Here is a 117,437-nt window from a genome sequence, read left to right on the forward strand (position 1 = left end):
GAGAACTGTTCAAAGACAGTTGAACAAGTTGATGAAAGAATTTGCAGCACGAGTTCCTTACCCAACGTGCTTTACCTTGAAGAAATTGCTTACTCTCAGTGCTGCCCCAACTGTCAAAGTAAGCATATTCATATCCCTCCCAGGTTCAGCTGCAGAATGCTTTGATATCCCTTGGATGAAAGGCTCGATGTGCTGCTCTTCCCCATCCCCATCTTCTCATTCACAGAGATTTTTGGATGATAGTTGATGCTTATTAGAGAAGAAAAAAAGCAGAAAGCAAAGTGAGGAGTGCCTTTTATTACAGCTAATTTCTGAGGCCAACCCACACTTCCCACTGCTGGCTCAAAGACTCTTGATACTATTAACTCTGTTTGCTCAAGCTTGCATTGGAGTGTTTTAATACAATAGGAAATGTTTTATGAGGTACTGATATAAGCAAGGAGATAACTATTTATAACACGAACAATCTGGGATATTCTAATTACATTTTACCTCATTCTTATTTCAACTAGTTTTCAATGCAAACAAAAAATATCCATTTTTTTCCTTAAAAAAATAATTATCCATTCAAAAACCAATGAGATAATGATATAACAATGTCAATTAAAACTCAAAGAATGTGACACACATGCGGAGTTGTGAGAGGGAAGGAAGTTCACACTGCCAAAATAAATGCCTCAGGGAGAATAACTAACACCTCACTTGGACAAAAGTTTCTGTAGCAATGAAAAGTTTGGGTTCTTAAAATTTTCCTTTTTTGTTAGAAGCAGGTGTTGTTGGCATTATTCAAGTTAAGTGTAACATCGAAATGCAGCTATGCAGCGGTAACAACATGCTAGCATATGTTGCAGACCTTAGCATGCAGAACTACAATTTGACAGTATCAGAACTAGCACAAAGTTTATTACTCAGAATAACTCTAGTGATAGTTACCATTTTCCTACAGATCAGCACTGGGCAAGGGAGATTTTACATCAGCTGCTTCCTTTTAATAAATAAATAAAAGGCTGGTGTAGCTTTTGATGTGTGTTTAAATACAAAAGTTCACTAAACAAATATTTTAACTATCTCAATGTAACGAATAATGCAAATGGTAGTCTGCACACATTAGAAAGTGTTTGGCTAGGAAAGGATTGTTTCATTATCGGCAACTAGCACAGACCAAACTAACCAGACGAGTCAAAAGAAAAACAAACAAAAAAAAAACACTGGCTGTTTTGGAAAATACATTTATCTCTTTTTAAAGACAAATAGATAAATTTGTATCTTTCAGTGTGAAACTTCCATTGAGAGCTTTAGCCAGTCAGTTCCTCAGATCTACACATATTTCAGAGGAGTTCAAAGAAGCTCCGAAAATGAGAAAACAAACATAATGCACAACAACCTCCCCCCCTCCAAAAAAAAAAAAAAAAAAAGAAGAAATAGTTTCTGCACTTCAATGGAAGTTTCAGAATGGAATAGAGCCTTAAATATTTAAAACTTTTAATAGAAGGGTATGCTAATGCTGCTCTGAAGCAAATTTGTAATAGCAAGCCTGGGCCAAGACTTGCAAACTGCTAATTTTACATTGCTCGGTCTCACTTTCCAGCTTTTTTTTTTTTTTCCTTTTGTTCCTAAGCCTGACTTGGAAATCAGGTTTGCAATTCCAGAGGATGTCAGACCACACACCTGTCAGTGATCTGGATGCAGGTGGACTGTAGATAAAGAAAAAAAAAAAGAAGACAGGAGAAGAACCTTGGGGTTAAAGCAGAAAGATAACAGAGGCATATGGTGACAACACAGTTCAATTATCACAGAGTCACATAAAATACCCATAAGGCTTACAAACGGGAAAGTTTTATAGTAGTGCTGCTATATGGAGAAAAAGAATAACTTTGACCAGCAACACCATCTATAGTTCAGAAACAACGAGTTCAAAGCTTTTTCCCTAAATAACTGCATTTCTGAAAGGATCCAAGAGACAACTTTTCAAAGTAATTAAGCTCAAAATACACATAGAGAAAGCAGTGGGTCTTTCAAAAGAGCCTAGGATCCTAACAAGCCAGTAATTACAATTGATGCAACCATGCACTTTTGAAAAGTCCACTTGTACAATCTGTAGGCTCTAACCCTCTAAACAATCCAGCCCTATATTTCTTATTGTTACAATATCACTGTTTGAAAAGGAAAATGTTTTCATGCTATCAGTAAAGTTACGTAAAACAGCATTGTAAGTACCATAACAAAATATCCTAAACGCAAAATCAAATGCTCTCAGCTACATAAAAGATAATGATTTTGTCTACCCAAGCTCCCTATAAACATATGATGACATCCATTTGTAAGGCTGCATATGTTGCTCAGTTACAATTAAAACTAATTTGTAATTATAAGGCTGAACTAATAATAATAGCAATGGTATTCTATAATACAAGCTATATGTGGTAGAGCTCTCTTTTCTAATACTGGAATTAAATTCTTTTGGAAAGCAGAGGGGCAAGAGGAATAGAAGCTTCAAAATCCAAAACTGTTAGGAGTACTAATTTGGGGCATACTTGCTCAAGTCTGTCAGCAATTGTCACAGGAACAATCAGTGTGTTTGCCAATTTGGAAAAGCAAGCATGAATCTTTTTGCTAAGCAGAATAAAATGAAAAGGAGTAACTGAAGTAATTTCATGAGCTCAATATGTGTCTGTTCTCACATAATCATCTAAACCTCTCCTGTAGGTTTCTGTTACAACCAAGAACATCATGGAAAATTCAAAGGGATCCAGGTGAAAAGCAAGGTAGAAATAACGAAATTGCGCATGAATAACTACAATACATGCTTGTATTATTTTTATTAATTATGCACTGTAGGGACTTAAAGAAACCATCCAGAAAACATACAGTTTAATATAAAGTATCAAATGACTGTTTTACTTATTTTATTTTTTTGAAAATTAATTAAATTTCCTTACACCTCTTTTAAGTCCTTTAAAAAGGTGCTTTTTACTCCCTTACTAGCAAAGTATCTTGAGCCCATAGAAAAGACAAGAGTAAACATACCTCAGGCTATTCTTCTTCCAAACCCAGGTTCATTTGGAGACTTCACTGCGCTTGTCACTAGGAAGACCTTTTTGCAGAGCCTGAAGATTGGTAAGCATTAGCAACCTTACTGCAAAGCATTATGAGAAACATCATGCAAACAGGCTGAAAGACAAAAGAGAAAATGTCTTCTAGCAGACATGCAGAATCTTTTTCATTTACAGCAAAAGCAGATTTTTTTTTTTATAGCAGAAAAGATGCTATTCAACTGACAGTGTTTTGCTGTCAACTGCTGAGTTGCTAACTCTCTAACGTGTACTACATACCAACTCTAACGCTTACGGATGTGAATCTTCCTATTAAACTAAATAAAGCTACTCATAACAGTAAGTGTATGTCTGTAATAATTCTGCAAAATTTGCTCCATATAAAATGTCTGTGCTCACATTGATTTTGAGAGAATGATCAAAAGGAAATTGCTTGTAATTTTATTTTAACCATTTAAAAATACAAACATGAAAGAAGTTACAGTTCCTTAGTTCCTTAGCACATTAGCATACAACTTACAAAAGCATTATTAAAAAACACCATACGATTAAAAATTACCTGTATCTTAAAATAAAAAATAACTTAGGTCGCTAACACCTGAAAAGCACAGACTGTTGTCCTTGCACACAAACAAGGCTTGATTGTGAAACCTGAGTGCATAAAGAAGTGTATGTATGTTTATGTATGAACTTTCCCCAACAGCAATGTTTGCAAATCCAGGTGACTATACACATAAAAATAATCTTCATTTTTCCAAATAGTGAATGCATGATCACTATACGAGTGATACAGCTCACCTTAGAAATACACATTCCTGTCAAAACTGCCCAAGCACAAACTATAGTTATTTGGAAAGCCCACTGAAAAGTTGCCCTTAAATTATCAGAAATATTAAAATCTGGTTAAAGATTTATTTGAAATAACCTCAATTTGCCTTACTGTTGTAAAGATCACATGAATAAACCACAAACTTCCTAATGCAGAAAAAGGATTAATTTTTACTAAAATAAACCATGTGTTTAGAAACATCAAAAAAAATGGATAACTGCAGCTGTTAACAGATTACAAAAGTGATTTTAACTTTTTCTGTCATCAGCTGTCACGACTTTTTAATAGTACCAAAACATGCAGAGATCTGAAATTCTGCTTAGTAAATATTTTATAGGAGATTTTTCCTTTTATAAATATTACATCTGATTTGTACAGTATTTATGGGTCTAATGTCAAAAGACATAACAGAATTATCTAATTACAGTGTCAAATAGCTATGATGTTTAGTTAAGTATTTTTTCTTTAAAAGTTTATCTAATTTGGACTTTTTAAAGATTATTTTTCATTATTTTGAATTGCTTCCTACTTTTTATATACACTTTCCAAACACAAATCTGGCTGTCCATCCATGCCATTGAGGTAATATTTCAGGCTTTATGACTTCTTAAGCCTTCGTAGTTTTAACTTCCTGAGACCATCTTCACCCTCTTTTTTCCTTTTTTGGGTAGGCTTCTCCAAAGGCACAGGCTGCAGTTCTGAACAAGATGACGAAGGCATGGCAGGTAATTCTTCGGTGGTTGTGCCTGGCTCATTTTGGTTTGTCTGCACTATGTTGTGCCCCACAGAAGGAGGCTGGGAGAGGTTTTTTCCCAAAGTAAGTGACTCTTCATCAGACACAGTCTTTGTTAAGTCTTGTTTAGAAAACACCCTGGAATTAAGTGGGGTCTTCTCCTCCAACAGACCTAAACAACCATCATTGCACTTACTCATTTCGGTATTGCTAGGAATTAAAGTAGCCTCTTCAGAGGATGCTTTTTTGAAATGGTCTAACTTTTCTTCTGAACCACAACTCCCTTGTTGAGCCTGTGTTTTGGTCACTTTTTGATTTTGTTCTGGATCTAGCAGTGCTGACTCATAGCTACAAGGAGGGTTCTTGCTTAGAAGTCTTGACTTCAACCACTCCACAGGGTGAGGTTTTCGCTGGCTGCTAGTATCCTCTGGCTGTCTCTGATTAACATTATTTTCCATCTCTAAAATAGGAAGCTCCAAGTTGCTCTCAGCTGTATTTATGCAATCCTTTAGTTGTCCTATACTCCTACATTTCACTTCAGATTGAGAACTGGTGGAAGTTTGACAGTCATTCTTTCTGTTCTCTGTCTGTGAGTCCACTGAGCCAAGATCCACTTTCTTGGAGTCCTTGCTGGTTTGGGGTTTGCTCATGGTACTTTTCCTTTTCTTTGTCCTTTTCACACTGCAATATAAGGGGATTTTGTTTTTAATAAAAAGGAATCTCTACTGCCTCAATTTGCCCTTCTTACAAACTCTGAAAGACCACTAGGGCAACCCTCTTTCTGAACATGGAAAAAATCCCTCTATATCATCTTGACAAGCAGCAATGTTTGTCTAGTGTGGATAATATCAAGAGTTATCCATCTGATTTTCCACTGCACTAGGGGAACCCTACTTATTAATGACTAAGCCACAAAGGAGTTCACATTCTATTCCAAGAGGCAGAACTGGATTCATTACAAATGTTAAAGGTCAACTCTGCATAAGTATATTGAATTCCTTCCCAAACTGGCTAGATAAAATAGTATTTCATAAGTGCCCAAATGATTTCAAACCATTCCCATATATTCGTATGCGTAATGTATATCTAAAGAATAGAGGGGGGCAAGGGGGAGAGGCAGTGTGTGCGTCTGTGTGAGTTTCTAATCTCTAGTTTAGAAACGCTCCTCTGGAATTTTTCCCAGGACATTTCAAAGCATTGCTTTAAAGTTAACCACTACTCATCTAATATCAAGCCTGCTCATCTGGGAAGGACTTAGGTAACGCACACAGATGATATTCTGAAAGGAATTATACACGAAAAGTGAATCACAAGGGACATGATGGAGTGTCAGTATGTAAACACTCCTCAGCAGTGCTACCTCCAAATCTACACTTCACACAGGCTGTGAGATGAACTTTATGCACAAGTACTGAAGCTGCCTTTCTAAGATTTCGAGTCTAAAGATATTGCTATAGATCCTCCGATGCTGGGGCTGCTTTCTGCTGGTCTGCTGACACCAAGCAGTTCCCCACTTGACATATTTAACTTTATGGAAAGGGAGCTCTTACAAAATAGGTAGAGCTGGCATGCCTCCAAATCTAATCTCCCTTCTAAAGACATCACAGATGAGACAACACAGGTTAAAATAAAAGTTGACAGGGGTCACAGCAATTCCTTGATTCCACAGTTGATGTAGTGAACATTTGGAACTAGTGGCAGTTTGTGCAAGTACCAATGGCATCCTGGTACAGCAGAGGACCAACAAAACATTCAGCTGACCCACACGCCCTCCCCATCCACTACACCACATGTACATGGCACTCTTCAGCTGTGTCCAAAGATCCAGACTAATATTGTGGTATGCTGCAGACTCTCAAAACGAACAAAAAATATATTTGCAAGTGTTTTTCACCAGATTCAAACATCACTTATTTATTTTGGCTCAGAGCTGCTTTCAAGAAAAAAAACACCCTGTTTTGGTTCTGCCGCATGCTATGTGAGATATCTACGTGGGTTGTAATAGCTTTTTTCATGCTGTACAAAATAACAAAGATCATTTTATGTGCTTATTCAGACTAGAGGAGTAGTCTCTTAATAATCTCAAATAATATTTTACAGAGGAGTTCATACTATTTGACATTTTATTCCATAGGCTAGACTCTATTTACCCAATTTTTATCAGATTATAAATGTAACAGCTTAGAAACAACAGTGACATACATTTCTTTCAAGATGTCTTGCTTTATCTGCTCGTTCAGGCTAATCCTAAGCTTTCTGTTCTCAGCAGATTCAGTAAAATATTCAGATGTCCCACTGGAAACTTCTTCTTTCTGCTCCAAAAGAAAACACAGGTTTAAAACATGACACATCAAGCTATGATTATTCAACATTAAGCTCCATTTCTAATACTACGACTTACAGATGTTCTTTATTATTTTGATCCAAGCAGTCTAAGAGAAATGGCTAAGTACAGAATTATTTTTAATCTTTTAATATTTGGGAGTCTAGTCAGTTCACTCCCTTTTCAGACTCCCAGCGAACATATTTCATATGCTAAAATATACCGCAAACAAACAAGACTGCAATGTAAAGGATGTAGCTTTCCAAACCATCTGAGGAAACTGTTGGCAAATATTTGACATCTTTGTGGCTCAAACTGTGACAAATGCCAGGAATCTCTGTTGCAGACAGGAGCATGTTTGTCAGTTTTTTTTCTGAAGAGACTGACTGGCGCAGTGGTCTATACTCTTATTCTCAGAAGAATTCCCATAATTTTCCATACTTACAGAAAATATACAGAGTATTACTTGCTCATTTAAGAAGGCAAGGGTTAAAACTTTTAATACTAACATTCAAACGCTCACAGCTTGTAGTGGTTGGCTACTACAGGACAACAGGGGAATTCTTTCTGGTCTCAGCTAACAGCAGTACCATAGTTTTATATAATATGAGATTGAGGCGAGAGGGAGGGAAGGAAAATGCTCTCTCTTCAAGCTGTGAGCATTTCCTTTCACAATGAAAGGATCTCAATGAGGGAATGGCCATTTGCTGACTTTACTATTAACAACTGCATACTTCAAAAAAGTATCATCTCTGAGGCTAGGGAGAGGAGGAAAAGAAACGTGGCAAAGTCAAGAAGAGAAGAGGCTTTGTATATCTCCTTTTCTTTGATAACATTTCTTCATCAGCCTGAATAATGCAACTTCTGACTGGGGCTCGTCAAACGTAGGGCGTGCTTATTTATGCCATCCCAATCTACACTGTGAACCTAGCGCAGTGGAGCCAGGCGGTATGAAAGAACTGAAGCACAGAGGGACAGCAGAGGCACGAGGCCAAAGCATGTACATGACTGCTGCCTGGAACACCGCTTAGGAACCTGTCACTTACACAGGACTAAGCCCTGCCCATTTTATTTTATTTAAGTTGTATAGGAGAATGGGGTAAATCCCACCTCTATTCCAGAAGAATAAGTCAGTGCAATCAGCTTCCTGTTTTGTAAGCAGAAAGAGGGTAATCAGGCAAAGAAAAAAGGCCATTTTGACTGTTTAAAAAACTACAGCTATTTTGAGCCTTCATTTCAGAGGCAAATTGTGCAAATCTTTTTGTGTGTATTAACAGACGCATGAAGTTCTGTGCACTAATGCTGCAACGTGTGTTTACAGTAGGCACAAAACATATGTGACATACTTGCAACGTGATTTCAACCTCAAAAGCCAAGCCTAAATAGTTTAATCTGAAGGATAAATTGCCGCTTCTATTCTTGCTAGAGACATGGATGCCCCTCATTTGACTTAAAACACCTTTGTATTTTGTAAACTATTAAGAAAGGGAATATTGAGATACTAATGAGCTTTGTTAATTTTAGAAGGCACAGACTCTAAAGTCTGTAGAAACTATTCTGATTTCCAGTAACATTACTGCTCAGACTGAAGGATCTTGCACAATAATTCTGTACCGCAGCAGTCAGAGCACTCTTACTTAGCCGGAGGAGTACATGCAGAAGCATTTGAACTTCCCTCGTTGTGATTTATGGTAACTGGGAAAGCTAATTACATTACATCTGCTTCAGTCCTCAGCTGAAAACCTCAGGGAGGCAGACTGCGATAGGACCACCAGTCCACAGAGATGATTCTTCTAGATGTGGTAAACAATGGGTGGAAAGCAGCACTTTGTACAAAATCCCATCTGCCGACGCAGACAGGAGGGTTGTGGACAGTTCCCGTCCACACATCCTTACTACTGCAGGTAGGCAGTAACTCAGTTCTAACTTGGATCCCCATATGAGCAGGGAAGGGTCATTGCCTAGAATGTGCAGTCATTGCAGCGTGTGATGAGCAGACCCTGGAGAGGGGCAAAGACGACAAAGCCAATTCGCTTCTGAGCTGAGTCAGAGTGGAAGTTAATGGGCCAGAGTTGAAGGACGACCACATTCCCTTACTACGCTATTGTCAAGCTTTTATTTTGTTTTCCAATAATTTATCGCATAATGTAGTGACAGAAAAGGGTTAAGGCATTAAAAAATAAAAAATCAAAATGATTTACATGTGAAACACTTCTGAACATGCCCTCTAAGTACAGTAGATTTTCCCCTTGGAACCACACCCTGTAAGTGCTGTATTTTGAGAGTTGAACAATTAACATAAGGCCTATGAGTCAGTCTTTGAAAGACTCTGTGGGAACCAGAGAGCCTTTTGCTATTAGGAGTGATGTAAACTCCCTAAGGCTGGAGTAAGTCCACAATAGAAGGCAAAGAGAGTCATAAATAACAACAATGGGCACTCCATATACTACTAAGACACTCAGCCATTACTGGTGATACTTCCTTTATTTTCTTTATTAGACTTAATAATTTTAGTTAATTAAAAAAAAATAAAAAACCCTGTCTGTTTTGGGAATAGGATTTATTTCCTATGGGAACTCCAGAACTTGTTAAAGAAAGAAAAAAAAAAGCTAATCTGCTCTCATCCTGTCTAGTAATCCCAAATTCCTTTTAGGCAGTGAAATAATTAAAGAAAAATATTCCAGGCATAAAAAGGAGGACAGCAGAAGCAGACATCATATAAACAATGACACCATGACAGAGAAAAACGTCAAAGCACCGCCAGACTTGTGACTTGACTCTGAAAGGGCTGCAGGGAGTGGGATTGCTGCGAACAAATTAAAACCACATTTCTTGGCAAATTGTTAAAGACAGACATATTTACATTTGTATAGAGACTGGGTGGGCACAAAAGATTAAAATGCTTCTTTAGCCCTTGAACTGCCAAATTCTATTAGAAATCTGTGCTCTTAAAATCCTAGGGTAAGCTCGCTCCTTTTTGTCACTAAAACTCAGCAAAGAAGGGCCTGCAGAAATGAAGCTTACAAAGACTTCCTACCCTACCTGTTCATAATATTGACCTCACAAAACCTGCTCTGAAGATCCTTATCCAAAGGGATGCCTGGAAAAAAGAATTCTCTACTAAGACATGCACAGAAATATGACTGCTAGGCACAGAATATACTCACTTTAAAGCTTATCAAATTGAAAATCCAGTCTTTTACTATCTATGCTGTAACTCAAAATCAGAAAGAAACTCTCAGAAACACCAAAAGTGGGGTGACTACCATCTGCAGGTCTCTCCAGGACAGCCCAGTCTAGCAGTAAACACCTGCAAAATAACTATTTATGGATGTGCACTTGTCAAGAATACTCACAACTCGCTATCCTGAAGAAGAATAAAAGGTTTGGCCTTTTCACAAGTCAGCCTGGCAATACTGCTCATACAAATATTTTTTCAGTCAAGGGTTTAGGATGTAGGGCTGAAAGAAAAATTTTCAAATTGAACAATGCCGCCCCCTTTCCCTCCTCTGGTTGGGGTTCATATTTTCCAGTTATCTCCTACTACACTAAAGGTAACAGTGGCACATGCTTGTGTACCAATCAAGTAACACTATGGGATAATTACATTTCACGTCTGGTTAAAAGAAGCAAACCACATTGTTCCCGAGCAGCACTTATCAATGTGGCTCAACTTGTTCATCAAACAAACTTAATAGAAAACATCAATGGGTCAAATAAATCATATTTAGTATCAAAGCGCCATATAGCCATCGCCACTGAGGCCTCATACAGCACATGCAGTGAGACAGGACCTAATGTCAGGCTGAATATAATAATGCTAATGAAGCAAGGGTATAAAATATTATCCCAGTCACACATAATTGAATAAAATTAAAATCAGTAAAAGAAATCAAACAGAAATGCTTATTCTTGGGAGCTTTATGTGAGCTTGCATTTGCATGATATTTCTTAATGTCACTTGAGTAGCATCATGACCTCAATCATATAGGCTAACCTTTAGGTTGCTAAATGGTTATAACAGATGACCATCAGATCAGAGAGGTCATACAGGACTCCCTGCACTCTGGTAAATAGAAAGGGGCTACTTAAGCAGGTAGGGAGGCTTGTCAGTGAAGGATGAACAGGTACTGTAATCCGATAGAAAACAGACGAGGGCAGGACTTTGGGTCTAGTCTTGTGCCCTATCCTACATGAAGAAAAATCTTCCCATTACATCTCATTTCATGACTCCTGTGTGACAAATTTTTCAGTGTTTCCAACGTAGCAACTGATCTGTCCTACAGATGCTACTTACGAACTCCTACCCCACTGTAAAACATTCACAGTCATTTCCCAAGTACAGACATAGATAGCATTCTCAACCCAAAATACTGTTCCTTGATTGGACTTGCAGAATATTGCTCTACATTTTAAAACGGGCTGTCCTGTTCTATATGTCAGAAAGGTGCAGGAAAAAACAGCAAGGATGACTTTCCACACTGTACATGGGAGTACTTATTCCCCATCTGAAGCAGGTACTTTTAAGGAATGCTGATGGTTTTGAAATACATTCTTTTGAAAAAGTTGAAACTAGAGAAAATGGCATCCCTCCATTGCGTAACCTACTAGTAGCATAGCACAGAAAGCAAAATCTAATGCCCAGATCAGCCATCTGCATTACCTACTGCCAACATTCATTTTGATTCCAGTCTGCGGGTTCTCAACTACAAAGCTTTTGCTCATCAAGAGTCCCTATGGTCTGCACTGTTTAGTCCAAGATTTGGCCCAATTTCCAAAGGACAAGGTATAAACCCGAGTTTCTCACTCGATACATCACTCGTGGCAATTCCCCACACTGCAAAGGTGTGGTTTAGAGCAAGTGTCTTCTATGAGGAAAATTCCTTCTTGCTATTCATTTTTTTTTTTTTTTGAGGGGGGGGAAAGGGGAGGTAAATGATATTTTGGGTATAGCAGAAATCCCGAACTGTTCTGAATTTAGGAAATTCTGATTTATCTAGGTTTTCATTTGAACATTTGCTGGATAACAGAAACTAATAGAAAAATTCCTGCAATAAAAATAAATAAATAAAAATAAGCTGCAAATGGCATAAAAAACCTGTGATACTATATTAAAAAAATCAAAGTTACAGGGGCGGCTGTTTAAAACTTGACACATATGTGTAATACAGGTAGCAAGAACATTCATAATGCTTTTTCTAAAGGCATGGAAGGTGCTCCTGAAACAAATGATTTATTTACATACTCAGAAGCACGTGATACACTCTGTGTGTATTTGCTTGAAGGCAAAAAGTGTTAAAATTAATGTTAAGTAATTGAGCTATTAATCATTCTGATTTTATACACTGATGGTAGAAGACTCAGATTCTATCTTCAGAGAGAATGTCCACTGATAAGAAGGAGGAAAAGACAATAGCTTTTCAAAGAAAATAACCTCTTGTAAGGACACTAAAGAAAAATTTAAAGCTTTTTTTTTTTTTTTTTTTAAGAAAAACAATGTTTTAAAAACATGCATCTTAAGCCAACCTTTGCAACCAATTTTAAGGTTTCTGCCTCTACTAGTTATGAAAAAGAACACATACAAAACATGTTCTATACTTTAAAGACCTTTTTAATAAAATAAGGCAACAGCAATTTTATATGGAGCTCAAACCCATCCCTCAACATACAAAACTATGAGAGAAGGAATCTACTGGTAATCATCACATTAGTATTTGGAAAAGTAAGGCTCTTTACAAAAAAAATCTACACAGAATACACCTTTTTTCAAACAACTGTTCTCTTTACACAATTAAAATAGCATTTAAGAACCGTAGGAGATCTTGGAAAGAATCACATATTCTTGATCTTGTTGGCTATATACAAGCAAAATATGTAACATAGGCAGCCTAGGGAAGAATTACTGTTCAACAATTTAGCCAATGTTTTAGCATGGTTTCCAGACCAAAACACTCAGTCCCCCCCAAGCCCCCAAGATTTCTGAGCTCACACCGTGGTTTGGTCCTTCCAAATAATTTCTAAACCTACAGGTCAATCTCATGCAAATACAACAGACTCACCAAGGCCTCAAAGCCAGTCAGCTGTTACATGTTTAAAGAAAAGTGAAAACCAGGAAACAACTTTCCTTTTTTAATATTTTAAACCCTTATAAATGTCTCCACAGAGGGAAGTTCAGTTGTTGCAGCAGACCAGAACAGGGACTGGGGTCACTCTGGTGGATGGGGCATAGGATATTTCTATTTCCTATGGAAATATCCTATGGCCAGGAAATCCTATGGAAATATCCTATGGCCAGGAAATCAGTGGTATGATAGTAAAAGCTGATGACTGACAGAAGGCAAAAGCTGACTGAGAATAAATACCAAAGAAAGCTGCTTTGTCAAGTTCCTGCAATGACAGAACAACCTGTTAAGATTTCTGTTAGGGATTAATGTTGCAATATGAGGAAATAAAAAATAAAATGCATTCTGTATCAAGACATCCATTTCCAAACTCAGTCAGGTTGTAGCCACTATTACAACAAAACAGAAACTTGTACACAATATGTGCAAAATATGTGCAAAAATGCACATCAGAAATGCCTGTGTGATGCTTGGGTGTGAATGACCCAACTGATCTGTACAATTCCACGAGCCTTACCATCATATGTTTCAGCTTACGTTTCAGCCAAGCTATAAAATTCCTATTAGCTCTAATAGTTTTCTGTCAGAAGTTGAGGAACAAATTGCTCTTTAAAACAACAAAAACAATCGGACATATTCTTTGCACAACAGGAATACAGAGAATTATTATCTAAAGCTAAAGTCAGTTAGATTTTATTCAGTACTAGTCATCAAAATCTCATAGATACACAGCGACCAAATAAAACCTTTAGCTCACTGTAGCTTTAAACATTATCAATGCCAGCTTTCCACCCTGCACCTTTGTTGGAGGTGCCCATCCTCTCAAAGTTTGCCAGGAGCAAAGAACATAATTCAGTGAGAAGTCTAGAATCTGAGCTCAAATCCGCATTAACCACCAGGATAAATTGGGACAGCAAGAGCACGAGGGGAGAGCAAAATGAGGGAGGTGAAAGGATGATGACAGATGATAATATCTTAAATAACCACAAGGCTTTGACAAATGAGCTCTTGTGAACACTGTTAAGTAGTTACATTTAAATCAACTGGATTACTCTTATAAGAAGCAACTACTAAAATCAGTAAAAGATTACTCAATTTGTCCCTCCTTTTTGAAGATTGCTTCATATGGAAATCATTTCATGTACTTAATCATTTATGCTCAAGTTATAGGACCCTCTGTACTACTACTATCCTTCATCCGTATTTTGCACTGAGGTACATAATGTTCTAATGAAGAGGTATTCAATTTGCTTACTGGCATTAAGACAATTCAAGTATTATTTTTTATTTAATTTCTTATATACATTCAAATTCTGCCTCCTTTTCAGATAAATAACGCTACTGAACAAAGATTTTTAAGTCAGTTCCTTGTAGCAGTATCTTGGCCTTTTTCCAGAGATCTTATTCAACTCAGCAGCACGCATGAACACTGTAATTGCTCTTTTCAGCAAAAAGTACTTTGCATTTATCGACAGATGATTTTCATTTACAGTCCCAATGCCCTTTACTCAACTCTGTGAGGGTTTTCTGAAATTCTCCAAAGTCTTCTCTACTCTTAACTAACTGAAATAACTGTGTCAAATTTCATTTCATCATTTGTCCACTTTTCTGGAATATTAAACAGCTGACAGCTATTATATTTTCGCCATGCAGAAAATAAATCAGTCAGTTTGTAAGCTATACGAAGAAACCAAGACAAGCTGAGACAAATCTCACTGAGGCAACCTCCAGCACTGCCACCCTCAGGTATCCTCCCTCCCCTTTTGCAGGAGTTTCCTGCCCCCACAGCAGGGCTGGCAGAAGGGAGCGTGCACACGCACACCCAGCCGCTCCTGCTCCCAGTTCACAGCGTTAGCTTAAAACCCAGCAAAGTTTGGTTTGCATGAATCCCTAGGACTGATACGTGGCAAGATGAGGTGCAAGCACACAGACCTTTTGGCAAACTCTGTTATAGGAGTGGTAATCTCCAAGGAGAAAAGGCAGACAGCCGGGAAAAAGGGAATATTTTCAAACTGCCGTAGCTTTCTTCTTTATGACCGAGTAAAAAATGTTAGTATCATTACTTTGTGATGTAAATTCTCTGAAAGAGCAGTCTTAAGATTCAAGATGATTTAAAGCTACACTGACATTGAAAGGGAAGTCTCATCCTTGCCCAACACATGGTCCAACCAAGCCTCTGCATCAACAGCAGCATTTATGCAGCCACATGGTGAGAGCCTGGCCACCAAAGCTATCCAGCTGAAAGCTCACAATGCAAAAAAAAAAACAAAACAAAAAAAAACCACCTCGTTTCCAGAGGAATCAGTGAACTACTCCAGCTCCCCACACATGCCAATACTGACAGATGCTAAAGACAAGAATGCAGGGCTCAGAGAAAGGAAGAGAAAGCAGGAGGGACTGCGTGTTTCACCATCAGCTCAAGCTGAATATGAAGGATGAGAATAAAAAAAGTAACAAAATCTGGAAGTGTCAAAAGTGGAAAATCAGAGAAAAGCAAATCTTTAGCTGTTCCACTATGTGGTATGCAGATATTATTTGTTAGTTTGCATTTTCCTTTCTCTGCCATTTAAAAGAAGCAAATGCCCTTCATACAACTAACAAACTACAGTGTAATATTATTTTCCTCTATATACATTTCCTCTAATAACTAAATAAAAGTTACGTTATATGAAAACAAATGAAAACTAGATTTTATGAAATTTAAAACAGGCCAATGAAACTGAAGAACACAGCAAGTATTACAACAAAGGTTAATATTACATGCATTTTGGATGTTACTTGCAAACAAAGGTAGCTATCAGCTGCTACCTAAAGGGGTGATCCTGCTCTCTTCTTTGTCTCACTTTTTGTGTCGCCATCAGCAACTCTGTGGTTATAGGACGAATTGGTTCAGTAAACTGATGTGATGGAAAACTAATCCTCCAATTAAAAGAAAAAAAAAACAGACTTTGCAAATATGTATTCTGCTAGATTAACTCAAGGAACTAATTCATCCTCTACTAAAGAATCATTTGGTTGGTCCACGGTAACCAGAAAGGAAATGGATATGTAGCTGGAACTGGAGGGAATATGGACTGACTTGTTGGTCGTAACCCATCGTTACAGCAGTTTAACTCTGATATTATAGATACACACACAGTTTCATGCCAAGATTAGAACTTTATACACCACAATTTGCACAACTGTATTTCACAGCACTTCCTTCTTCCCCTACTCAATCTGATATCACTTAACAATAAAAGTATCTTTAAAGTATTTAAGATAGATTCCACATAAAATCTTCTACTAAAGATTGCAAATTGCTCCTGCCTGAAAAAATGGGTTTCCTTTTCATTCTACGTTCCAACAGTCATACTGTTGCAGCAGTGCATACTCTGATATTAAGTTTCATGTTAATTACAGCTAAGAGTACATGTTTTCATGAGAGGACCAGAAGCTTCTTCCCAGCATAATCAAAATCCACGCAAATTATGTCACCTGTACTCTCATAATACTAGTTTTAATAAAAGAAAATTCTGTAATGTGCATAAAGTATGTCAAAATGACAATTCATAAAATCAGACATGCATGAAGATGATGAAATGGGTTGTTTTTATTTCACTCTCGAAGATTTAAAAAGCACAGGGCATACCTTTAGCATTTTTCTTTTTCTACTGTACCTATTTTTTGTTTTTGTTTTATTTTGTTTTGTTTTTAAGAGGAATATTCTGTTTGGAAAACAGTTTTAATTTTTCTATAATTTTCTCTGCAACTTAACAAGGCTCAGTGGAACCTTGAGATCTTTTTGATCAAACCAGGATCTCCTACTATCCACTTTATTTTCTGATTTCATATGAATAATAATTTCAAATTTCTGTCATTAGCTTAACCTCCTTCATGCTTTCCCTACAACTGCTTCCTCTCATAGATTCCAGCATAAAGCTGATGTGGTGGTTATCAATGAATACTCCATTGTTAGCACATTTTTAAATGCCCACAAGCCTCCAATAAGCCTTCCACACATTTCCATTTCCACTGTTTCTTCAGATAACCTATTTCCAATTTTCCATTTTAGCTACATAATAATCATGAAAACGTCGTCATTTTTACAGAGATGACTAATCTCTCTAGAGCTCTTTTATTTCCTTGGGTTTCCTCTTCTGCCATGTTCCCAAAGCCGTCTTCTTTTTCAAGATAAAACTATTCAAGATTACAAACATAGTTTTGCAAAACAGGAAACAATGGCTTTATGTTTATACTTAGCATTAATCAGCCCAGCTATTCTTCCATCTTCTCCTTACGACTTCCAATTTGCTTATGTATTTTCAATAACTTGCTCTGTTTCTTTAGACAAGATTTCCCTTCTTCCAAAATGGTAACTACTGCCTGCAGCCTGTTTCTTAAATATGACCACAGGAACACCCACTTCTAAACAGATTTTAGAAAATAGAAAATTAAATATCAATAGATTTTCTTCATTTTATTTCAACTGTACTCCTTAGAAGTGCTCTCATATCTTCAATTAATTTAAACTGCTTTAGCTAATTTGACAGAGACTGCCTAAGCCACCTTTTCCTTGGTCTTACAGGATGCATCGCAGAAGGCTTCAAATTGCTTTTCTCAGCAATTGATGCTAAGGTTTGTGCTTGCAAATATCTCAAAAGCAATCTAATTATGAACTTTCCCAAGACGTAGGATATAAGAATTTATTTTTTTTTATCTGGCTAGAACTCCTGGCATTCTTGATTTAATCATTCTCTATTCCAGGAGAAACAAAATAGCTTAAAAGACAGTGAAAAGGCATGCTGAAGATAGATGAAAAAAGAGTTGCAATAAGTGAAAGAAATACGTATCAGGCTGACATAAAATTGGTTCAAAGTAATTGGAAAGGAAGGCATTGAGCCTGACTTGTCTTGACAGAGCTCAGGAAAGAATGTTTGACCCAAACCATAAAACTGCATAAAAGTAGTTGTAAAACAAAAACGAAAATTGTTAAGCCTTGACTAAGTCAATCGCAATGACAATAAGCAACACTGAAATGTGACAAAGTCTCCATTAACACAGAGTCAACTGCTTTTATAAAACACAGATAGACCCTCAAACCAAGGGTGTAAGCTGATTAAACAATTAAAAGAACTCGAATACAACATTATGAAATGATTCAAACCCAAACAACATACAGAGGAAAACAAAACAGATGCCTCATTTTTAGCCCATGACAGAATACACTGGAGTCTATCAACAGAAAGGTCTTCTGGGTGGTCTTTCGCAGTCTACTTTGGAGTTCAAGCACACTCAGGGCTAAATTGCATAGGGAAAAGCACACAGTGCAGATCCTTAGTCTTTGCTTCTGGAGTGACAAAAACCTGAAATTATCCCTCAGTGGCAACCAAACACCCTCCCAGTTTGGCAAAGCACTGAACAGTCTAGGTGTGTCTAGGACACACCTGGTGTTAACATGCTGTAGAAGTATTGGGTCAACAAAACAGTCTGCAGTGGATCCTTTAAGTTAGTATGGCAAGAGTTAAGACGATTCTCAAAAACATTTGCTGGGGGTGTGTTCCCTTTTTGTTAGTTCTTCAAATCAGCGATAATGGCTTAGGGATAGCTTTATCTTATTCTCTCCTACCAGCACACCACACTGACCGTGCCAGCCAGCTCTGTGTGCACCTCTTGTATCTGTAAGTAAAGCAAACTCCCAAGGCTTTATTATTGTTTAGGGTATGATCCCACAGATATTTGTTTGTTCTTTCACTGTTGTTTTTAAACACAAAAATGTTTAAAATCCCTTTTTAAACAACTAGGATTTTCCATAGATCCAATGGAATTTTCAAATAGTCAAGCTGAAGTCCGTATTGTTTTATTTTTCATTTACCTTCTTACTACACAGTCATGTGAAATAAACTAAAAAAAAAAACTTTAATCTGTTATTTTATGGAAAGAAAAACAAAACAAAATACACATACTAAAGGACAGAACTTGATATCTCGTAAGAGCTACTTAAACAAGAAAGAAATAATTATTTCTTACTCAAAATGCTAAGACAGGATTTTCTACTTAAAGCATCTAAATAGTTTTTCAAGATGATACTGAGAAAGTAATAACTTTCCAAAACAGCAAAATCCTTCTAAAGTTATATTTTTTTCTGTGAAAGAGAAAAACATTTCCTTGATCCTTTATCTTTTAATGATATTTACCAGTTTAAGAATCAAGATAATATGCATTTAGTATAAGAAATACAAATCTGCTTGATATGAAAAAAATACTAAGTACAATGTTTAGAGTGGTTTTTTTTTTTTTTTTTTAAGATGTCAAGTATATTTTAACATATCTAACAGCAACTAATAAAACATACATAGAGCTCAGCATGTAATGCTGACTTATTGTGAGCACAGAAGAGACTGCCTGCCATATAGCAGGCCACCTGGGTCAATGTGAACACTCCTGAGACAATCAGCAGTTAACTGCAGCATAAAATTCATAAGCCTTTGACCCTGATAAAGCCTTCAAGATGAAATATTTAAGCAGAATTGTTTATGGTATTTAACTACACACCAGTGCCTTTTTCTCCATAAATGCTTGGGGATTTTTTTTTTTTCCCCAACAGGGCTAGCACTGATCCATTTGAGTTGTTTTGCAGAACAAGTGCTAAGAAAACATACAAGAAAGCCACTGACATTAGAAACTGACCCATTATAATCTTGGAAAGTAAAGTATTACAAGGACAAAATACAAAGGAAAAAAGAGATCCGTAAAACAAGGTGCCTTATGCGACTCAGAAAATGCTGAGCTTCCAGAAATCCCCATTCTCGTCTGCTTCAGACAGTTACTTCAGAATGTCCTTTTGAATACTCTGGACCAACTGTTAATGGGAGATTTTGGTTCCAAGATAACATTCACAAAGACGCAAATAATTACAACTACATATAAACATTCATCTTACCACTGTAAAACAAACCAGAAAAATTATAGAACAGTTTTGTACATACCAATGCACCCTCTTCACATGTCCAAGCACTTGGATTAAATTCAAGTTTACTGACACAAACTACAAATTTGTCTGGAAACACACGTAGCTCTGTGCAAAAAGAATCGAAAAGAAGATTGTAAAAACTAAACTCATATTCTGACATGTATGCATTTTATTTTTGTAAAGAAAAGATGGTGTAAATGGCGCACTAACTCAATTCATGCACTCCACTGCTTGCTTACTTCTTTTCAGGATCACATCACTGATTTTTTTTGCTTTTTATATCATTAAAAATAAAATCAATAAGTCAGTTTAGTTCCCAAGAGGACAGTCACAGCTGCAAATTAGTCCAACCACACCTCTGAACAACTATACTAGACAGAACCAAGAGAAAAAACACTTCACAACGATTTCTTTTGTGCTATTCTGGTGATTAGTCTTTTCATAGCAAAAGCTACAAATTGTGTTTGTAATACAGCACAACATATTCAATCAGTACTTGATATAAAAACTCAGCATAAGACCAAGTCTTTCCAACGCTGACTACAGTGATTTTGAAGTCACTAAATAAATTAGTTAACTGTTAACGAATTACATATTTTACTCAAGATCCCATGGTTTGTTGTGAATACACCCAAGTTGCTAGTTACAGAGGATTGAAAATGGAAGGGTTCTCAGATTAGAACAGACCAAGCATAGCTTTATTCAGCCCCTATAAATGCTATGCAAAGAGGAAAGCTGGATACTTTATTTGACATATCTGGTAATTTCCAGATTAACACCTTCATATTTTCACCTGAATTTTTTCTCACTTTCTTTCTTAAGGCAATTACTAGATTTTAAAGTTTGCTGTACTTCAGAAACAAGTCACAACACCCTATTTTCTGGGACAGGAAGACACAGCATGCAGAAAGATACCCAGGCAGTTGACCTCAGAGATTTTGGTAGAATATCTCCACATAATGAACTGAGTATACTCAGGATGTACATAATTCACCAGTGCGGGTCACTCATGTGGGCAACTGCCTCTCTAGAAGGCAGTGCTCCTTCACCACCAGCACGTGTCCAATAGTATCTGACAAACCATTCCAAGTGCTTACCAGCATTGGCTTTGCTAGAGTAATCACTATGAAAGATGGGGGTGTTAAAACTGATTACCTTGTACTTGCCTTTGGTTGAAAAAGCGTACACAGAGACCTCAGACGCATCTTTGTTGGCAAAACTACTTGTTAAGCTACTGTAACTGGATAAAGAGTATGATGAACTGTTCAGAAATACCAGCTCTGTAGGCAAAACTGTTTCCAAGGAAATATTCATGCTGTGCTTTATGACCAGACTGCTGTTTCTCTGCTTGTATCCTCACGACGTGAGAAGCCACCCCAAAAGTTCTTGTACAATGGCTTTCAAACTGACACAGACCGCTTCCAAATGAGATACAAAAGAAAAGCTGGACAGCCATTGCAAGGACTGAATTTGCTGTGTGTGTTTCCAATAATCATCACTTTGTAAAGTTTACTTTGGATACTGAGACACCATTTACAGTATGCAACATTCTTTTTCTGTTGGCCCAATGTCCATTTTTTGTTTGTGAAACTATAGATGTATCTTACAGAAAAGAGACATTGGTATCAAATTATTTTGTGAGGCTATGTTTTATTCTGGTATTTATTGGCAGTGAAACCCAGCAGAATGAAGCTCCTCTCTTGCTAGAAACTTTGTGTAGAAGAAACGTTTGACTACAGAATCAAAGCCTTTCTTTTTAGCAGCACTAGTACAGCAAGTTCATTCCAGTTAGAAACTTTTATTGTCATATTTTATGACAATCTCACTTGCTGGTTAACAAAATGAAAGTATCTTTAGGCACAATGATATTTGAATGACACGTTAAAAAGGCCCGAATTTAATATACAGAAAACAATGCAGTGTTGAGACACTAATGCACAATCTATTGTTCCAGGAGACAGGGGGAACAAGTTTGATGAAACATTTAAAATCAACACTGCAATGGATTAAAAACAGTTGGTATTTGAAGAGATTTAAACACTGATGAATCCAATGAATTCCTATAAAAATATGAAATACCTTCAAATATCCATTCAAGTAGTCAATATTTTTAAAGGAACCTGAAAAATTTATTTTACTTTTATTTTATTTAACATGAAAAGCTCAACACAAAGGGCAGTGATCATTACAGCTCCTCTTTATTGCTGTTGGCAGGACAGGATTGATATCACTTCCTTACAGAGCATCTTGGCTTGAGAAGACATGAAAAAAGATCTGGTCCAATGACATCACCTAAGTTGAGGTTTTATAGCACTGAGCCGAATGAAAGCTTTTTCTTGCATACACTTGTACTACACAGTTGATGTCACAAGACACTCAAGCAATAATGAAGTGATTCATACTGCAACCTCTGGTTGATTCACCCTGCAGAGACTCAGTAAAATGCTGAGTCTCATCAACTTACAGAATTTGGTGTGGCTTAGCTGATCACCCTGGGGGCAAGGTATACAAAAATTTAAAATTAAGTTAAAAAAAAATCCATCATATGGTAAGAAACACCTCTCATTTTTCAGCAAACATCCTCTTGAGAAAAAAAGTCAAGCTCTCAAACAGATCTTGATTAAGCAGACCAAAATTTAACAACTATTAGTTTGCATCCTTTTTTTCCTCCATTTTTAACAAAATTCTAAGTAATATTATTAGAAAATGATTTCTTACCACGATAATGTTCCCCTACAGCACAACGGAGATTAACCCATCTCTTCATAAAATAGGCAGTAATGTGAAAACTGTTGGCTGCAACATAAAACAAAGAGATAATAATAATAAGTGTAAAGGTATATCAGGCATTTTGGTCTCAAAGTGTTGCACATCTACAAAGATAAGATTGGTTGAAAGAAGCTGCAGCTCAAGAAAACATAACTTTAAAGAAATATTTCAAAAAGAAACTGCTCGTATTGAAATCTCAAGAAATTACTACCTGGAACAGGAGAAAAAAAATCTAAACAACCTACTAAACTTCAAGTTCTGGTACACAACCACAGAAACATAGTTAAGTCAATTATTTGATCACAGTTGCTATCCACTTAATAAGCTACTGTCCCAGTCATTAGTCCACAAGGCTAGACTCCTAGTTACTGCTATGTTTTCATTCATATTCTACACGAAAACTACAGGTAACCCTTTATTTAACTGCATTTAACTACTTTCTGGAGAAAGACAACATGCTGAAAGCTGATACAAAAAATTCCGGCTATAAAAAAAAAAGCCGGCTATAAAAATCCACAAGAGGCCTAATTACCTCCACTTGCATTGAATTAAGTGAGAAATACATACATTTAGACTCCTCGGTATCTACAAGCACACAGAGCTAGCCTGGCTGCCCCAGCAATACCTGTAATGTACACAGAGGTTTCTTCAGTTTCCATTCCTGAGAATGACAGAAATCCTTGTGCACCAGGAGCATAAGAAAAGGACAGAAAGGATTATATTACAGCAAAGGGACTCCAAGACTAGAGCTAAGGAAATCAGCTTTTACTTTTGTTCTACTTTAATTCCCAAATGACCCTGGGTAAATCAGGACTTGATTCATAAAGGTATTTAGCAACTTAACTCCCACTGAAATTGAAAGAAGTTAGAACCTGTGACTCCTCCTCCTATGTCTCCTCTATAGTCTCTCCTTACACCTCAGTAAAATGAATTTGCAAAAGGCAATTAATGACATTTCCCCTAACTCTGATGGGTTCTGCAATACTTATAATAGTGCTCTTTCCAAGACAGTCAGCTACCCTAGGTGCAATTACCACAGGAGTTCAAAAATCAAGTGCTACTGCTGTTCTTCTCCCCAAACATTTAACAGGATGTAAGGGAAGCCCATACGCTCCTGTCCCAATCCCTGGAGCGAGTGCTAAAGCACATCATATTCCTAAATATAAAACAAAAAATGCATGCCCTCTCCTGCAGTCTGTAGCTCTCCTACTTGTACTCCAGATCTCCCAGAGCTCACCATGAAGTGCTGCTCAGCATCACCCCTCATTAAGAACTATAGGTATTGATCATAATCAATCCCTTTGAAATTTATCAGCCATCTTTTTTCCTTCCCCGCAGGAAGATACTGAAAATTTGACTTCCTGTTAAAGATCAAGTCAAGATTCGACAAGTTAAGCCATCCTTTGAAAATGATGAGTGCTAGAGAAAAAATTGGATGTAATCCACCACCTTTATTAACTGAATATTTATGAACACAATTAAAGAAAATTACTTTTAGCAATTTCCAGTTTGGCATCCATAATTCTTTAACATTATTGGTAGGATTAGCCAAATCAAGGAATTTGCCCTTCACGTAAATAAGTTATCAGTGTGATGATAGCATTTCCACTGTGATCTCTATAATGCCAAAAAAAGTAACATTCACAGAAGTACAACTCTCCAAACAAATTTCCAAAACCAGGAATAGGAGTCTTTCCACCTCCGTGTATCTGAAAAATTTTATTTTTCTTGAGAAGCAATAGAAATGAAAAAAGTGTGAATCTTATGCTTTTACACAGAGAAGAGCACAATACTTCATTCATGAAATTCTTTTAAGAATCAGGTGACACATACATCTGTTTATTTGTCTTGCTATCCTGGTATTCTCTGAGAGGTTATGCATTTAATCATATTTGATTGACTAATGGCCTAACAAAGTTTCAAATTCTTCTTTAAGACCTTTAATTCAGCCAGTTACTGTTCCCTGGAGCAGAACACGTACCTCCAATCTATCAAAATATATGCATAAGAGATGCAGAGAGCTTCACACTATTTTTGCAGTGTCAGCTCAGGTCTGACAGTATTATAGAGCCCTCATGGGGAACTGGCAATATGCTCTGCCTGGAGGGACTAACACTAGAGAAGAATTTTTGTTTCCATGACTATTTGCTGCTTGACTTTGCTGAAAAAGCCAAAAGAGATGATTTGCTGTTACTTATTGCTAGCAGTAGAAAAAAAAGTTTAAGATGCATTGCATTTAAAATACCTATATTTTGAAACTATCCCACAGCTATGCTTACCAAATGTTTTGAAACCCTCTTGTATGCAACATCTAATCCAACCCATAAAGTCAGCTCGAGTTCGTAAACTTCCCAGTATTAAAATTGTCAGGATTATTGCAGAACTATAAAAACTGTGATATCGTCTTTCTGCTTCCTGCAAGAGAAATATATTATCCAATTAACCACTCTGCTTCAAGGAAGAAGCAGCTAAAAAGTAAGCCCCACAAGGGCACCTTATCTCACAACCTCATGCACCTTGCAGGTGTTGTTTTTTTTGTTTTGTTTTGTTTTTTTTAAAATTTTCTACACAGTTACTCCGCATGAGTCTCAATCTGCTCTCAGATTTCAGATTCAGACTTGTCCACCATCAACGCTGTTTATATACTAGCATATGCTGATGTTGATTTAGGGCAAGCTATGAATTATGCTCCAGGAAAGAAAGCCAGTGTATATTCTGCGAGCACCAAAAGCTGCTCGTCATGCTGTCTGTAAGGAGGGACCAAGTGAGATGTACCAAATAATCCAGCATTAACTCCTTTTAAGCACACTGTAGAAGGTTTACCCTCAAGCTACAAAGGACTCTTGCAGCCAGTAAGAGAGAAATTTCACAGATCTTGGGATCAGCAAATCTACTCAGCCTAACCTTCAGGTTCCTCTTCATCATATAATGCAGACACAGCTCCATTTTGTAGATTACCAACAGAGAAGCAGAAATATAAATTTTGTTAGTGGTCTGGAGTTTTTTTTCCTTCTCAACTGTGCACCTAAAACATCAGATCCCAGTTCCAAAAACCAAACTAACAAGCTAAACCAAACCAAAACTCTGGAGCCCCCAGATGTGACTGAATAAAAGTAATTCTAGAAAAGCCACGGCTCACTCTCAGCTGTAACATGCACCAGCGAGTGCTGCCTTTTAGGGGAACGGTAATTTGCCCTGCCTGTTATATTTCATAGTCCCGAGACGCTGAGAGGAAGTATCAGACACTGACTCTGTGCTGTAAAACTATCCAGCACCACTTGTTTGCCGAAGGAGTTAGAGCCAAGCTGCCTTGAGCTTCCAGCAGGCTGCCAAGAGGCGGCTGTGGTACAGCGTCCAGCAGCGGGAAGCCCTCTCCCACGGCTATTTGAGCCCGCTCATCTGGAGCCTGGGAAAATGCCTCTGAGCCACTGACTTATCTGGAGGAGCCTGGCAGGTGTTCACCTCCCAGCAGAATCGGGCACCTGCACGGCTCCACAACCAACTTGGGGCAAGTCTTTGCCAAAGCCACAGCTCGGGCCTGAGGAGGATGATTGCCCCCCGAAAGCTTCCATATCTGAGAGGCACCAATTTCTCATTGCACAGGGGTTTTACACCAGCTTTAAACACAAATAACAATAAATAAAACATTTTTTTCTCCTAGCCTAGGCATTTCATGTTTCTAACAGGTTATCCTTGTCTAGGACTGCCTCTGTTCATAAAGTAAGATCACAGATACTGTCAACATATGTTAAAGTAAGATGAATTTCTTTGGTTACAACTTGAAAATAAATATATAGGTGCATTAGGCTTTCTGAAACACTGTATTGTACGTTTAAAAATCTACATTTTGCTTATGCTAGATTAATTATTCCATGCAAATTAAGCTATTCGAGTAATAATGTTTACAGTATATAGAGCTTTTCATCTTCAAAGTGCTCTACAGACATATTATTACACCGCTTTTTAGCGGTCATATTTCTCCTCTTAAAATTATTCACCACCAAATCCAAATTCCTCATCGTTTGTAAACTTAGAAAAAAACACTTTTATTCTAAACCTAATGTTGATTCTGCATGTTTTCTCTCCCAGAAGAAATTCATTTCTTCACACCATCTGCTCCAGGTCACTATTTCTAATTTAGATGAGATTCAAAACCAAATGTTGCATGTAAATTTAAGTCTAAGTCTAGGGTAAGCTAGGGGCAACAGAATGGCAGTGAACAACACAAGAAGCCACCAAGACTTCCTGAGCCTTTTCTGGTGTTCTGAATGGGTACGGGATTTCCAGGGCACTATCTCAGATCACACACACAAAAAGTACCAGCTTCATGTGTAACAACAACAAGCGTAACTGATCTTCATCTAATGCAAATTTTTATACAGCAGATAACCAATGGGTTCAGACCAACTTATACAGCTGAGGATGTCAGCCAGTCTGTCTTTCCATACATTCTCCCTTCGGTCTAAAAATTTTTTAATTATTTTTAAAATTTTCATTATTTCAAGTGATAATTACATGAAGTACACTGGAAAACATGTAATAAAAAACTTCAAAAAGCCCTTTTTTCCTGTTTTTAATACTTAAGAAAAGATACATTTTGGCCTTTAGATTTATATACAATAAACGTGGCCTAAAAGAAAAGCCTGGGTACAGTACTGACTATATATACATGTATGTGTGTGTGCATACGTGCATGTCAGGAAGAGCTAGGGTAAGCTAAGAGGCATTAATGCAGCACTGCAGGCGCTATTCTCCATGCACAAAAACAAAGCACTCCTCCCTTATGGTTCTACCAATTGCTCCCTTGCGTTGCAAATATGCAGGGTCTGATCTTGATAACTCACGTATCTGCAAATAAATTCAATGATGTAGTTTTCTTCTATATTTTCCAGGGTGCCTTACAGCCTGTTTTAACCAAGTACAGGCAAAAATTGATTATTGATTTTTTTTTCTCCTTATTTTCCTTTTCACAATTTTGTCAGTATTAGCACTATTCTTCTAGTCACTAAATCTTCTGAAAACAGGCTATTTGTTAACACATATAGGTAGAAGATCTATCTCATCAAGGATTTGGGAGCAAGATTTGGCTCCTATCAGGAAACAGGGCCCCTGCTGGATGGAGTAAAGAAAGCTTCGAATTAATCTGATCATGACAGGAAGAGATATGCCTAGCAGAATCCTTTTTGCTATTGGAACACAGATTTTTGGACATGGCGCGGTATCTAAAACCTTCAGTCCATGAGCCATTAGCAGCAAAACTGGACTGATGAAACCAAAGAGCAGGGTTGTAAGGCTCTCCTCTAGCAGGGAAGGGGAGGAATTCACTCTAACTTCGGAGCTATGCTGAGCAAACTGGATCCAGTATAAGGCGTTTTTTGGCCTGCTTGTCATGGGTATTCTGGAGAGAAGAACTGAAAAGAAAACAAGTGTCAGACCATCCGGCTGCAAGGTGAGAAATGCATCTGATGGAGACCCTCAGAACATGCCAGCTCTGAAGGTGAAAAACATACCTTCCCCTCACTAAAACTTGAGGTGGAAAGGCAGACTGATCCAATCCTGGAGAGCAGCTTTCTCACAACCCATTCATAATGTAACAGCAATAATAGCTAGCACCACCTGCCAATGCATTCAAGCAGATAAAGTAGAGCCATATATTTGAAGGTCAGTGTACCATTACCACAGACAATTGTTTTCTAATAGGAGACAAGATTTGATTTCACCCTTTCGTTGATCTCAGACTTAATGATCATATTATTTATTGCACATGACAGACTTCAACACATGAACCAAAAGCTGCTTGTGAATCCTCAATGTTCTGAGCATATAAACAGTATTCCAGGGGAATGCACGTGCCTGAAGCTCTTTAACCACTGGAACAAGCCTGACAGCTGAGGAGGAGTAAGGCATCTGTCAGTGCGAGCCAAAAGGCAGGAAGAACTGAAAAGTAAGCCCTCTGGTAAATGCTGTGACACAAGTCAGCAGCAGAGGAGAATCTCAAGTCTTTTCAAAGCAGCTATATTGCCTTGAAGGAGCAGCTTAGTCAAAAACTGTCTGATGCCACATTTGCACATACTGTACATTCAGCATCATGCTGAGCATCTCCCCCAGACTAGCTAGACACCGCTGCATCCGAATCAAGCAGTGTCACATACTTACATCACTGAATTCCTAGCAGTGATAAAAGTAAGCCTGCCTGTAGAAGGTAGCTTCTAGCTAAAATGAAACAGCCTCGGTGACGGTGACAAGTCTGACTTACAGGGTGCAAGGGAATGCACAGAGTGGCCTTTAAAGCATGAGTCACTTTTTAAAAATACGTCCTTTCAGCCTGTCTCTGCCCTTGAAGATATCCATGAACTTCATGAAAATTTTTGATGCTATGAAATACTTGAGAGGGAGGATTTTGTTTTCTGAATGCCATGAATCTCTACGAAACAAAATCACATCTAGAAAAAAAAAAACAACTAAAACGTGAATATGAGACTTTCAGAATTTATCAAACATGACTGGTTCCCCTTATTGTTCATTAGAACAACATTATTGTAGGTGCCAATGCTATGATGTTAAAAGACTCTCAAATAAAGGCAAGCAAACCTTTCACAAGTTTCCAGGCTCTTTCCCCTTTCCTCCCCCAGTAATAGGAAATAACTTCTGCAAAACCTTCTTCCCCAAGAGGAAAAGGTTTTAACCCTATATCTCCCACAGCTGACAAAGACTTTCATCTTCTATCAACAACAAGGTCTTTAGGCAAGGGTCACTAAAATGTCAGGAACAAGTTTTGAACATGTGGAGAAATGTATGTTGTATCACACTGCTACAAAACCTATGGGTCTGGTGAAAAAAAGAGTCGGCCTCTGGAGGCATGGTGGGAGGGCATAAGGGGAAAGAAAAGCCAGTAGCAGGTATCTTCTGCAGAACTTTAAAAAAGATGGCATGAAATGTGGAAAGGTGGTTTCTGCAAAGCTGATCCTGATACACAGCAGCAGTCAACATTGTCTTTTTTATTATTATTATTACTTTTTCTCTCCATACTCCTATTAGCTGCCCAGTGGATCTAAGAGGTAGATGTTGATTGATTGTCATGACCCCTCTCTTCTTCTGCCCTATCATCTCAAGCACACTCCAAAAGCAAGTGAGTTGGAAGAAATGCCTGTGAACTTGAACCAGCATACATTTCACAGAGTTGTCTGAACAAAGCATGTTGTGCCAGGGGTTCACAGGTTCTTCTCTGTTCACACAACTGATTCTTTAGGTTTTTAACATCTCAGAATAGAAGGAAATTCTGTAGCATGGCAAATAGTTGGAAAGCCAACACAATGAAGCCTTCTGTATTTTCTTTTTTTTTTTTTTTTTTTTAATGCTAGCAAGTGGACCGTAATTAAGCCAGCTGCTGAAAGGCTCTACTTCAAAATAATCCTCAAAATCCACTCCAATGCAAAGAGGATACCACGGATACCACCAAAAGGACCAAGCCTGACCAAAGATTGTGATCACCTGATCAGTGCCACTCAGCTCTGGCAGTGAAGCAGGTGCCAGTTGTCATGCAAGGAGCTGGCACCTGACCTCAAAAGGCTCTGTAGCAAGCTGCTCAATTAAGCTTACTCAAAAGGACAGCATTATAAGGGACCACCTGAATTGTGCAGCTCAATCTCTTGTAGTCACTGGCATCAGCACACCACATACTAAGTGCCCAAAGGTGCATAGGACATCCTCTTTCTCAGTATTCAACAGCAAATGCAAAATGACCAAAGAACATGAGCCTATCAGGTGCCATGGAAATACAACAAAAAAAGAACAGACAACCATTGCCCATACCCTATGACACACACACACAAAAAAAAAACAACAAATATTTTAATTAAAAAAGTACCAGAAAGATGCTCTGCAAACAAATACAGGACTGTTGCCTTCTATTTTGTCTCTAAAGCAAGCTTTGCCACTTAAACAACTTTGTTTTCCACAGATGCATATACAGAATATTGCAATGTAGAATGTTTCTCCCTGGATAACCGTTCTTTACTGTGCATTAGAATATCTCAAATCCTCTTACCACATCCACAATGCACATTCAAGATTGCACTCAATTTTTTTTCCCTTCTCAATTAAGAATCATTACTAATTGCTGCACTACTAAATTTTAATTTACTTCCATATGTTTTTTCACTAAATTAAGGCCAAGGCCCTGCAAAGCTTGGCCAGCGTAGTTTTGTTCATGTTCTGTCACTTGTGCCTTTGTAGTCAATGGAAATAATTCAGTGTGTATAATAAACAATTTACCTCGCACCTTGACTGACGATGGCTAAACCTATAGAATCAAATACACACAACTGCTCTCATTGAACTATTTACATAAGAAGAGTGTGCATGACTTTTTTTTCCAGGAATTGGACTTCTATCTCTACCTGGATGGATTTCTGAGAAGCCTTCTAAAAATTTTCCAAATACAAATAAACCCACAAGAATGTTTGCAATTTAAGAAGCTGTATTTTCTCTCTTTTTCATATGATAATGAAACTTCAGAACAAAAGGACATAAAGGAGAGTATTATTGTGTAATATGGTAATAAGGAAAGTTGAAAAGAAGCTCATGTTCATATTTAACCATCAAATTACACCCACAATTACTTCCAGCTATAATGAAACTACAAAGGACAAAGTTCAACACGTATCTATAATGATTTTTTTTTTTCTTAAGATGTAGTGTCCATTTCTGTTTTTGTTGGACTGCTGGTTATTGTTTGGGAACTCAGACTTTTACGGAGTGCAAGGGTTAAAGATGTGTAAAACAGATTTTCTCACAGTTTAAAGAGAGCAAAACAACACATTTAGGAAACCAGACAGCGAACAGGTCAAAACGTTACACTTCCAGGTCAAACTTCTGGTTGCAATTAAGTAAATTCCTCCAAACGTTTCTAGGGAAATCATATTTCTTTTAGGTTTTAATTCAAATCCCTACTCTTTCTTGCTTACATTGCAAGCAAAATAGTATTGCTCTCTTTAGAAAGAGTCAATAGAAAGTACCTACTTTTTCTTTTTTTTCTTCCCCTTTTTAAATTAAAGGAACCTGATGTCATCTCAATATAAAAATCAAATAGTTATTTTTTCATCTCATTTAACATACAGTTGAACTAATTTTAAAAAGGCAGAAGAGACTATCACACCTAGGTCATTTTTAAAGAGAGTCTTTCTTCTGCCCTTAGGAATATTTCTCTTTTCATCCACTTTCATTATTTACAATTTCATAATTGTATTTTATTATTTTTAAATAAAGAATCAAGCTATTCTTCCTTCCCATGCAGTTAGTTATAAGAGAAACCTTCAAACCTAAGATGCTGCAAACACATCCCTGCTAAAACAGCTCTGCAAATCTCAGCAATTCCTATTACTGCTCAACAAGACCACTTATGACTACAAAACTGAATCTATGCCCCAGTAGCACAGATTTTCACTTTTTAACAGACATCCAAAACACATGGTCACCGCATCTGTGCACAGAAAACAAGCACAACAGGAAGGTAAAGATATGCAGCATATATGTTTTTGAAAATGCATAATAGGTAGGCCTGGTATACATCTAAACAACAGAACCCACTACACACATGCACTCTTACATACCCAAATGTGTGGTGGGGGTGGGGGGTGGGGAATGGGAAATGGAAATCCTAAGGACATACTCATACTACAATAAAACTTAGCCAAACACAAAAATATGACCAGATTCAGATATTTGCAACCACTTTACTTCAGGAGAATGAACTTATTATTGCCACACTGCCCTCACTAGAAGATGACATTTGAGCTTCATCTGTGCAATATTCCAGGCAGCACAGGCTCCTAGCAATCCCACAGATAGATTTTAAAGTTCATACAGCAAAGGAAAATCAGATTTCTTGTACTGACCAAATAATGTATTCTCCAATATTTTAAACATTCTAACACATGGAATCTGAGCATCCATTAAATGCAGACCACAGGATCTACAAAATGCTGCTAGGAGAAATCCAATTTGCCACGTTCATAAAGGATAGAAAAGAAAGTCAAATTTATTCCTCAGAAAATTCTACATTGAGCACTTTAAAATCTATTCCTACTGTGCCTAGCGTTTAAACAGGTCTAAAGAAGCTGAACACTGACATCCTATCCTCTGAATTCCTGCTTCCAGGTGACAATAGAAGCTTTAAAAACTACACAAAGCAAAGAATAAAATACTTTGAAAAGGAACAGATGTTGCAAAGAAGAATCAGACAGCAAAGAAATGGCAAGTGTTTAGGGACCAATTTTCAAAATCCCCCCATGTGGATTCCAAAAACAGTGGATGCTAAGTTATCTTTCAAAGGTAGCTATATAATTCCCTGGCCTAGTTGAGAATCACTTTGATATTCTCAAGTGAGCAGCAACCAAGTAAAGCAGAAATTATAAGTAAGGTTCATCTTGCCTAACTTGCAACATCTACAGACTAGCATTCTGCACTCCATTTTTAACTGATAGAAACAAGCTCTTCTGGAACATGATTCACATCACCTGACAATCTATTTTAAATATATGTATCAGATGAATTGCGCTCGACAAGTGCACACCTACTTCCATTAGTTGTGAAGAGAGTTTAAACCACTAGACCAGATGTAGGTGTTTACAGTATATTTGTACAAAGTTAGATACAATTAATTCTATGCTGCATGTTTTGGATAGGCAAATTGACTATTAGCTTCTAGTCAGTGCTGATAAACTAAAGGGGAGACATAATTCCACTTTGTAAATACACAATGGGTACTGACTCTATGCCTAGCTATACAACTAAAACACCAAAAAATGAAATTTAGGTGTGTATAAATATATATGTGTGTTTGCATAAACTGAGGTTCTCACAGCAAAATTACCACGCTGATCTAGTTGGATGCTACAGAAAGACCTTTATGTTTGATATGGATAGAAAGATAGTAGCTGTCATGTTTGTGCATGCAACCACAGACTTTGTGCACATGCATAGAGAGCCGTAATTTTTGTAATAGGAATAAAAAAAATATGGAAACAAGAAAAAAGAATCATGATGCAAGCAAGAGGAAAACAATGAATTAAGCAGGTATAAATTAAAGGTCTGAGGTAAAAGCTGTTTTCAAAACTAAAGCCAAATTTTCACAAAAATACACCAAGTTAAACAACTATCCTATCGTTTTAAGAAAATGATATATTTGTTTTCAATATTAACCATGTAAAACACTTTATTATAGGATATCTTTAAAATAAATAAAATGCCATTTTATTTCCTATCTATGACCATAACTTCACAAGGGAGATGTTCCCAGGGAATAAGTAAAATAAGCAGAAAGAATTCAACTTATCTAGTGCTGCCCTTGCAAATGTCCCACGTAAGACAGTGATAGCAATTGCTAAAGTAATGGCTAAAGTCTGCAAATATCAGTTCAGTTATCAGGAAAAAGACAAATGTAGATCCTTCAATCTAGAAAGACCAGAACTTCCTCTGACAGTCTTTGAAGCACACCAACCCCCCTCCAACGTACTAATGAGTTTTCGGTTTACAGTGCAGGCTTTTTCCAGAGATGTTTGATGAGAAAGGCCATACTGGATAAGATCAAAAGTCCATATAGCTTAACACCTTGCATTTAAACATCACTAGAAGTGCATGCAATGGGAAACCAAACACAAGAGCAAACTGCATGTAGTATTTCCCCCAATACTCTCCTGGCCTCCAAGTACTCTCAGCTCAGACCTTTACTGAGCCAAAGGAAATTTCTGTGAACTCTGTACCCTTCCTGGATTCCTCTCCGATGTTCTTGCCAAAGCCCATGGGCTCAACACAAGCTTTTATCATCCCCATTATCCTTCGGTGAAGAGTTTCACAGTTCTGCTAACTACTTTGATTTCAGCTAACTTCATTTGATGCCCACTTTTTCCCAAACTGGAAGAGGAGGAGACTACAAGTGATTCTGTAGGCCTGTTGTGTCCTCCCCAGTTATTATCTTTCTGGACTGGATGGAGTCCTAGCACACCAAGCTGTTCTTTCGCATGTTCCCTGTACTGCATTTCCTCATCTGGAATCATCTCCGTTGCCTTTCTTGGAGCTCTTCCCAATTCTTTTGCATTGAAATCTAAGATAAGAGAAAAATCACTAAAGAGAAAACACTGAAACAGGACATCAGTATATTTTTGTGTTCTCACTACATATCCTCTCTTCCCTGTGACAAGAAAAAATTCAGATATATAATTTTATCTTCTAGAAGAAAACATATTCCAGTGAAAAAACAGATGCCTTTACACCCCCATTAGCTGGCTGTAAAAGAAAAAAAAGAAAAAAGACATCTAAAGCAAACACAGGAAATATTAAGTACAAAATACTAATCAAAACATTTTGCATAAGTTATTGCATAAGTTGCTGCATACTTCAGGGAGCTGTGAGCCTCTGTTGTCGCAGAGGGATGAATGTAAGTTTAAAGTTCACAAAGATCTGCAGGACTGGGCCACAAATCATAAGTTACTCCATTGTAAAGAAGCTGCAGTATAATTCTTTTGAGAGAGAGAAATCAAAATGTGCAACTGCAAACGTCAAAGTTCATTCAAAAGACTTCTGTCCTCCACAGTCCCTGTGGTAGCTTTTCTGACAAAGCTTCTTCCCTCTGCAGTTACACCCATCAAGTTTTTGTGGAGTTGCTCTTTAAGGAAGACAGACGAAATAAGTCTTGTTAAAAACAAACGAAACATTATTTCACAACAGAGGAGTAAGAGTTAACAGCTAGGAGGGTGGGAATACTTTAAATCATTTGTGCTGCTACAAGACTGTAACAGGGAACATACCCTATGAACATCTACATTTCATACTGTATAGTGACAGTGAACACTCGTAAGGCAAATGCGAGGTCAGAACAGTTTGGAACCATCATGATTTATTGTATATTTTTGTTAGTTTACAGGAGCCAAACAAACAGTTTCATGAGCAACAGAACAAATGAAATGTATTTTCTTATGAAATGGAGCCTTATGCATTTTTTTAATATTCAATAAGATGTGAACTTTGACTCTGGATCTTTGTAAGGCTGAACTATGCATAACAGCACTTTCACTTCTTCCAGTTTGTCATTTCAGTATGCTTATCGGACGTTAATGGCTGATAAATGTAACGTCTAAGATTTCTACCGGTTCGTAAAGTTCAATCGCATTTAGGAAAAGTAATTGGAGGAAAAAGATGGACAGGCGAACAGACACAGACAGAAAACATGATCACAATTAGCCCCATTTACTTATAAAAATAAAATAATACAAAAAAAAAAGAAAAAGAAAATGCAGATAAAATCAATCTATGAGCTCTCTGTACCATGTGACAGCATGCTCTCTAATTATTTTCACTGCAGAATAGACTACAATAAAAACATCTGAAATCAGAGCAAAAATGTTCCACAATCAAGCCAAGAAAAACAAGAAGGATGCTAGGGAAGGAATGAGAAAAGATCTGAAAACGACTTGTAGGGTAAACATAGTGAGCCTTCTCCTTGAATAGGGGGAAGAAGGAGGTCTGTACAAGATACCTCCTTCCTTCCTTCCTTCCATTTCTAAGGTGGAGATTTCTACCAGCCATATTTGCTTTACACATCTTCCTTTATATTTCCTCTGTGCACATGTAAACTTTGCCTTCTTCCTTAATTTTCACAGTCCTCCCTTTGTCATGCTCCTATATTTAGCATCTCTACTTGGATCTCTTTATGAGCAGTCTGTAGTTATTTAATTCTTATTGTTCTTACTCAGAAACAACCACCTTCTGTGGAACATGAAAAACCAGGCTTTGCTTCTAGGCTGTTTAGGACTACAGCCTTTCTGTATCTAAGTAAGCATCATGACACACTAAGATGCTTGGCATCATCACTAGAAACAACCATGAGTTACTGAGCCACACGATTGCTGTGAACTGAAAATGTATGGCATACATATACACACATAAACAACAGTTCTAATTTTAAAGCTTATACAATTGTAAAGTGAAGTAGATACGTTTTTTTTTTTTTTTTAAAAAAAGCAAAATTCACTAATACATGGCCTATTGATACTATTATTATTATTGGTTGACTTACATTCATTGAAAATAGTGCAAGCAAACCACATGTGGTCAATGCCCTTCTTGCACAATTTTGGCCATGCAGATTGGATGCAGGCAAAGTTAAATCTTCGTAAACCTACCTCATCTAAAGTTTCTCTTAAAAAATAAAACAAATCAAAATCAAACACGTTTGGACATCAATTAAACACAGGAAACAGAGTTTATACCAGAATCTATGTCCAAAGACTAAATTAAAGCTTACTTTGGCAAATCGTTCACACTGGCCATTTGGGAGGGGCGGGGAAATTGTTCAGACAGAAGAAAGAATAGGAAGAACTTGCTTGTCTTGGCTACTCTCTCTCATTTTTCCATTCTTTCTTTCTTTCTTTCTTCTCCTATGTGTAACACCCACAGATTTCCTAATGGGATGGTATGCGACCCACCACATACTGCTGTGTGGGTGTAACTTAAATGAAAAAGAAATGTAAATTAACAAGTAACACGCATGGATATTTACATTATGTACCACAAAACTGAAAGGTAGTATTAAATAAGATCAACATTAAACATAATAAAATATTAATATTTAAAAGAAATTGTGGTAGCTGAAAAAAATTCTCTTCAAAACATTAATGGTAGCCAATTTAACAACAGTCTGCTCTACAGATCTAGAAAGCAGAACCGGATCTGCTAATCCAAGTAAGGTAGCTTGGCTTCTATTTCTGAGGAAAATCATAATATAACATGCTTTGATAGCAAGCTTTCAGGCTTAATATTGGTCTAATAATTCTGGTTCTAATAACTTTCGAATACATCCTGCAATGTGGAGAACACACTACTTAAAATTGATCTGAAATAATGCAAGTTCAAACAAGGGTGGGGTGCTCAGCTGTGATACTTGAAGCAGTAAATCACCAACTAATACACATCTTAGCGTTCACCACACATCCACTCTTCCTTGCCAAAGCAGTGATTTTACAGCAGCGAATCTCTAGACACAGGCTTGCATGACTTTGAGCAAAAGAAAACCATTCAGTTTGAAGAACTCAAACACTTCTTAAAACCTCCAAATACAATAGTAACTGCAAGCTTCAACATTTATTTCACCACCAGCAGCTACAGAACACGTACGTAGTTAGCCACATATCAAGCTTGAACATTTCTTTGTATACTACAAAACATTGTCAGACAAACACTGGCCAGCTATCTTGCACTTCCTCTGTTTCAGAAAAAACAAAAATGTATCTGTGTACTCCACCAACAGAAACTGTGAACCTAGAGCGGAAGGTAACAGACCAGAGTTTCTGAAGCCACATTTGCGTGATGATAACTGACAGAGTTAGACATGGCTCACCTAAAAGGGTCAGACCCTCAGAGGTAGGTCCTCGTTGCTCTGGTGAACACCCACCTACTATTTTGTTACTTCCTTCTCAGGTAAGAATAGACTTGAATGTAACGTGAATAAACTTGATTCTTGGACGTGAACAAAGCACACCTTTCTTACAAATTACAGCCCTGAGCAAAGCAGGCTGAGGGAAGAGGAAAGAGATTTGGAAACTAAGTTCAACATGAATGTTCGTTATCACAGACTGTTTTCTTTCTTTCCTTTTTTTTTTCTTTTTAAAGTGTTAATTAATGATGGCAAGATTAACTGCAGAAAACTCAGGGAACAGTAATTCTGCCTCATCCAAAGTAAGTATTCTTTAATCTAAAACTGTCACAGATATAACTGATGACCTTAAGCTCTTCATTTTCAGGAAATAAGGGAAAGAATCAAGCAGAAGATCAGTTCGCAACTGTGGGGCAACATACAAGTATTTTGACTTAAAAGTTCGTGCTATACAAGAAAATACAGAACCTTAACTCAAGAAATTAGCGCATATGTTTGCATATATAAAAACAATCAGCCTGTCTGGCAGTTTTATCTTCCAAAATCATTGTTTTTGAAAACATACTTTTTACTGAGACAGGAAACTTAAAAAAATAAACAATGAAAAATCACTCATAAAAGAAAATACAGAAAAACCTCAAAAAATCTTCTCAGAACTCCCGATCTCACCCTTTGTAATGGCCTGCTTTCACTATAAGAAAATTCTATTTGTTCACTCAGAACTAGAAACACACAGGGACTCTTTACTGTCACAAGTTTATAATATGCTCCAGGCTGGTAATAAACAAAAGTCATTATTTCCTAAGAAGTACTTAAAAAAAGATTGATTTTGAGGTGTAACACTAGATAAGCCTATGATCTGTAAAACCCACCGTGATGACAAAAACGGCTAGTGAAATAACACTAAACAAACATTGGCAAGGCATTAGGTCTTAACATAAGAACACAAGTTATAGTAATCACTATTTTTAGATTTAAAATGTATGTACTGAAATTGCATCTTTTAGTCTCACCACCCTTACACACACACAAATCCAACAACATTGTTGCAGTTGGGTAAATTGGGTTGTTTTTTTTTTCTGCACAGTAATCATTCCCTCCAAAGCATTCCAAGGTCACAGAAATCTGCAGGAACACAGATGAGTTGACAAATGCCATTTATCACATCATAGCAACTTTTTATGAACTAATAAATTGCAAGAGGAAGGAGAAGGGAAAATATTATTTCTAAATTTCTATATTTCTAAAATAAAAAGTGTTCAAGTAAATGCCCAACTTCCCAAAACAGATTTCCATCAGCTTTAGAGGACCCAGGATTATACCATTTATTCTGCTTAATGACAGCCCTTCATACTAATAGTGTAAGTGGTATGTTCTTTTTTTCCAACAATGTATAGAAAATTAAAACCTACTGAATTTTTTCAATAACACAGCCGAAGTTATTTCACACCCCCCAAAAAAAGGATATTTTGGCTTTACTAAATTTCCTGATTGCAAGTTTTTCATGAAAAAAATAAAGAACAGTTTCCACCATATTTTACCTTATTTTACTATAAAATCTATCATTGATTTTACCTGCAATAAACAAAGGAGCAGATGATGCATGTTCCATCGATTTCCACTGACCACGTTGTTTAGGCGCTTCCAAGTAGTGCTTGACCCTCGAAGCAACAACCTCTTCCAGGAGCATGCAGACCTCCTGAAAGAGCAACCATTTGCCTATTCACATCTAAGCTTTCACAAATGTCCACAGACACACAACAGAAATCAGTATGAAATCACTCTCTCTAACACAAAACCTAAAAACATTATCTACAGTCAGATACTGAGGTATTAAATAGAGTTGAGAAGTACATAATTAAGGAAATGAATCGGAATGAAAGAAAAAATAAAATCAAACAATCTTGCTACACATTCTGAAGAATAAGAGAGGAAATACATTATGATTCAGATAAGACAGTGCATGATACAATGTCAATTATTTATAGAAAGCTGTTAATGTTCTTACTAGGCAGATGAAATACATTATGACAGTAAAATAATATTCATTTTTGAACAGCAAATTAAATTCATTTGCATGTGAAGTAGGAAAAATACATAAGTGTATGATAACATCAGAAATTTAAGCAAAATATTAGTAAATATACTGCCACGAATTGTTAGCACAGACTGTGAGAATCCTTATAAACCACAACAGATATTTCGATTCAATTCAGTGTAATTTTGGAAGGAAAGATCTAGAGCTATCTTGGTCACAGTAATGTAATTTCTCCAATTCATTTTGATTTTTCTCTTTCTAACCACAACCATTTGTATCTTTCATGCTTCTTTCAGCAAGGGAAAACAAAAAACATATACAACTCAGAAAGAAGAAATCTTTCACCCAGGTTATTCTTCACCCACAATAACCATAGAAAAAAACACACCTTGAAATAAAAGCAAAAAATTACTCTCTCAAATACTAGAAAAAAAAATCAGATTTAGACATACACACAGTTGAGCCTTTTTCTTCGGTATTTTCATTTTTATTTGTGTGCAACTATGTGCTGAAAGAAACTGTACTTTGTGGCATACAAAGACATTTTACCTTTTTATAGTGTTTGGAAAACAGACAAAATTATATTAGTACCATCTAAAATAAAATATGTTGGCTTGAAATTTATTTTTGATTAATCTAGAAAGTATGCAGAGCAACAGCATTTTTAACATACTGCTCTAAATGAAAGCAACATTCATATATTGGTCAACCACAAACAGTATTTTCTCCTTACAGTTCGAAATACTTTTTCCTTTCTGCTTGAAAAATACAATTATAAAATACAGTATCTACTTATTCTTCTGTTTAACTCATTAAAGCGATCTCATTACACATTCCTTAAGCAGGACTATGCATTCAGGTCAGAATGAAAAAGTCTAGAAAGCAGCGGAAACAGTTTGTATTTGGTTCCTTCTGCAACAAAAAGATTAGCATGCGCTTCCTTAATTTACATGAAAAACATTTATTTTAGTTATGCTTATGGAAATATTATTTAAATGGCTCTCCACAAGGAACTACATAGACTTATATTTTAAAAAGTATAAACAGGAGCAGTTTTCAAGACAATCCTCTCTTGGTTATTTTCCACCGCTAAAAAGAACTTGTGACTTAGACCTTCTGCATGCATACGGAGAGACCACAGCAATGATGTGAAGGGAAATCTGTCTAAAAAAGAAACGTTTCTTGAAGTACAAAGCTAAAACTTTGACTTTGTTATTCCAGGGGAAAAGAAGGAGGGCATAAAGGGCAGGGAAATTAGAAAGGGCAGGAGGACAGAAAGAGAGAAAAGCTCCCCAAACGCCTCAGATTATCGATTTGCACCCAGCCGTGTTTGCACTTGGCAGTCCCAAAGTGACTCCACAAACACCACAAGTGACAGCAGCGTGCAAGGCTGTGGTCTGTGGAACACCCAGCCAGACAGCGTGCACCGCATCGTCTTACACCATCCTCGTGCATACAGGCCCTCCCGCAGTTCCCAGGCTGCTCTACACAAGTCCCGCTCCAGCAGGAGTTGGCATGAGAGGCCAGCACCACTCCCTCCCTCCAGCCCGAATCACAGGGCTGGCAGAGGCATGCCCAGCCCTCTTCTGCAGCTGCAGCGGGGCGCTGCCACGCACCCACATTACATCCTTCCACACAGCCCCATATCCTGTAAAGGGCAGCCGTCAGAGGTCGTCGTGTTTGTGTTACAGGGGTCCTAAGAGGCACGGTTTGCCTCATTTTCCCTATAGTTCACCTTACAGGCAGCCAAACCAGGCTGTACCACCATTAGTGGGCTCTGTTGTTTCCAAATTCTGGAAATTTAAATAAAAATAAATAATGTTGACGTGAAAATTTGAAAGCTCTCAAAAAAATATGTATCGATAGACATAATCTGACCTTTTCCTCCCCAGTCTAACAAAGACTCTGTCTAAGACTTTCAGTAAGCAAACTGTGAAGCTATTGGAATCACACTTCTTGGTTGCTGAAAATATGCAACCTTCGTACTTTGCTCAAAATATGCAGTCACAGAAATGTAATGAATGCTGCCCTGTCATGCCTCTTTATTAAATCAATCATGACCTAATTTCCTGAAATTCGTATCTTTTGTTTTGGCAGTCATACAGAATACGTTTTGAAAACACATAAAAGTCATAACCAAGATAGTAAAACTGGTTATAAATAGAAGCAGTAATGAGTATTCATTTAGTCAGAAGAAAGAAATATAAAAGATTTCCCCTATTTTCTTCTTTTTCTGGCTATTAAAGCACAAATCAGACGGACCACATACTGTTAAGTATTCTGCTTTCACTCCCTCAGGATACTAATTTATTGTTTCTTTTATTTTTATTTGAACACATTACTTTAAGACATACAGGGATGTTCTGTAGTGACAAGTTAATTATGCCATTATTAGGAAATCTATCTGCTGAAAATTACCGTAACAGAGACTTGCGGGAAAGTCCACAGGCATTTGAAACATGTCTTGCATACATTTTCAATAGGGAACTTCTCAAGTTCCCACACAGCCTAAAATAGGGGAAAACTCCAGCCAGGAACTCATCACAATATTCTAACAGAAATCACAGAGTCTGATGAAAGTTACATTACTAATTTTGCTGGTCACTGATGCTCTGATTTTCCAAGATTTCATCCACTTTCGGGACTTTTAAATGATTCATTTAAAAATAAAGATTGGAAATCTCTTTTAATAAGATACAGTGGTTCTACAACACTTTATCATGCATATTCATTGTATTTTCTTGCACTTGCTCTCTAAATAAAAAAAAACTTCTCAGAATGAGGCAAAGCAATTAACAGATATTTCACTAACAAGCTCTGCGGAAACGATACCTGTCACAATCCATTTTTCATCACTCAGGATAGTTTACAAAAGAGAAACATACCATGAGAGGTATGTTTTTAAAAATGAAGTTATTTAAGACAGAAAAATCAAAACCACATGTGCACACACACACGGAGTTTAAAAATTAAAAGGTAAATAGAAAGTGGTCATTAGTGACCCAAAAAGCACACTTAGGGGTCCCACAGCAACCGTTCACAGTTAGGCATAACTAGCAATATTCTCAACATAACACTGAAAAAGTCTGAACAGTTCTATGTGATCCAAGTTTTTCCCTGCAACCACATGCCTTTGAAGTAGAATTGATATTTATTGTACCTCTTTCTCGTGATCTGAAAACCAGCTGGTGTCTTTACTGGAGCCTTGAGGCAAAATATGAACATCCACCAAAACAGCAAAGTTCCCACACTGGAGGAGAAAAAAAAAAAAAAAAAAGTTCAACTGTAGCTGCTAGGAAGCAAATGTCAAGCAGAGAAGAGAAGGAAGTAAACAATCAGGTAAGCATATGCATCTGATTCAGCAATACAGCAGGCATCATATAAAAGCTTGTGGAAGGTTATAAAGTACAGAATTACAAATTTACCACCATTGTCTGTGGATTTAATGAGAAATTAGGGTGCCAGACACATCGTGAGTAGCTAACTAAAACATTTAAACAATAACAGCAAGCACAAGCACATTGAACTTTCTTTAACCTACAGGCCACTTCAAAATCTGAGTTCAGGCAAAATTTACCACATGAAAAATAAACGATTTCCTCACCAAATTCCCATCATTATATTTTCTGATAATTTAGTACTGTATTAGCTATCCTAAAATTAGTAATTCTTTAAAACCTCACCCTCTTTAAAAGTCTTTTCCTCTTTCCAAATTACCTAATAAAAGGAACAGCAAGTTTGAAGAATACTCATTGGCATCTGTCATTTAGCCAATACTTTGAATGGTTAAACGATAACAAGACTAACTTATTAATTACTGTAATATGAAATTGCTAGGATGATGCAGGCTGTATCCCAAGTCATGTTAACTATTTCTAAAATTCCTTAATAGGCCTTAATTGAGGACAGCAATATACAAGACTTAATTATTTCCGGTTGTCAGTATATCAGGTGCAAACACATCTCCTTATAGCTACCACACCCTAGCGAAAGAATAATGCCTCATTTCACATGCAAAAGTACAGTACGTCGTAAGCCAAACCATTCCCTTTCTTCTACTGTACTACAGCACCAAATCTCATTCGTCCTTGAAGTAAACAACTTGCAAGGTAAGAGCCAACATCACCATTCTCTTTTGGCTGCTTGTGCCTCTGTTGTGCTGGAATAAACTGTCTTTGAGAAGACTGGACATATGTGGTCATGGCAATTGCACATCTGGAATGTCTCATGGAACAGAAACAGCATCCAGATACCAGACAAGTCTCAAATGTGTACGTACAATCCAGAGTGAGACTGGTCTCATTTCAAGGGGAGGTCGCGGCATTCATTCCTGTCCTAAGTTTCTGTATTTGCTCTGCACTGCCAAACATCTGCATAGCCCATGCCAGAACTCCAAGTGCTAACACAACTATTTCTAGAAATAGTGTGGTACTTATTCTTACAGTACAGTTGAACATGACCTACAATCCAAAAGGTATATCTACATCTTGGGCTTGTGGTATAGCAAAAGAACAACCTTTGGGAATCTCCTTACTGTGCAGTTAGTATAGACAAAAAGCAACAGGATTGAAGCATGATCCTTACTAATCATGACAGCAGAGCCAGTAAATTAGATATTTCTGAGATTACGAAACACTTAGGTAACTAAATTCACTTAATTATATATGAACAGAATCATGTAAGTAATTATTCAAATATTTTAAAAATATAATGCATGATCAATATTGTATCATAACCAGAACGCAAGAGTTTAGCAAATAAGACTGGCATTGTGAAATCAGTTCTAAGTTACTTCTAGGTATCAGGCACTGAAAGACCAGAATGCTTTGATCTGTTTTATCAAAAGGCTTCTCTCTTCCCAAGAGACCCAAGAATTACCAGATGGCTGCAATAGCAAACCTCTCCCAGCTTTAAATTGATGGCAAAATCCTCTCTCAAAAATCTCTGGTGAATCATTAGTCAGATCCAGCAAATTTTTGAGTTGACTACTGAACACCAAAGTTAACAGCCACTGCATATTATAGGAAGAGAAGGGCAGTACATTATTCATGGTTTGGCACTTACTACAACAAACAAGTACTTGATACATCAAGAAAATTCCAGTTATCTAATGCTAGATGTTAACTTACATGATTTGGTATTGACTGCAGAAACTTTATTTACCTATATAGATAGAGATGCTGATGTATGTAGATATATACGCATACACATGCCAGCATAGACATGTTTTCAGTGAGAATGTTTGTCATTATTTTCCTTTGAATAGCAATATTTGTTTCATTTACCAATCCTGAAACTACTTGAAAACAGAAAATAATCATATTTCAAATAATACGCTGAAACAGTTCCAAGTTATCTTAAAACATTAGAAACCAACCAAACATTTGTAATACTTCAAAGAAAACCAAATATGCACGAATAGTGTGTAAATTTTGTAATAGATGAGTTTTCTTAATGGAAGACTTCTATCCCTTGGAGTTTTGGAGCACTCTTCTTGTGGACACCGTATCTGGAACTATGTCAACATCAAAAACCCAACCGTTTCCCCACTCAGGTAGAGGAGCTTTAGACACAAGGAATCATAACTGCCCCAGACAAAATGGAGTAAGGGGAGTAAGAGTACAAGCAGATCTTGCAGGGTCTTGTGAACTGCTATTTCTCCTAAGCCCTGAACATGATACAAACAAAGCTCCTATGCAGACGCCTTTGCACGCTGACATTATACAAAGCACTTTATACCCTACACCTTTATTTATACTCTATGTTTCTTCACATGATACAGCTTTACAGGTGAAATTTACACTAAGCAGCTCAATACAGTTTTGGCTGTTCCAGCACAAATGAAGAGTTCCTTGTACAGACTAAATTTCAATACAAAATAACTGGAGAATGGAGGAAATGGGAAGAAAGGTGTACAGTGCTTATGTTAATAGATCTGGTGTTCTTATAAAGGCTTCTAAATAATTTTTATTTTTACTCTGAAGACATAATTCCCTGAAAATACTAGCTTTTATTTTGGAGAAAAATGCAGCATTTCCAGTCATTGTGGCTGCAAGAAGCAACTCACCACTCTTAAGTGATGTAAACTGAAAGGCAAACTAAAACAGTTTTTTTTAATTATTATTTAATTTTATTTTCAACTTATCTCAAAATTTGTACTGGAAATGATTTTGAGATGCAGTTCTCAAAACTGAGACCTGAACATCTGATTTGACGAGAAACACTTTTGTCACGAATCACTAGAATACCATTTTACTGTAAAATTAAAGACAGAAACAGATTTGCCAATTCGATATCCTCCATCACTCTGGAATTCAAAACTCTTCATTTTCACAAACTCATTTTCCTGATGTTAATGTACTCACCATAACAGTCTAATATCATTCACTGTTATTAAACATAGGGTTTTAAATTGTCTCAGAATGTTGTCAGTGTACTGTTGTACAGTAATGGCATTCAATTCAAAACATATTTTCTGGAATCAAACTGGTTATACAAATACATCAAACACTTCATAGATTCTGCAAATGGAAAAGATAACCAGGCACATAATGTAAACTGAATGAATACCAATGCAAAGTGGTAACTCTGTCAAGGAAAGCCATCTTCTTATAACCTGTTAAAACCTTGGCCTGGGATAATCAGATATTAGATGGATTACAAGTAGATAAACCCAAACAGATACTTATTGCCATGCTCATCTTTACAGTAAGAGTGCTCCCTACATCAGGACTCTCATTTCTTGAAATTGGATTGCTTTTAATAACCTAAAAACAGTCATTATAAACAAAATATTTGGGATGCATGCTGATTTTATACTCAGCGACATCATTCCAAATGTACTCTATCATTAGTCCAGACAGGAACGGAGAGCCAGCCTCCCAAGACACATTAGCATTTCCCATTTCTGTAATTATTTTACAAATGCGGGCTGGAGGTCAGGATTAATTGACGCCTGGTTAAAAAGGAAACACACAGTCTTTGACTAGCCTTTGGGGGCAGGCGGGAGGGAGGGAGCCTGGCTGCAACTGTCACACATGCTTCCCCTTTCCAGGACAGCTGCAAACACAGGTGACACAATCAGCCTAAGGGTAGCAGTTAGCCTGTGCTTTGTGCCTTTGCTTCACATCAGAGTGGTTTTTGTAGTCCCAGAAGCTCAAGGAATTGGTTACATTAATTGGTCTAGAGCAAGACAATATCATTCCCTATAAGCCTTGCTTTGTTTATAATCAATTTTGATTAAAAGCAATTTTGAAGCGCATTTCTCAGTTCCACTTGTAGAGAAGCATGCCATACGCTGTAAAACTTCCAATTCTCCAGGCTAAGCATACGGGGAGTCTTTCTTCCTCATCTTTTTAACTTCCCAGAAAGTTGAGGTATCTAGTTACAGAGATAATTTTATTTCATATTCAGATTATGTCAATAGTTTAAAAAATAATTAGACTAGACCCTGATGACCACCAAAAAACATTGCAATGCTGGAAAGGGCTACCAAGGACATCACAGACAGAGGGTATCAACAGTCTCCAGGTGGCAAAAGCATGGCTAAGAGATATTGTGAAAATAAATGGTAAGAAGCTTGAGATTATAATCTTCTCTTATAATAACCAGAAAAATATTCCTAATGTATTCCATTCTTTCCAAATTCTTTCTAAAATCAAATGTTCCAAGTTCAATTATGCCAGTTCAAAAATCTACTGCGTTAAGTATAATTAAGCATTGTATTGGTCTCTGCCAAATATATCATGGCAATACATGGATGCTATTTTCACTTTTTCCATTTTTTCTTAGAAGAAAAAGTTTGTTCTCCTCCTTTACTTTTCTGACTCCAAAGAAAGTGACAAGTTTTACTTTTGCTTACACATCAACAAAAATGATTTTCAGTATTGTGACACTTTTTCTCTTCTGGAACAAGAGCAACAGGCAAAAATCATTTAAGTAAGTGAGCATACAGCACAGGAGTGTTTTTGTATTTGTCATTATACAAAATTAATTCATCTTTCATTTATAAGTGTATCAATGGGGTACTATGATTCAAACCAATATAAAGAGTTTCCCAAAGTGTAGGATATACTCTCCAAGCAAATGTCTCAACCTGCACAAACACATGGCTCAGGATAGCTGTGTATGCCATCACTGCTGCTGACACCTGTATGGGAGCAGAGGGGATCTGGGGACACCTGACATCAGAAATTGCAAGGCCATTCTTTGGAATGGTAGAGATTTAATAAAAGAAACCAGGAAGAAAATACTCATCTGCTTTTGATCTTTTCTAAATAATGATCCATTGGTTCTGGAAATTCTGCAAAGCTTGTGAGGTTTTTTTTTTGGTTGTTTTAGTAAATATTGCATGCTCCTGAGGAGATGAGTTCTAACCCAAAATGTGCTCAAAGCTGAGCCATTCGCTATATTATAGGGGGATCCACAGCTGCTTGTACTACTTGCAAAACTGGAGTACAGGATCCTGAATCACAAAAAGGGGAAGAGATGGAAGATCTGCACAACTAAAAGAGCAACTAGAAACCTACGCCCACAGAGCATGCTCTGCTGTGAATCAGAAGACTTTATGGCACTTGGACTGTGTGCTGACTGCAGTCTCCTGACTGTCCAGCGAACAACCAGACTGCTCTTTGGAAATCTCAAATGGGACCCTATTTACGAGAGTTTTAAAAAGTTTTGACAAAGATGGATTAAAGATGGATTCTGGTGACCAGCTAACACGTACATCTCCTTCATCCCTCGCTTTCAAAATCTGTGGGATCACTCTCCAACAATAAAAAGGGAAAAAACAGATCAACAGCAATGACTGTGCGTTTCAGTGCATTCTTCTAACTTGAAGATCTATCCTCAAAGATTCAATCTGCTGGTGTTTTAGTGAAGGAAAAACAAGCACCTGAAAATTCAATGAGCTATAGTGTTATAAATTTCTCAGTCGGAAGACTCATCTATCTATCTAGATGCCATCTATCACATACAGGAGTACTGAGACCATGTGCAGGGGTTCCCATGCCACCATGGAGGTGCAAGCAGAGAACAAGCCTTTAAAACAAGCTTTTGGGAGCAGTGGGTCTGCTAGAAAAGCATAAAGAAATCTAAGTAGTTTCAAATCTGATGGAGCTGTGTATTATAATGGAGTTGTATGTTATAATGGTGACTCTCAAATTAAGGACTAACGTGCTGTTGTTAAAGCACATAATTATGAGAGATCAACCCAAATCAGAAGATTAAATCAGCACAACTCCTTCAAGAACACCCTAAGTATTTGCCATGGTAAAACAACAGCATTTGCATGTTTTTTTTTTTTTTTTTTTTAAAGCAATGCAAAAACATTTCAGTGCAAACAGAGCCCTTCAGTTCATTATCCGAAGTCAGGCTAAGCAGTCATTACTTAATCATAACATCTGAACTGGTTTTGGAGAACTGCTCTATCAGGTACAATGTTGAAAAAGAGGCCTAAATTGCATGAGAGAATTAAGGTTAATTTAGGTTGTCAATCTATGCTGGTCTGGTCCCAATTCCGTAGGAGGTTTTGTAGCCTACATATTGAAAGGAGTCATGTAGCCGGAGCTCAAACAATTGCAAAAAGCGAGTTTTTCCTCAGGGCAAAGTCTCCAAGTAACAGTGCAATCTCAATGTTGTTTTGAAAGAATATATACCATGTCCCTGCCTGTGGCAGAACTGATCCAGAAAAACAGAAATAGCAGCGCAGTATTTGTTCAAGATAATAGAAAGATAATTTGAGATTCCAACAAGCTGCTTTCACCCTTTTGTCGTGAAATAGTATTATAAATACTCTGGCATCTTTAGAATCATAGCTAGCAGGCCACGACAAAGTACTCGTCTCTGCAGCAACCTGCATTTCTGACACTTTGGTTTACTGGGAGGGGGGCATGGGAGCCCATGGTAACTGGATAGCTGAACAAGTTCACTTTTAATCTACGTGAAATTATTTTTTATCTGTAAATATTAAGGACATTTTTTAGGGCTTGGACAAATCAATAGGGTGACACAGGATAGCACATTACTGTGTATCAGTTGGTCTTTGGTAAGTGGGTGCAGATAAGGTGAGAGCTACCTTACCAGCTCTCACCCTAAGGTATTATTGACAATATAAGTTTGGTGTTATGAAAACAACTCACGATGAGAATGGCTGTGTCACTGCAGTACCGAACTGGAATTTGACACATCCTTTGTGGTTCTACAAAGTCAATGCCGGGATTTAGTTTCTTACTCAGGAAAAGATAAAGAATCTAGCGAGTACCCTATACGAAGAGCTCTGCATAGCTGAATTCATTCATTTTGTATTGATGATCAGATAAAACAGTAGAAGGTATCATCATATTAAGCGTTGACGTAACACAACGATCATTTTCTCTGATTTCAGCACTGTAGATCATAAACACATGTAGTTCATTATCAACTTCTAACACACTTCATCATAGTAACTAAATTGAATTTCAAATTAGCTATTTCTAACCAACACAGGTCTAGTGATTGGTTAAAATAACTAGAATGATTGGAGTTTCGCAACGTATTAAAGGGTTTGCTTATTAGAGGCCTGCTAAGAAACAGCAGGGTGACTAACCTAGAAATTGTGAACAGTAAAGTGACCATAATTTTCTAGATAAATTACAGCCAGCAATTAAAAATACCTAAGTGCCCGTTTCAGACATTTAACTTGTTAAATATTTTTCACAGCTTTTCTAAATATACACTTTACATACTGTATTTTAATATTAACAAGCCAAGCTTTGAAGTATAACAAAAGATTTTTCACATACGTATTGGCAAGCTACTGATGCATTTGTTAAGTATATGGAATAAAACACCATGCAGGATGGCTAAGGAGCTTAGTAATTTGCCACCTGATTTCATTTTTCTGCATATTCTAGTCATGACAAGAAAATTAAGTACAATAAAAATTAAAGTAAAAAGACACCATCTCAAATATCTTTTGATGTAAACTGCGTGAGATCAATTCAGACACTGGGTACCATGTAAAACACTACTTACATAATTCTTGTAAAGTGAACAGGAGATAAAAGAGCAAAAGTCCAGTCTTTGTTTGGGAAGGTGGCGCACACGTTACTAAGATGAAGGGAGCAGCAGCTCCCAAGCACATGATGCATCCCATAAGATATTTCTCGAGCTCATTGTACAACAGCTGCAGGGATGGGCTGACTTCCCTCTCATAAAAACAGAACAGGGAAGCGAGGGCAGGACCCAAGCAGGAAATCATTCCACGTTCCCTAACTTTGCAACTATTTCACAAAGCCTCTGATTCCTTTTTATACTAAGAGACAAGGTCTCACCTGCACTAAAATTTACTTCCTTCCCTCCCTCTTATGAAGATGTTACCTACCGCAGCAGGCAACTACTTGAGGGGGAAGCAGGAGGCAACAGAAAACCAAACATCTGCAGTCCATGTTTCAATATAAAATATTTGCAGATGTTAAATCCTGATGCCAAAATAACTTACCAGATTAAAGATACATTGATTACACATGCTCAGGCTTTAAGACAAATACATAAAGCCAAAGAATTTTTTATTTGCAAAAAGAACTAGCAAGCCAAATTAAAAGGATTTCTTAATGTTGTTAAATTTGCTTAAGTAGTTGAAATGTTACATTTTCCAAGCGCATAAAAAACATATTTATTTTTTTTTAACTGCATTTTAAACTAATTTGTCTTTCAAATAAAACTAAGCCAGGAAAGTTTCAGAACTGCATGAAAGCTTTTCCAGAAATAACGTAACAAATAAGAAGTGATTCACTTCTGAAAATGGCACATGACTGAAGACACCTCCTTTGGACAAAACCCTTAAATCAAGTGGTAGCATATTTAGTCACCATAAAATATAGGAAAGGTCAACAAAATAATCAACAGTATCTGCAAACATACAACAGAGTAAACAAGGGACACTAAATCTTACCCTGAAAAAGCAGAATCAAATGGATGGAGGATACACAGTATCTCCAAATGGAAACAGATCAACAAGAACTGCAAGAAATTACCAGCTACAAAGCAAAGGAATATGTATTTTTCTTTCCTGAGTGTTCCAGTAAAAAACGCTTTCATGTGCCATTGAATAGACCATATAATAAATAGACTTTATGCATAAATAAAAACAAAAATGAAGAAAAAAGAAAAGTAGCAACGCCTGATTTATAAAAACTTCTAAAATGTTACCATAATTGAACACTGAGGAGTTACTGATGAGTAAGAATGAGTGGTGGAAGGTCCCCAGGTTCCTGACAGACATGCTGTCACCAGACAGGCTGCTCATTTCCCCATTTGTCCCTCCTTGCCCATGCTTCTTCCACCTTGCTTCTGCCCTAAGTTACTACTTCCAAGACAGAATAGGCACAGCTGACCCCTAACTAAACTGCTTCTGATACAACGCCTGTTTTAAAGGGCATACTAAAAGCTACTGAGTTAAATCAGAACCTTTTGATAGAAACAAATAGGGAATGTCTATTCACATATCGATCCTAGCACACCCAAGTGTCAACCTCGGGTAGGAGAGCAGAGCAATGAAAAGCAGGTGGCAGGTGACCATATCTTAGCTCAAATCAGATGCAGCTGACAAAGTACACCTGTGTTCTGCCATTAGGCCTTCAGGAGGGGCTCAGTAACACATCACCTACCTATAATGAAGGCAGGTGTGCACCGCATTAATAGTACATATATTCATGAGTATTTACATGCACCCAACAGGCACATCAAGAATTTGAAACAAAAATAAAAAAAGACTCCTGAAAATTATCTTTCTACAACTCAGTTTCTCCGGCTGGGGCTGGGAGGAGTGCCTACCACTTCTTGACAGGTCTGTAAAAACTCGTTAATCTACTTAAGTCTCCTCCACTAGGGGAAAGATTATCTAAACTCTGTGTGAATGTTTTTAATAAGAAAACAAACACTGAATAAACACAGAAATAAAGAAACTCAGTACTTTCCAGGAGTATAGCCTGATCTATAACTGTTTTTGTCAGTTTCTGTAATTCTTTTTCACACTAAACACACTGATAGGTATTTCATTCACATGTGGTCAATTAAGTAATAAACACCCAAGAGAAAACACTGATTTTAATACAACGTACAGAGAATCTGGGTAACACATCACTCATTTTCACCTATTATGAAGTATAATAGAAACAACATGCTTCCAGGATTTCAGAGAAGTCCTATTTTTATATATATATATATTTTTTGGTGTGTGTGTGGGGGGGGGAACAACACTGATTTAGTCTCAAAACTTCTCTATTTTGTTGATCTTAAAAAAGATGTAGCTTCAAAAAAGAAAAAGGACATAACTTAGTAATATTAAAAATGCTATCAGTACCTAGGACATCAACCGGTATTTGGAAATGCATTTTTAAAAAGGGTATTTGGAAATGCATTTTTAAAAAGTTGAAGTTTTAAATTTCAAAGCATTTTTTTTCCCAAATGTCCCATGGATTATGTTACTAATTGGAAATATGTGGGAAATATTTCCCACAATTCTGTTTATAAAAGTCAAGTTCCAATGTTAATTAGCAGCAATCCTAATACACAAGGAAAACACTAAAATCACTTAAAATGATAAATAGCGTTGATTTTATGTAACAAAACGTGTACTTTAAAGATATAAAAAGTTACATTGGTTCAACCCAGAGGTCCACAGTGAACCATATCCCGTGTCTGACAGTGGCTAGCATATGTCTACAGATTTAAAAGAAATAAGCAAATAATAATACTTTCCTCAGTAGATGTATTAGATGCTCAGTAATATGAGGTTGCAGGGTTCTTCAGCCTGTATTTGTATTTAGAAGTCCTCGGTGATTGTTTTCTCCCAGAATTTGTCAAACTAGTTTGTAAAACTCAATTTTTTGCATCCACAACATTCTTGGGCACGTAGTCCCACAAACCAATCTCACATGCATGAGGAACTATATCTCCTAGCTCATTTCAAAATTACCATGGTTTCATTTAATGCCCTCGGTTGTTAAATTAGAACACAACGCCATGCATGGTGCCATCATAATTTAACAGACTACTATTATTCTCACCTCCAGCTGTCTCTCTTCCAGGCTGAAGTGTAATAAATTGTTCCTTATATTGAAGAAGTTCCACACCTCTTAGTAATTCTTAGTTTCACTAAGGAGAGCTATAAACATACACAGGGTATAAAAAGTAGACATGCCCTCAGTTTGCACCATGGCTCAGTGATGGTATAACTTATGTTTCCTCCATTCTGTTCCTAATAATTCCCAAAACTTACTTTGTTTTAAAACACTGCAGTGAATTAAGCTGATGATTTCAGAAATTATAAACTTTAAGAACTCACTCCTGTGTGGTGATAAGTTGTTCAGGACCCAGCGTCAATGTGCACAAGTTGTTCTCCCTCACTCCAAGACATCACCTTTACTTATTCATCTGTCATTTTATAGTACAGCCACTAAATACTGAGATTTTTTTCAAACACTTCATTGCAAGTCTTCGCTATTCAGCTCCCTTTTCAGATCATCGACGAACAGCATCTGCCCCAGAGTTCCCTGTTTGACTCCTTCTCCCTTTATCCACTAGCCAGGTAATCTATTTAAGGACCTTCTTTTTTAGCTCATTTAAAGCAACTTCAGTGAAGCACCTTGCCAAACATATTCAGGGAAAATAAGTGGGTTACAGCAACCAGATTTCCCTGTTCATTACACTCACTGGATCCTATAAAGAAGCCAGTAGGCTGTGATGCATGACTTTGCTTTACAAACTGTGTTTTGATTTTTTCCCCCTATGTACTACACAAAAATACATATTCATTAATTCTACCTTAATGGGGCTTATGCTAATCTGTGTACTATAACGGTTAGACATTGATCTAACAGATGCACTAGTCCTATCATATGTGGCACTGTCTAAAACATGGAACTGAGGAAGTTTAAAAAGAACGAGATCTGCTAAACTATATTAAAACCCATGGATTCTTTTACAGCTGAATTTTCAAAGTAAATGTGTCTGCTTCAAAAATTTCAGCTTTTAATGACATCTTAGTAAATAGCAAAACTCTACAAATGTCTTAGTACTCTCTCCTGCTGTGCACATAGCACTGGCTGAGCATGATTCCCTCTCTCCTTCTCCTCTCTCATACTGATTCTGCTTCACGCAGCTCCCAGATTCCCCCTACAGTTAAACCAAACAACTGGAAAAAAAAAACACACAACATTCTCCTGTATCTAAGAGAATATTCTCACATAAAATGGTCCCTTTTTTATTTTAATCACGTTCTAGCTAAAGATACGTATTCCTACATTTAACAGATTATTTCACTCTTTGCTCTATTATTAAGTACATTATATAAAAGTGCCATAGGTCTTCTAACGCTTCACAGTATTTCTCATTACTTTAAATTCTTCATTTAAGACTTTCTTCATGCCTAACCAAGGTCACAATACCTCCCTCAATGCATCTTCTAAATGGGTGGAGGCTGTAGAAAAACTTACAGAAGAAAGCAGCTCAGTAAAATAAGATATGCTAATAAAGAGCATCTAAGATGTCATCTGAACTAAATCTTGGTTAACTGCCATGGCTATGTCAATCCAGCAACTTATTAAAACTGTAAAATAAAACTGACTTACTTATATCCTCAGTGCAACTAATTGCCCAAAACCTGCACCTACCTGCTTAGCTCTGTAAGGGGAAAAGAAATATAATTTACAAGCAACAAGCATTGCTACCTGCTGCATTGCAATTTAGTACCCACAAACAGTAAAAACAAGATAACCACCACTGCCAGCTGCTTCATATCCTGCAAGAGGTATTGCTTTCATCAGTTCCAATTTTGCCCCTCTGAAAAATGTTCTCAAACCTTAAAGATCTTAAAAATTGAGAGCAACATAGCATTCTGCTTTAATAAGAACAGTGCATTTTTCTTTAATGATCAGTTGCCAGAGAAGTGAAAACCAGACCCAGCCTACATTACATGCCAAGAAAGACAACTGTTTCTTAACTTGCAAGTCCTTTTAATTTATTACCATATCAAGGACATATAACTCAGATTTGTAATCAACAACAACAACAAAAAATATATTGGTGCCATCAGTGTAAGAAAAGACTTTTTTCCCCTGCTCGCTGAAGTACAGTTCTGGTCTATATCATTCTCAGTTCCCAAGCTTCTTTCCACCTCTCCTTATCTCTGTCTTCATTTTCCCACTGTCAAAGCCTGTTTTTCCAGGAAGGAAAGTTATGGTAAAGATGAGGAATATTGTTCAGCACCTCTTTGCCCTTTGGCACTGCTATCAAACGCTGGGATTTTATCTACCACATTAGCAGAGATCTTACAAAAAACACATTCCTTTTTGTATAATGTACACGGTGGTCACTCAAACAATAACCAGTAACAGATGTCTGAAGTGAGGAGAATGGATTATTTAGCTAGAACTTTATAAATTCTGATGATACTTTCCCAGATTTGAAACCTTGACACTTAATTTATAACTAGCAGTATGGCCATATACTTTTCTTTGTCGGTTTATTTCTAGTTCCAACCTTGGTAAGTATACTTTCTACATCAAGTTTTAAGTTTCACTATGACCTTGCAGATAAACTTACCCTCAACTTACATTCATTTAATAGCGTAAAGATAGTGGCAAAAAATGAAAATATCTTTGCAAAGAATCCGATACCCAAGCAAGGAATTCTGATGGGGGCTATGAACTTAAATGCTTACATGAAATTACTGGTCACATTCAGTACGCTGCATTGACCATTTGGGAAAGTTTTTATTTCAGAGGAAGCACAAAAGTATATAAGAAATGTAACCTGTCAGATTTTTTTCCATTGAAGCTTTAACATTGCAAGATTTTTTTTATTTTTATTATTTTGCAGGGATTTTTAAAAAGCACTCAGTATGCATGGGAAATGAAGGATATTTAAAGCAGCTATTCTTTACAGCTTAGTATTACAAGAAAGTGCTGGAGGTTTTACAATAAAATCTGCCAAGAATCTACATACTTAAACCATATCTGCCAATAGTGCTTTTACTCCTACATAAACAGCAGGACCACAGATCAATATGGCATAAACAGAAGCCATTATTTTTGTTAAGTTGTTTTTTTTAAAGACTACAGTTTTTACAGCGGTGTGTTATGTTTAATCAACTTGTTTTCACAATTACTTTTAACAGAGTTTCCTATATGTATTTGTTTTGTTTTTTTTTAAATGACTGTCATGCAAAATTGATCTCAGCTACAGAAGCAGATCATATCAACAATAGTACCAACAGTGAAAATGAATAGACTTTTAAGAAAAAACACAGCATCAAATTCTGCCATCATAACGTTTATGCATACATGTATAAAAGGCTTACAGAGACTTAGAGATGACATGCTGTACTCGAGAACAAAATCCATCCTTTAGGATCTTAAACTTGTTGATCTGTAAAAACAAGTAGATCCTTTACAGGTTTCACATTTCTGAATAAGATGAACAAAAGTCTCAAAAAAATAAGCAGCTCCAACATTTGAAAGGTTTGCAATCAGCTTCAATGGAATAAATCCACTTGTGTTTTCCTCAAGACATTCAGCCATGAATTTCAGGGTCATTTTGGGGGGAACACACTTCCCCTTTGGAAGAAAAGCAGTGCAACAGTAGCTTCCTTTGTAAAGGTTTTGCCCTCTGTGGGCAGAGATAAAGAGATCCATGAAACATTCTTCCAACAGATAGATCACGTTACAGGTCTGAAAGTTTCTTTTCTTCCTTAACAATATTCACCTGCACCCAACTTATTAGAAGCCCACAAAGTTCAAAAAGACAGGTTGGCAAGATGGAAAGTCCTTTTAATATACTGCAAAATATTTCTGATAGAGCTTAGGTAATGCCTCAGTAGTCAGAAATATACTGAAATACATGAAGATTGATGCAACTAATATAATACACCTTCAACGTTAAAAGAGCTACAGCCATTGCACAATTCCATGAACGAAAATCACAGGAGGAAAAGGAAAAGATGAACCTTTGTACTTGGTCCAAATATCACCTATGGAAAATAACAGCAGGTAACACCATGACAACTAAGGGTCTTCAACAATATCTGCAAAGCTAGACTGTTACGGCTGAGTTTTCAGTTCCTACATGTCTGCACCTATTTAACGAGCCAACAAAGGAAAGAGGACGCTTTTGCAAAGTAAAAAAAAAAAAATATATATATATATATACACACACATAATATATGTGTGTGTGTGTTTTTCCTTGGATTTCAACAGAAAAAAAAAAAAAAAACATTTAAGGGGAATTACTCTTTAGAAAGCAATAGCTTTTTTTTTTTTTTTTTAATTAAAAAGGGGATAGTGTGCTAGTCTGTCTTTGTTAAAAGGAATGAAAAAACAGATGACAGCTCAGGATAGATTACAGTTCCTGGATGTCAGGATCACGGAGAACAACAGAGACAGGAACAAGTGAACATACTGTCCATTTTATCTGTGTCACATTACTAAGAAGAAGAAAAAAAAATACCGCTTTAACGTGTCTGAAAATATACCCATGTATGTATATCTTTTTTTTTTTTGCTTGAATTTATTAACAAATATCTATTCAGAGTTTTAAGAAAAACATAGAAGGACAAATATTTGTATGTAGCAGACACAGCAAAAAAATGTGTGTTACTAATCAACTAATAAGGCCTACTATGTTGCTAAGGGACATAGTTAATTTAAGAGGACATATTCCCTTACTTGTCAGACACAAAGACTGGATTTATGTGATCTACTACAAAGTAATTAACATCAAAGAGAACACTAAAGACCAGGGTGTGGAAACATTTACATTCATTAATATTAACGGTTACCACATGATAAAAGTGCTAGATGCTCCAAATCTTGCAGGCTTTAAAGTTTTTCAATACAGCCTTCAACCTTCCTTCATTACGCTGAAGATGTTCGGAAGTAATTGATCTAAAAATTAGCAGGTAACAGTCATCCTGAGCTTAGCAAAAGTTACATCTTTTTGAACCCATACACTAATGATGAATGGCTGAATATGCATGACTAGCAAAAAAAATAGTCATTGTTAGCATTTGGTAAATAGCTTCTCATAACACATAATTACATATAAAATGCTTCAGAAAAATTAAATGAAAAACTATAACCTTCAAATATCCCCGCAATTTCATCAGCTGAGCATCTTTTGAAACATTTGGACAAACACACAAGTATTTAAAAGACATCAAGAGAGATGTACACACTTTTAGATAAAAATGTTAGGCCTGATAGAAATGTAGATGAGAATTTTTTAAAAAAATCTATTCTTACAGATTTCCTGTGTTATAAGAGGCTTTGACTTTTTTTTTTTTTTTTGCGGGGGTGAGGATTTATTTCATCCTCCATTAACTGATTAAGAATAGCAATAGCTAGGAGAAAACATTCGAGAACAGGCCTGACCTTTCTAATAAAGTCTTGGAAAATGGACTGCTAGGATAATTTACCTATATTCTAGTTAAGTACACCTTTAAAGACTTACTCCTCTAAGAACACCACAGTGAACTTTACCTTTTCCAGCTCAAACTGCCTTATACAGTTATTATTCATCTCTTTGTAAAAAAAAAAAGTGCTTACAGCGAGCCAGTGATGTATTAAAAACACAACCACAATATACTACAGAGAAACGTCCAAAAAGACCAATAACTGCAGGTAAATTAGTTACTTTTAACAGTTTCTCTCTACAACCTTGGTAAGGACAGGCTGAGAACTGATTAAGTAAAACCTACCATATGGTGACATGTTGACTCCCACAGGGAAATTAGCAGAATGGGAAGCACCACAGAATTCTCTGCCAACTGAACCAATACAATTAACCTACCTTAAAACATTATCCTTACTTTAGATTAGTACTAGAGAAGGATAAAACATTTTCTGACTGACTCCAGGGACCTCAGGTTTTCCTTCTATGGTGCAAAGTAGAGCACAGACTATAAAGCAGATGACTGCCACCATCATCTCCCTAAAATGACACTTTCTAACATCTAGACTTTCCTAATCTCATCCCTATTCCCAGTTGGCAAAAGCAATCTTGTGCCCCCCTCACCCCCCACCCCCAAAAAATCCTGTCACTCAAGATTTTCCATCAGTTTGGATCTCCCTTATTACTCCTAATCCTTATCTCATGATCAAACTACTATACTAATTCCCGTTTTACTCCCCCTACTCCATACTTTGGAAAAAGAAAGGGAGATCAGGAGATCTGTTACTCTGCCATTACACCTTTTATTATTCAGCTTTCAGTTTGACTCTACCTACACATCTCTGCTCCACTGATCATGTACATCATTCTCCTCCTTGTTCCTGCTCCCTTAAATAAGCCATCCCACCATGTAGAATCACAGAATCATTTAGGTTGGAAAAGACCTTCAAGACTGTCAAGTCCAACCATCAACGTGACCTAGCAAGTCTCACCACTAAGCCACATCCCTTAGTGCCCTAGAGTTTCTCCTCTTGGCTTTCAAAACAGATTCCATCTTTATTCAGGATTGTCTGCAGTCAAACGGAGGGCAATACTGAGATTCAGGGTCCTCTACTGAGATTTTTTTCTCAGAGGGATTTCTTAACTAGGTATCGAAGGCTTTTCTACCAACAAATGTAAACTGATTTTTCCCAGATGTGTATAACTTGGAGAGCATGTTTTTCAAAGTAGTGGCAAAGGGTTCATCACAAAACTCAACCTGCAATTTGTCACTTCCTAAAGCTTGTGATTTGGTATCATAAAAAATACAATAATACATAGCTGGTAGGTATTTTTTTTTCTTCCCCAAACCATTTGCAGGGAACAATAAGAAATTAACTTCTTAAAAAATACAGGTATTAGCATATATAATGTATATAAACTGAATGCATTATGTGCATCTGTTGATGAGGCCAAGCATGTTATCAGTTAAAATTGGGTGGTAAAAAACAGTTAAGAGCAGTTTTTCGAAGTCCCTTTACTATGCTGTAACATACAGCTAGAAGATCTATTGAGTCTGGAAAAAAAGTTTGCGTTCCCACTGCTGTACTAAACAGATACTTTGCACAACATTTGCAAATCTATTCGGATGCTTAAACACTAGAAAATAAAACTATTAGGAATACAGTTCTAACCAACAAATAAAAATAATTTGCTGTCTCACTTTAATTTATATTTATCATTTTCCCATCAAAGGAAATTCATCTGGGCCAGACAGCTGAACAAGAACAACAAAACACAATGATCATCATTTTTGATATGCTGTTTGGGAAAATGGTATCTTTTTAGTTTTTACTGGAAAAAGATTCATTCTAATTTTAGCAGTTACAAATCATCTGGTCTGAATGATATTCAGTAATGGTAGCAAAATTTAACCAGCAAAGAGCATTTAAGTCTTAAAAAAGAAAAGGTAGTGATCTACAAACAAAAAGCTTCATAAAATCATATAATAATAGTGATACATTTATGAAATATTTTATAATAGCGACTTCAAAATAATGGACTCGCCTTTTAATAGATTCTTATCATTCCTTATTCTATCGGCCGAATACCCCTAAATTTGAATTTCCAAATAATTTAGTTCATCCATACTGCTATTCTGTCTGATTTTGAGATTTTAACGTGGCAGTCTTATTCTGGAATGGATTGGTGTGTAGTCTGTACTGTGCTGTCAGTTCAATCTCATTCCAATAAAGCACTTACGGGAAAACGAGTACTTTAGATTTTCATAAGCATGTAAGAAAAGCTCAGGTGAAATATTTTAACCAAGTGTCTCAGAGATCATTGAATTAATTAATAGCAGCCTTCTCAGAAGTAGTGGAAAATTTTATTTAGTTGTTATACAGCCTACTTCTAAGTAAAAAGGCTCCCTCTTACTGAAGTTCTGTAGATATGTCTAGTAACACCATATTTTCAAGACAAATCATCTACAGAATAGTGATGTACTCAAAATTGCAGAGAAGACTAGGATACAGTTTAATATTCCATTTGACTCCAAAGTAATGGAATTAAAATAAGAGAGTGGCTTTCTTATTCATCATGAATGGAAAAAAGGACAGCTCAAATGCTCCTTGCATTTCTCTTTGTAGAGTGCCTATGTAAGTTAAAGATGAAGAAGGGGGATTCATTGAAATTGTCAGTCTATAGCTAAGCTGAAAATAGAAAGTGATCCTCAGATAAATCAACTTAATTTCATGTATGGTACGCGTATTTACAAAAATGCTTACAAAATTCCTCAGTCTTTTTTTTTTTTTTTTTTGCTATAAAGGTTAAGTTCATTGTTTGGACAAACTCTCAAAGTAGCTGGGAGAGAAACAAAATCCTATACTTTAAGATTATTATTTTTGTACAATGCACCACTTAAGCTTTGTTCAACTAACGCAATGACCACTTAATAAACTGTCATCCATCTTTTCATTAACTGTAAACACTCACTGATATGCTGAAATGAATGTTTATTAATAAATACGATGAGAATAGACATGAAAGAAATGACAAAATTTATTAGACTAGATGCTATGTCTAAAAATTATATATATATACACACATATATATAACAACTTTTACAGATATCCTTAACCTTATCAGGCTCATACTCTAAAGAAATGAAGAACAGTCTATTAGTTCTTGTAGTCTTCACAATTCTTTGTGATGAAGATGATATGGTGCATTGATATTAAATGTGTGACCACTACACTTGCAGTTCATAACGGTAAGAATGCTGAAAACATGCATCAAATACAAAAATAAATAAAAGAAAAAATCCTAGCTGGGGTGAAGTCATGTCGGGTCTTCAGATAATCGCGACCTGAAAGAGATCCATGTTCCCGTCTCTACAGACAAATTCATATAAAATAGTAGTTACAGAATCGTGTTCAATACATTGTGCCTTTGCCTACCAATATACATAAGAAAAATATTTATGAAATTTATGGCTCAAACATCTCTTTAAAGTGCCCAAAGCCAGCTGAAAAATAAAACCAAGAAAACCTTTGTTTTTCTAAAACCAGAACGATGATGCAAAAATAATTCTTTGATCTATTATCTATTTGAAAGTACTAAGCTAAATGCAGACAGTAATTGCTGACAAGTCCCAGTAGTAAACAAACCAGTTTCACATTTTACATATTATCAAGAGGCTACAGAATTAATGGTTACAGCCAAAGAAATGTTGACACAGTTGCAGCTTGAGCCTTAACATGCTGATCATGTTAAAATAGTGCACAAGAAATATTTTTCCACTTTGTAAAAAGCCAGACTGTTTACATGCGTAAGTGGCTAGAGACTTTGCTGTCTGTGTGTGGTCTTAACATTTCAGTATCATAACCATGAATATAAAGAGAAGCAGCATGAAATAACCTATTATAGTTACAATGAATACCAGACTGCCAATATTAGAAGTGTTGAGATTAAAGTTTCTCAAAATGAGCGTTAAAACATACGCACATCCACATGTTTACCCCCCTTTAAAAAAAATTAATAAATAAATTTAAACAAAGCTTTTCCAAAAGTAAACAGAGTACTTATATTTCACAAAAGGAAGTTAATTTTTCTTCCCTTTACATTGTTTAGAAAGGAAAAGAATTGTGGAAAAGAAATCAGGAAATTAAAAATAACAAATACAGTCATTAAAAAACAACACATTCTGAAACTAGGGTAACTTTGCTTGTATCCTCTTACCATGTAGGACATATTTTTTCATTACATGTTTAAATATTATATCACAGCTATATTACAAGAAAGACTTAAGGATCTAACTTGCTGTTGCCTTACTTGGAAACCACTAAAAAGTCTTCTGCAACAACTGGTATTTTTACTATTATTATTCTCTTTAAATAAAACAGAGATTTTCTGCTCTCAGTTTACTAAGGAGAGCACTGTGAGTCCATCCAGGTATAGAAGATGCAAGCTATGTGCAACACATGGAGACGAATTAGTAGGTTTACCAGTCACGGACTCATATAAACATTTAAAAAATGACATTGGTCATGTGTATGAAACTGTCCCATCTTCCAATCCTACATCTTGCAATGAAGCATAAGATGCCCACAATTTTGAAAAGCAGGTACACAACATGAATATTTTCTTCAATCATTCAATACAGGGATTATCAACAGTTTCCAAACTAGTTGAAGTTTTCTCCTGCCACAATCAACAATAAAAAGCAGAGATCATAATCTTTGCAGCATGTATTTGTGAACCCCACTGCACAGCTGAAATTTCTAAAAACTCATTGGGGAAAAAAAAAAAAAAAAGACAGATTGAACATACAAGGTTGCATCAAGAATGTGGGTATAAAAAGGTTAGAAGGATAAGGAACCAGAAACCTGTCGCTATCTGCCTTTATTTTTTATTAAATGTTCATTTGTGTATACGGAAAAGTAAATAGGGAAGGAAAATTTGTCTATTAAGGTTTCCATTTGTTTATACCCCATTGATGCTTTTAATGTGTACTGAAAAAGGTATTTTCTTCAAAACAGTTTCTTCTCTAAAATTATTGGGTTAAAATTTGATGAGAAAAAAATCATAAATATAATGATGAACAGAATTAACACCGTAGGACCATTCTAATTTGATAAAATTTCGTTTTGGACACTCATGCCTCAGTGAGGTTGCGCTTGTGCTCCGGAAGCATTTATGAAACACCTCACGCACGGACTTTAACAGCATGGCTCCTAAATGCGAGAAATGAAGTTAGTAGGAAAAAAACAAAAACAAAAAAACCACCACACCTACGAAGACTAATCCACTCAGCAAGCAGCGAACGATCCTTGAAAGGGTTCTCTTCGAGGTGCCCGAAGGAGGCCTCCTCTTCCCAGGTGCCCCCTTCCTAGCCTCTGCCGCGCTACCTCCGCCTGCCCGGGCCCGCCGCAGGCGCTGTCCGCGGCCGCGTGGTGCTGAAGCGCTGAGCCCCCGGCGGCGGCTGCTCGCCTGCCTCTGGACCTCGCCGCTGCATGGCCCCGGCTTGCCATGGGTGTTTTCTTCCTGCCGGCAATGGCAATGAGGCATCAAAAGCCTGCAAATTCTCTCTCCCAGGTTCATCGTGCTGTTACCCGTCGTCCCGTCGTTATTTCAATATAGAAGTATTTCTTACGCACTCAGAATGTCCAAAGTAAAGAGGAAAAAAAAAAAAAAAAAAGCAAAGCCTTAAAGTCACTGTTAAAGGGTGAATGAAAACAGTTTACACACTTTTTCCCTCACTATAAACTTTATCTTGCATCAAAGAAGGAATGCAAGAATTGTATCTCAGCATGACTGGGCTCTTCAACAATTTCGTGAGCTAAATAAAGCTTCATGGCATGCATTTCTTCATCATGGAATAATTTGTTAATGTTCAGCTTCTGCTCTAGTCCAGAAACATTAATGGATTGGCTCAAGACAGCTGCAAGCAACAAAGACAGACCTAGCTGGGAATTTATTCTGTATAAAATCAGACTGCAGATGCTTCCTGTGGAAATCACAGAGGGAAACTCCAGCATACCCAAGTACTCGGTGACAGATTGTCTTTCCATTTAGCTAGCAGCATAACTGTCACAATCCCATTACTTGTTCATATGCAATCTGTTCCTTTTAATACTAATGATACCTTATTGCATTTTCATGCTTACAACCTGCAGATTGTCTACTATTCAAGAAGTTAAACATACCCCCCTGCTCTTCAAAAACAGCTAAGCAAGTACTGACCTTCCGCATGCTGTTCCGCAGCCCTGACCCTTTTCATTTTACTTTCTAGCAAAACCAGGGGAAGACTTATAATCGTCTCTCTACAGCAATGTTATGAACATGAAAGTAAAACCAAGGCAGATCTTCACTGCTGAGAACGATGTCTCAGAAAAGAATTTTCAAAGGGTCTTTACACATCATGGAAAAGTCCTCACCTCAAATAAATGGGAGCCTCCACTGTACAGTCCACAATGGAATTGCCATAAAACAAATAAACCCAACAAAAACAGAAAAAAAAATTGCTGTTTTTCACCACGCTAGTAACATAATGAAGAGCATTATGTTTAAATGACACTACATTTTAAATAAATCTGGCCTAATATCTGAGCATTTTAACTTTTAAACTTGCAGCATACTTACTTTTTGAAGCCCAAACTATTACTGAAAAGAAGGAAACAAATAGAAACACCTTGAGGATCACTGAACTACTTTACAGATTGTCAGATTAGAGAAACGAGCATGCCACTGCTGTTCAAGATCTTACCCCTAGAACGGTGTTGGAATCTGAAGAAAAATTAAGTATTTCAAAAATGAAGTACCAGTATGACAACAGTCAGCAGCAGCAGCAAAGATTTTGATTTGGGCATTACCATAAAATGGATGTTCATACAGCTTACGACCTTATATACCATTACATCGCCAATTCAAAAACTATCTTTAACATTGATTTCAAATCACTAGTATCTACATAGCAGAAGGCTGGTGTGAAGGGACAGACACTTCTTACAGAGAACAGAAAGACTCAGAAGGAGGATAAAAGTTTCAATTATTCCAGGAGCCTCTATACTCTCTGAGCAGTAGGCACAACTCTGTACTACTGTTCAGGCACAATTCCAGGAAGCGCCATACAACAGAGCCCACAACTAGTGATGATGCTGAAGTTCTCAATTTCTCAGCTCTTTATAATAAAAAGCTAAAGTTCATGTTGCAGTTTCAAATGTTATTTCTCCTTACACAGTCAAACTAACAGAATACAGCCCCAATCCATTCCATGAGCAAACTGGCTGAATCCATACTCTCAACCAAGAAAGTTTTCTGCAGTTTTGTAGTCGAGACTTATCCCTGGCTACAAACGGAGATACGATTTTCTGTTGCTATGACAACCTGACAGCTACATAGACTTACAATGCTATTTGGGTATAGTCAAAGTGTCTCTGTTGTTATGTTCTAGACTCTCTCCATATGTACCTCATTTACAGTATCACAGCTCTAAAACAAGATCTATCGCCTGAGAAAATTTAGTGACAAGGGAAACAGAGGAAAACATTTGGGGGAGGGGGGTGGTTTCCAACCTATTGCCAAATGATGCACTCTTGTGAGCTGCCTCCACTACAATAATGGGAAATACTTTTTTTTTTTTAGAAATTTTATTTATCCAAATACTAGAAAACCCACACACATTATTCCAATGTGAAGATATTATATTTACAGTAATGCATCAACCTTCCCAGTTTATTCTGTTTTGTCCTGGCCTGAAAATAGTCAGGACACCCAATCTGGAAGTCACGCTTCACAAATGCCTCGCTGCCTTCCTAAACTTCCTAACAATGCCCACAGTCTAAGAGCTGGCCAGAGGACAGTTCAGCTGCTACCTTACAAAACCATTTTGGAGACTAGCCCAAAAACAACTAAAAAAAGAAAAGAACATAACTATCAAATTATAATTTTCATTTAATATCCAAAACAACTTGGAAAAACTTGTAAGGGCTAGAACTGGGCTCAGTGCAAACTGTGCTGAATAAGGCAGAACCAGACTACCAGAACTTCTTGCTTAGTTCCTGCTAATGTTCAAAAGCTTTTGGAGTAAAAGAAAAACGGAACTTTACATTAGCAGCAGTCCATTAGAGAAAAAAATCCTTCTCATCCTCAGTACTACCATCTCTCTGGATATCTGTTAATGTATTTACTGATTATAAGTATGAAGAAATATTTTAACCAATCACAGCTGTTGAGTCTATTTCATATTACAGTATAGTTGTTACTGGACACTTACTGGAGTCAAGAACTTTTTCTTTTTAAATATGTGGGCTTCATATTCAACTTTATAGACTTGTCAGACTTACTCCTACCATCTAAATTGTTTGTAAAATCTGAGATACAAATTGCAACTACATGACAATTTAATACCCAGCAAAGTAAGAGCCAGAGACTTATGGCCAGTACCGCATCTCTTTATAAGCTTCCTTTCCATTACTGGAGATTATCATATTATTGCAAGGCAATGCACTATGGTAGTGCTACTTATATTACTCGCCTTCTTATTTTATTTCTACTAGAGGAATGTAAAAATAAAGAAGGAAAAGTTATACACTGCATGACCCTACTAACTGTCAAATCCTCAGATCTTGGCATTGAACAGAACATCTTTAATGGCCCAAGACTTAGCCCTTTCCCAACTCTTTAGTTCGGCAAATATTTTATGTTCAGAGCTATACACTTCTATCAATCTTAATCTGTATGATACAAAGCAGGATAAACCACAATTATGTATATTTGATTAATTATGAGTGCTATTAAATCACTGGCATATTCAATGAACAAAGATGATTCTCTGAGTTTAAAATAGGAGAATATTGACTTGAACTTGAAAGGCGGGATTTAACTGCATCTTATATAAACTATTGTTTCATCAGCTGAGTGGTGTCAGATATGCCAGACACCCTCACTACTTCCCGGAAACTAAGCAGGGCCTTCCAAAGAGGACCTTGCACTTGGGTTCGAGTTTAGCTTAGTTTTGTTATTGCACAAGTTTTCAGAGCAAAGTGATGATAGAGTTCTGAAAGTACTTTCACAGATACACTCAAACCCCAGTCAGAGGCAATATGAAAATGCCAAGAAAATGTTCTGTGGACACATCAAAATGTTCTGTGGCTGGTTCTTGTGTGGAAATCAGTGATGTTATGTCAATCTTCCCCTCCTCTGATCTCTTCCTCGCTCCCCCTCATACTAACAACTACCTATCCTTCAAAGAATATTTGATGCATCTGAACAGTGATTCGCCACTTGAATTCTCTTTCAGACATACATGGCAAGTTACATAGTAAAAGGAAAAAAATCTAGGTAAAAGCTGAGGCTTGTAGATTCAGGATTTCAAGCAAGAGGATCTGTCTGTAAAAAGTACAGATAGCTGAAATAGCAGAGGCCTCAAAGAAAGATGTGACGAAGACAAGAAAGTACAAAACAAGACAGACAGCACTTGGTCTTACGGTTTCATAAAAGGACCGTACTTCCCTAGCAAAGTGTACACAGCAACAGGAAAAGATGATCTTAAAGCACTCAAATCACTGCAGTTCAGTTTTTGGTTCCAAATTGTCTGCACGTGATCTGAACTACAAACTGTTCTCTTCCCACTTCCGCAAGGGAAAATTTCTCAACTACAGACACTTTCGTAGTAAGCAGAGTTTGTGTTCATATAGGCACTGTTAAAAATATTATGTTCTAGGAAGCGGGGAAACAAAACATAGACTAGTTTGATATGCAAAGGTACAGCGTATGGAGTAAGCTTCCAAAAGCTATCTTCATTAAACATTTATTTGCATGACTAAATGCACTAATACAGCTAATGGGGTTTTTGTTTATTATATAAAGGCATTTACTCTTTCTCTTGATTTGCCCAAGTAAAATCACACAAATGCAAAAGTTGACAGATTCTATCCTATTAAAAAAACTAGGGATAGAAATATACAGCACAAGGGCTGTAATACAGACAAACTCTGCAGAACTTCTGCAGTAAGAGTTCTTGTCTATTGAGATACCACTTCACACCATATTACACAGTTTTTCAAATGTATTTCTGTCATTATTATTAACTTTCATTATTAAATCTGCAAATGTTTGCTCTTCATTACCATTTTATCTGTGGTAATAAAAATGGAGGAGAGTTTTCAGGGATTAAAAAAAAAAAACAAGCCATGACTCTCCCCTATGTAACTTCTTAACAGAGTTTGTATGACTGATATTACAATGTTAGAAATTTATATTGTTTCTAGTATTTTCCTTAATAGCTGAACTGAATATTCAGTTCTGATCAGATCATTATTTTCAAATTAGATGCGTACCAGGTTTTAGCACCAAAAAAATAGATCATATCCATCACCTAAGTTTGAAATGAGTCAATGGAGAAAAAAAAGAACAGAAATGGAGATGTAACTAAAATACTGTGGGATTCTACATGTCAACGTTTAAATCATGAATTTTACTTAGTATCTGTTTAAAAACAAACATTTTTGTATTGGTCCCATACACAAACTGACATTATCCATTTTAGCACAAGTTTTAATTACATAAATTTGAAATCACTTGATACTTTGATTTCCTTAAGTATGGTACCTCATAGCACTTCAAATTAAAAACGTTTCCAGTCAACATAGGAAAACTAGTTTAAGATAAGTCACTAGTGGAACCCCTGATCATTTACAAATGAGTTAACCATGCCATGCTACCCTACATTCAATTACTTGTTGAGCACTATTAAATTCCAAGAATCAAGCCTTACCTTTCTCTACTTTGTAACAGAATCATACACACAAACTTTCATTTCATGTTTTTCACTTTTTTTTGCTTTATCTTTTCACAATGCTTGAGTAATCACAAATTGTCAACACTGGTTGGCTTTTTACTCTTTTCCTAATGAAAATAAAACTGATTTAGATTTTATTTTTGTCTCTATGACTTTTCACTATTTTTCCAGCCTACTTCTTTTGACATTAACATTACAGACAAACAGACTGAGCTTAAAAAAGATGGATAAATTAAACTGAAGATCGTTGATAAGTTAAAGTAGTTATGTGCTTAGTTAAGCTACAGTGTGCTGCCAGTATACTCCTAAAGGCTCTGATCTAAAGCCCACAGACTTCGGTGAGGTTTGGGTCAGACCCACCATAATATGACCTTAATTTAGCAGTGGTAAATGAAATCTAAGACGTATAATTTGATTAGAATACACTCCAAGTAACACGGCTGATAATGTTGGCGATTTCTTCACAGCTCATACAGATTTTAGTTCCTTAAATTATTAAAAAAATGACTAGAATTTATAGTTTTTGCCAACCACATTGTCACAGCTTAATTGAGCAGCTGTCAACTGTTAGAAAATAACTGCATCATCATCCCTTTTAGACAAACTAGTGTGGGAAGTGAAACACTTATATGGGATCTAAAGTTTCTGGAGTCATGGTAATGAATCTGTTTTCATCAGGTGACCATGAGTCATCATTTTATCAGCAGTTTAAAGGGCTTTCACAATAGTCAAGCATCATCAGTGCTCATGCTTAGCAATGACTGCAGCAGAATACTGAAATAGGGTGCCACATCCTGTGGTACTATTATTTAAGGAAAAGTTTGGCTATTGAGTCAAGAAAAATACTGCAAAGTCATAGTTCAATGGTAACTGTTGCAGTACATAAAATGTTCAGAAACTAAGCTTTTAGCTGGGAATTGAAACCAAGCAATAATTTTGCTTTTAAAAATAAATTCCTTTTAAGGAAGTACTGAACTACATGGATGAAACATAAGGAAATAATTAAAATGTGTTGTCAGCCTCTCTTCTTCATTTTATTTCATAGTCCAGTCAGAACACTCTCAAAACCCAAATACCCACGTAACATCCACAAATCAGAATTTATTTACATTACCCAGGAGGGAGGCCATGTGAAACCATGCAGAATCTTTCAATTTCAATTTTATGATTCTAACACCAAGAGCAAAAACTGCATCACTACAATTAAACTGTTTCGATATGACATTACTCGCTACTGTATAGAGGTATTGTGTGAAACAGAGATCCCCTTACGTTCCAGCCTAACCCCATCTGAACTCACTAGAAGAAACTGAAGAATTTCACCTACAACACACGCTGAAGCCTCTCCCAGGACCTAAAGACAATCACCAACCCCATGCAGTAACTCCTGCTAAGCCCTGAAGTTTTGCTGGACTGAGAGAAATTAAGTTTGGTTCTAAGTTCCCCATTCCTTCTTCCTTCTTCACTGCTGGACCAAGGGGTCATGCTGGCAGTACCACCAAGCAGAGAAGCAGAACAGTGGAAGTGAAAAATATGTTGGTGGTGGTCAGAAATAAGGCCTAAGTCAATTGTCATGGAGATAACAACTTCAAATTTATTATGCCTAAAAAAAAATAATCAGATCACCTGGTATGATGTATGTTTAGAATCATACTACCATCACAGTAGCATAGCGTTCACAATTAGCAAAATCCTCATTTTCTGGCACAACTAGTACTTTTATACTAATCAGATTAATTTATTTCAAATGCCAAAAGAGTAATAGAAGCTGAACCGTCCTTTTACTCCTCATCCAAAATGATCCCTGTGGAAGCAGCATTTCCCCTACTGATGTTTATTCCCCTGGCTTCCCATTCCTTTCCCTTTCTGCTAACACTTTAATGTCTCAGTTCTCCGTCCACTCATCATTTCCTTAAGCTTGAAAATTAATCCTCTGAGGTCAGTCAGGAAACTTCCATTGACTCCAGGAGGCTTAGAATTAGAACATGCACTCACAATTTTCCTCCCCCTTCTACCTCCCAACTTTCTCTTTTCTTTCTTCTGGAACTTATTTACTCATCGCCATGGTCATTCCATATCTAGTCCCATAAAATTGGGACTGAAATGCACAGTAAGAAAGAAAACTAAATAGATGTCTCTCAATCCTTTATTGGTGCTTCATAATTCCCAATTTAATTCACATTTTCCCACAGGTTCCTTGGTATCTTCTTTAAGACAAGTGTCATATTTTATGCACGCATGTAGAAATTAACACAAACATCACACAAGTGTATGATGGTACTTAATTCCACCTACTTGTATTTATAATTGTTCTAAGCAATATCACTTTAGGAGAACTACATCCCTAGAAAACCACCACTAAATGGTTAACATAGCTATTCCTGAAATCTTAAAGATCTATAAAGCAAGCATAAGAACACACAATACACATCAAATGTAAAATTCAACAACGTTTAATCAGTTGAGACCTCTGGTACCATACTTCTAAGATTCAAAATACTTTTACAAATTCTATTTATTCTTAGAAAATTGAATCTTAGCATATTTCTAGTGAAACATTTGCAAGTATTCCAACTACAGCAATTTCACACACATTTCTAAGCTTTGCAACATGGAAAAGGACAGAGATACCGCATGTGTTACTTATTTCAACTAAGTGCTCAAAAAAACACAACTTGAACTAGAAAACATTGTTACAATTTTCAAAACTATTTATGCAAAAAAATCCGTAGTACCAGTCTAGTAACTTTGAACAGTCACAACATATGAAAAATGTACTTAAACACAAACAGTATTCTTGATTCTTATTCTCCACTTGAAAGCACTCCATTCATGTATCTATGGACTTAATATAGCAGTAAAACACTTTTAATATCCTCCATTATTCATTAGAGGGAAACAGACTACAGAATTAGATTAAAAAATCCTCATCTTTTTTTTTTCCCCCCTCTCCAAACAATTTTCAAGAGAAAGTAAATATGCCCCTCCTTCTCACAGGGGGCATTTTTAACTTACAGATATTTGATTTGATCAATATTTACAGAAATATCAATCAGCTAATTCAATGGACACACTACACAGAAATATGAGCTTTATTCTACTTGACCACTTCAATGTCATCTAAGAATCAGAATGAAAGACATACGTGATACAGAAATCTTTGTCAACACACCATCATTGTATAATATTTCAGCTGGTAGCAAGAAAATTAAAGTACACTGGAAAGATCAGAGATACAGTAAGAAGCTTTAGCGTTAGACATCTATTAAGAGATTTAAACATGCATGGAAATACCAAAAAATGAAGTCACAATGGCCCCTCTGAACTAAATCATTCATTTTCTTATTCCAGACCAAACAAAACAGTACCATGAGCAGGTCTGTGCTAAAGACCCTAAAAACCAAATGTATCTTTCCATTTCTCTCTACCTACCCGTTAGGGCCTACAATCAACATAATTTGTATGCACACTTTCATGGGGCACTTTAAGATATTTCAAAGACAGATGTTATGATGTGTTTTCTTATAAAGCAACATATAAATGATTTCATTATATTATGGATAATTAAGTAACAGATGCATAAAGAAGCAAAACAAAGGGGAAGATTGACTACATTCCAGTCACACTTTTATTTTCCTATCCAGTCACATTCAATACCTCTAGCTTTACTCCCAAGAAAGAAAGAAAAATGCTTGCTGCTTCAAAGGAGCTCACAATACAAAGTAAAAAAAGATTTAAGTAGGAAAGACCAAGTAGGGTTTCATATACACTCCCAGCATACAATAATTTCAACTGATAACAAGGAACACTATAGAAAAATCAATTGCAGAGTGTGCTGGATGACCAGAGGGAACACAAACTATAATTATCTTAAATCTAAGATATACACTAGCAAAGGCCTGCAACTCTGAGATAGAACAGAGGCTCTTAATTTCTGAAAGTAGGAAATGCCAAAGTAAAATAAGCTTCCTTTTGAGTTGAGCTATTGAAGTGTAGTAACAACTTAAAAAGTCTTCAGTGTTTGGCAAATGAACAAACTGCAGAAAACAGTAAATGAAATTTTTCTATTACAGCTATAAAATTTTCTGTATTTAGATTTGCAGTTTCATATGGATAAACTCAATTTACATAATTTTGGAAGAGTAATTCTTTCTAGTTTGTCCAAAGTTTTAAACAAGGCCCTAGTGATATTATTTTTCAAGTCTGTATAGAGTTCATGATTTTGCTTTAAGCCTCACCAATTAAAGTTAAGATTTATTTCTCAGAACAGCAGTAAAATACTTTAGCAACACAGAAAGCTTAATTAAATTTGTATGTCTGATTTTACATATTTAGGAGTATTTTACCATATAGTGCTTTATGAAGTATCAATATTACTTAAAATTGAAAATGGCTGATGAAATTAACCTGTATAAAATATTATCTCTTGCACATCACAAAACTATGGCATCCAGCCACTTGGCAAGCAAAGAATGTGTGTTTAGGACTTAACTGTAGTTTCTGTATTAAGGTTTAAAGCAATTTTACTGCATCAATTATTTTATTCCATTCGCTTTTAATTGCCCATAAAAGCAGGCTTAGGAACACCTTTCAAAGATAAGCCAACCCCTCCCTCTACTGGAAACATCTGACCATTACACTGGAGGTACTGAGATCCTGATTTAACGTGCACTTTTAAGAAGCAAACCCATTAAAAACATGACAGGTGTTTTCCTCCTAAATTACGTTCAAGTTAGCCAAGACTTGAAAGATGAATTAGCTGCACATTTCAGTCTCTTACCAAAAAGATTAATGTACACATACTTATAAAATGTAAAAATCTAAAATAGAGAACAGAGAAGGCAAGGCATACATGAAACAGATTTTCAGATTCCATAAAATATCCCCATCGATTTCAAACACAAGGAACCTAAAAATAAAAACATACTATGTTCCATACTCTCCCTGCGGAGAAGAGTGGTAATATGTTCTGCGCTTTATTGGAGTATCTTCTGCACAGGGATCTTTCTTGAAAAAATAAAATCATGTAGAAGTTGGGCTATCTTTCAGAAATGAATTATTCACATTAAATGTACAACCAATGAATATAAAGAAGCAAAAATTCACACAGAAGATCCCTGGTCTAAAATACAATGATATGCATCTCTCTGCCCAAAATGAATTCCAATTAGCTTTTTACATATCTGCCTTGAATAAAACGTATCAAATATGCAATGTAAAGTCAATATGAGTTAATTTTCAACATTCTGTGCATGCAAAAATTATTCTTCATTTCTTAAAGGTTAGTGGGAAGAAAATGAAGTTGTATCTCAAAAGCTATACCTATTATATTGCTTACCTACAAATTCAAGCTCAATGTGAAATGATCCATCTGCTCAGGTGGTGATATTAAAGTACTTAGTGATTACCAGGGTACATACTGAGTAACAGTGAAGTGCCTATGCTGAATCAGCAAACTGTAATAACGCAGGTCAGTAACCAATCATCTTAGGCCTTTTTATCTAGCAAAGATACTTCAACTCATACCACTTGCATTACTATTAATGATATCAAGAGAGATCAGCTGAGAAAAACAATGGCTTTACCCCTTGGTCCTGTTGTTCTCCTGTCAATACACCAGCAGCATATGAAGTCAGCATATCAGATAAAATGAGCTCAAAATCAAAGATATTCCTCCTAACTCCTACCTTAACTGAGAAGTACTGAACAGTATGTCAATAAAGGAGAACATGGAAAAAAATGACATGATAATGTCAATTTAAGGTTTACAATTACGTTAAAACAGTAAAAAGATTTAAATAAGTATCCCACTAAATAAGATAACTTTTCCACGGAAAAGAACACAGACTGTACTCCATAGCAAAAAAAAAATAATAATAATAATTTTAAAATTGGTCTGTTTGTTAAACAGGTTTGTTACCCACAAAAAAATAAGATTCAACAGCTTCCACAGCCTGATCAGCCAGGAAGATTTTTGTAGCTGTACTCCAAAAAAAAAAAAAAAAGTCTCTTCTGTTAAGAAAACTACTCTAACCATTCAGAAATGCACTACCCCAGATGTACGTGAACAAACAGAAGTAGGAAAGATGGTCCAAAAGAGAAGGCTTCACAATTTTTACTAAGCAATTAGTTTAGCTGTTAATTAATAAACTGATACAGTTATGCTAAAAGAATTACAAAGTGCTATATTTATTAAAGAATGTTTTCAAAAGTGTCACACTTCAGACGTATCACTAAATTTGTTTGCAAAAGAAACCATAACAGCATTTTACCAGATATAAAATAACTAATCCCTGAGAATGGGAAGAGAGGCAAGAAAAGATGAAAATGAAGAGTCATATGTGATAAAAAAAGTTTAAGAAAAATACTGCCCTTAAACCACAAATTCCTAGATTATCTGGGAATTACACAAATAATATTGCAAGACTACAGTACAAGAAGAATCAATGCTAAATTTTATGTCTGGTGGCAAATACTGTTTTATCAAGAATTCACACAGTTTCTAGCTACACAACTAATCACTTTTAGTTACATGACTCTAATATTCAGCCAACCTCAGACACACTGTGCCAGCAAGCCAAGAAGTTTGCTTCCAAAGGCAGAAATGTTGATACAAAATATGCTACCAAGACCATAGGCCTGAAGGATGCACCTCTTCATCATTAGCTTTTTAAAACACCGTACAAACATTCTAAGCAGTATCATGAAGTATCTTTTCCTTTTCTTGTTGTGTTTTTGTTTTTTGCTTTTTTTTTTTTTTTTAAGTGAAAGCTATAACATTCTACTTACCTTAATGACAAATTTGTTGGATGCCATGACTGTTATGACTGTTCAATGTAAACTGGTCCTATAAAATAACAATTAAAAATGATCAGCACTAGGAAAAACTCAGATCTCTATACCAGAAAAGAGGGAATATTATTCAACAGGGAATATTTTCAAATCTATTACTCTTTTTCCTCATTATTGCTGCTCTTCGTACTATATTCTCTGCTTTAAGAAACCCAAGGAAACCTGTTCTTTTTTGGAGAATTACTTAGCTGCTTGTCTCAGTTTCTTTAAAGAACTTTATTACCATTCAGACACTAAGCAACAAACATCTGAAATACAAAATTAGAACTATTTTTCAGACCAGTACCAAGGTAGAGACAAAATGACCTTAATTATCCTAAACAACCTTTCAGACAGCAGCAAACTAAACCCGGAATGTTCCTTTACTACTGTCTCAACCTCTGGCCCCCCTGGTCTAACTTCTCTTCCAAAACAATGCCTTCACATAAAATCCATTTGCATAGCTCAAAGAAAGAATAAAGAATAAGAGAGAGAAGAAAAACACACACAAAAAATTGAAAAAAGGCCTTGTTTTCAAAGGGGAAAAATAGCAAAACCAAAACCTTAATACATGAAATAATACCAGAACTTGTCAGAGTCCTCAAGTCTCAGTGAAGTTCATCCCCTCCTATCTTGTGGATAATCCACTCCAGTGTAGCTAGGGAGCCCATGACAGGCTGCATATGTCAATGCTCCTACAGGAATAACATCTGTCTCAAATATAATACGTCATCGTGCTCTTAACAGGAGTTCAGCAAGGCCAAACTGCAGAAAGCAAATTTCAGAATACAGACACCTATTTGCTATGTACAGTTCTGGTACTCAGGCGTATCAGAGTTTAAACCAGTGGAAGAACAGAGCACATTTTTTTGTTGGTTGTTCTATTTTGGTTTGGGGTTTTGGATTAAAGAAGTTATGGCTTCTGGTTTACTATGTGTGTTTGTATGTTCATGTAAAATTTTAAACTTTTCATTACATGCATAAAGCAATGTGACCTGAGCATTTTTCTGGTTGCACAAATGTAAAGTGAATTTCAGACATCCTCTTGCTTATCCCAAACAGGATTTAGTCAGCTTAATTTGGCATAGTCAGTGAGAAGTATTCAGCTGCACAGATCCTGACCCTGACCAGGGCCATTCCAAATAACTTAGGAGGTGTTAATTCATGCTGGAAGCTAAACCCACTCTCCTCCCTTGGGTACAAGAGGAAAGCTCTAGTTAATCACTAAGACTTTTTTTCCTTAGAAGAACACTGTAACTCACTCAAATGACTACAGCCTTCAAGTAGACTTGCAAAGCAAGCCACAACTCTTGTCACCTGTCAAATTCATTTCAGTTTTTTAACTGCCTTTTTCCTACCTGACAACAATTACAATCACTACACTGAAAATACTGGAGAAGTTCATCACTCTCCACATAAACGTGAGCTAAACATTCACTTATCAAAAGGCAGCAAATTATGTGAAATCAGTGAAAGCCTTTCCATCTAGTCCCACGATGCTAGAATTCAGAACAGACATGGGATAGGCCCAATGGTACCAAATTATTAGCTACAAACACCAGAGAATGTGTCTGTGTCTGTATCTGGCACCTGCAATAGACAAACTGCAACAGAAATCACGCAGAGAATGGAGCTGACTTCTACATTCTAAAGTTTCCTAAAGGAGTAGTCTCTTAACACGCTAGAGGAATCTGATCTTTTTTTAAGAGATAGTACAGAAAAAGAGTAAGAATGCAGGAATATGTACCCACTTCCCACTGCATAGTTCCAGTTACTGTAAAACATTGTGACAGAGCTGTCAAAACTTCAGGACGCAAGTCAGGTTGGTGATATCTTTCTCTGTCAGGCACTACACTTAAAAATGCAGTCATTATCCTTATTTAGCTTTAAAAAAAAAGGCAAAACAAGATAAAGACCAACTTAAGAACAACGTAGCATAGCACAGATAATTTTGATCTTAAGATCCAACCACAATTATTTTGAATTAGATAATCACTTCTCTGCAGTGCTTTCATTCCAAATATCCAAATGCCGAGACCTGACACCTCAGAACAACTACATGAAAAAGTGAAAGCTGCAAGGGTGCAATTCCATATACTGGCTCAATGAAAACTTCCAGTTACTTCAATAATTTGTTTATACATCATGTCAATATCCAAGCAGTAAGAAACAGAAATAGTAAATGCATTGTAAACAGTGAGAAATAACACAGTTACAGTAACAACCGGTTTAAGAATGAGTTTGAACTGAGAGCCATTCCGCAAGTAACTACTGAAAATAAACTTCAATATAGCTAATAAGACATTTTTACTATGTTCTGAAAAAGCTCAAAGTTAGAGGAATTGTATCTCCAGTCCAGGAAGGCTGGGCGCTCCTCAAGAAGGAAATCTTAACGGCACAGGAGCGGTCCGTCCCCACGTGCCCAAAGACGAGCCGGCGTGGAAGAAGACCGGCCTGGCTCAACAGAGAGTTGCGGCTTGTGCTTAGCAGAAAAAAGAGGGTTTATAATCTTTGGAAAAAAGGGCGGGCCGCTGAGGAGGACTACAAGGATGTAGCGAGGCTGTGCAGGGAGAAAATTAGAAAGGCCAAAGCTCATCTGGAGCTCAACCTGGCTACTGCCGTTAAAGACAACAAAAAATCCTTTTACAAATATATCAATGCGAAACGGAGGACTAAGGAGAATCTCCATCCTTTACTGGATGCGAGGGGAAACCTAGTTACTAAGGATGAAGAAAAGGCTGAGGTGCTTAATGCCGCCTTTGCCTCAGTCTTTAGCGGCAATACCGGTTGTTCTCTGGATACCCAGTGCCCTGAGCTGGCGGAAGGGGATGGGGAGCAGGATGTGGCCTTTGCTATTCATGAGGAAATGGCTGGCGACCTGCTAAGGAGCTTGGATGTGCGCAAGTCGATGGGGCCGGATGGGATGCACCCGAGGGTACTGAAAGAACTGGCGGAGGAGCTGGCCGAGCCGCTTTCCATCATTTATCGGCAGTCCTGGCTATCGGGGGAGGTCCCAGTTGACTGGCGGCTAGCCAATGTGATGCCCATCTATAAGAAGGGCCGGAGGGCAGACCCGGGGAACTATAGGCCTGTCAGTTTGACCTCAGTGCCAGGAAAGCTCATGGAGCAGATTATCTTGAGGGTCATCACGCAGCACTTGCAGGGCGAGCAGGCGATCAGGCCCAGTCAGCATGGGTTTATGAAAGGCAGGTCCTGCTTGACGAACCTGATCTCCTTCTATGACAAAGTGACGCGCTTGGTGGATGAGGGAAGGGCTGTGGATGTGGTTTACCTTGACCTCAGTAAGGCTTTTGACACCGTTCCCCACAACATTCTCCTCAAGAAACTGGCTGCTCGGGGCTTGGACTGGCGTACGCTTCGCTGGGTTAGAAACTGGCTGGATAGCCGGGCCCAGAGAGTTGTGGTGAATGGAGTCAAATCTGGTTGGAGGCTAGTCACAAGTGGTGTCCCCCAGGGCTCAGTGCTGGGGCCGGTCCTCTTTAATATCTTTATCGATGATCTGGATGAGGGCGTCCAGTGCACCCTCAGTAAGTTTGCAGATGACACCAAGCTAAGTGCGTGTGTCGATCTGCTTGAGGGCAGGAAGGCTCTGCAGGAGGATCTGGATAGGCTGGAGCGATGGGCTGAGGTCAACTGTATGAAGTTCAACAAGGCCAAGTGCCGGGTCCTGCACCTGGGGCGCAACAACCCCAAGCAGAGCTACAGGCTGGGAGATGAGTGGTTGGAAAGCTGCCTGGCCGAGAAGGACCTGGGAGTATTGGTTGATAGTCGGCTGAATATGAGCCAGCAGTGTGCTCAGGTGGCCAAGAAGGCCAACAGCATCCTGGCCTGTATAAGAAGCAGTGTGGCCAGCAGGTCTAGGGAGGTGATTGTCCCCCTGTACTCGGCTCTGGTGAGGCCGCACCTTGAGTACTGTGTTCAGTTTTGGGCCCCTCGCTACAGGAAGGACATGGACGTGCTCGAGCGAGTCCAGAGAAGGGCGACCAAGCTGGTGAGGGGTCTGGAGAACAAGTCTTACGAGGAGCGGCTGAGGGAGCTGGGCTTGTTCAGCCTGGAGAAGAGGAGGCTCAGGGGCGACCTTATCGCTCTCTACAGTTACCTTAAAGGAAGCTGTAGTGAGGTGGGGGTTGGTCTGTTCTCCCACGTGCCTGGTGACAGGACGAGGGGGAATGGGCGAAAGTTGCGACAGGGAAGTTTTAGGTTGGATGTTAGGAAGTACTTCTTTACTGAAAGGGTTATTAAGCATTGGAACGGGCTGCCCAGGGAGGTGGTGGAGTCGCCATCCCTGGAGGTCTTTAAAAGACGTTTAGATGTAGAGCTTAGTGATATGGTTTAGTGGAGTACTTAGTGTTAGGTCAGAGGTTGGACTCGATGATCTTGAGGTCTCTTCCAACCTAGAAATCTGTGTCTGTGTCTGTGTGTCTATCTACTGCAACTCATCAGCTCCATAGTAATACTAAATAGCAAGTAATAAAGAGCAAAGTGAATTTTCAAATAATGCTCACACACACAGAACCTGGAATACCACGCCATGAAACGCAAGACTATCATCCTCCCCTGCACAAAACAGCCCTAAAATCTTTACTACCTTATCACGTAAATTCTGTCAACGTTACTGATAGCAAGTTTCAGAAACAGCATAGGGAACGGTGCTCTTGATCACTTACAATATCATATTTTTCAATTCAGTCTGGTAGTAAGATGCTACTTCACTTTGGAAGTAAATGTAGCGGAACTACTGTAAGAATCTTAGTAGGAGATAAAATCTAGTAATTCTTGAAACAGCAGCTGCTAGAACTAGGACAGATTGAAGCTAAAAGGAAATGGCATCCACCAAAGCAAAAAACAATTGTGTTTCTCAATGTCTTTTAATGGTACACAACATTATACTCTTGGTGTTCAAGAACTCCAAGAAAGGACTACCCCCCCACACACAGAAAAATGAAAAGCAGGTAATAAGATACATCACAGCCCTTCCCAAACAGCACAAAACCTGGATATTTATGGCTTATCAGATCCTCTGTAGAAAACAACAAAAAAAATCTGGTCTCCAAATTTGAAGCAGCATCGCAGATTTTTTTTTTTTAATTTTAGTGAAAGGTGAGTATCTATAGCTTTGTTAACAATCCCTCCATCTTGTCCCCAAAACCAAAAAGAAAAAAAATAAAAATAGATAGAAAAACAGTAGGCAAAAACTACCAAAAAAAGAAGAGTGATAATTGCTATAGATAGTTTCTTTAATTAAATTTAGAATTACAATTTGCTGTGGAGCACGCCATCAACAAAGAGCTCCTACAACAGCAAAGATAATATTAGCAAACCTAACATTGACATGGAATTAACTATACCTTGCATTACAGTAACCAAAAGGCTAACAATGATAGAACACAAGGTACATTCCCTAATCTACCTAGGTGGTACACCATTTCTGAGCTGTGTATGGCACAAATTTCACAATGGTGCTGTAGGTTTGTGAACTCAAGAACTATATCTTGACTGGTAATGTTTTATCATTAATCTTTACAGTAGCGATGATATGAAGAAGAGTTGAAACAAAATATGCCAGAGTATCATCTCCTCCCCAAATGTTCGTGTCTTGCTTGAAAACAAATTAGAAATGGGTGTTTATCATCTAAATTATTCTGGCATTAGCAACCTCTTTTACGTAGAAATTTGCCACCCACCAACAACGCTACTGTGACAAGGACCATTAAAAGAAAGAAACCGTTTCCAAAACTAATTTACAAAGCAATAGAAGAAACAAAACCAAAATACTAATATTCAGAAATCAGGAAAAAAAACATCAGTTCTACAAGAAAAGACACTAACGCTCCTCAAAATACGTTATCTTCCACATTGCAAAACACGAGATTGAGATCTACTATGATTGCTGCTATTTGGCGACAAAATCTGTTTAATGGAATATCAGATATTTCACAAACTAATGCAAGCCTGAAAATGAAACTATGCATAAGGAAACATGAAGACAACCATAAGACAGAAAAGCTACTCTCAGAAATTATAGTCTTAAAAATAAAGCCAACAAGTTTTCGTGTGTTGTTGGTAGTATTTTAACACCTAAATTTTTAATGGACAGCCTCAAAAGTGAAAAAAAATAAAGCTCTAGAATTAAACATATAGGTTCCTGGTAGCAAGAATGAGATATATTTCAAAAATGATGTAGCAGAATATCTTTCTTTCTGAAATTTGAGGTTAAGTGGAATGGTAGACACTCAGAAGAACTGAGGAAACAGGGCTTCCCAGAAAGCAAGCTAAAAGTATTTTCAGTCAGCTGATGAACACCATCTTACCTTAGCAAAGAAGGGACTGCCAGTGCTGAAGCAATTTGGAATTCAGTAGAGATAAGGAACTGAAAATTCCTGCCACACATGCCCACTTGAAAATACAGCAGCTTCTAACACAACAGCTGCAAACTGTTCACACTCTGCCCATCTTTGGGTGCCTTTACCACATGCGTGGAGAAGCAGGCACCTGAAAAAGACAAAAACAAAAACACTAATTGAGGACCTCTTTAAGAGTAGTCAATAGTAACTGTTTTTTATAAAAGAATAAAATTAACCTTCATGATATATATTTTTTTCTGAACTCAGAGTTTAGATATCAGACAGTGAGTGCTGTCCAGTGCAGACTCAAGGCTCTTTCAGTCCGTTTCTGACCTCCGATCCTACACCTCAGGTCACTGAGTGGTGACACTGAGCAATACACATATTTAGTAAAGCATTTCTACATCTGGAGGAACACAGCAGCATCTTTAGGTTTTGTTGTCTCAGGAATTTCAGGCCCACCATAGCCTTTTTTGCACTTAACCATTGGAAAATGGTATTCCAAAAAGTTTATTTTAGCTCATTGTTATCTAAACATTTTCAGAGCACAGTACATTGCAATAACGTTACGCTTTCACTAAACAAGTGTTGTGATTTAAGGGAAATGAAAGAAACGTGAGAGCGGCCAATTACAGGCAGGTACTAGTTGTTATCCTTTTGCATAGCTGAGTGAAGTACCAGCTACTCCAGATTTTATTTATTTTTTATAAAGCGTTACAGTCCTTTCTGTGTAGAGATTAAAACTTAAATTTGTCTTAATTTAAAAACAATTTTTAAAAACCTGCCTTTTGGCTGCAATGATAAGCTCTGCAGTTCTGCACAAACAAAATAATAATAATAAAAAGACAAGTATGATAGAAGATAGTGACATGATATAGTGATAGTGACAGCAAGAGTACGGGGAAAGCAGAGAAGCGTGAGTACAGGAAAGTGCAGAATAAGACAAGCAGCCAGGGTGTTTGGAGAAGCAGTCAGGGAACTGAGGCAAGGACGATTTCGTGAATGTGTTTTGGTGAGGATACCAGCGTCTACCTGCACGAAGGCTCAGCCAGGTGAGCGAAGGAGTGATGCAGAGTGACTGCAGCCGGAGCGGGGCAAAGCTGAGGTGTTTTTTTTTAAAAGCCTGGGTGATGCTTCACAGGGCGGCGCCTGAGGGACGCGCGGCGGCAGCCGGCCGCTGCCCTTCCGCAAACCACCGCCTGGCACCTTGGTTTCTAGAGAAAAACTAAGAAAAGCGGTGACCGGCGGAGCAGCGCTGCCGAGCCATGCGGGCACCACACCACCAGCCCCTAACGGTTCTAACGTCTCCCCTGCCCCCAAGCAAGATGTCCGCCGAGCGCGAGCTTCTTCTCCCCTATCCAAAATGGCCGCCAGGTGTAGCCGCTGCCCGCCCAGCGTTGCCCGAACGCAAAATGGCGGCTGGGGGGTAGTGGCCGGACGGGGCTCGGTAGAAGGCTGGTCACGTGGAGAGGGGCTGGCCAATGGCAGGCGAGGAGAAGGACGCCGCCGCACGCAGGTCGTTCCCGGCCGGTGGGAGCTCGAACGCGCGGCACCAGGAGCCTGAGGTGCTGGGGGGGGGGGGGTGCGCTGAGGCGAGTTGAGGGCGGTCGCGCTTGGGGTGGATACTCTTATTTTTTTTAGCTGGGGGGAATAGCGCGTTTTAAAACTGCTTTGCGTTGGCTTCCTCTTCGAATATTTGCCGTTTGAAGCGGTAACGTGTGTAATTAGGTAAACGTAACAAAGTAACGAAGCTTTATTAAGATTTAGCATCCTGAAACTTGAAGCAGAAATAGCAATTAACGTTTCAAGATGCCTGAACTGAGGTTGTTTTTAAAGCCTTTTTATTTCCTGAAGGTCACAAAGTAAGGCTTTCTTGTATCATTTTGTTTTAATCATGGGCTGCACTGTAATTAAAGATATTAACGTTCAGGTTTATCTGTTCTGTGCTGTTAGAAGAGAAAGAATTTGTGGAATATCTTTAAAATAAACTGTCTTTACCTAGGTAGATGCCACTTTACAATGGGCCTTAAAACCTTCTGGAAGAGCTACAAAGTCCTGATTGTTATGGGAGCTGGCCTTGGGCTGGTGCACTGGGGGTGGTTTCACATCAAGTCCAGCCCCATCTTCCAAGTGAAGACAGAGGACTTTGTGCCAGAACCTGCGATTGTGGCATATGTGATGCAAAAAGATAACAAAAATAAAGAAAAGTAGCTTTAGTGCTATTTGTTGTAGGTAAGTTTCCTAGTTAGTTGTCTGCGTTGAGGCAGGTGATGAGTCAAATGAGTTTTCTAACAGATGCAGTCTTCTAGAGTTTTTTATTCTTTTGCAGCTGAGTTAACATGGTAGTTACATACACCCAAAAATTGCATCATGTATCTTCGCAAACTGCTGTTAAATCCTGTGTAATAAGATGAATTGAGTTATGCTATTACAGGACTTAAATTTGTTTTAGAAACCAGCCCCGTCGCTTTTCAAGACAATAGTCAAATTCCTGTGACTGACTTGGTCTGTAATAGCATCTTTTCAGGTTCAAAACTGCTCAGAAATAATTGTGACTTTACATAGAGTAATATGTTGTATTGTTAATAGCAATACTGATTACGATATCAAAAGAATGGTTAAGTGTGAGAGAAGTCTAAATACTGCAGAGATTATGTATAAATGTAAACAAATACATATTTAAATTCTGAAGTGTTTAAGAGCTTAAAAAAAAATGTATGCAAGATGTCTTTCAGAGGCTTCTTAAAAGTTGGTTGAACATTAAGTGCTTTTGTTTCTGAAGTAGTTCCTTGGGAAGCAATGCTGAGCATTCCAGTTCTTTTGTTCTTGTGTTAAAACAGCTTGACATCGCTATGATGCTAATATGATACTATGTGATACGCTATGATACTTTCATACATTTCAGTGCAGTTTATAGTAGCCTGCTATTTATTGACCTACAAGTAAAACAGTATAAATCTGGAGGTCAGAATTGAAGAAAATAACAAAAATGTAGTTTGTGTACTTCATGCTTATATATAATATTAATGTGTATTCTCAAATAGCATTATAGATTGGTATTTGTCCTTAAGTGATGTTGTGTGGAAAAAAGTAGAAGATCAAGCTATGTGATATTGTCAGAAGATTATGCTAATGCCTTTCTGTTTTTTGTTGTAGATATAAATAGCTTTGAAGATTTTTTCACCTGTGAGTGTTGCCAGAAGAAGAGATGAGGAAAGCTAGCTGGAGTAGAAAGAACATTCTACTAGTGGCAGGACTGTCATTTATAGGTGTCCATTTTGGAACCATGCTTGTAAACTTTGTTGCAAAAAAATCTGTTCGATCACATTCAGAAACTAAAAAAGATGATCGTTGTGAATGAAATAGCTTATTGTTGTCATTATATATAAATTTCACAATATGTCTCATTTTAAGAGATGGATCCTGAGCAGATAATCAAATGTATTTATCATACCGTTTCACATTGAAAATAGTAATCCTTGGCTACAAAGAATAAAATGTAGTAATTTGAATTTAATGTACTGTGAATTAAATTTTGAATTTAAAGTGCTGTGAATCCTAGATCCAAGTAAAAACAAAATCTGATTTGGAGGCCAGAATTAAAATGTTAATTTGAAAATGTCTCGTCTTGAAGCTAAAAAGCCTTCATTATTTATTAGTGACCCTTTAAGTAAAGATACAGGTAGCCAGTCACTGTCTCTGTTAAATAGGATATTAAAATCTTGCTATGGTCCTGCTGGTAGACTTAAGCAACTCCACAATGGTGTAGGAGGCTATGTATGTATAACTTCACAATCTTCAGCCATACTTGGCCATCTTTCTGTCAGCCATCCTGTGTTAAAGGTTTTAACAGCCTCTGTACAGAACCACATAGCACGCTTCAGTGACTGTGGCTTATTTACTGCTATTCTTTGCTGTAGCTTGATTGAAAACTTTAAAAGCCTACATGTTCCATCTTGCACAGTCATTGAAATAAGCAAACATCTTTTGAGTTTGTGTACTGACTACCTCAAATCTGAGGCCTGTGGTTGCCGAGTATCTGTGGATTTTAGCAATCTCAAGACTCTTCTTTGTTTGGCACGCAGCATATTAACAAGCAAACCCACTTGCATGCTTAATGCAACAGAAGCTGATCATCTCACCATGCTAATAGTAAAGGCTTTCATGTTTACTATTCCATGTCATGTTGAAACTAAAGCTGTTTTAGGAAAGTGTGTAACAGTGCCTGTGAAAGGTAGAAGAGTTCTGGATTCTACAGTTCTTCCTGGACTACTGATAGAAACACCAGAAATTCAATTTGCGAAACTACTTTCTGTCAAAAGAATTTCTTCTGACACTATCAAGATAGCACTTTTCTGTGTGTCCATGTCAGGAGACCTCTTCAACCCTGAAGAAGGAACCATAACAGTCCATCACAGAATTTCTCTAGAAATGTCAGAGCTGAATCAGTTGCTTAATGTAGGAAAGCAGCTGGTTAATGATGAGGTGGGCCTTGTAGTGTGCCAGAAAGTTATCCATCCATCATTGAAACAGTATCTTAAAGAGAATCAAGTCATGGCTGTGGACAGAGCTGGGCTATCTGTGATGGAACCCCTGAGTCAAATGACAGGTAAGGAGCAAGTTTTCTGCACTAAGTTGTTACCCTTAATGTTAGTCTTGTAACGAAAACCTACCTAGGTTGTTGTCATTGCAGAGCAGGGATTCTCTTTATTTCTGTCTCTCCTGTCTTAGCAGCAGAGCAAGTGTTTCAAACCAGAAAGTGCTCCTTTCTTGTCTGAAAGCAATTCAAGTGACTGGCTAGCTGCAATGGCAACATACCGCACAGGTGATCACTGGTTGCTCCTTGAGGAGTATCTAATTCTAGCAACCATTTGCAGATGTAGATTATTTTCAAACTCCTTTCTAATGAGAGTAATAAGGTTACCTATTATCTAAAACTAAATCTTGCACTTTGAAAATGTTCTGGTTTCTGCTTGCAATTTCCTCTGTGGTCACAAATGTTAGATATTGAAGAACATAATTTAAAAAGCCAAGAGGGGAAAAAATGTTCATGCTTTATGAAACGCAACAGGCATCTGTTCTGAGGGCATTAATACATGCTGTTCTCTACTTTTCTTAATTGGGCAGGTTCCAAGCCTATAGCTTCCATACATTCATTTTCTCCCAGTTGTTACGGAAGTTTGAAGGATGTGTGCACTAAGAGTTTTGGCTCAAAACATTTTGTCCATCTAATTCCCAATGACACAGTTATCTGCAGCTTGGTACTCTGTAACAGAAATGAAACGGCGTGGGATGAACTGAAGGTGGGCACGTTTTCTTGAAATATTTCTTGAAAAAGTCATGTTTTTAGTGGAAAAAATAAAGGGAAAAGAAAAGTATAAATACAGTGATTTTAAAAAATATTTGGTTCCCAAATGAAACTTAGTTAGATTTAAGGAAATAGCTTCAAAAAAGTGATTTAGAAACTCCATTGTTTCCAGACTTTCAAAATCTTTGGAGTGCTTGTGTTCCTTTAACACCTCTATTTTAATGCTGGAAGTTGTTCAGAGAGAAATTTTTCACCTGTTCTTAAAGCCAGTGCTAGGTAAATGTTTTCATTCTCATTCTTGGTTAATGGGAGCTCAAAGTAAAAATTGCCCATCGAAAGGTCACCAGCAATGCCTGCAAGGCTGGTCAAGCATAGTTCTCCATTGAATAGTTACTCTAAAAATGGTGTTGATATTGGTTGACTTTCTAAGTCAGCTTTGCAAAAAGGAATAAAATATAGCATTTTTTCTGTTCTTCCATATGGAGTGTGGACAAATAAAGACTATTCTTCAGTTATTAAACATGGTTTTGGAAGTGACATGGCAAGTTTATATTCACACCATTCAAATTTATGAAGTCTCTCCCAGGAATTACTAAAAATCTTTATTCCAGTAGGTATTGTTTGTTTTTTTTAAAGTTTGGGGGGGGAAATCTTATTTATTATGGTATGTGTAACAAAAAATTCGTATGGTTTTCAGCGTGCCTGTGAAACTGCAGAGCATGTGTTACAGTTAACAATTAAGGAACCCTTGGCTTTGTTAGGAGGCGGCTGTACAGAAAGTCACTTGGCTTCATATATAAGATACAAGGTATGTTTAAGATGAGTTTTTTTTAAAGCTGGTTAATATACCTAGGAAGCAAAACTTTCTGTAGAATTACTGTTACGGTTTGCACTTGTCATTTGTAGGTTAATGTTGCACTTCTGTATAACCTCATAAAACAAAGGGGTGTTTTTGAAGCACTCTGCTAGGGGCATCTTTTTCAGAGTTTAATACTGTATTTGTACTTGTTAATGTTTCTTTAGGTATCTATAATAGTGTTTAAGTGTTAAAGTAAAAATTAAGTTGTTTTTATTGAGTGATAATCTGCAGAACTCAGCTTTGATATGTCTAGAAATTTTTTCTGTTAGAATAATGTAACAATTTTTCTGTTAAGGCTGAACCATCTTTAAAAATAACAGCACTTCAAATGTTTGACTAAAGCTATTTCTGTAAAACTGTTCTAATTTTTTCTTGCTTTTGTTTTTTTAGACTTGTAGTCTGTCTACTAGCAGCTTTAAAGATGCAGATTGTTCTCAGACACAATACCAGTTGATTGCTGATGCTTTTTGCCGCTCCCTGGAGTCTGTAGCTTGCTCTCTGAGTCATGATGATGAAATTCTCACAGACGCGGTTTATGGACACTGTTGGCTTGTCCCATCAGGTTTTCCCTCTGTCTCTAATTGGTCAGATTTACTCTCAAAATGTGGCTGCGGAATTAACAGTAATACTCAGAATCTCAACTGGAGGCTTTTGCAACCCCACTTTGGCTCTCCAACTATACAGAGCCGCCCAAAAGAGCCTTCAGTAGATGCTGCGGACTTGCTGACACTGGACTGTTTTGCTGCAAAGTACAGTGGCCTACAAGTAGCTGTGGAGACAGCCAATCTGATTTTGGATCTCTCATGCATAATTGAAGATCAAAATTAGCTCTATGATATGAATTGTGTTGCACAGTGAGATACTTAATCATAGAATCACAGAATGGTTTGGGTTGGAAGGGAACTTAAAGCCCATCTAATTTCAACCCCCTGCCATGGGCAGGGACACCTCCCACTAGAGCAGGTTGCCCAAAGCCCCATCCAAGCTGGCCTTGAACACTGCAAGGGAAGGGGCATCCACAACTTTCTCAGCAACCTGTTGCAGTGCCTCACTACCCTCATAGTAAAGAATGTCTTCATCTCTAATCTAAATCTACCCTGTTTTTAGTTTAAAGCCATTCGCCCTTGTCCTATCACTACACTCCCTAACAAAGAGTCCCTCTCCTGCTTTGCTGTAGGCCCCTGTTAGGTATTGGAAAGTCACTATAAGGGTCTAAAAAGTAATTATATTTGAAAGCAGAGTAATGTATAACATATTAAGGTACTTAGAAACGGTTAGAGTATGAACAACAGACAGAAATTAAGTCTGTCAGCTATGAATTACTCTTCTGATTGTTAAGCTACTGACATATAGCATTTTCAAATGTTTAACATGGTAGAAATTGTGAAATGATAAGCCAAATATTCAGTGAGTCACAGCAACATGACTTACAAGTATTCAAATAGGTATATTCAAAAGAGCGAACTACACTTCAAAAATTGCATTTCTCGTGTCCTTCTAGGAGATTTGAATGTTCTGCTTCAGTAAATAAAATGCTAAATTGAAGGAGGCTGTCTGATGTTCCTGCTGTATTATGCAAAGTGTTGGATGTTTCTGTAGACTCTGGCCTCTTCAAAGGAATGGGGAAAATGGATTTACTTGCTGAGGAAAATATGTTATGGATTAGAATTTATGTCGTCTCAGCAAAAGCTTTACATAGATTTTTGTACTGCAGCAAGATGTTATCACTAGTATTTTTAATTTTCTAAGTAAAAAGAGAAGGGTTTCCTTAGCAAATACCTTGAGCAACTTATTGTCAGATTCTGCTCTGAAGTACCTTTTCCTGTACTTGGTTTCTAAATTGCTGGAAGACTTTCAATTCATATATAATTTATTTAGTAAGTTGTTAAAAATCAACCTGAAGATCTTAAGGTAGCAGGTAATGGAAAATTTAAAAAGAAATGGCAGACTGACTGACTTGGGGGGAAGCTTTTTTTGTACAGTGGACCCTGATTGCTTTCTGTGGAATACAGGAAAGTTTATAAATGTTTCTATTATATAAGTAAAGATGCAAGAATGTCCCAGTTACCATTCACTTAACTCTTTGCATATAGTTTCTTTTAATGAACTAAGGCTTTAAGCTGCACAGACATGTTTTGCTCTTTAAATAAGGCTTACACTGAATGAAACTTTCCCATTTTCAGCATGCATGCAAGATCAAAAGAGGTGTTATAGTTTCTTAAATTAATTTTCTTTATCCCTTTTCTCCTTCCTCCTTGTTTTCCATCACAAGGGGCAAATTATTCACGACATGCTTTTCCAGAAAACAGAGTTACGTAGTCTGCTTATGTTTCCTCATCTCCTAAGTTTTTAATTTATGTACTGAGTATAAACAGTGAAATTGTCTTGTGTAACTCAGTTTTGAAAGGTGTAATTAAATACAGATCTTTCCAGACCTTTTGTACAAAGTCCTTTTCATTTCTAGGAACATGAATGCCTTTATCACTGGGGGGAAAAAAAAAAGTTATTTAAATTTCTGTATCTTTTTATGTCCTGAAAGGATTGTTTCAGTGCTATAAGGCACTTAGAAGGCACCTGGGAATTTGTGGAAGAATGTTACAAGGGATATTCATATCTCAGTCCTCAAATATGCTATGAAAAATACCAAAAAATCACAAATAATGAAGCTAAATGATGGTGTATATCTGAAAGCACAGAAGAATCTTGGTGTTGCTTCATCCAATTGAGTCTCTAACTCAGTACTGAATTAAAGTATTTTACTTTAATAGCAGCTTGTTATGCAGTGCAAAATGTTTAGTTGACTGCAGCTGTGAAGTGAAAATTAAAACATTTAAGAAGTAGTTCCTGGTATCCTTTTGCTTTGGTATCTGAAGATAAGTTCAGAGCCCCTATCATACAGTTGTTAGCTGTGATTCTAATCCCCACCAATTTAAAAAGCACATTAGAAAATTGTGGAAGCACTAGGAAAACCTAAAATGTGGTATGTCATTGGCTAAAATACTTTAATAAAAGCATAAGAAAGTGTAAACTTCATAGTGAAGATCTTAAGTTAAATTTGGTTTTTGATGACTAGATAAAAATTCATTTATACCTGAACCAAAGATTGTTTCATATATTAATATAGTCTTAATAAAAAGTAATTTTTCTCCCAATGTGACAAACATAAATAAGCACCTGGCACTGCTTTTTATGGGCAGTGCATGCTCAGTTCTCAGTTGTGCTGGATTCTTCCCGTACCTTCAGAAGTTTAGTTAGCCTACTTTTAACAGGTAATATACGAGGAATGCAACTTCAGATATTGTTTAAAATTCAAGTAAATTAAACTTTAATTCTCAAACCAAGAGCAGCATAAAATTAACTTTGCTAAACTCCAATGTTTCTTGATGAAACACAGATGTAAAAATGGCATTCCCTAACTCTCCCCCCATGTTTTTGGGTTGGCAAAATGAAATATCACCAGTTCAATGTCTTCTGAGAAGACACTGTGGTTTTATTCCTGCTCTCCTTGGAATTTAAAGTTTGTTCAGTGGGAGAAATTAGCATTTATATGGGTATTATTAAAAGGCTAGTGTTTTCTGATTGTGACCTCTTTTTTTCTGTTGACCTCTGCAGAGTGCTCAGAGGTTTTTAATTTTAATAATTCTGCTGATAATGCGCAAGGAGGTACATTCATCTTCAGCCTTCTCAGCTGTGCTAGTGCTCATAGCCTAGCACAAGCTAAAAGTGCTGATGATATAATCACTCAGGTCAGCAAGTTTAAGATACCAATTTAATGTAGTTGCTTCTCAATTCGGTATTTTAGTTTGTTTGGTATTGAAAACTTCAAAGTGAATAAGACCTGAAAGGCTGAGTAATTTAGGGATATTTACTATTTCTATTACTGCATCCTATTTCAAGTAGACACCATTAAACATTTACGTTTTGACTTTGGCTAGTAATATGACAAACCTGTTCTTCACTGATTCTGCTACTATTTGCAAATTTTTAGAGTAATAACTGGTCCATATCTTTTTTTTTTTCTGTTGATTTACCTATCTGTAAAACAGAATTGGAGATGATGCTTTTTAAGGCATGGAGACTAGTGGGTGAAGTGTTTTAAGTAAGATTCAAATGCTGAAGTAAGGAACTATTTGATTAAGGGGAGCAAAGAAACAGGTTTTTCAAAACAAATTTAGATCCTTACTAAAAGACTATGCTCTGCGTTTGTTTTGGACCAGATCTTCATGTGATGCTAAGTGGTGTAGATCCTTGAAGGTAGGGTAAAAACAAATTTATGAGTTCAGGAAACTTAACCTTACTCTACCAATAGCACAACACGGATATTTCAGAAGTGTTTTGGCATTTCTAGGCTAATCAGCCATTACAGTTTTTGATCTTTACCTATAAAGGAAGAGTATCTATTGTTGCCCAGGTTTGTAAGAAAAATACTGGTTGGAATGTCACAAGCACAGCAGAGTATGTGCAAATAGTTTATCTTGTTCCAAAACTGAACTTTTTAAATTTTACTAGTGCTCTTAGTTTGCTGCGCTGAATAGCAAAATGTAGTATTTGTTACATTTTCAGCAGTGCCACGTGAAGTGAGTCATGTAAGTACTACACTGTTCAATCTCAGAAAAGTCAATGTCATAGCAAGAACTTTTTTTTAAACTGGATTTGCATTTACTACCATTCTGAAGATGCAGAGATAGTCATTTTATTGCAAAGAGAATGCATCCAACACACTTATAATCTGTGTAGACAGGCTTTTTGAGAATGCAGTTGATAATAATTTTATAATGATTTTTTCAAGGTTTTTAGTACTTTTTACCTGTAAATGTTAATATGATTTTTTTCCACTTGCTTAGCAGCAAAGACAAGTTGCACAGTACTTGATAAACAAGCTTCTGGCCAGTAAGACTGTATTCTTAAATTCTCGGTTAAGAAATATCTTTGCTTTTTGTCTATATACTTTGTCCTGTATAAATTAGCCATACGTAGTATAAGCTCAAAAAATTTGTATATACAGATTTATTCTTTATGCTGGAAGCAGAAATGTGGTCATGGTATATGTAAGTAGAACCACATGTCTTTAGTCAAGAAACTAATAAAATTATGGCAGAATAGGTTCCAGCATTGAGCTGTGCATTTTGTCATTAACTGTGCTGACTTCCATTATTTTTGACCTAGTTTTCTATTAAATATATATATAGAAATGTCTTGTAGGCATTCCTCCTGCAGACTTTTATTTTTACCTTACTATGGACATCTTTATAAAGTTGAACTTTCAAATTTACTCACTCATGAGAAGGTTTTATTCAAGCTTTCATCATGCATCTTGAAGGCCACAACTGTCTACATTCTGGCTTCTGCAGATTGCTGGTGCTTTGTTCTCTGATCTGACAACATAAGTTCTCTTCAGGTACACAGTAAATAGCTTCCTACTATTATTACTAATAAGTGTTCACCAAGCATTTGTTTGGCAGCATCCCGCGATATCAACAGCTATTCCTTATTGGTAGCTTTCTTAGTTTATATAAACTCTTAATTCTTTTACAAGTAGAGAAGCTAGACCACCTTCTTTTCATCTTTAAAAGCCATCCGTGGTATCTTTTCCCTTCAGGCTTATGATACTGTTAGTCTCATCTAGTATTGGGTAAAGAAAATAGATGGTTGGGGAGAAATTAGTTTCACAGTCCGTAGCCATGACTCAGCTTGACTCTGAGTCATCACTTCTGTGTGAGGCTAAGTAGGATCCTCTGCTGATAAATAGCGTACTCGAGGGCTATGACGGAGTGATTTTCAGGGAATTGTAGGGACTATCATAATTCCAGCTCTTGAAAGACTCGATGACTTTGAGAGTCAGGAGCAAAATTAGCATTATACTCTAATTTGTTACTCTTTATTAGTGTGCAGGTGGATCTGTGGAGGTGGGATATAGCGGGAGGTGGTGGCAGGACACGTGCAGCACAGGTGCAGGTTTTCCAGGATCATCTGCCAGCACTGAGGAGTAGCAGACAGCCTTGTGCAGGTGGTTCAGCAGGATCTGAGGGCGGGGAAGACTAGCTCCTATAAACTCCATCCTACCACCTCTTATGTATGAAATGTGAGGGTTTGGTCACATTAAATACCCTGTAAGGTAAAAAAAAAGAGACTTTAAAGACTGCATTTGATTGGATTTTTGTGTGCTTTTGAAGGCAAACCTCTGTGGGATGGCCCTGGTCTGCTGCCCAGCCAGCTGCCCTCTCACTCATCTCCAGACAGGATAGAGTGGGAAAATAAGGTGAAACAGCTCCTGGGGCAAGACAAGCCTCCTCCTCCTCTCCCCTCAGGGCTGTTCTTCACCCTTTTCCTCTCACCCTATGCTGCCCAGCACCACGCTGCCCTTTCTTCCAGCTGGCTCCCCAGAAGCCCCTCTGAGAGGCTGGGCCCTGCCCTGGGCCCACCAGAACCTTCTGGAACCAGTGTGGGGCAGCCCCCGCTCCCTCATGGAAGCCGCACAGCTCCCCTGCTGCAGCCTTTCTGAAATACCTCATAAGCTACCGTTCTGTGAGCCTTTCCTTATTTGTTATTAGAGAACGTGGAAAAATTGTCAACTTTAAAGAAATTTGTGTGGAGAAAAGAAAGCCAATGTTAGCAAATTGTGCAGTGTGTGTGTCATGAGGCATGCGGGCTGGTCCTGGAGATGAACTAGGTAACAGGGCTGACCCCTAAAAAGACAGCAAGGGGCAAAGAAAACCCCAACTTTCGCTGCATTTGGAGAACACAGAGGCATGTTTCCTGATGGCTGTTGCCTAGGGCAGACGTGACAGGGCACTGGGAGCTGCCTGTGGAGAAAGGAGGACTGGAAGCGTGCTTAGGAACTGAGGAGCTCCCTGAACAGGGAGCCTGCTGGAAGCAGGGAACATCCCCAAGGAGGGGAATCCCACCAGATCCTGTGAGCTGGGAATGGACCAAGATCCACTTCGTGTGGAGATCCCTGGACATTGTTTTCATGGGAAAACCACCCACAAGAGCCTGTTTAAGTGTGGTCCATAGATACAAGAGCATACAAGATAAAACAGGAGGATCCACCGCTCTGCTGTTACTGCAGTGTAGGGATAACTCACAGCAGAGCAGTGAGTGTTGCAATCCAGGAGGTGACTCAGAAAAGTGAGCTTTTTATATTTTCTTTGCACTGGCACAGTGCCTACTAACTAGTGGTATGTGTTGTGTGGGCGTCTGTCTATGCCAACCTTATTTCTCTTTCTGCTTTCTGTCTCATTACTTCCATTTTAAGCAAACAATGATTGCCTTTGTAACAAACGAAGGTGAGATAAATTCTTCACTAGTTTTTTGTGCCATAACCATGGCCTCCTGTTTTTCATCCTTGTTGGGGTTCAGCTGGGATGAGAAAATTATATTTAAATTGTAACTAAGTTCTTTTCAGGTGTTTAAAATCCCGATCCTAGAAAGTGTCCTGGAACTGTCCCTCCTTGTGTTACTTCAACATCACGCATTTCTGTGAGCAGTGCTGCAGTTATTTCCATTCTTTATATTTGGCCTAGATGTGTTCATTAAATCAGGTATTGATCTGTCCCATCATGATGCTTTACTTGTAGGCGTGAATTTGACCGTAAACCATGCTTTTTCAGTATTGTATACAGGCACTGAAGAAAACGTTTGGTCTGGGCAGTCACATGTGCTCGTGTTCCCCAGCTGGGAACATTTCTAATTGAAAGTTGCTTCCAGCTGAAACATGATTAATCAGGCAATAACTAAGACAGAGAAAGATGTCCCTGCTGTCTCTTTTCTTTGAAAATAAACTATTTTGTGTGTGTCAGTAATGAGAAGTACATAATACAAAATGCTGTGAAAGTGGAATAGCCAAACCCCATGTTGAATAATCCCATGCACTTTAGTGGTACAGCGAGGGTCTCCAAATAACATATTCATGTCCAAAGTAAAACAGTGGAGAAATTAGTTTAGATTTTTAATAATGAAAATTGCTGTGTAAAATCTTCCGTTGAGTGTTGAAATACTATAGGGTCAAATAAGAAAAGCTGTACGCATTTGATGTCATTTTGAATGTAAAATCTCTTCAAGGACTTCATTATATCAGCATTCAATGGGCTAGCAGCTTTTTGAGAGGGACCTAAATGAGTGCATTCACATCCTGTTTTTAGGAATTATGAAGATCCATTGCATCTGCCTAATCAAAATGGCTGCTAAATGAAAAAGCTCATTCCTAAAACTGCACGCGAAACAGCAGATGTCACTCCAGTCTTTCTGTATGTGGGCCAGAGAAGAATTTCCTCCTGCACAAGAATACTTACACACAATATTACTGTTTACATTTAATAAAGAGTATGTTAAGAAATAGGTACAATGCATTACAGAATTTCTGAGGTTAACCATAAATTGCTGTTTTACATACTAGAGAAACAGTGTCTGGACTGTCTCCATTTGGATCTGTGTATATTGGCATGGTGTGGAACCAATTTATAAAGAGATCTGGGCACTGAGTAGTAACACATACCTTTCTCTAATGTATGGCTTATGTTTTAAGACAGTGGTGTTATTAACTGAGGAAAAACATGCAGTTGTATGGCTGAATTGTTCTAAACCTTTTTTTAGGACTGTCATTAGGTTTCTTATGTTCATGATGAAGTTAACATTTTAAGCAAACTATGGCAAATAGTTTGAGCTGTTTATGCACCTGTTCTTGTTTGATTTTAGTTCAGCTAACTTTATCATAAATTCCTTTGTATGGGAGCCCAGAATCAAAGTCTTAAGTTTCTTGGAATGGTGCTGATTTAAAGTCATACACATCTTGTATGACTTTATATGTAGCTTGTGCTATAAAAGATGGGCTAAAATTGTCATGGCAAGGTGGCCAAAACTAAGTTCCTGCCTCACAGAGAATCATAAGCATCCACAAACTCCAGAGCAGTTACTGCAAGTTCTGAATGTAATCTTGGGAGTATGGTTTTCACTGCGTGACTTCTTTGTTTTGATTTGGTTATGCACACTGGTAGGGATCTAAAGCCTACTTTGCTATGGGTTATAAAGACGCTGGAGTAGAAAGCACGATATTTGTTTTATAGGTGAATTATTGTTGCTTAAAACTCTCACTTTTGGGGAAAAAGTCACCCAGGACTACACCTATTGAATCTAGTTCCTGAGTTGTTCTTACATTTGGGGGGGGGGGGGGGGGGGGAAGTTTTACAGTATTAAAATGTACTTTTTAGGAAAATAAGTGGGATTTTTAAAAGTAAAAATAACAATATAGCTCCACATTATTCTGTTTTAAGAAAATTGCACTTAATGATCACATGTTGTTAGAGGCAAAAGCTTAAAAATTGTAGATGTCTTTGACATCAGAAAAAAATTACATTTTACAATTTTTACATTTTTTCACATCTTATATTTTTACACTTATTTACATTTACAAAATTTTACACTTTTTTTTGTAAAAAAAAAAAGTTCAGTTTTCAATTATTTTTTTAGATATTAGTAAAAATTCTGCTGTTTTAAAAGCTTTGCAAGCATGCATGTCCTCAGCTCCAGTAAATGCAGAATCTGAATTCTGCTACTAGCTTTTGATATTTTACATAATTAATTTTTCCTACCCACCCATAAACCCACATTTTTTTGAATCTCATGATTATTTTGGGAGGGAGGAGGAGGAAAGAACTTATTCTTTTCCCTTTTCTGTTTTCTTTTTAAATCCCCAGAAACATTAAGTGATTCAAGAGATGTACTTCCCATTAAAAAAAAAAAAAGTAAATAAATGACTTTGGGGCAATTGATACTTTTGGGAGGAAAATTCATTGAGTGGTTCTTTACTGTTCCTTAAAGAGCTGTGAGCAGAACCTGAAAATTTTGGGGACATAATTGACTCTGAATTGCATATTCTGAGCGAAGCGCCCCTGTGAACTGAACAAAAACCAAGGCTTAACATTTCATCAGGCTTTGCTAGGAGTAGTTCCACCTCTGAGATGAAGCGGAGATGAGTTTACATTTTGCTGACAGACATTTTGCCTGAATGCATGGGGAAGGATGTTGCAGATAGCTAACTCTTAAAGCAGGTTAATACTAACCTCTCTTGAACGTGCCTACCAACTTTAGAAGGAACACTTGTATTATTAGGAAATAACAATATTTACCTCTTTATTTGCTGTGATGATTTGGTCGTATGTAGTTGTTGCAAGATGCCAGGCAGATGGTATTAAAGGATTCAAAATGAATGGGCAAACCTGCTCTGGAAGTCAGATACTTCTTTGTTCTGCTGTGAGACCTTGTGGCAAGGCTGCCTGGCTTGCTGAGTTTTGCCTTCATTTCATCACTGGATTACTGTCGCTAGAACTGCAAGTCTTTCTTACTTCCCTGTACTTATATTTCTGTCTCCAGATGGAGAATATTTGCCTGTCTAAATGATGGCTAGGCATGGTGAGTGGCAAACCCAGCAGTAATTGTAAGGCACAAAATCAATTCCATAGCTGTAATAAATACAATTTTAGAAACAGCCAAGAAATGCAGAGGAGTGAGTGGATTTGGAGCCACAGGCCAAAAGATTATTTCTGTACATGGAGGAGAAAAAGCACTCAATTTTATCATAATTGTGTAGAAGGGCTCCCTGAATAGGGAATTGGATTGATATTTCCAGGTAATAAAAACATAAAATAGCTTGTATAGCAAGTACACGATGGTCTTTCCCTGTGCATTTAGTGGAAAGAAAACCTTAACAGAAAATCACTACATTGCTTATCTAATACAGTAAGCTTCAACTTTATTTGGTAGAGATCGTCAAACTGCATACACTGTGCTTGTCACTTGCATTCAGTAACGTTTCATCAAAAATTAGTCTAAATTCCTTTCAAAGACATATTTTTTTATAGCTATAATAAGAAAAAGGAATTTGTACTACCCAGGAATCTGTCAGTAGAAGCTGAGCTGAAAATGATATTTATCTTTGTTGCAGATAAGTCACTTAGATAAGAACTTTTAGTGATAAGGGGTCATTCAGAAGGCGAAACTCTGTGCTTCAGCCTCTTCCCGGCAGACTCCTCAGGAGCAGGCTGATAATAAATTGAGTTTAAGCAATTATCTTAACGGAATGTTTTTCATGTGATGAATTTGAAGACAGTCATATTTCTGCGTGGTTCTGGCTATTGTCAGTAGTGCAGGCTGTGCTCTGTGCGTAGACCTTGATGGGGGAACTTGGAGATTTTATGCGAAGAGGGGGTTTTCTTCCAAGGGGACTGTCAGCTTCAGCCTGAAGGTAGGTGCAGGAACTGTTCCGAGGGCTCTTGTGTGCTCTTACTGGTTTCTTCTGGCCTTAGACATCATGCTGGGGAGGATGTTGTCATGCTGTGGAGCCAGGCTAGCTTATAGCAGCTGGAGTTGCTGAGATCCAGGAGGCCTTCTGAACTCAAAAACACTGGCATGTTTACTTTTGATTGTCTGATGTTCTGGTAGTCAAAAAGGGTGTTGCTTTTATTTAATGAGGGTAATTACAGTGACTTGTATGGTAAGAAAATCTGTAAAACTGATTTTATTCCTTTTTCTTTTTAAAGGTAAACATTCAAAATTTGGGTCATTTCATGATTGTAAAGGAGGCTTTTGTCTGTTGGTTGTCCTGGCAGTGTGGAAAAGTCTATCACTTCCCCACCAGTACTTTGAGATTTTGGTCAATTCCTTGATGCTATTTGAGTAAAGAAGGCAGAAAGCAAGGACCAGGCAAAAGAGAGATGGTCCTTGTCCTCAAAAGGAACTGAAGATGAGATAGAGTAAGCACGGTCTGAGATGAGATACAAGTGCATGTTGACGATTATCTTTATTCTTTATGGTGGCCTATAGGTGCTTGGGGTAGCAAGAAGTCACCTGGACTGCTTTCAGCAATCAGCAATTTAAGGACTTCAGGGCTGGGCTGCATTGATTGCACTTCTAATAGGCACTGTTAGAACTGCTTCTCAGTTATGCCTAAATGTGCATTTCTTTAGGTATGTCCTTATTCAGAATCACTTTTTAAAGACCTGTCTAAAAAGAAAACAAAAGGACAAAAGCGGGTACTCAGCTGAGATTTCACATCTCAGAGGAGGATGTCAAGGACTGGACCTTGTTTGTGCTGGTTCTGACTAACGCCAGCACCTAAAAGTCATGGTGAAAATACTTAAATGTCAGGATGAGATATAGAAGTTTCCGTATGAACTGTCTCTAAAACCATGGGTAATGCTTTAGAGAGAAATTTTCAGGCTCTGCTTTGGTCCAAAGAATCACAAGATGGTGGAGGTCACTTACCTGCTTTGGGGACAGACCTGCCGGGCTCAGTTTAAGATCCAAACAGGCTTAATGTTTAACAGCAGGGAAACAAATCCAAAAAACATGCATGTCTTACTGGTGAATTCCCTTGGTGTCCCTGTTTTTCTTCCCACCAGTGCTGAATGCTGTGCCTTCAATAGCTCTGAGTCAAGTGATAAGTCATAATGCTGAATGCAGATTTACATACGAAGTTGCCTGGGAAACTTATGTCATAATAAATGTACTCCAGACTGGTTAGTTGTCCTGTAAAAGCAAGTAGTTGAGACCATTTTGGTTCTTGATGCCTAAGTGGTCGTGTTGCTCTGAGTAAACCAACGTGCTAAGTGGTTAAAAACATGCAAACCAGCAAAACTGATTCAAAAATCCAACTGCAGAGATGGAGTACTGTCCTACTTGGTAGGAGCAGCCTTGACTTACTCATCAGGTATGTGCTATTAGTGAGAGTCCACAAGGTGAAATTAACATTTTTAATGCATATTGGGATCTTAGCTTTGGATTTGTTCCTTGATGCTATAATAATTACAGTAAAATAAGCCATATTTGTTTTTTTATAGAGATGAGGGAGCTTAGGAGAGACCTATCCGAGTGTGGTCAATATTCTGCTGATTAGGGTGTTCACCTGGGAATCCAGTTAGAAGCAGCGTGCTGTGGCAGTATCTATGGTTCATGAGAGTGCTCCATCTACTAGGCTGAAACTTTTTTTTGAGGGGTGAGGGGGGAACATGCATTTCCTGTTTTTATTTTAAAAAAATAATAATATATATATATGTATATAAAATAAGGGCAGAGTCACGTGCACTTTGTTAGACAAGCAGTGTGACAGAGCAAGCGTAGTGAGATGTGGCTTCCTACAGATGCAAAGAGGAAGTCCAGGTTAAGATGCTGTAGGTCACTCCTTAGGTGGGAAGAGACGGTATTTGATCTTTTGTCTCATGAGTCCTAAACTCATGTCTTGTCTACAGAGGGCCTGAGGTTTTCTGTTTTACATTCTAATAAATTAAAAAATAGGGGATTGTTTGATGTGGACATTTGGGATTTTGCTGCTCAATACCACAGTTCTCCTACACCTGCATATCAAGCTAATACTGAAGTTCACGTTGCATTAAAGGCTGAAACCTTTGAGATGCCCTTAATGCCATGGACTAGAGAGTCTGTTCTTCTAGTAGATTTTTGGCAAATTGTTAGACTAGAGAAACAACCACAGATAAAGTCTGTGTCTTTTGTTGAATTTGTTTGGCATAACTATGCAAATCAAAGACAAGACTGCTTCTCTGCTTCTGCATCTTCCGTCTGCTGTTTGTATACTTTAACACTTTTGTCAGCTGCAGATGGCAATAAGTGAAGGACAGAAAATGGCACGTGTCCAATCCTTCCAAGACCATTTTAGCAAAAAAATAAAATAAATGGGTTGCTATGATAAGGCAAAGTCATCAGTTACTCTGGCTTGCTGCAGCACTGTCACGGGACTGCTCTCAAGCTGCTGCGGTGAGGCAGACAAACCTTACTGCTAATCCTTTGGTTTAGTTTACACTAAATGCATGGGAAATTTGGGATCATGATCTAGTTGGGTTGTAAATGTACAGTTTACACTTGTCTTGGTGTTGGACACAGCATTGTCAGAGCAGCTCAGGTTAGCAGAATTCTTCTTCCACCCCCTGTACACCAGTGAAACACTGCAGCGTTGCTTAAGCTGGTTCACAAAACTGGGAAGTGAAATAGCTGGCATCCGTGGCAAAACTTGAACTTGGATTCCCTAAATGTTTTGGTTCTAGCTGGTGAGCGGGAGCAGTAGGAGCACAGAGGTCAAAACCCACAGCGGTCTGGCCTGCCCGTCTGCTTGCGTTGCTGTACTGCAGCATTTAACCCTCTGCTTCTTAGTGCAGGTTGGTGGTGACTGGCACTAAAGCAATGCTGTGCTATAAAAGGAGCATTTTAGGAGCTAATCTGAGTGAAGCATCTTCCAAAACATCAGTTTTCCCTCTATCTGGCTGTGTCTCAGGATTTCTATTTTTAAGACGATGTTTTAACTTTCCTTTCTTTATCCAAGGAAAGAGATAGTGAATTGTGTCTGAAAATGTCCTGACCCGGTTACTTCATTATCTAATATATTTGCTAGATTCACCTGTTGTTCTGTCCTAATTTTGGCTGATGGGAATAATTTCCAGCAGCAAATGGTGCAGCCTGTGCACTTGGAAAAAATGAGAAACTACTTTTTTTTGCACACTTGCCTGTTGTTACTTATTTTAATTGCACAGCCAGGAATGTTGTGACATTCAGAAGACCGAGACATATGGGTGTTCAATACTTCTATCACGCGAAGGATAAACATATAGTTTTGGGGTGTTGCCATATAGCATGCATTGAGGAGCATCTTAGTACATGGCATTGTCATGGCTCAGGCAAATCCTCCTCACGTAACTCATGATTTGTTCTCTGTTCTTAAATAGCTCATTTTCTATTTGAAAATGTCTGGGGTGACTTCGGTGGGTGCTTGTTGCTGTGGCTCGACACGTAAGTTTGCGTACTTAGTACAAGGCCAGTAGCTGGTCCTGAGCTTTGAGCCCTGTTAACATCTGTTGGTCGTCCTCACCTCCTGCACTTCGTAGGCAGAGTGACCCTGTGACTTCATAGTCACTAGACATGCCCTAGGGACTGCAGCCCCAAAGGGTGCCGGGCGTTTTCTTCTCAAAGAAAAGACAGCATTCAGGTTTTTGCACTAATTGTGTACAGACTGTTCATGGGGAAAATCACCAGTCATCACTGAAAATTGTCATCCTGTGATAGGTCTGCAGTTCTCTAACTCCTTCACACCTACTCCGTGCTGCCGTGACTCAACAGCAGGAGTGTTTCTGCACTCCTGTGGCTGGCCTAGGGCTACGCTGGTCATTGTATTTTTGTCAATTCACAGCTAGGCAGTCCTCTTGGCCTGCATATATTTTGGCTGCTCGGTGTGAGCTCTGAGTCGGGCGAGCTGGGGAAGCACTGCACAGGCTTGGCCTGAGCTGACCGCACGTTGGGAGGTGGAGGCTGCTAAGTGGGTCGCTTAGCACAGCCTTCAAGCAAGGTGGGGCTATCTTGATGCTGACTTGGGAGCTTACATTTGACTCTGCTTTCTGCACTACTTGGTCTCCATGCAGAAGAATCCCTCTGCATTCCCAGCCTCTGTGCTTGCTGACAGACTCTCCCCTGCCTGCTTTTTCTCAGTTCTCTTACAGCTGGCTGGCCCAGACAGCAGATAATTTCCCCTGAAAAAAAAATAAGCACTCTTACTCTCCACTTTCATGCATGTTTTCTGTGTGGACTTTTAGTTTTCCAGTGGTTCCAAGGTGTCTCATCTTTGTAGCTGGTTCAGCACTTAGGTGTCGTCAGTATCAGGGTATTGCATCAGCAGGATTTCTTTACCAAAAAAAAAAAAAAAAAAAGGGGCGGGGGGGGAGTCTTCACCTTTTACCTAAATATCTCATTCCACCTGCTTGGTTAATTGAATGTGGGAATCTTAAAGGCAGAATTGGTAGAGGTGAACTATTCAGCCAGCTTTCAGAATTTGATGCTATGGTGTATAATCTGCTTGATAAAGGAAAGCATCCTCAGTAATGAAATGCAGTTTTGTTACTGAAGAGGTCTTGTCATGAAAATATTGGGTTTGCACATGGAGAAGACAAAGTAAAATAAAATACCAGAAACCCTTTTTTCTGTTATAATAGTGCAAATTGATGTTTAATGTGAGGGGAAATATAGATACGAGTAAAGTAATCATTAACTAAACTTGTTTCACTGCAGGAACTTGATTGAATCCATTTGAGACTAGTGCTTTCTGATATCTTCCCTTTTCAGTTGGTGTTTTAGGCTGAAATGCAATGAAACATGTCTTGATCACCCAAGGATATGATGAAAATAGGATTACTGCAGTTTTTTGGAGGAAAAGAGCTGGTGCTCTGTAATTTGAGTATTTAGACGCGTTTGAAAGGACCTCATTAAATTAAAGGTTACTCAGTAAGGGTGAATATTAAGTGTCTGCCTTATGTTAACGTACAGAAATTAGAAGGTTTTTTTGAGGAAAAAAAAAAAGATTTCATAGGTACATTCAAAATTAATTAAAAATCCTGGCATAATTCTGTTTAAAAGTCAAAGAAATTTGTGGGAAACAGATTTGTGCAGGAATAAAAGGAATAGCCAGAGATTTCAGGACATAGAATTGTCTTTGTTTTGTGACTTCTTGGTGTGCTTGGTCCAGGGATTCTCTGTTCTGACTGCTGTGCACAGAGACCCTAAAATTTCTTGGCTTGCATCCCCAGGAATACAAACTCGCAGACAATCATGGAATAAATTTCTACTATTTCTGACTGATGATTTACTGGGGAAATGGCTGTTGAGTATTCTTGAGTCTTTGTTTCTTAAAACTGGTTATCTATGCTGCTTCTGCTTTCTATCCAGATTAAGCTTTTCAAATAATAAGATATTTTTTTTCCAGTGTATCTAAGAAAATATTTTTGTGCAGTGGATGCGAGTGTTTAAGATAGCACTTCAAAAATTGTAAAAACTTTGAACTGTAGATTATATATAGCTCCATGGTTTATTATCAGATAATACGCAGTACTGATGACTGCTATCTTTACTGAAAAGCAAAGAGCCTTTACGCAAAGGTTGTATGAGATTTGTTGGTAGCCACAACAGATGCTAGAGACCAATCCCAAAATTTTCTTAACTGTGTCTGGGTTGCAGTCCTTTGGTGGCATCATGCCTGCTCCACCAGTACAATAAAGACAAGCATGATTAAAATTTCCAAAATACTCCTCTTTGTCAGTGACCTTGTGAATTTAGGCACATATTTTTAAATCCTACAATTACTTCTCTAAAGCAACAAAGCTGCTTTTTCTATATTTTGTGACTTTGGTAGTTCCTATGTTGAATCCAAAGACTGTGTCCTCTTTTTCCTCCATGAGTTGTTCTGACTTTGTGAAAGACGCTCAGCAGTAGAGAAAGATTGAAAAAAAAAAATAGAGCTCTGTGAAGATCTGATTCACTTCATCCCAGTAGTGGATTGGCTATTATTAGTCCCAGCCTTGTTGCACTGATCTTTATGTCCCTTGATCTTTTTGGGGAATTGCTTCAAGTGATGTTCAGTCTCCGTGGATTCTCAGATGCCCATTGTACGTGTATATTGTTGCTCCCAGGAAGGTCTCTGATCAACTGTCGCAGTAGCAAACACAGTAGAAGGTCTGATAGAAAGGGAAGTAGCATGCAGATGGCTTTCATTTTATACACAGCGACATTTTGGGCTGTAAACAACTTCTCATACTGGTGACTGTAGAAAGTGGATGACCGGAAGGCCTCTGGACATCACACTGTCCTGAGAACTGGGATAGAGGGTGGGCACTGAGTCACTGAAATCTGTATCAGGAAATTTGAGAGATTTGGGAGTTTGGTTGAGATATTGTACTTGTGCTGGGAAACCAAGTGAAATTCTTTAAGAAAGTTCCTTTTTGGAGTCAAGACAAAAAAACTGTAGTTGCCATATTCTGAGGTCAAAGAAGGCTGGTTGCTTAGATGATAGGAACTAATGGTAAAGAGCCAAATTAATGTCAAAGGAATAACAGGAATTGATTCAGATTCTCTCAGTAATAAAAAGGGTTCCCTTCATTTCAGGTCACTGCTTCACTTCAGCCTTATTTCATTTTACAGCAGTTCTGTCAGTTGTTCACAGTGTCAGCAAGATGCATTCCTGGGAAGTCATCCACTGCAACGGATGACTAATTTTTGCTTTAATGTTTTGTATATATGCATGTATGTAAATTAGTGGGGTTTTTGCTTAGAGCTTTAGAGAGAGGCCATCATGAAGTGTTAATCTCAAATGAGTCTAAGCCAGCTTTGCAGAAGTACAGGGGAAAATCAAATAAGTACTCCTTTCATTTACTCAAAACTGTGATATTTTTGACAATTTGGACTGTAAATAAGGCCCAGCTCTTCCTTCACACGTGTTTCTGCAGCTAATAAAAATCTAGTGAGGTTCTTGTGTGTGCAACAAGACAAAGGCAGGCGGCATACAACAAGAAATCTGTCCCAAATTGCTAGTTTGGGATAATCTGTAACCGTAATTTCTGCCATGGTACTCTTGCATTCATGACTGTTTACTGATCTCGAGTGTCCCCTGGGGTTTTAGAGCATGCATAAACAGCCATAACAGTTCCACCCGTAGGCAGTAGGAGCCTTACTGTCTGGTTAATTCCTTGTAAATCATGGTGCAAATGTCCACTCTGTCTAGGAATACCAGACTACTTCTCTACTGCAGTGTTAAATAATCAGTTATAGTGATTTATGTTGGCAGAACAAAAGTTAACTCTTGAGGCTTCTGTATTGAGGCAGTAGTTGTAGTCATGCCTGCAGTTTACGCAGAAATTCTTGTGAGCTTGGCTTCTTGCACGTACAAGCACTTGGAGTCCCCCTTCTTTTTTTTATTTTTATTTTTTTTTAATAAAATGAAAACTATACTGTCTGCAGAGAGGCTTGAAAATCTGAATCTGAGAGTTTTCAAGCAGGTAGAGACCACAGCTATAAAGACAATCTTTTGATCTACCTTATAAAGGGTGGGTGGGGATGGAGGGGGCTGCAAGGTTTGATGTGGCTAACACTGGCTGTAGAAATGTGGGTTAGGTTAGTGCACATGGTGGAGGACTCCAGCGGGGTGTCACGATGAGTCAGCCTGCCCCATACAGGTATTTTGTCGCAGAGATGTGTAAGGAGCATACTTCCTTTCCCACTGACGTGCACAGTGAGACATACTTGCCCATGGCACAGCTGGTCATTTGTTAGCTCCATAGCTGCTGTCTGTGTGCTTTTCCTTCTTGCCACCCCTCTATCTTTCCACAGGTCTCATTTTCTGACTTTGCAATGTCCAACCCGTCTTGAGGAACTGGACAGGCAACCTTTATTCTTTCCAGTGGGCAGGGAGTACAGCTTTTCCTGGAAGAGTGAGCCATAGGAAACCTAAGGAACAGTCTGTTCTCTTCCACTGTAGTGTTACATAAATAACGGACTCTGGAGACCTCTGCCATCTCGGCAGTGAGAGTACCAGCGGACTGATGCGCAGCCAAAGCATTAGCTGAGAGGTACGGGGTGGCAGAGGACGCTGCCATTTTGGAGAGGATGATAAATTCTCATTTTGCTGATGCTGTCAGCCAAGATCTTCATTTTTGTCAGGGCCTCATCAAGTGATAGCCACATGCTAATTTATTTGGCAATTTAAGAAGTGGGTTGACTCAGTCTTTCACTTTTTTTTTCTGGACATGAGGAAATTAAAAACTGAAAAATGAAGCAGGAAAACAGGTAGATCTCTGTAGCTGTCTGCTGTCAATCCTTGCTGCTTTTCCACACCATCTGTGTGGCAATGATAGAAATCAAAAGACAGGGCAGGTACTGAAACCTGCACTGCTTTTTCTCTTTTTCTGTTGAGGGAGAAGTTTCTTGTTATTGAAGGCATAAATGGGTCATGTAGCTGCTGCATCTTAAAAATAAAATCGTTGGCAGGCTTCCCTTCCTGCAATGTACTGTGCTGAATTTCAATGAAAATCCCTCAAATGTACAGATCTCCCAGGCAGCTCAGAGTGCTGCAATATAAAATGCTGCAGCACACACTTCTGGGCAACTTCCGTGCCATTACATTTGCTTGTTCATAAATCTTTTCTCAATCAAAGTACCATTATTTTTTTTCAGACTAATATCTAGATTCTGAATTGAGCAGCGTTTATAATACTCTCTATTTCCTCTTCCATGCACATGCAGAGGATGACTGTTACTTTGAAAAGATAAAATACGTTCTTGTGAAAACGGTCAATTTAAAAGGCAAAAATAAACATCCAAAACTTGTGGTTTTGAAGGAGGGGAAAGAACCCTTAGAGAAGTTTATTGTAAGAGTTTGTTCTAAGAGACAGATAAAAAGGCTTTGTCCTGCTCAAACTGCTGAGCATTCTCTTTTCTGTTTGATTCATTTCTGTTTTTCGTAGTGCTTCACACATGCCAAAACCATCACAGATATGACATAGTGATACGGGATTGTTGCCGTTCAACCAGCCTCCTGACCGTGTAAAATACTGCCACGTTGATGCCAGTTAGCCATTGGCTCCTTTCTTCCAGGTTATGCCGCAGTTGTAGAACTGTGCTAAATAATGTGTACAAACATATTGCAAAGTACGCGTGATCAAGTCTAAGTCAGCCGGGCTGGGATGAAATCTCTAAAGCCTCTCTTGGATTCTCCACTGATATCTCACTGGCATGAAGAGCAGAGTGACAAAGCAAGCACCGAAGTCTTTTTATTCCTGTATTCCTCCCACCAGCCTCAGCTATTTTGGCAAACTGATCTTGTCTAAATGGCTAGCATTAGTAGCAAATTGTATATGAGGGAGCAGAAGAACGATGAGTGTGTATGGCTGGCAGTGGAGCCTTAGTTTGAATATCTCACCCAGTGGCTGAGTGTAAGTGCTGGAAGCAGGAAGAGAAATAAATGATTCTTCTGTGATCAGGAGATTAATTTCCCAGTGGAGGGCGTGCATCCCTTTTCACAGGGACATCTGTCTCCTGAAGGGCCAGAACCATTTAGTGCATTCCCCTAAAGCCCTGCCACTCACGTCTGGGAAATGCAGAGCAGGGTCTCCATCCCCAGATGCTCTGTCCCCGGGGGTGCCCAAGGCCAGGCTGGATGGGGCTTTGGGCAGCCTGGGCTGGTGGGAGGGGTCCCTGCCCATGACAGGGTGCTGGCACTGGGTGGGCTTTAAGGTCTCTTTCAACCCAACCCCTTCGGTGACTTCACCTTTCCTGCTGCTGGTTGGTGCAGCAGTGGTGCAGAAGAAGGTGAGTGTCTGTCTCCTCTCCTTTGACATTCGTCCCTTAAGGGCAACGAAGCTGGTGAGGGGTCTGGAGCACAAGTCTTATGAGGAGCGGCTGAGGGAGCTGGGCTTGTTCAGTCTAGAGAAGAGGAGGCTCAGGGGCAACCTTATCACTCTCTATAGATACCTTAAAGGAGGCTGTAGCAAGGTGGGGGTTGGTCTATTCTCCCACGTGCCTGGTGACAGGATGAGGGAGAATGGGCTAAAGTTGCACCAGGGGAGGTTTAGGTTGGATATTAGGAAGAACTTCTTTACTGAAAGGGTTGTTAGGCGTTGGAATGGGCTGTTCAGGGAAGTGGTTCAGTCACCATCCCTGGAGGTCTTTAAAAGACGTTTAGATGTAGAAGACTTGTTAGTGTTAGGTCAGAGGTTGGATTAGGTGATCTTGGAGGTCTCTTCCAACCTAGATGATTCTGTGATTCTGTGACGTCATATTGTGCATCAGTGATGCTAAGGTATTTTCAGTTCTGCGTCTCAACTTAAGCCCATCCAGTGGCAGACCCACAGCATAAGCTTTAGAGAAACTGATGGCTGTGGGTTGGAGAAATCCTTGTGAGGCTGTGCAGAAAAGGAAACTCTGATAGTGGTCAGTAACTGGGGAGCTCTGACTGATCAGCCTAGCAAAGCAGAAGGGAAGGGCTGTTCTCTCAGGGAATACTTCAATCACATGATTTTACCTCCACTGACAGTTCTTTCTAGCTGCCTTTGCTATTTTACTTAGTCACTGTGGAGAAATTATTGCTCGTATATTTTTACATCGGTTAGCACTTGCTTGTGTGAAGATTGCTTGTGGTAAGAAATGTCTGGTATCATTGGACTCGAGGAGTTGTGTTTGCTAGGTTTTCCATGTGTAATGTGGAGTTATTGACCACATTTAAATCTAAATTAATCTCATACATATACGTGTTTGTTTTGAAAACATTAACTGTCCTGTCTTTCCTTCTTCCCAATAGTTAACTGTCCCACATTTATTCTTGCTGGCCAATGAATGTCTCTGTGCTGGTTGTTTAATTGGCAGTTGAGTTCCCTTAAGTTAATAGAAGACCTAACTCTGAAGGAAAGCATGTTATCAAAATGTATAGACTGATCTTATTAGGTGAAAGCATTTTTGTTTAAATGAGAAATGATGAGACTGCATCCTCAGTATCTTTTCAAGAGTGGCTACAGGTGATTGCTGTTCCTGGAGGCTTGTATGCTGCTTCCTGAGTCATGTAATTCTGAACAGAGAGGCAAAGGAAAATGATTTCCCCTAAACGTAAGTGATGAACTGTCTTACCTCCCATGCTGAAATCGCTGTACTGTGTTGCTTTCAGACGTCAGTGCAATAAGCAATATGAAACAGTGCATGCTGGGAGGCATACAAAATCCCTTTTTCCCCTCCCCCTAGCTGAATCCACTCTATTTTATTCCTGACTGCCTGCAGCTGAAGTCATGTGGTAGTACATCTGCTTTACATGAACAGGACCATTTTACATAATTCATTATGTGCAACTACGATGTCAGCTGCTAATCCGGGCTAATCCAGCACTTCCCTGTAGAGCTGCATTAACGAATCTTGCTTCAGCCTTTGCAGCTCAGCCCTTGATGGCTAGCGGTCCTTCGTATGGCATGTGGTGCTCAGAGGAGGTCAGCCAGGGTGTGCAAGGCCACCAGTTTCCAATCATCCCTGATGACCGCAGCCCACCACGTCAAAACTGCAGCACAAAGCCGTGGGCTGTGTTGCTGTTCTTGCTCTTCAGCCCTCCGTCCTCGGAGGCTACAGCAACACAAGGAGATGCAGTGTCTGGGAGAGCCAGCGCAGAAAACAAAGAGCTGATGGCCTCCAGTCTGCATCGGTGACTTTTAAAAGCAATACATACAAGCACACCTCTGGGGGAGTGCAGATTGTGGTCTGCGGTGTGTCCTTGCATCCTGCATGGCCAAATCCATCACCTATCCAGAGACCTGGTTTGTTTCCTTGAGTGAGCTGAGGATCATTGAAAATAACAGCAGACTCAAAGCTGGTTTTTCTTTTCATTTAACCTTAACTCATTTCTCAGTGATTTTTTTTTTCCTACCTACCTATTAATATGGCCCTACTTTACTGGTAAAGGCTCTGTATATCTTGGCCCTATCTTGAAAAAAAAAAAAAAAAGCTTTTGACTTTCTCATTTTGGCTAATATAGATGTTTAGACCTCATTTTATTCTGTGACTGCTCTGATGGAGATGATGGCACAACTTTGCCTCCAGAGGCCAGAGAGCCTGGTACAAAGCAGTGCCACAGTTCTGGGTGTGCACCTTGGGAGGGATGGCGAGGTGGCGATTCACCCATCATACAGACTGCATTTCCAGAGCATGCCTGCTGGCAAGAAAACACATCCACTGCCTAACTTTCCCAGGTAAATCTATTTCTGAAACAAAGACAATCATCACCGTACACTATGTGCAGTTGGGAGTAACTCCAGGTTAAATTTGGTGCATTTTTGACTAATATTTGGCCCAGAGCACCAGCGATCTCCTGAAGGTGTCCCCTATCTAGGCATCCAAGTCCCTCAGAGCAAAACTAGATGGAATATTAGTGTTTTCTCAGTTTTTCTCCTTGCATTCACGTGGTTGTGACGTGCTGTAGCATGTGGATGTCAACATCAGAGCCCCTATGACAGCCACAGTATGTGTGCTGTGTTTCAAGCTCTGTCACTTGTACAGCCATGCTGATTTAGGGGAAATGCTCTGTCCTTTTCTCAAGTATTTGCTCAAAAACCAGCAACAACAGACAACCAAACCCCAAGCAGAGGAAGCATGACTTCATCTTCTCAGTTTTCTCCTTTCTCTTCTGCTGTGCTGGGCAGAAGAGCAGCTAAGGCATTTGCAGATGTAAAAATACACTTCTGGGAGTTCTCCCTGTGGGAAACCATTGCTTCACGGAGGAATGATTTAAACAGCTGTAGTCTGTCTTGACAGCATATTTTCTTTACCCTTGGAGCTGCAAAATAACCTTTCTGCCAAAGTTACTTTCAGCTGTGAAAATCAGGTGCCATGGTATATACCTTTACAGGTGTCAGGCATTTCTTGGAAGGGGCAGAGGTGGTTGAAAAATGCAGGGGCACTTTGACAAAAGTGACTTTTTTATGCCAAAAATACAAATATTTTAATTTAAAAGGGAAAAATCACCAGATTTTTCACAGATCACCTAGAAACAAAGATAAAATTTGAAGGGGGGAAAAAAAAATACTTGGTCCAGAAATTCTGCTATTTTGTTCCATTGAAGTTGCTGTCTAGGTCTTTTGTGCACTTTCTAATTTTGTTTTTTACTCCCCACTTCCTCCCAGGATAACCCTCTTTGTCTGACAGTACTCCCTATTAACACGTGATTGCATTAACACTGTGTTATGTCCCACATCAGTACTGAAACCCAGCTCAGACAAGAGAAGAACCAGAGGTAGTACGGTCAAGTTTTAAAACCGCTAGACTTTGTTTTAACTTGCCTAAACAACATGGTGGTTTCTAGTACAAAAATGGAAATTATTCCTTGGAAAACACTGTTTAGGAGGAAAAAAAATCAAGAAACTTAATTTCTTTAGTGTAAAAATAGGTTTAATGTGGCAGGTCACTCAAGTAAATAGCATGAGATGTTAGAAAGTATCACTGATGAGGGGCAAGAAATATCTGTAGGGACATTCTGTAAGAGATGGGCAAAACCCAAGGACTGTACCAGACCCAAGGCATTTGGGGCTGTTGTATTCTCTGAAGTTCTGCCAGCCACTGCTTTGTGAAAGGGTAGCCAGGGCTGCTGAGAGCCTTTTCCCTTCCTCAGCTTGCTTTCTGCTTTTTTTATTGCCTCAGTTGTTAACTTTTTTTGTTCCTGTGACTCACTGGCAGTAAGTCAGTGTCCACGTGTATCATGCGGCCATTGACTTGCGTATTTCCATCAGATTTAATTCTTCCAACTTCTATGATTCGTTGATTTGAGTGGTTTGTGAATCACTAACTTCATAAAAAGCTGATTGTATCACAGCGTTGTGTAATACTTACAATTGATTTTTAATCCTGGAGAGTATTCATGGAATAGTGACAATAGTTCTGAGTACCTTTGTTTGAGGAGATGATGCATGTGTTACAGAGCTGTTATGGGCCTGCACCTTTTTATTTTCCAGGCTAATTTTAGTTGCCAGTGTCACTTCATTGACTGAAGTCACGTGTCCTAATTAGTTCCCATTTAAATAAAATAGGATTGAGGAATCCAATTTCAGACTCAACACTGAAACTGGCCAGTTTGCTGCATTGGCTCAGGACTGAGCACGTAGCTAGCAGTTGCTGTCAGAAGACGGGAAATAAAGCAGAACAAATGTTCTGCTTAGTTATCTGTCAGGTTTTCATAGAAACCGTAAAATCTCTAGCCCTGTCGCCCTCACCTTACAATTTCTCTCCATTCAAAAGATTTTTCTGCATTTCAAAGGCTTTCCAGAAATTGTTTTGAAATTGTTAAAGTATTTTCTACCTCTCATGGTATTCAGAGCTTCAGAAGTTTGTATTAAGCAAGAATTATTGAACTGAGCATTTCCAGGGAGGACTGAACAGGGTCTGGCAAGATGTAAAATACAAAGGCTAAAGATAAAGCTTAAAGATATCAGTGGTGGCTGCAACTCCTCTCATCATTTCACAAGTTCTCCTTAGTATTTTGTCAGACTGGAAATCAAAATGACTACTAATGTGCTTAGTTGTTTTGTACAGTCAAATAAGAGGTGAAAATCAAAGTCAGTGCATGGGAATGGTTAAAGGAGTAATACATAAAAAAAAAAAAAAAGTTAATTCTCAGCAGCCATTTTCACTTTTAAAACTCTGCAGAAACATGCTGGATGTTTTGGACTGAATAGTAGGTGGGTTTTGATTAGTGTAAGTTGACTTAGGCCATTGCAGACTCTCTAGATAGCCATGGAAAAATGAACTGTGTTCACTCAGACTTTGGCACTGTCAACAAATTTGCCAGCCAAACTGAACCAAGATACAGTTCCCTTTCTGTAACTACATGTTGGCCTTCCTTGTCTGCTTAGGCTGTGGGCTTGTTGGGGCAGGGATAGGCTGCGTGCACCAAAGGGACTTTGCGTCCCTTGAGGTGCTGCTGTGACACCAATGCTGTTGGTGCAGAGGATTTGATGGGTGAGGAGAACATCTGGCTGGCACCTAGTGCGTAACAAGCAGACCCTTTCCTGCAGTTCATTGCTCCTATATTCACCTGAATTAGGGCTGTTTGCTCCCCTTCTTCTGATTGTCTCTAAATAGAAGCATTTTAAAGGGAATTATAAACCAATATTCTGATTGTTACCCTAATGCCTTTCTCTCTCCCCCAGATTGCTTTTCCTGATTTAACTTTTGCTACTAAGCATAACAAGAACTATTCTAGATTAATTTCATAATACAGTAATATATATAGTCAATAGGTTTCCACAGGTTTCCCACTTGGTTTCAACTGAGCTCTTTATCTCTTAGTCTAATTTTCGCTCATTCAAGTAACTGTACATGTGTGCAGTGGTCTGTCCTTCCAAGTCCTTTCTGACTGCTTGCTGTCTGTGTCTTTCAGTCAGGTCACCTCAGAGAAGGGCACCACTGCAAGGCTGCTGCTCCAGCTCTTGCTGCATCCTCCCATCCACCACAGCAGCTCTGCTTCTCAGCATGTGTTTTAGTGTGTCCACTTTCAGCTTTGATTTCTCGTCCTCTGCACCTTCCTAAGGCTTCCAGTGCTTTCCTGTCCTCCAGCTGTCTGACCAGTGCTTCTCTTGCATGTTTGGGGGGGTTAAAATGTAATTCTACTTTAGTTTGAGGGCAGATAGGCTTTCTCTTTTTCACCTCAAGACCCAGCATGTCAGTGAATATGGGCTGGCCTCTGAGGGTAAGGCTGTAAGGATAGCCTGGGAGAAGCAGCAGTTCATTAAATCTTCTGTTTCTGCTTAGTTTCTCATCGTGCTGTAATTGAATCTAAGAAACCGAAATGTGCAATGGGCACTGAAAATATGTTTTAAGGTAAAGGCTTAAGGCTGAATATCAGAATTATAGATGCTGTTTTCTCCAAACAAACTTTTACGTGGCCCAGCTGTTTGAAGGGCCACCTAGGCTTTTAGGGGTCCTACACATAGCAAAAGTAGTTTGTAAAATGCTGTTGTCAGATGGGCTTATTGTTAATATTGTCAAGCCTGGGAGTACTATACAGTAAAGTCAAAATAGGTATGTTTTCTTAAAGGTATTTTGCTCACGTTTGTATACTGTTGGTTTTGTTACCCAAGGAAACCTTTAGTACAATGGGATTTATGCATATTTATGCTTTGGAGCTCTAATCAACCCCCCACTAATGTGGATAAGAACTATTTTATTCCTTTTAATGAACTTTTGATCAGTATTTAGATGGAAAACCTACTGTGCTGTAAGTGGAACTTCCAGCTGCCTATATTTAAGTTAACACTTAGCAAATTAGCTTAGGACTTCCT

General features: G+C 37.9%; 2 protein-coding genes across 3 annotated transcripts; one reads left to right on the top strand and one right to left on the bottom strand.

Moving 5' to 3' along the window:
• Positions 1 to 3,477: 3,477 nt before the first annotated feature.
• On the bottom strand, positions 3,478 to 85,047 carry SLX4IP (SLX4 interacting protein). 2 transcript variants are annotated; one of them, XM_035552840.2, is made up of 9 exons: positions 84,686 to 85,047; positions 83,621 to 83,801; positions 77,247 to 77,304; positions 43,410 to 43,499; positions 39,787 to 39,910; positions 22,731 to 22,808; positions 20,029 to 20,117; positions 6,818 to 6,927; positions 3,478 to 5,296 (listed from the first exon to the last, which is right to left on the bottom strand). In XM_035552840.2, exons 3-9 carry the CDS (start codon positions 77,271 to 77,273, stop codon positions 4,480 to 4,482), a joined length of 1,335 nt encoding a protein of 444 aa, XP_035408733.1. In that variant the 5' UTR covers positions 77,274 to 77,304; positions 83,621 to 83,801; positions 84,686 to 85,047; the 3' UTR covers positions 3,478 to 4,479. The 2 variants fall into 2 exon arrangements, with proteins under 2 accessions (XP_035408733.1, XP_035408734.1); XM_035552841.2 differs by lacking the exons at positions 20,029 to 20,117; positions 22,731 to 22,808 and having other exon boundaries at positions 84,686 to 85,042.
• A 628-nt stretch (positions 85,048 to 85,675) lies between these two features.
• On the top strand, positions 85,676 to 92,254 carry LOC118251075 (MKKS centrosomal shuttling protein). Its single transcript, XM_035552838.2, has 5 exons — positions 85,676 to 85,885; positions 86,810 to 88,262; positions 88,781 to 88,956; positions 89,659 to 89,769; positions 90,211 to 92,254. Exons 2-5 carry the CDS (start codon positions 87,272 to 87,274, stop codon positions 90,646 to 90,648), a joined length of 1,716 nt encoding a protein of 571 aa, XP_035408731.1. The 5' UTR covers positions 85,676 to 85,885; positions 86,810 to 87,271; the 3' UTR covers positions 90,649 to 92,254.
• Positions 92,255 to 117,437: the final 25,183 nt, after the last annotated feature.

The sequence above is a fragment of the Cygnus atratus genome, chromosome 3 (genome assembly GCF_013377495.2).
Source record: "Cygnus atratus isolate AKBS03 ecotype Queensland, Australia chromosome 3, CAtr_DNAZoo_HiC_assembly, whole genome shotgun sequence".
Classification (NCBI taxonomy): Eukaryota; Metazoa; Chordata; class Aves; order Anseriformes; family Anatidae; genus Cygnus; species Cygnus atratus.

Bases quoted from the DNA above. Each gene is read 5' to 3' on its own strand.
- SLX4IP (XM_035552840.2), bottom strand. From the start codon at position 77,273: ATGGCATCCAACAAATTTGTCATTAAG. The intron at 39,911-43,409 runs GTACAATAAATA...TTGCTCTTTCAG, and splicing joins TTTCAGATCACGAGAAAGAG to GAGGTCTGCATGCTCCTGGA. The intron at 6,928-20,028 runs GTATGTACAAAA...CTTTTGGAGCAG, and splicing joins CATGTGAAGAGGGTGCATTG to AAAGAAGAAGTTTCCAGTGG.
- LOC118251075 (XM_035552838.2), top strand. From the start codon at position 87,272: ATGTCTCGTCTTGAAGCTAAAAAGCCTTCATTATTTATTAGTGACCCT. The intron at 88,263-88,780 runs GTAAGGAGCAAG...TTAATTGGGCAG, and splicing joins ACCCCTGAGTCAAATGACAG to GTTCCAAGCCTATAGCTTCC. The intron at 89,770-90,210 runs GTATGTTTAAGA...TTGTTTTTTTAG, and splicing joins CTTCATATATAAGATACAAG to ACTTGTAGTCTGTCTACTAG.